Below are 141,544 nucleotides of genomic sequence, written 5' to 3' on the forward strand. Positions count from 1 at the left end.
TTCACACTGAGGACACTGACAAACTGCATGGTCTTGAAAAATTTGCGGCAATTCAGAAAATTTATAAAACACATGTCCACAGTGACAAATTCGAATTTTTCTTTAAATTTAAGAAAACTCAAAAAAATACTTAAATAGAAAAAATTGCCAAGGATAAGATAACAATAAGCCTCGCTGAGAACTCCGAATTATTGGGATTGTTGTCGAATTGTTGGGACAACGAGATTAAAACTTATATTTTGACCACTCATGATTTTTTGAAGACATAGTCTTTGAACACCCTTTCTTCATGTTCAACACCGCTTCTTTAAATTTCGCTTCACTTATCAATTATTTCTTTTCCAATTTTGTTTAACATTTTATTTCCTTAAATTCCGCTGAGATTCATGGCGTGGTGCTTCCAATGTTCCCAGTTCTTAAAGGATTCTGCCTTCTGACATCCGCAATAATAAGAGTTTTTCTTGGCCCTTAAATCAGTCACTAAAAGGACTTACACTGTGTAGTCATGAGATCAGAGAAAATCAGAATGAACCAAAAAAATGAATTTTTCTGCACTGTCCAAATATAGTTGGAACATACTCAATGTGTTTTCGTGTGCGAAAAAATGTAAGACTGATTCTCCTGGAGTTTTAAAAGGAGGAATTGCAGTAAAGAAAAAAAATTCACTGAACCTGACTTGTCTGAAACGCCTAGTTATTTCTTTAAACGGAAAGACTGAATAGCAATTTGCACATGTGCTTCTCTCCAACTCGAGGCTTATCACTGCTCGGTGAAGATTGACTACACTCTTTTTAAAGGGACAGTGTCCGGGCTGATTATCGAAAGGTCTTTAGCCTCATTTCCATATTATATTGCCAAGTGCCTCCAAATATAGAAATAAATTGGATTAAAAGAAACTACATATAAAAATATATATATTTATATATTGAGGAAGAAGTACAGGATTACAAGAATGGAAGTAGATTAAAGTTCGTCAAATTTGATTTTGTGACGGGATGTCAAGCAATCACGTTGCCATTCTGGTGAAATTTTAAATCTTTTAATCGTTTTTCTTTTCTATGTAGTTGATATTTCTTTGCTTTCACAACTTTTGTTGTTTTTTTTATTCTATTGCAAAAAAATAAGGCAAGTTTATTGGAAGCAACAGGCCGTACTTATGAAAATAAGATATATCAGCCGGGACACTGTCCCTTTAAGAGAGGTGCGTCACAGCACATCGCGAAAATTTCGTTTCTAAATGCAATTTGCTTAAAGTTTGATGCTAGGGTATAAAGAAGACCGGCTTTAACTGTTTTCTTTAGGTTATATTGCCAACAAAGTATCAAGCAAAGTTTCTGTAGCCCGACAGATTCTCGATTGGTACAGTCCCACACATTTACTAACATCGCATTAATTTACAAGCTTTCAACACGCTGAAAGGATTCATCACAGCTCTTGGATTTTGCGACGGAAGAAGTTCAGTTAAAAAACCACTGCCTTTTTTTAACTTGACTAGACAAGTGCAGGAAGAGGAAACTAATTATGTGTGTGCGTGTGTGTGTGTGTTTGCGCCATAATAAAAAGGACAAACATGCATGGACAAAATACTACAACGTTTGTGTCAGCATCCGCCCTATGGCAAATAAATTCCATACAATTTTATTTCTCTAATATTCAGTCCGAAAAGGATTTTACTGATTAATTTTTACAAGTTTTGATGTGTTTACGTTGGCAATCGTATTTTTAGTCCCCACCCCTTCTCCACCTCATTACATCTGTATTAAAATGAGTCTATTCACTGCAGACCTTTTATTGCTCTTAAATTTGTCGAGAGCTCGCGAGCAAATCTGCTAGTGGAAAGCTCAAAATTCATTTAGTAAGGAAAGTACTTTGTTTTTTTTTTGTGCTTTCTAAATCAAAGGAAATTACTGAATTTTTATTCCTACATAATATCGCGCCAAGTTTGCCCTAAAAACAGAGGCTATCACTATAAATCTTCTATTTCATGTCGATTGAAGAGTCGACTTTTTCTTGAGATAATAGACATCAATAAAAGGAAGTAAACTAAAAAGGAAATCAGTCAAACTTTACACAAAGTATCAGTTCTGGTGTCGAACTCGGTGACGAACTGCTCACGAATATGAAATAAACGAGCGCGCGAGAACTGTGAGTCACGCGTGTCACGCAAAAGTTTGCGTGGAAGGTGAACCATTCCCGTTTGTTTAGTTGAAAAGCTTAATTAGAGTGAGTGAGTTCATGATTATTTAATTCTACTTAGTTTCGCTCAGTTGTAGCTATCCTTTCTTATTCAGCCCCCAAACAAAATTCCAATTAAAGAAGCTATACTATGCTGTAATAAATGGGCGGTTTATCTCCAGCTCTACAAAAATCCGTTAATCCGCCTTTCCCACAGTTGGCTATACAGAAACACAAGTGTTATTTATAGCGAGTAAGTTATAGCCTGAAGTGTTAATTATATAAGTTAAAAACAGTCTATTTGCGATAGAAGTCCTGTCAAACAAACGCAGTCACCCGGAAATCAAATATTCACCATCAAACAATTCACTTATAACTGGCAAATATTTACATTGGAACACTCGAACGCGTGAAACAAGTAATCATTAGAACGTTTACTGGCGCTTTTCTACCGAGAAAAATCAGCAAAAATAACCATCGTTAGCCAATCGAAAGAGCACCATAAAACGATTTAACATTTTCCAACTGTTTCGCTACGCGCTTTTCGAGGTTTGATTTGCATGTAGCGAAACCGTCTGACCGCCACGTAAACAGACTTTTAACTACAGCTTTATACGTCTTTTACTCTATCCGAGTATTGAGAATATTGTTGCAAGTGACGATCAATACAGCAAGCACTGTGGAAAGGAACGGGATTCTCGAACTCTAAGAATTGAAAAGAAAAAACAGATCATCGCTATTCAAGCTTAATTAAATGAGCATACAGCTACTGGGTGGTATGTTAAAGAAAATAATTATTTGTCTAACTCCTAGCTCGTATGCAAAAAAAGTCTTCTATAACCATGGGGATGAATGACTTAAGTTCATTCGATGGGACGAATAATATAAGCGTCTAAACAAATATTTTTGGTGAAAACTTTTCATTCTGCTTGTAAAAATATAATACTACACAGAAAGCGTCCCTCAAAATATATATATAAATTAATTCACGAACTTGTTTTGTCGAGAATCATTTGACTCGAGGGCTTAACAGCGTCACAGCATGAGGCAAAGTGACTCGGCTGACAGGTTTAAAAATTACCACTAAATTTTCTCTGACTCGTGTTCTCTTTGCTTCATTATTTGATTGAACCACAGTTAATTCCATCATTCAGTCTCTCTCTTCTTGTGTTTTAAAACTGCGCGCTAGAGTGCCGTTTTGAAAGTCCAATTTAAAAACAGTGTTTCAACTGATACAGAAGCCTTTTTGACAACGCTTTTTTGGACCGTAAACTCGTGCATGAAACATCCCAAGTTTGCGTTTTTTTGTTAATGATATGAATCAACACTCCTGATAAGACTTACATTTCACTTTTCTTGCTTTTTTACGTCGGTAATTGTCGATTTTATTGTAGAATTACAATTAAGTACAAAACGGCTTTGCCGGGATTTATTTTATGTAAGAAGCTATCGCTGATCAGAAACTCGGTTTAAATTTTCATAACGGAGATTGAACTGAGTGACATTTTTAAATCCATCTTTTTTCCAAGTAAAAATGAGTCTCATCAAACAAAGCAACAAAGGATGCTAACGTTCACACATGTAAACCGACCAACACAGTTTCACAAGTCGTGACCGTCGATTTTAAACATAGTAAGTCTTGAGTAGGGCTCTATTGAATTTGTGACACTTCTAAATGTTTTTCTTTGAGTTGGGTAAAGCGGCAATTTAATGACTTGAAAATGTTCATTGCATTGTGGCGTTATTATAACATCAAAACATAATGTTGTACTTCAGAAGCGTAAAGAAAGGTGTTTGTTAGAGGGACTGTTTTACAAAATGGTATACGCGTTGTTCGGCTGAGTTATTTTGTGCTCAGAGAATCAAGAGAAAAATGCACTCCTGTGTTTAACTCAATTCTTTTTCAAGATTTTGTTTTGTTTGTTCTCAAAGAAATTATACATCACCTTTAAAACTATAAGTACAAGTCCAAGGGGGAAAAATATTCATCAAATTAAAGTATTTAACTTGAGCAACACGTCATTCTTCAATAACTTACAAATGGAAGACTTCATTTCATTGGACAAACTGCCAACAAAGAAATTGTTCCAGCAAATAAAATTCCTTGTAAGAAGGCAGCTTTGAGTCTAAACATAGATGTTATTATTTTACAAACTTGTTTTATCGAGATTCATTTTTCTCGTATTCCAAGCAGCGACAAGATAAGAGTGACTTAGCTGACAGTGTAAGCTATTAGTTTTATATTTTTCTCTGCTCCTTTGCTTGATTTAGTGACAAATCTAACACTTTTTTTCCTTTCCCCCAGTAAGAATTATTGTTTGAGACACGCAGATTGCTAGAAAGGTGAGTGATTTTTTGATGCGCCTTTTTAATCTTATGTCTCGCTCGAGTGAATTTTTGGACAACTAAACGTAACTGTTTGGCGAAAAACAAAAGCTAACCACAGATGATGAAATCCTGTTTGTCCAAGCATGCAACACATTTCAAGACCGTCAACTGGTGAAAAATTTTTCGATCCAGCTGCGCAACTTTGTTTCCAAATTATCTCGTTTTCTTAGCCTGTGTACAACCGTCCCGCACAGGCTACGTTTTCTCAGTTGTTTCCTCGTTAATTTTTCTCCTGCTATAAACAACTCATTAGACTCAGTAAAGACCAGTAAATTTCCATCTTTCTTTGCATTTCATGTGCTACATGTGTCGTGTACAGAATCGCTAATAAAGAACAAATTTGGTGGAAAACATTTTGTATACTGAACTGTAATACACTGAAAATTAATGTTTAAAGTTTCAAATGGCATAAATTTAAAACGCATTTCTTGATGTGTTTAAGGTAGATTCATCTCAGTTTTTTTAAGTAAAACGAAGAAAAAACAAGTCTCTTATAACCGAACTAACAAAGAATACCAATTTAAACTCATAAAAATGAAAATGGACCAATAAGGTATTTTTATTGAAACATTGTTTTGCAACATGTAAAATTGTCTGGTGTGAGCACAATGAAGTTTCTTATGTAAGAGCATGACTTTCAACGTGTTTGGCTGGTTTCTTATAACGTGTATAGGCTGGTTTCTTATAATGTTGTTTGCGCCAATTATTAAATTTCATGATGATTTGAAAATATCGATCGATATCATATAAACACGAGCCTAAAACTATTTAGAGTTGAGAGCATTTGTTTTCATAACTGATTTGGATGTCGAGTTATTAGTTGCTAAGGAGAATCACGTGGAGAAAAATCCCTTGCTTATCCTTAATTTCATTACAAAATTTTGTTTTGTTTTGCCTTGAAAAATTGTACAAACTATCTGAAATAAGGGAAGAAAAATATATTCATCACAGTTGTCAACTTTTGCAACACGTCAGCATTTGATAACTTACGTATAGAAGACTTCATTTCATTGGTCAAATGGATACCAAAACAGACTGTTTTGGCCAATAACATTCGTTGTAAGAAAAAATAGTCTAAACATAGGAGTGTAAAGTTATTATTCGCAAACTTGTTTTATCGCGAATCATTTTACTGGAGGCTAAACAGCAAGAAGACTAGCTAAAGTTACTTGGCTGACGGTGTAAGCTTAGTTCCATTTACTCTGCTTCTTTACTACATTTAGTGCCAAAACTTACATCCCCTTCTCTTCTTTTGCGTTCAGCAAATCCTTCTCAAATTGGTCAGAAACACAAGCTTTCCAGAAAGGTGAGTGATTTTACTCCAGTTAACCGCGCTACTACACCATATATTTTCGAAAATTAAGTCGGCACACAGCATGCGTTTATTCTGCAAAAATTATAGTCAGAATTGAAAAGAAAAAAGGTTTTAACAATTTATCAAACGTACCCCAACCGATCTTTTCTTATCTTTGTAAAAAAGCGTTTGCTGCAGTTTGTAAGCAAAAATGGGTTAACATTTCCCCCCATGCCTTCATCATTGCGTCAATGTGCTTATTTTTTACTGAGTTAAAGAATCTGGTCTTTGCAAACTTTTTTTACTGCAGATCGCGAAGAAGAAATGGCCTTCATTCCCCATAAAGTCTCTGTGATCTCCTTGTTGTCTCTGTTTGTGATGTCATTGTTGGTTTACTGCGCCACAGCAAATAACAAAACCAACCAACCATCCTACAAAATGGTAAGTGGCATTTCATTGCGTTACGCGTCAGTGTAAATTTCTGACAAGAGTAAAACAACATTTCTTTGTAAATATTGATGGATTTGATTTTGAACATAATAGATCCGACCACATGGCGATGGTGTATGTTTACAGTAACACAACGGGCATCGTTTGATGACTATTTTCGGCCATACCTCGTTTTATCAGGCTTATAGGCTACTAGTTGTATAACGTGAGAATAATTGCATCCAAACTAAGGACAAGAATAGAAGTAGAGAACAGCTGGTTCTACTAGTAGGAAAATAAACTAGCTGTAACATTTTATAGGTCAGGGATGTCCTAAAATTTAAGTCTTGAAGAGAGGAAAAAACATTTTATGCCAAATGAAAAACAAAACCTGAAACCTACAACAACAAATTTGATATCTTGACATTATTCATTATCTCGTAAAATTTTCAAATTTTTCATTGCAGAAATATTGCAAAATCAATTTTTGTAATAGTAATGTATACTTCCATACAAACAGCTCATATCATAATAACAAATTAAAGCAGTGTACAAGGGTAGTGGTAGAAGATTTATTTATATCTATGATCCATACCTTTAATAACTTTAACTTTAACTCATAAATAAAAAAATAAAATAATCTAACTTGCACTAAAATCTAGTATATTCACCTGTCGTTGCCAAGATATCGGTCTTAACTAACTTTATCCTGATTTATTTGTTAAAACTCTTTTCTTATTCCAAAACAGCAACCTCCTTACTGCTATGGTGGTCTCCCTGGTATGCACAGCAAGCCTGGGTCTCCTGGGGTACCAGGCCCTGCTGGTATGCACGGCAAGCCTGGGTCTCCTGGGGCACCAGGTCGTGATGGCCGTGATGGCCGTGAAGGAGCCAAAGGTGACCAGGGTAGCCCAGGGAAGACTGGACCCCAGGGACCTCCAGGTCCCAAAGGAACTAATGGCGCTAAAGGAGAACCTGGAGTCCAGGGTCCTCCCGGCCAAAAGGGGCTGCGCGGAGAGAGTGGAACAAGTGGAATCCCTGGGACTCCTGGTGCGATGTCTTTTAAGAACTGGAAAGAGTGCGCGTGGAAAAACTTGGATGACGAGAAAGACAACGGTCTGATCAAGGTGAACTGAATCAACAACTATACTAGAATAGTTAGCTAGAAATGAACTGAACGTAAAGAATCGGATAATTATTCAGAGCTGTCATAGTAATTGAAAATTATTAAGGAACTAAAGAATTATTCACTTTTTAAATTTATTTCTTTTTTATTAATTTTGTTTACAGGACTGTGTGTTCACCAAGAACTTCTCTGACACAGCCCTCCATGTTTACTGGACTGGTGTTCTTAGAGTCACTAGCTGTAACAGTTGCTGCAAACGTTGGTATTTCACTTTCAACGGTGCTGAATGTGCAGCTCCCCTGCCAATTGACGGTCTTGTGTACATGTCGCAAGCAAAGTCTCAAAATATTCACCGCGTCAACAATATTGAGGGGCACTGTAACAACATAAACAAAGGCAAGGTGCGCGTTGGATTCTGGGTCGGTAAATGTCCCGGATATGGAAGCTATAACGCCCAGACAGGGTGGAATTCAGTGTCCCGGATCTACGTTGAAGAAGTTCCCAAACCTCAGGCTTAGATCCCGAGACAAAACATCCATTCCTGCATAAACGCTGATATTAGAACTGTGATAAGTTGCTTAATTATGTAACAAGTGGTTCCTTTGATTACTGGACGTGCTTTGTAATTGTTTCACGTTTGCTGTTTTTAATAAAAGGCAGGAAGATTGACGAAGAAATGGATACTTGTTTGCTTTTTCTATGCAATTTTTGTGAAACTCTCTTTTTGACATTTGTCCAGGGGTGACGCAACTACGAAAGGTACTAAATATACCAAATTTTGCTTGCGAAGTTACAAAAATTCGTGAAGGCAAAAAAGAACTAGACGGGAAGTTCACACAGCCCTGATGAAAACTGTGATGACCTTATAAAAATGTGAATATTGCGAAAAATTCAAAACGACAATTGCCACATGGAAAAATATATCACCCAATTAAAATTTTACAATGTTGCAGTGATTCATTTACGAAACACTTTGTTTTTTCGTTTTCAAATTCACCCAAGTAACGAAACGTACGATTCCATGTGATTTGGAAAGAAGGAATTTCAGAAAAGAAAATAACTTCACTTACTTAATTGACTTGTCTGGAATGCCGAGTTATTTCTTTTAAGAGAGACTGAATACGAATGTGCTAATAAGCTACCCTCCAGCTCCAGGCAGCTCAATTAATACTGGACAATACACTTTAAGAGAGGTGCTTAATATGCGTCATACCATATCGAGAAAATTCCGTTTTTCTGCGTTACTTAAAGTATAAAGGAGACCGGTTAAGGTGGCCCGCGGGTATTTATGAGGCTGACAGTTCCCTTTTTAAAGCGCGTTTTAAAACGGGAAAACGTGAAGCGATTGCTTAGATTTTTGAGAATCTGAAAAAAACAATGCTTAAATTATGTAAAATCATAAATTTTATGGCGATCAAACGCGATTTGTTGAAGTTATGAGCGATTTTTGGAAGCCTTCGTTTTTAATAAAATGCGATTATTTTGAAAATGCCACGGTGAATTTTTCTGTAATTACCCCGAAATGCTGCCAAACAGTTGAAGTTTACTCACAACAACTTACAGGAAAATCCACTCCGTAGATTTCCTGAACGAGCGACATCTTTATTTTGCCTTTAAAAACTGTTGTGTTATGCGTCTGACTTGACCGTCGCATAAATTTGATACTTATACTAACCCAGTACCAGCCAGTTTTGAGTCTGATGTCACCTTAATCTTGTGTGTAAAAGTTAAAAAGATCGTGTATATACATCAAATGTTAGCAGTCAATAAAGATGGATGGTTTTCAGTCGAATTTTTGAAACTATCAAACAAATGATGTTATTTAGAATTGCGGAAAATTTGCCGATTTGTTTTTCATTTTTTTAAAGCAGCTAGAACAGGATATTGCAAAGATTTGTGCCGAGTTTCAGCGTGTTCCTGTCATACGGTTTGAAGAATTTCGGTCGCAAAGTCGGGTACATTTGCTTTCCAAGTTCTAATCGCTTTGTAAACCCCGCACTTCGAATGAAATTATTCTGTTGTTGTTTGAAGAGAGGTGTTACTTCCAAATTCCGCACGATCTTCTACCGTCAGGAAATACATGTGCAGGAACGGTATTTGTCATTTTAGTAGTAACTATTTCAGGCTGTGTTAGGCCATCCCCTTTTTTTCTCTGTTTAGCGTCGTCCGACCGACCCAGATTTTCGCGTTTTCAAAAAAAAAAAAAAAATTTATACAGAAGGTATAGAAGGCAATGACACATTATTTTAAATAATGTTTCATCCTTTTTACGCTATTCTTGTTTGAGTTTAACCACGACGTCGATTTTTCCTTCCTCCATTGCCGCCATGTTGACTTTGTAACCATGTCTTCTTGTTTCCAGGCTCCACGGACATTATGCTGAGGTACCGGGCCTCCTAGTTCCAGACTCCTTATCCACTTTTTTTTTGAATTTTTTTTTTTTTTAATTCCGACCGACCGACCCAAAATCAGAAAACACATACGACGATAAACGAAAAAAAAAAAAGGGGATGGCCTTATTTCCAAGTGGCAGAAGATCGTTTATAGTGGAACCACCACCAGCCAGCGCTAACTCACCGAAAACGCTTCAAAATGGCCTGAGAAGCGGACAAACAGCAAAGAATACAACAAGGCAATAAGGTTAGTCGATTTTATTAGCGAAACATTACATATTATTCTTTTTGAAAAAAAAATCGTTGAGTTCCCATACAAACCCTTATAAATCGCATCTTTGTAACACAACACCGCTCAAAGGCAAGGGTCACGTTCGCTAAAACTTTATGAATAATCACATAGTGCGCTTGGGCCGCCTGTGAATGAGGGAGCGAGATCATGATTAATTGATTATTCTCAGTTATGATTAACTGTAGATCCTGTAGACCCCAAATAATCCGCCAGTAAAATACTATTATATAGGCGGTTAAACTGAAAAGATGGGCGGTTTTTCTCGGGCATTAGCTACACATGCAGATTCGCAAATCCGCCTTTTTCACGGCAGGCTTCACATAACAGGAAGTGTAATTTGCAAGAAGTAGTTATAGCCTGAAGTGTTAATTATAATTATAAACAGAAAGTGTTCACAGTTTATTAATTGCGATAGAAATAATGTCAAACAAACGCAATCACCCGGAACGTAAAAATTCACAATCAAACAATTCACTTCAGTCTATAAATTAAAGTGGGAAATATTTATATTGAAACACTCGAACGCATGGAACAAGTAATTCCGTATTCATTACAACGTTAACTAGCGCTTTTCGTCCGAGAAAAGTCTACAAAAATAACCATCGTAAGCTAATCGAAACAGCATCACCAATAGGTTAAACATTTTCAACTGTTCTCGGAACCCGCTTTCTGAGGTTTGATTTGCATGTAGACCTGTCTGAACGCCACGTAAACAGACTTTTAATTTTATATCTTAAATTCTATCCGAGTGTTGAGAATTTTCTTGCAAGTGACGATCGATACAGGAAGTACTTTAGGAAATTAAAGAACATTACTTTTCAAGTTTTAGTTATTCAAGCTAAATTAAATCAGCATGAAGCTGCTAGTGGTAGTCCCTGAAAATAAAGTTAATAAATTAATTCAAAAACTTATTTTGTCGAGAATCATTTGACTCGAGGGCAAAGGAAAAACACAGCATGAGACAAAGTGATTCGGTTGACAATGTAAAAGTTATTTATCACCGTTTTTTTCTCTTGTGTTCTCTTTGCTTCTTTTTTCGTTTAAATCACAGTTAAATCCATCATTCAGCCCCCTCTTGGCAGAAGACATAATTATACACTGTTTATACAAGAAAGGTAAGTGATTGTTTTCATTTTGTCTTTATACTGCGCGTTAGAGTGCCGTTTTGAAAGTCCAATTTTAACACAGCGTTTCAAACTGATTTTGAAGCCTTTTTGTCGAGGCATCTCTGAACTGTAAACTCGTAAAACATCCCAAGTTTGCGTTCTTTTCCTTTTTAATGATATGAATCAACGCGCCTGATAAGACCTAGGCCTAAATTTCACTTTTCTTGTTATTTTACGCACAACGGTAGTTACCATGGTACGTTACCGCTATTTTTAAATCAATCTCTTCAAGTAAAAATGAGTCTCTCTCTCTCTAACCAAAGCAACAAAGGATGCTAACTTTCAAACACGTAAACCGACCAACACAGTTTCACGAGTCGTGAGCGTCGATTTTGCGTCTTGCGCAGGGACATTGATGGCTCTATTGAATATGTGACACTTCTAAATGTTTTTCTTTGCGCTGGGTACGTAAAGCGGCAGTTTAATGACTTGAAAATGTTCATTGCATTGTGGCTTAATTATAACATGAAAACATAATCTAATACTTCAGAAGCGTAAAGAAAGGTTCACTGGAGAGGCTGTTTTTTACAAAATGGTGTACGTGTCGTTCCGAGCTATTTTGTGCTCAGAGAATCGACAGAAAAATGCGCCCTTGTTTTTGACTTTATCCTTTTTTCAAAATACTTTTTTGTTTGGACTATATACATCATTTTTAAAACTAACTGGTGAAAAATATTCAACAAAGTCATCAACTTGAGCAACACGTCATTCTTTTGTAACTTACAAATGGAAGACTTCATTTCATTGGACAAACTGCCAACTAAGAAATTGGTCCAGCCAATAAAATTCCTTGTAAGAATGAGTTGTTTTTATTTTACAAACTCGTTTTATCGAGATTCATTTTACTCGTGTTCTGAACAGAGACAAGAGTGACTTAGCTGACAGTGTAAGCTACGTAAGTTTGAATTTTTTCTCTGCTCCTTTAGTTACTTGATTTAGTGATACATGTAAATCTAACATTATCTTTCCTTCTTCCCCCAGTAAGATTATTTTCAGAGGCAACGCACGCTTTCTAGAAAGGTGAGTAAATCATTTTTTTGTGCCTTTATAATGTCCCGCTAGAGTGAATTTTTGAACAACTAAACCTAACTGTTTGGCGAAAAATAGAAAGCTAACCACAGATGATTAAGTCGTGTTTGCCAAAAATGCATTTCTAGACCGTCAACTCGTGAACAAATCCTGCGAATTACGCCGTCTTCTCAGTTATTTTCTCGTTAATTGTTCTCCTGCTATAAACAACAATACATTAGATTCAGTAAAGACTGGCAAATTTCACATTCTATTGTTATCGTGTTTATTGAAGAATCGCATAAAAACAAATTTAATTTGGTGGAAAACGTTGAGTATGAGCTGTAATATACTGACATAGTGACATAGACTGAAATCGCATTTCTTGATATGTTTATGGTAGATTCATCTCAGTTTTTTAAGTAAAAAGATAAAAAAAACAAGTAGCTCATATCCAAACGGACCAATTAGGTATTTTTATTCAAACATAGTTTTGCAATATGTAAAATTGTCTGGTGTGAGCACAATGAAGTTTCTTATGTAATCCATGACTTCAAACGTGTTTTCTTTTGGCAGGGTCTGGTTTCTTTATAGTGTTGTTTGCAGCAATTTTTAAATTTCATGATGATTTTAAAATAAAAATATCATATTATAAAACATGCGCCTAAAACAGGCTGTTTAGGGTTGAGAGCATCTGTTTTCAAAACTTGGATGCTGAATTATAAGTTGCTTAGGAAAATCATGTGGAGAATAATCCTTTGCTTAATCTTAATTCCATTACAAAATTTTGTTTTGTTTTGCCTTGGAAAATTGTAGAAACTTTCTGAAAAAAGGAAAGAAAAATATTGATCAAAGTCATCAACTTATGTAACACGTCAGCATTTGGTAACTTACAAATACAAGACTTCATTTCATTGGACAATTGGATAACAAAACAAACTGTACTGGCCAATAACATTCCTAGTAAGAACAAATAGTCTAAACATAGGAATATAAAATTATTATGTGCAAACTTGTTTTATCGCGAGTTATTTTACTGGAGGCTAAACAGTAAGAAGACTAACGTTAGACTAGCGAGAGTGACTCGACTGATGATGTAAGTTTAGATCAATTTTCCTCTGCTTTTTTGCTTTATTTAATGTCAAAACTGACATCCCTATCTCATTTTTCCTTCTAGCAAATTGTTCACAAAGTTGGTCAGAAACACAAGCATTCAAGAAAGGTTAGTGATTTTACTCCAGTTTATGTCGGCACAAAACAGTTTACATAGAATTAAGGCTTCCTTACATGTGTTAAAGCCCTTCGTGTCTCAATAGAGTTTATCTATGAGCGTTCTGTGATTAAACAACTTTTAAAGAATACTGAAGTTTTTCATCAAATCATTGTTGAAGCCCTTCATGACGAGGCATTCCCAGATCATCAAATCATGAGCCTTATCAATGAAACAAGCTTCACAACCTGCAACTGAAAAGTAATAAATTGCACTATTTATGCAATAAGAAAACTTTACGTGCTATTTTCATGCGTTTATTTGGCAAAAATGGCAGTCAACATTGAAAAATCAATTGCATGAAAGAAAACGAAGTCATGGTAAAAGCAAATTGAATCAGCGACCTTGGTATTTTCAAGTGAGTTGCTAAAATCTTTAAAGTTTTCGTTAAAAAAAATTAGAATCACAATCTTTAGTGTTTTGGCAGATTAAACTCGGTGTTTAGTAAGGAAAAAAATAGTACTTATAAAAATTAAACAGACCAAAAGCCAACAAAGATACAAATTCTCAAAAATAAAAATGCGTGAGACTGACGACTTCTGAATCCATCAACTAAAAATAATTAAATTACTATTTTGAAAGCCTTCGAGTGACTCGGCTGAGCACAGTTTCATTATATTTTTCTGATGTTAACTTCTTTTAAGAAGTTAACATTTTAAGGGTTTAAAAACATTTTAAGGGAGCTGCTTTACAGTATTTGTCTTCACTTAAGTTTTTTTGTTGTATAGTATTTTTCATTGTCCTTGTGGATCGTATGTATTATCCGAACAGAAAAATTCTAAGCAATAGATTTTTATCAATTTCAATAATCATGACAAGCAGAGAAGAAAGTCAAATATCTACATTATCCGTGAAAGTCTCCTCTGTCATTCCGACATGGAAAGTGTTTCTAAATGATTACGTGGCACGAGCTTGCTCTATTGTCAAAAAAATGATATGCATCGATGGAAAATTATTCATTTTGTGAAAGAAACAAAATTCTCTCAACTTGTACTTGATGAAATGTAAGGAGAATTGGGATGTTGATAACGTGGCTTACAGACACGTCACTGGATTGCAGTAATCCGACCAATTGTATTGCTCGTACTTTTTTTGTTTACATTTGATACCAGTTTACAAACGTGTTTTAACATGGCACGTTTTTAATGAGTTATGGCATAATACTATGCAACGAAAGAACCCCAAAAAACTGCTTAAATCTTTTTCTCTCTTAGCTGTAAATTTTCCCATCTTTAACCAGATTAAAAAATGATGCTTGAAAAAGAAATCCAGATGAAATACTTAAAGCCACATGCATCGTTTTTGGCTCAAGAGTACCGTTTTCTATTTCGACCCTTTTCGATTAATTGCAAAATCGAAACTGAAAAAAAAAACATATGATATGATATTATAATATTTTACTTTTAGCGCGTAAACCAAGTGATAGAAATTAGGCTGATAATTGGTAAAAAATGAAAACGTCAAAAGCCAGGACTATTTTCTCCTACGAGGATCTATTCCAACTGTACTGGTGTACAGACGAGGCCATCAAACACATGTCAACGAATAACATCCACTCGAAGAAAACTCAAAGATGTTGTTTAATTCAGTACTCACTAACAAAAAGATGGATGACTCTTTATTTAGCACCATGACTGATTGCGCTCATGAGTTTTTCTGGGGAAGGCGAATCAGCTGTAAAATCATGTTAGCATGTTTACTGAGCAATCAAGATTTTCTAAGTCTTATATCTTTGCAAAAACTATATTTGTCATAGTTTATGAAACGGAAATGACTTCTGTTAAAGTAATGCCTTTTGCCATAAATGTCCTTAATTTTCAGTGATAACAATTAGATGAAAATAAAATGAGGGACTTTAAGTGACGGTGGTTTTATCCCTAATTTGATCTTTAATCTATGCAAACTTTCTCCGCAGCAAATCGCAAAAGCATGGCCTTCATTCTGAGTAAAGTCTCTGTGGTTTCAGTGTTGTATGTGATGTCACACTTGGCCGTCTATTGTGCCGGGGAGGATAACAAAACCGCCGCAAAACAACCATCGCCCATCGTGGTATGTTGTTTGTGTTACCTCCAAAGCATAAATTTCTTAGAAAAATCAAACAATTTGCATCTGAGAATGCACTATATGTAGCGTGCGATGAATTGTGATACTTTAGTTTTGTTGGTGGAATGAAATTTTAACTAATAGCAGTAGGCAGCAGTGTAGGAACTACTATTAAAGCTCACAATAAAAAAAAAATAGTAATTTGACGATACTGTGCAATAGTCTACAACAAATAACAGTGATGATAAAAGAAATAATTATTCTACTTGAAACAAAAAATAACAAAACACATCTAAGAAGAATATTTTACTTGAGGCTAGAAAAGGTCTTCTTAGCCTTCGATTTGTGACGTGGAAAGGAAATTTGGTGGATGAAAAACTCCAATTAAAATGAACTGTGAAATACAAGAACCTCGTATATTCACGTGACGTTGCCAAGATATCTGTCATAATCGACTTTTCATGTAAAGGTTTTTTATTATTTGAATCCAGCAGCCTCCTCCTTTCTATTATGGTGGTGTACCAGGTCTCCACGGCAAGCCTGGGTCTCCTGGGGCACCAGGCCGTGACGGCCGTGATGGCCGTGAAGGAGCCAAAGGTGACCAGGGTAGCCCAGGGAAGACTGGACCCCAGGGACCTCCAGGTCCCAAAGGAACTCCTGGTATCAATGGAAAGGTTGGCGCTAAAGGAGAACCTGGCGCCCAGGGTCCTCCCGGCCAAAATGGGCAGCGCGGAGAGAGTGGAATCTCTGGGACTCCTGGTGCGATGTCACATAATAACTGGAAAGAGTGTGCTTGGACAAGCAGTGAAGGCAAGGACCACGGTCTGATCAAGGTAAATGTTTTCAATTTACAAAAACGAACTGTTAATTTAACACGACTGTATACGACTATATTGTATAATTTCATCCTCAAAATGAACTCAACGTAATTTTTTAAGTAAATAATGAAGAGTTATCTATATCTCTAAGAACAATTGCGAATTGTCAGAGAATTATTATTTATTTATATCTTTAATTTCCTTCTTTTTTATCATTATGTTCAACAGGACTGTGTGTTTACCAAGAACTTCTCTGACACATCCCTCCATGTTTACTTTACCGGTGCCCTTGGAATCTACAACTGTGACAGTTGCTGCAAACGCTGGTATTTCACTTTCAACGGTGCTGAATGTGCAGCTCCCCTGCCAATTGACGGTGCTGTGTACATGCGTAAAGGAAGTGGATCATATCTTAAATATCTTCGCCGTGTCCGCCATATTGAGGGGCACTGCAACAACATCCACAAAGGCAAGGTGCGCGTGGGATTCTGGGTCGGTAACTGTCGCAGTTATGGAGATGCAGACGCCTACACGGGTTTTCAGTCAGTGTCCCGGATCTTTGTTGAAGAAGTTCCTGAACCTCAGGCTTAGATCCCGAGACAAAAAAAAAATCATTCCTGCATAAACGCTTATAATGGGACTCTGATAAATTGCTTAGTTATTTAACGGGTGTACTGAGTGTGCTTTGCAATTGTTTCGCGTTTGCTGTTTTAAATAAAATGCAGGAGGTTTGACAAAGAAATGGTTGCTTGTTTGTATCAGTTTTTAGTATAATTTCGCTTTTATTATTGATCAGCTACAGAAAGAGATTCAAAATTTTGTTCACAATGCAACGTAAAGCCAGCCAGGAAAAACTGAGGATATAAAGAACAATAAGAAGTGAAGACAAATGGAACAGTGACTTCATATTAAAGTAAAATCAAGCGAAATATTGCGCTCTGGGAACAAACACTGAATTGAAAAAAAATGACACATTCGAGAATCGATACCAAAAGAAGCGAAAAAGATACCAGTTTTATTCAATTCTAGCCCAAAATCCAGTGTTGTGTATTGAAAGGAGCCCTGAGATCAATAACTCCATAACATAGCTATAGGACTCACTTGTAGGCTGATAGAATCTGCTGCTACCACTGAGCGAACCACAAAAAAGGAAGGAAAATTATGAAGATTTTTGTTGTTCTCTGTTATGAAGACAAAGAAATGGTTGCTTGTTTGTATCAGTTTTTAGTATATTTTGGCTATTTTTCTTCATCTGCTACGGAAAGAGATTCAAAATTTTGTTTTCAATGTAACGTAAAGAAGAGCCAGAAAGAGGGATAAATAGAACCAGAAGTGAGGCAAATGAAACACAATTAATTTAAGGTAAAATCAAGCGAAATGTTGCGCTCTGGGAGAAACACTGAGTGGAATAAAACGACGGGCACGAGAATCGACAACAAACAAAGCAAAAACGTTCAAGTCGAGCCCAAAACCTCGTGTTGTGTATTGAAAGAAGTCCTTAGATTAGTAAGTCTATAACATAGCCATGCGTCTCTTACTACAACTGTGCGAACCTCAAAAACAGAAAAGAAACAGTATGAAGATCTTTGTTCAGTGTTCCGCTCTATTGGAAAGACGAGATTCGTAGAATATATCGAAGAAACCACTAATTTTCTTGAAAAATATTCTGCGTACAGTTCAACCCCTGTCTCATTTAGAGCTTCTTCAAATTGCGCTTCATATTTCATAAATTTCTCTTCTAAGTCACGGTTGTTTTCTATATCTCGATAGACTGAATTTACCCTGCCATCAATGCAACACGCAAAAAACTGTGTGGTTCTTTTAAATGCTCACTCTTCGAGGATTTTAAACTTTTATACAGTTAACTCGCATCAAAATTAGCCAAAAAGTAAATTACTGTGTTGTCTAAAAGTAGTTTGAGCACTCTCTGGCCGTTTTCATGATCGCATAATTTACAGAAAGGGTCTGGAAGTACACGGTGATTTGAACTACCGGTACCAACGTTTTGAGACAAACAAATTGCGCCTCGTTACACTCGTTGCGCTCTTTACACACTTTTATCTGGTAGTTCCATCTTCAGTATTATAAAGTCACTGAGACATCAATTTTGACTACTTTTAAATGAAAAAAATCAGTAGAAGAAAAACTCCCAACGTCAGTAAACTTGACAAGCTTGTTACAACGAGTGACTAATTCAGTCAGGAATTTCATCAGCGAGAGCAAACTGAAACACCTGTCAGGAACGTCTCTTTTTTTACGCCAGTTCGAAGGGTAGCAAACATGGTGCCAAACTGATATTGTTTTTATGATAATCTCAGATACCTGTCATATAATTTTGGGGGGGGGGGGTAATATGTTTTATTATATTTCATTTTTGTAATTTAAACATTTTTGGATCAGAGATTCTTGGAGCTTAAAATACCTCGAAAACCTATCATGAACTTATTAATTATTCAGAGATTAAGATGAGACGAGAAAAATCCCTTCCATCTTCAGCTTTCCATAAACATTTATATGATGTAAGCCGTGGTCAAAGACCCCAGAGATATTTGCAAGAAAAATGGTGACTGGGAGTGGGTGGGAAAGGTCTTACTAAAGAACAAGATGTGCAGCTGCAGTGGTGACTTCGTTTTTATTATCAAATCAAGCTATTCATCCGTACTAATGGCCGTTTTTACACTAGAAGACGGACAATGACAAGTTGTCTGACGATTTGTTCGTCTAGTGTGAATAAGACGGCTTTTTGACGGCTTGCAAGTCTAGACGACTAAGTCGACCTCGAATAATCGTCTTTCCAAACGGCCAAATCGACGGACAAATTCAGACGAGTTGTACGTCCAAAATCGTGTCCGTCTCGTTTCCAAACTAAGGCAATTTGTTCGTCTCAGACGATTTGTCCGTCTCAGAGGATTTGTCTGTCTCAAAAAATTTGTCCGTCTAGACGATTTGTCCGTCTCCAGTGTGAAAACGGCCATTGAATAGCACTTGATTTCTCCATAAAATTTCAACACAAAGATAAGTATGTGCAATGATGAGAATAAAGAAACTAGTCACTTGTAGCGTGCGTTAAAACCGATAAAAGTATTACCAAAAGATGACAAAGAAACATTGTAACCAGGACAATACACTAAACTAAAAAATGCCGCAATATTTTGAGTTTTTTTTGTCTATAAACAGTATCAAAGTTTCCATACAATAAAGAGGTAGAGTTAATTTGAAGTTTCGGCGCTCTTAGACTGCAAAACAGTCTGTTGTTCTCTCGAGACATATCCACGCGCGCTAACCTGAACCCGGGACACTCAGTTTAGAGCCACTGAAATCAGTTATCCAAACCAGTGGCGCGTAATATACGGCAGCCCATTTGTTTTAGATGTACTAGTAGAAAACGATTAATAATTTAATCTTGGGCTACGAAACTCGTGACAGTTGAAAACAAAAGGGGCAGAAATCAGCATTGACAGAATCAGAAGTCTTTCCACTTCCGTGTTCTAAATGTCTTCAAGCGAAACAAGAAGTCGTCATGACAACAGTAGTAATGGTCACAGTCAATAAGCCTTATCCCGGATAACGCGGATTAGCGAAGGTTTATAAAAGAAAAGCATTTCAGGGATTTGCAATTTCTTTGCATTATGTGACGTGAAATTCAAGTGTACAATCATTCAGCTGTCGATCCAAGAAATTTAATTTATGGGGTGGTGTGAAAGCAACAAGGGCTGAGAAATCAAGCTGAAATCAGAAAAATAAGATAAATGAACTAAATTGGGACAAAAATAGCTGCATTCTTCTTGTCAGATGCCACTTAACATGCCTTTGATATGTAAACACGTCTCCATTGAAAGCTAGATAATGCAGTCCCTGCCGACCATTAACATCCCACCCAAGAATAAAAGGAACAGTTTATAACTTCATACCGTGAAAAAAGCGCTATCCATGAGAATTTTGAACTAAAGCTTTGTCGATCAAAGTAAAAAGTTAAGAAAAATTGCGAAAGACATCTTGTTTCGGGTTTATGTTTGGATCACTCTAAACTGACAGCAATTATGAAATTATTATGGCGCGCATTGTGCTTGTCGCCTAGCAACGCCAATTAGCAGAGAGAAAATCCAAAGCAGCTCTCAAAGGAATTTCAAACGAGGCTTGATGGTGCGATGAAATGGACAGTGGATAACACGTTGTAGGGTTGGAAAATCAAAGCGAACTTTTCGATCATAATAAATACAAATGGATTCAACTGATGACCCGATCGTCGCATCAGACAGTAGCGAAAGAGAACTAATCGAAAAGTTATTGGATTCTAGCGAGGAGAGCCAGGAGATCGAAGGAGACTTCGATCGCGTTGTGTTCACGAGCAGTTGGGATGAAGTCGCTTGTGGCTGGAAACGCACAGCACCGAATGTTCGATATATTTCTTCAGCTGGCCCCAAGAAAAAGACGTCCAAGGAGAAATTTTGGAGAGTCAGCCCAGATTCGGAGAGCCATTACGCGAAAGTCAAGCGTCTCGCTGGAATGATCACAAATTCGAATTCGAACGCAAACAACAGCGTCAATGAAATGAACAACACGAAAGCCGGTGGAAAATGGCCAGGAAACAAGACTATAAAGACTAACATGCGAAATTTTCAAAATGCTGATGTCTTGTCTTACGATACTCCTTGTTGGAGGTATATAATTGATCCTCGAACGTTGAAATATGTTGAAAGAACTCCTCTGCAAGTGCTACGAAACATGGCCTCCTCCCATAAATATCTGAACCAAACTCTTGTCCTCGAGAATGGTGGTATGATTACGTTTCAGGAGACTAGTAATGGAGGTATTGCTATAAGCGATCCCGCTTTGGCATTCGATCGGCGACTACTGGAAACCTTGGATCTCAAAGACGAGTTTCGCGTTGATAAGGCGGGTAGATTTCACTTCAGTTTCGAATCATCCGTCCCTCTTATCACGCAGTACAGATCGGAGGATAACAAGATTAAAGTGATACACACTGTGCCTACGATCAAGGAGAACCCAGTGATTTCTTTCTGCGAATTATGCAGGTTTAGAACTCACGATACATGTCTATCCAAAGCAGATTGCAGACTCGAGATTTGTACAAACAGCTCAACAGAGCTCAAACCATTGCAAAAGATAACACCAACACAAAGACAGACAGCGGAGGAGAGCATTTTGGCCACTAAAGCTTTGATGTCGCAGTCCAAACTAAAATCTGACAGTTCGTCTTGTTTAAAGGCTTGTAGAAAGTCTAAGGAAGGTAAAGCTGCTAATCAGAAAAGAAAAACAGGCCCGGGAGGGGAGGGTAAGTTGGACTGGCTTCCCATCACTAGAAACACCATAGGGTACCCATATCCTTCTACCACTCTGAATCAGGCTCATAGTAAATTTCCAGAAAGACCTTCAGCTGGATTTTCCAAGGCATTCTCGCTTCCAAGGCATAATAAGAAGGGAAAGAAACTGACTCTAAGCGAGGCGGCAAGTTTGGTTCCCAGCAGAGGGAAGCTGGATGACGCGCTGGAAAAACTCACCCAAGAACTCGACAGAAAGGTGGATAAGGGAGTCACTTTTTCAGAGCCTTTATTACCAAGTGTATCAGGAACAAAACTGGAAGTGCCTGCTTTGGCCAACTGTGATAATTGAAATGAAAATGTTTGATTGGGTGTGTCAATTGGCAACCTATCCCTCCCTCTGAGGGGTTTATACCAACATTAAGATACTGGAAGTGGCAGAAACGAAAAAGTTGATGGATACATGTACTAGATAAAACTCATAATCTAGTCATAACCAATCTGCCCAGTAATGATAACAATGTTTATCAGCTCTTAAGGTATAAGGTTACAGTACTTTTGTACTAAAAATCACTGTTATTTTTTGTTTTCGCACTTCATGGAGTTTGTTTTACCTTAAAGTTCCAGTCCGACTGCCTTACTATCACTGATCCTTCTCATTACATGAAGAACAGTTGAAATAAAAAAGAATCCCTGTACATTTGCCAGATCTGTGGCCCTAACGGCATGTGGTTTAATTTGGGCATTGAATTTTAAAATGTGGCATCAATTCGGTTTGATTCCATATCTTCAAGACACCTTGATTGTTACAAAAATGGAATTTTAACAGTCTTTTTATCACTGTTAGCAACAAGCCTGCCATGAGTTATTTTGCATATTGCAAAAATATACAGCTGTGCAGTTGAAAGTTTTTCAGGTCAAACCACTGGTTTGATTTTACTATGATATGCAGCATGCCTTTTTGAGGCAACTTTGTGATGTCAATGGTAGCGTAATAATTTATTAGTTGCAGTACGATCACTGAAAATTCAAAACACTGTCAGTTTAATTTTGGAATCAAAGTCCAGAAAACAAAATCAATGTAAATATATGATGTACATGTACTGTTATTTATAAGGTGAACTTTCTAGTTTTGATGGTATTTGGATAACACAGGATATTTTTGGTAGTGTACATGTACATTTTGTTTTGTAAATAAATGGAGATGAAGAGTACTTTATTTATAGACTGAAATAAAAACTTATTCTTTGATAATGTAATAGTTATTGCTTTTCCTTACTGAATATATTAATACTCCCTTGGTTGTTTGCAACTGTTTCCCAGAAATACAACCTATATGTATAATAGGCATGGAATTTTATTATAGTTCAGAGGTGGGGGAGGGAGGGGGGGGGGGTTGTTGGGCTAAGACTCTCCCAAAAATACTCAGCAGGTTTTTCTTAATTGGAGCAACCTTTTTCCCATTCTAGCAACTTTTCGTTTTTTAGGCAGGTTTCTAGACAGAAGATTCTCCCAGCCTTACCCCAGTCTGGTTTTGTTGTGCGTCCCCTTTTGGGTTCCCCGCGGGCGGGGGTCCCCCCCCCCCCCCCCCCCGAAAAAAAAAAAAAAAAAAAAAATGCAGTGGCATTAACACAGACTGGAGTGGCTCTTCATTCATTAATCCCTAATCAAATTGGACTTAAAAGGCACCGTGTTGGTTTTTTGTGGGATTAACACTAGAGAAGCAGAGAAAAACACTCAGAACAAGGATGATAACCAACCACCAACTCAAGTTACCCACATATGACAACGGGTAAACGAATTGAATCTGGAAAACATTGGTGGAAGGCATGCTCTCACTACTGTGCCATCCCTGCTCCCTCCTACACTTTCTACATCGCTGACTCTCGCAAATTATGGCCGATTTCCTCTATGGCCCACGCCTGCAGGGAATCATGGTAGTTGTATTCATCGTTGCTAAGTCTCGCACATGGTTTGATGAAAACAACTACCATGATTCCCTGCATTGTGCACCATGGAGGGAATTGGCCATTGGTACCTTATGATTGTTTTCCCATAAATGTTGTGAAAAGTAAAAATATACAAAACATCACCCCATACTTGTGACCAACTGAATACAGTTACTACACAGTATGTCCCACCTTAAAAACTTACCATAAAAATATTTGTATTTTTGCTTTACTTGACACTCAAAATTAATTGTCATAGCAGTATGAAAGAAGTTTGTCACAAGTTAACTTTAAGTTAGTAAATGAATTTCGTTGCCACAAGGTCTCTTGTTTCTCAGTGGTTAGAACATCTGATGGGTGGGTTTGACTCCAATCAGGGACTAATCTTGGAATAATTTATTTTCTTTCCCCATGCTTTTGACAAACTGAATACAGTAAGAGCTACTTACCAAAATAGCCAGAGAAAGTAACACCAAATTTTATAGCATAACACATTTGCCAACTCTTCAATATTACTTGTATTTGGGCAATTTAAAGCAGTGCTGGCATTACTTGACGAGTCATACTAAATATGCAGGTGTATTTTGGGTAAGTCCCAGATGGATGATAAATGTGGAGAAATCAATTTTTGAAACTGCCCAGTCCAGAACCCAGTTGTCACAAAAAGGGTGGATAATGCTTGTCGCTGTCCACTGGATAAACCACTATTGAGTGGATAAAACATGTACATGTATACTACACTATCCACTGGATAGGGATAGCCTTATCCATCTTTTGAATGACCTAGGCCAGTTTTTTTTTATTCAATTTAGTTTAATTGCTTGTCGGGTAAGTTTTGCATCCATGCTGATATTTAGCAGCAAGAAATAGCTGGAGACATCTGCCCACAAGCCAATCGAATGCTGAGCCTTTGATGTTTGCATCACATTTTTAAGGAGGCTCGATGTAGTTTTTTAGACTAAGGGTGGTTGTTTTGAAAATTAAAATTACCTAGAAGCCAATGTTCGATTTTTGCCAAAATACACCATAATGATCAAATGTGGCCAATTTTAATTTTTTACCCGTCACTTAGTCACAATGGTTACCATAGCAATGACTTCTTTGTTCTCAAACAAGCTTGATTTCCGAATTAGACTGACATTGTTTATTTTTTGATATGTTAAAGTTTAGTAGATGACTAACTTGACGTTAGAAAAATCTGTAAGAGCGTTTTCAATAAATCAAGAATGAAATTTTCAGAAAAACACCGTTTTAATATAAAATAGGCGCCTTAAAATTGTCTTTATTTAGCACAGTTTCTCCACTGAAATATAAATACTTACACCATCAAAGACCAATAACTAAAAGCGAAAGACTTTTTGCTTTAATTTGTTAAAATATATCGACTGCCGATTGTAAGAAATTATAATAAAATACCAAAAACTTCATTCTTGATTTACTCTAAAACGCTCTTACAGATTTTCCTAAATTTTGAGCACAGGTAGTAAATCTACTGTACTTGAACATATCAAAAAATGAATACCAAGTGTCAGTCTAGATTCGAGAAAACCAAGCTTGTTTGAGAACAAAAGAAAACGTCAATGGTTGCTATGGTAACTTTGTGACAAAGTGACGAGTAAAAAATTAAAATTTGCTCTAGGTCATATTTGATCATTATGTGTGGCAAAAATCGAAATTGCTTCCTAGATATTTTTAATTTTCAAAACAACCACCCTTCGGCTAAAAAAACTACATCGAGCCTCCTTAAGGATGTGAGTTTATATCTTCCTGACTTGCTGAAATAAATAAAACAAGTTAATTCTTTATTTATTAAAGTAAACATTTTTCCATTCCAATATTTTTCTTTATTGCGCCCAGTAACACACGAACTCTGAAGTTCAAAACCCACTTAACAATAATAACGGTATTGCTATTTTCGCTGCCCTCATTCATAATTATGGCGACAACCATGAGCATTGAAAAACAGAAAATGGATCGAAATCTGCCAATCACAATCGACAGACATGATCTTTTCACCTGGTTGAAGTGAGCTTCTGTTTCCTGAGAGGTCCGGTTAGATGATTGATGGCAGCGAAAACCGTAAATCGTGTTTATGGTTTACCGGTTGATTGAGCAGAGTTCATAATTATGTTACTAAAAAGCACAATAAGTGTACATTTCATGAAAGGCTATGTCAAGCATGACTAGGTTTGAGTTTCTACATTGGAAACAAGGCAGCTTTGATCAACAATATTTTGACAAGTCTGTGTTTGAGAACTTGTGGAAGTGGCAAATCCACTTCTGAACTGCCCATCTGTTTCTGTCATCTGAGACCAGTGGGTGTCTGTCTGGACACTTGATGACAACAAGCTGGAGCAACCGAAGTCGCTCTGCAAAGTTTGAGTCTGAGAGTTTGCAGATCCACATCTGAACTGTCCATCTGTTTCTGTCACCTGAGACCAGTGGGTGTCTGTCTGGACACTTGATGACAACAAGCTGGAGCAACCGAAGTCGCTCTGCAATGTTTGAGTCTGTGAGTTTGCAAATTCAGTGTCATCTGCGAGCTCACTAAAGTCTGACATTACTATTGACGTTTGCGTATGTATATCAACGAAGTCATCAAGCGTTTTGTAAACAAATTCATTCCCACTGTTATCCAGACCAGGTGATGTGATGGAGTAATCACTGAACCATGTTTGAGTTTGTGACTCAGTCAGTTCAATATCTTGAGTGTCAAATAAATCACCAAGAAAGTTTTGAGTCTGAGTGCCAGAGTCAATGGAGCTAGTTGTGTCAATGCCTAACAACGAAATCAATGTCTGTGTCTCATTATCCTCAAGAGGAACTTGTTCCAGGCCATATGTCTGAGTTTGTGCACTGTTTAAGGGTCTCAAGTCACAAAGTGCCAAATCTGTGCTGGTAAGATTTGTTTGCGTTTGGGTATTTAAGCACATAGGATCGATGTCAAGGGTCTGCATTGAATTCTCATTGGTGGAAACGAAACTTGACCTCTGTTGTCCCATAACAAAAGAATTCATTGGAGCGAGGTGTTGCACTGGAGTGGTTTGCGGCATTCTTTCTGAAAGCTCAAATGGTTGGCTTGCCCCACTGCCAGTAAAACAACCAAGTTGTGCCAAAAAGCTGTCGTCAGTGCCAACGCCAAAGTCACACTGGTCTGCTAACATGGCAACCTGAGTTCCAACTGAGGCCTGGTTGTTGAAACCAATCCCAAGACTTCCCCCATCATTGCTGAACTGAAACTGTCCACTGGCAGTTGGCGGAGGTGTCTGTGTACATGAGTCACATGCCTGTTCTGCATTTGTTGAATGGCCGGATGTTTGGGTATGCATGCTGTGCACATCAAAGGGAGTTTGTGTTTGCACAGACTTTGTATCTGCTTGTTTTCTTACAGTGTTGCAAAAACTTTGACTAGCTTCCAAGGCAGTAGCTGGTCCAGGTTTAGGAAGGATTGGGCATAGTCTTGTACTACTTAGGAACTGCCCACCTTTCTTTTCAGAATTCTTTTCAGGACATGGAATAACTGGGAGAGTTGGTTTGACAATAACTAGGGTCACTGCACTCGCAGGTACTGGAGGTTTTGAACTGGAAGCAAGAAAAGAAACATTAAAGTATAAGAGAGTGATCCCTGTTAATGATAATAGGAAGCTGGTATCAGAGCCATTACATTGTATGAAAGCATTCCTTTATTTTCGCTATCACAGAGATTCCAACCCTCCCGATTTGATCGGGAGTCTCCCGATTTAATGCGTTGCCTCCCGCTCTCTCGATTTATATCAGATTCTCCCGATTTATCATGAAATTCTGAAAACAAAAGAAAAATTGCTAATTTTTAGTATTTTTTGCGATCTGAGTGTAGCAAAGGTAAAGAAAAGTACCAAAAATGTTTGTGAAAAGGATAAAGACCTTATAGAATAACTCAGAAATGATGTCAAAATGCCGGAAATGGCACTTGAGAGAGCCTAAATTTGCAAAATTTCCCAGTGAAACATGCTTCCAGACCCCCCTAGAGGCGCACACCTTCAGCGCTAAAAATACTCCCTTTTTTTCCTTCAAAAAGGGTTGGAATCTCTGCTATCATATTTCATGTAATAATACATAATTATGCTGAATACATTCATTTGGACAAAAATTAGACATCTAACAAAAACTTTTCTTTTAAACAGGACTATATACTTGTCAAGTAATTATGAGACATGTGGTCTCATGCTCTGTAACTCTATTTACTGGGGGCTGGAAGAAGTTTGGCAACTAATTAAAACTATTCCAGGATAATCATATTAGTTAATAATTTAGATTTCATTTCTCTTGCTTATTTAAGAAGCAATAAATAATATTCCTAACAGCTATGTTTATGTCACATTTTCAGATAATACAAAGGCTAAAAGCAAATAAAGTTTTCATCCAATAAAAAAATTTCTTTCAAACTAAAACTGGATTTATTTAGCTTATTCTTATTTTGAACAACTACTCACATGTAGGTAGGTCAAGCTATAATTTTTATATACCCTTCATAGGAAAAATGAAAGGCATGTTGTTCTCCAAACCCCAATATTTGCAGGGTTCTAGAAAAGCTTTAAGCAGGTTGTTGATAAGGAATTCCAATAGTCAAGATCAAATTCCCTCAGCACTTTTCCCACCAAATTATTGGAAATAATTTTTTCTGTTAATTTGTCAGCCCAGGTCACTATTTTGTAGGGTGACCCTATTCGGCGGAATGGCACTAGTTGGCTAGCCATTAGCTTCACCCTGGTTTGCTTGCGGTTAGCTTCACCCTTCACCAACAAATAAAAGCTAAACAAGCATCTGGGGTGAAATGAGTGCCATTCTGTCATTCCGTCGAATAGGATCATCCACCTTGTAGGGTTCATTGGGTTTTGACCTGAGACCAGGGTCCGAAATTAAATTTTTTACATCGGCGCCACCTGGCGACCGGACCGAAAGTTTTAGTCGCCAGATGGCAACTTCTGGTCGCCAATGTTTTTCGATTGACTTTCCTTTTACACTTAAAAGACGAAACACTTGTTCTTCTTGTGTATTTTTGGCCATTCATATGCTCAAAAACAGCTTACTTATACCACAAAACAACGATGACAATCACTCAAAGAAATGCTGTACCCGCCTATAAGTAGAGTCTTAAAAAGTCTTCTTTATCGAATGTTAACTCTCTAACATTTAAACGGAAAATACTTTACAGTCTTACCCAAACATTCCGCTCTTTAATAATATAAAAAACATCATTTCCACCAATTTTCTGACATATTTCGACAGGTAGTTTTTCATTCAACACAGTGGCAACAAGAACGTGTTGCGTTCGTGGAACGTCGTAGCTTAGTAGCCTGGCATGTAATTGGAAATATCTAAATCTTCCACAAAGTTTTTTGCATCTGTAGCCTTACCAGTTTCAAGTAAATGACGGAAATATTTCAGCGTGTCCGCGGACATGACATCGCCAGAATGAATATTCATTGCATGGACCATTGCATGCGAAAGAAAGCACATGTCTGGGCGCGCCCGCAATAGTGTCATGGGGAAAACCGCTGAGGAAAACAACATGGCGGCTTTCAATGTTCGAATCGTGTTGATCGCAGCTGTTGGCTGAGCTGTTGGGGAGTTTATACACTATGTAGCGAGAAATTTACTTCAGTGTTATCTCAAGGACATCACTAAGATAAAAAGTGAGTCAATAAATTGTTAAAAACGGCTCCGAATTTTATTTTTAATCAATTTCTCTGAATACTCTTACAAAGCAACTTAGTCGCCAGTGGGCGATCAGTTGTGAAATTCTGGTCGCCAGCTCTCAATATTTAGTCGCATTGGCGACCAGGAAGGCGCAATTTCGGACCCTGGAGACCCTTCTCTTAACTGGAACAATGATACCACCTACCTTTTTTTCTTGTTTGTGTAACATTCTGGCAGTTTGTGCATTTGTCTTCGTGCATGGGTGAGGAGTGCTTCTATTGTAGTATAAGGACACCCACATGAACAAGTAAACAACTGTCCACACTTAAGCTCATGACGACGACAGGCATCTGGTAAACCAAAGCCCCTGCCACACTTGCTGCAGACATTCTTTTTCTCGGCATGAACTGTCATGTAATGCTGGAAATGGGTGCAACCAGATTAAAAAAAACTCCGTTCAGTTTGAATAGACTACATGTAGAACATGTTGAATACCATTCTTTTACCTTCACCCCAAAGTGTAGTTTTCTTGGCTTTTTTGATTTGCAGTTGGTTTATTAATTTTGACTGACACGTTATACATAATGCAACTATGCTGATAAAAGCTCCAGTTAAAAATTTTCAGCATCCTGTACCTGTAGTGTAGGCTGGTTTTCACAAGCCACTGATATACAACAACATGTTTACTGGTTGCAACCAACAGCATTTGGTTATCCATTCTAGACAAGCTGCCGAGGGGGCTACTTGAAAAGGTTTGATACGGGGAGGCTCAGCCCCGAGGTCCAACCTCTTACCCCTTTAAATACCATTTTGACAGAAAAGGTACCCCTTTTGTACACCTTTTATTGAAAAAAGGTAAATGACAGATTTCCCTACCCTTTCACATACCTAAACTTGTGAAATTCCTTCCCTTTTATATACCTGAAGCGTGAAAAAGGTACCACTTTCGGGCAGAGCCTCCCCGTATAGACCATTATAGGGAGTGCCCCCCCCCCCCCCTGGGACAAGCCCCTGCACATCTGCGACATATATATAGCACTGGTGTACTCAAAAAAGCATGATAGCTGGTAGGTAAGTAAAGTCTTCATTTGGGCCTAGTGGCAAGTACCATTCTTTACCATGGGTAGAGAGGGGCAATATGCCAAAACAGTGTCCAAGGTCATGCCAGTGATTATATCACAGGTATGTCAGCAGCATATCATAGCAAGCCGTAACTTACATTACACTTTATTTGGCGCAAAGTTTGTACAGTCTGCAAACACAAACTCTGTAGCTTTTCAGAAATTGAGTAAAAGTTAGTTGTCTTCATCGATTGTTCTTGATGAATATTAAATGTGTTACCTACCTGTTTTAGCTTGGACATACGCGGGAAAGGTCTCTTTGTGCCTTGTCCACGTACACAATGTTTAACTGGGCAGTAAAAATGTTTCTCAACCTGACTTTTGCTCTGACCGCGAACATAAAGCTTTTTTTCTTCGCCATCCGAAGCTACTCCATGAGTCTTGATCAGGTGCATTCTGAGGCAGGAACGATTTTGAAACACTCTGGAACATCCTTGTGTGGGGCACGAAAGAGAAACGTCAGTTTCTCTCCGAGTAAGAACTTCCACTGAAGGGCAAACCTCTTCCACGGTGGTCGCCATGTTTTGAAATGTTGACATCGTCGAAGGGACTGGTGATGAACTGACCCAGGCCTCTTTCAGTGCTCGGCCGCCAATATGGCGGATGGGATGGCGTTTAGCACGCCAAAAAGAAAACTAACGATTGAAAAGTTTTCATTTCAAGATGAGAAGGAGAGATACAGACGACATATAGAAGAGCATGCTTTCAATCATGCGGTATGTTAATTTTGGACATCATGCTTGTTTTGACAGACATAATGCCGTGTTCTCTTAATGCACTGCACCCGACTGCATCGGCTACATGGAAGGGGAGGGTTTTTGAGCCAATTTCACCCGCCTCCTTACATTTTTTTCGCCTCGTTTTCTCCCTCCTCGATACTTTTTTGGACCATTTCTCCCTCCTCCCTATTCTGACCCCCCTCCCCCCCCCCCTTTGCATGGTTGTTAATAAGAACTTAACATCTATTTTTCGTTTATAAGTTTTTGTATCTTTGATGTGAATTGTTGTAGGACAATCCCCTCTTGAGGCAATCATCTCTTGAATAAGCAGTTACGATAGTATTTTAAAATTCTGCGAACTGTCATGAGTTATTATCTGGGGAGGGGGGGGGGTTAATAGAGTTGGGGAACTTAGATGGCTTTTGAAGGGGGGGGGGGTTCAATAGAGCTTTTATGGTATTTATTTGTAAACAGCTGTGTCAAACGTGATTTCCCAGCCTCCTTTGAGGATGTTCTTTGATCGTTCGTGGCGAAAAAAAATGCATGATGAGCCCAAAGAGCATCTGCGAAGGAGGCTAGTAATTTCCAGGTGTAAAATATCAGGGAGACTTATTTTAAATCATGTATTAGTCAGGGTACAAAACAAGGAAATAATAAAGTAAAACTTTTAATGTTCAAGTGTTGTTTGAAGAGTCACTGTGTGGATATGCTGTTATAAACTGGTTACTTACTCACCGGTACTTACTTTTAAAGTTGCTAACAGTCATGCAAAAATGTGATATCCATGTATCTCCACAGGTAGAGATTGTGGTGCCAGATTGTTTGCTTGGGAACGTTATCCATTGCTTTCAGAACATTTCACCAACTCGGGATCAATTTTGTTTTGTCAAACTACCAGTACATGCTTTTACAGAAGTGGAGTTTATCAAGACATTTATAAAGAATGGTAAAAATACACATAATTATATGCAGTATAGTAACTATGTTGTTTCAAGGAAAAGCCTTTTCTCTGTCTCTGATCCATGTTTGAGTATATTTGTTTTAGTTGTAATATTAAGCTATGCAAGGGCCATTTTTGTCTGATCAGTAAACAAGATGCCCTCTGCTGTATGTCTGGTTTTAATTCTTACGTGTACTAAGTTAGCAGTGATTGTGTTTCATTTCACTGCAGAAATTAGGTAACAAAGCTACTTAGTTATAAGGAAAGAGAAAGTAATGCTGACATTTTCACCAAGTTTTTGTTGTTGTTGAGGTTGTTGTAATGTTATCACTTCTTAATCTAGGGAAAAAAATTAAGATATCATATATTCAACCATTTCCCCCTTCTTTCCGCCCCCCCCCCCAAAAAAAAAAAAAGACAAAGACAAATACCACCCTCAAATAAGTACATTTGTCAGTGAGAGCAAACAAGAGCAAACATCCTTCCCCCTTATCAAAGGCAAACTCCTGGGTATATGAATTTTTTTAAAAATTTGTGATCAAAGTTTTTTTTTTCAAGCTGTTAGCAAGGAAAAACCTGGCAAGTAAAAATGCTAGGTTTATTACATAAACTTTCTGACCTCTTATTCTTTTACAGGTCAGTTTATTGCACTCAGCTGGGAAACGCGCATTGATACTGGCAACTGTGCAGCTGTCCTTCCATCAGGCAAGTAATGAGTACCAGTATCCCTTTTCCCTCCATATAAGCTGGGAGGTTTTTCTTATGTTAATATGGCAGGCACTTGAGAGAAAAATAAGGACAACGACTGATAAAAGTTTATTGACATGTTCAATCAATGATTCTTGAAGATTTTATTACAGATCTTTAACATGATCTACATAATACTATTCTTGGCAATACTTTTAGGAATACTCATTCTTTCCCTGGACAAAGATACATATGAGCAACTTGGTCTAACTGGAAAACCATCAGCTTTTCAAAAGAAACACAGATTCAGTAAGTGACTGTACAATAATTAGACTCAGTTACACACAGTACTAATTAAACTCAAATGCTTTACTTCAAGTGGAAGTACTTTGCAAACTTCAGTAAAGAACCTTTTTGCCATTTGTTTAACATGTGACGTGCTGTGTATGTTGTGGTTTTCGCTTTAAAATGCCTAGAAAAAGGATGCAAAGAAAATGGATGTTCCACCTTGCCATTTGGGCAAGCTGGAACCATGCATTGTGTGCTATAGCATGTTTCTCGGTTGGCTTACTCATTCTGCCAAGTAAAAATGTTACTTGCCCATCGGGCAAGTTATGCCTTGGGTGAAATTCACTAGCCCAGACAGGGCTTTGTTTGCACGCTGAGAAACCAGTCTGATAATTTTATTTAATAAGAGGTCAGAAAGTTTATATTCAAACCAAAACTGGTTTGAAAATTTTCAAACAAAATACAAATCCCCCATCCTTTGTTCTAGAATCATTTCTTGTTCAGATGATAGGTGTTATTGGATATTGCTTTGTTAAACAGGGATTAGTAGCAGCTGTGTCCTCAATGTTGACCAATTTGGCAAGGACACTGAATAATGAGTTGAAAATAGTAACTTACATAAAACTAAAATGTTTTAGTTGTAGAAGTGAACTTGGCTGCACCATATTTTGTACCTGGAAAGAAGCTGTATGAGAGGGTTAGATGGTGTTTAAAGGACAAGCTTCAGCTAACATTCAAGTTTCTTATGAGCTGGACAAAGGAAGGTTGGTCAGTCTTCTACACAAAATAATGCAAATAATGTAGTGTTTATATAATGTATTTCTTTTTAACTTTGCAACTGCAGAGCCAAGGTAAAAGGTCCAAGAGATGATTGTTTAACAGTCGGAAGTTTTGCTTATACACAATTTCTTGTAATAATAAATCTTTGTCTATTAATAAAATTGCTTAACATAAGAGATATCTACTAGGTTTATTTCATATGGTTACTTGCAAGAGGTGGTTGCTCAAAGGAGAATCAATGGTTAATACCAATTATATTATTACCGGTATTTAAAATCCAAATTTTAATTTACAATTTATTACTGTCTAATTTATTTTTAATAAATACTGAACATTAGAATCCTGGTTTCTCGAATTCTGTTTTTTCGAACCTACCGATAGGTAAGGGTTAAGTCAGCATTCAAGACTCGTGGCCCGACAGTCCATAGCTTATACCAATTTCAGCAGCATAAAGTGACTAAGAGTATTTCTACTTCCCCTTGGATGGGATAGAACCTGGACCACTTAATCTGGAGTAGCACATTAAGTGCACCTCCACACTCCTTCCCGATAACCTGACCCAGAAGTCATTTCCCTTCTCTCAGCTGAACATTGTAATTCTACCCCTGACTTCTTGATTTTCAAGCCAAATTGTGTTTCCCTTGAAGGTTTGAAAAATCAGGATAATTTCCAAGTTGTTGTAATTTTTACATTTTTGTTGCAGGGCATTCATCAACAAGTACACTCCACTCTTTCTTCAACTCTTACAATGGCCAGATACTGTCCAATACAGAAGACATAAAGTCTGTCCTAAACCATTCAAAAGCTCCAAGTATCAGTTTTGACAAATCAAGTTTTACAGAAGATAGGATGAGTCCAGAGAATTTTGATGTGTGCGACTGTATGTCATTTTTTGAGTGGCTTGGTTGTGTTGCCTGTGAGGTTGATTGGTAAGGATGGGATTTTCAACTGCATTACAGAAAATAGCTCATTTTGCTGTCGTGTAGCATGAAATATTTCTAGTACCTTGTAATAGGGGCTTAAACCAAAAATGAGTAACCATTAAACAGTCAGCATCTTAACCAGTAACTTTCATGTGGTAGCACTAAATAATACATTATTATAATTTTTGTTATTCCATCCAAGATGGTTCTAACTTTCACCATTTAAATAGCTTTACTTACTGAACTTTTACACTGAATGCAGACACAAAGGTCAGTTTCTGTGCTGTCCATAATAAATTGTATCAAGAAACAAGCTTTGAGTGACAATAATTTTAAAAATATTTATAAAAATTATAACATAAATTTATTTTATGTAATATTTATTTCCCAGCTCTGCAGCCTCACCCGACAGTTATGTGTCAACGTTAGCATGTCCAGAACCATCACATGACGTGAAACAATTGGTCAAATGTCGCTGGACTGGAATGATAACGAGTAGCTGCATCTTATCAGTGATACATTCAGTTAGGTAAGAAGATAATAAGTTATTGCAATGATAGTACATGTATGATATTAAATAATTATTATTCCAAAGTAATTATAACAGCTATATTTTATTTTCTGTTTTTTCATTACTAAAAAATAATCAGGGTGTTCAACCTACAGTAACATGAATAAATGGGTCTGAATTAGCAACCAAAGTACAATATGTACACAGGTGTACTCATGCTTTCTACTTATAAACAAGACTATAAAAGGGATAGTACCTCTTACATTTAACACAGGAAACAAATTCTAAACTAAGGGCATATAGGTGCAGTGTACAATGTACCGGTATGTGGCACATTGTGGACTTGAGTGCCTGTAAACTTAACAATATGTACATGTACATGCCCAAAAATCTTATGAAACCAAACTGTCAGCAAAATGAGATCTATGTAATTATTGAATTTTAACTTTTTTAACATTACCTTTATAAATGAACATCATTGATAATAGGGGCGTAAAATATGCACAAGTGGATTATTAGTTGTCTTTGTTAGATGTTTACGCCTGAGGACAACCATGGCCAGGCCGCTCTTTTTGATACCTTTTTGTTCAGGAATTTTGTGGATCTGATAATGTTCTGTGCATTAAAATTAATATAATTATTTAATATAAACTTTGGACATTGTTGCACTCTTTTGAAAACATGTAAATTTGTTCATTCCACTTTCACAGGAATCTTGTAAAGTCAAATAACCTCCCATGGTTAGCAGTGACTGTGTGGGGATTTGCTGACTGTCCACTCACATGGAAGCAGAATGAACACGGACACTCTGTTACTGGGGAGAACTTTTATACTTTTGTGATCTTCCCTAATGACAAATACTGGCTCTACACAGCTATGGGTGGCCATGATATTGGTTTATAACAAGAAATTTCTAACTTTCACTCTGTGCCCAAGTTCAGATGGAAAACATCACACATTGCATTTTAAAAGATGTCAGAACTAGGATGGAAATGTGTTGCTGTCAATGAGGATAACATTTTGAGCTTCACACAAAAGGGACAGGCCTAGGGTTGATTAATGTAAGGTTCTAGCTCTAAGCACGCATTGCAGGCACTTTTATGAAAGACGTGAGCTGCTTTCAATGTATTATTGTGTCAAAGTACAATATGAAGAGCATGGGTGATGAAAAAAGATTATTTATTTATTTGTTTCCTTGTGACTGTTAAAGAAATAAAATTTGTATTTTCATGTAAACTCCGTATTAGATCGAAATGTACGATGATTCTTCATAATTTTCTTTTGGTGACCATGCCTTATAATGGATACGGATTATGATGAATACGAGAGAACGAAAAATAGAAATCAAACTGATAGTTTAAAATTTTTAACCCAATATAAATAACCACAACATATTCATTATCACAGATTACCATACACCTGAACAAAATGACAATACCAAATTGTACCAAGGGTAAAATAGAATCGCAACATAATAATTATTAAGAAAAATGTTTTTGAAACGTTCTCTGGTTAAAAAATTGTTAAAATATAAGCTTTCGGCTGCCAAACTGCAGCCTTTAACGAATGATAAAAATGGCGCGAATGAATAAATATATAGGGTAAAAATGTGTGAAAAAAAAAATAAAGAATAAAAATGCGTAAAAAGGTGACAAGAAAAATAGTGAGAATTTGATAATAAAAGAGAACTATTTTAAAAGAATAGAATATTGTGGAGGTAATGACCTAGCATTGTTGTCCGCTTCAGTTGTCATGGCAGTGTGCCATGACTCAAGAGTTTTTCGCACGCGATAGTCGAGATCCTTTGTCGATGACTCTTGCATTTTTGAAATCAATTTGATGGTCATTCATCCATGCATGGTTTGCAATGTTCGATCCTTTGTTACAATGTTTAACGTTTCTGATGTGTTCTTTTCTTTGCCTCTGTAGACATCTGCCGGTTTCTCCAATGTAACTACAACTACAGTCATTGCAAGGAATCTTGTAGACCACATTTGTTTGAAGGTGGCTGGGAGGTCTGAATTTTGGTGAAGGGAACTCTTGGTAAGGGGTTCTGCCATTGATATAGGGCAGACAAGCCAATTCTGCCCTATATCAATGGCCTCACCGAACCGCTTAAAAGATTGCTTCAAAACAATGGAATTTGTGTCGTCGCCAGACCCCACAGAACCCTTCACCAAAACTCAGACCTCCCAGCCACCTTCAAACAAATGTGGTCTACAAGATTCCTTGCAATGACTGTAGTTGTAGTTACATTGGAGAAACCGGCAGATGTCTACAGACGCAAAGAAAAGAACACATCAGAAACGTTAAACATTGTAACAAAGGATCGAACATTGCAAACCATGCATGGATGAATGACCATCAAATTGATTTCAAAAATGCAAGAGTCATCGACAAAGGATCTCGACTATCGCGTGCGAAAAACTCGAGTCATGGCACACTGCCATGACAACTGAAGCGGACAACAATGCTAGGTCATTTCCTCCACAATATTCTATTCTTTTAAAATAGTTCTCTTTTATTATCAAATTCTCACTATTTTTCTTGTCACCTTTTTACGCATTTTTATTCTTTATTTTTTTTTCACACATTTTTACCCTATATATTTATTCATTCGCACCATTTTTATCATTCGTTAAAGGCTGCAGTTTGGCAGCCGAAAGCGTATATTTTAACAATTTTTTAACCAGAGAACGTTTCAAAATCATTTTACTTAATTATGAATCCTGGTTACTCTTCCATTTTCAATAATAATTATTATTATACAATAGTACATACCTGATTTACTGATTTACGCATCATAATGATACATGTTTTTTTTTTTTTGGATTTTGTATCAAGGCAACTATGAAATATTAACTAAAGATAGGATATAAAAGAACAAAAAAGTAAAGCTTGTACACAGTTATTGTTAAAAACATATTTTAATAATAAGACTTATCACAAAATCTGAATAATACTGCGAGCATTAATTTTTTAAATGACAGCCAACAACTGAAATCAAGTGAAAATAGTTGAATAATCAATTCACTATTTTTGTAAAAAAAAAATAAAATAATAAAAAAATACTGTCACCTACTAAAATAATCAATGTTAACATTGTAAAAGTGGCTTGCTAATTACACCTGTCTATAAATTATTATACACACTGTCAGTAAAAATGTTATTGAACTAAACAGGTTTTCTATCCCTTAAAACTCTCCCCCGGCGTTTTATACTGTACAAACTCAGATGTTTCTCAAATGTGTTATGTCTGATTTTAGTCTATTAAATAAAGTTTTGCCAAAATGAATTACTGCCTAGATGAAACTTAATGTTAGTAAAGCTTCTTATGCCTAAAATTGGCTTAAATCTGTGACAGTTCCTGTATTGTAACTGTTGCAGTGCAATATTAATGTTACGGTAATTTTTTTTCAACCTAGGTTAATTTTTTAAAACTACAGTGTAGGTTGAAGAAAAATAAAATTAAAGCACCTCCCCTCCCTTACGGTCTCTGAACCCCTCTTCACCATCCTTACTTACCCTCCCCTACCATCTGCTATTATCCTATCTGCTATTAAATTTTACCTGCATTATAATGAATATTGAGTATGCCCAGAGAGAAACATCTTTTTTACCAGGGGAGCATTACCCCTTCCCAGAGGTTGTGATCCTTTTGGTCAGCACCAAGAATAACCACCTTTGGCCAGAGCATTTGTAGAGCGATTATTTTTATTGTCAGGAAATCAGATTTGAGCAGGAATAACCAGTAAAGCCAGCCAGAGGTTTTCATTTTTGGTGCTGACTAATGGAAAGGATCATAGAGAATGTCGGTAACAAAATGGCTGTGTGGGCATTTTGTTTTTGCTTTCATGTGCATCTCTTACTTCTTGCTCAAAACTTTAAAGACCTTTAAGGTGCTACTACGATCAAATTTTTGATTTCCATATTTTTACATTTTCGTGTACAATAAGATTTTCTTACTCACCTTGCAAATTTTCAATCCATTACGAACATCAGAAGTCATTTTGTTTTAACGTTTATTTCCGATATTTTATGGCCGCCATTAAACAACCTAGTTCCAAGGCTTGGTTGCGAATAGGGAGAAAATGACGTCAAAGGCTAAAATACCTCACGGGTTGAAATTATAATAACAATATGTAGTGAAAATCATGCGAAAAGTAACAAAAACTTTGGGCTTGTTTTTCGTGCAATTTTCTATGCTGATTGTTATTCTAATTTCAACCCGTGAGGTATTTTAGCCTTTGACGTCATTTTCTCCCTATTCGCAACCAAGCCTTGGAACAAAATTGATTAATGGCGGCCGTAAATTCTCTGGAATAAATGTTATAATACAACGACTTCTGATGTTCGTAATGGATTGAAATTTGGCAAGGTGAGTACGAAAGTCTTATTGTTCACGAAAATGTAAAAATATGAAGATCAAAAATTTGATCATAGTAGCACTTTAATGGTTTTGAGTTATCATTTTGTATAATGTATTCAATTTTTTTTAAAACAGCCAGCCATAAACTAAGAACTTTCTCTGAATCCAATTTTGATTATGATTAATGTTTGACAAACAGGTTTATAAATTTAAAACATTTCTTAATAAAATTTAAAATTAATAAGTAAAATCAACACTAAGTGCAGCTTATTATAAATGTTGTTGTGTGCTGTCTACTGCACTACATTCCTCTGCGGTTTTCTTTTCTGTCAGGAAAAATGAGTTCTTGGATAGGGAATGCAAATTAGCAAGGTACGATGGTAAAGGTACATCAACAAAACTCTGTGATGCAAGATTCTTAATACCTTCTATTACACTTGGTCCTTCAAACTTTACATTGCAGGAGATTGGTCTGTTTAGCTGTGGGAAGTGCTGTCTGCTGCGTAGTCTTGTTTGCATCTTTAGAAAGTTAATTAAAAGGAGGTTTTTAGTTCTTTGCAAACATGCTCTCCTAATAAGTAAATAGCCTGACCCAGAACAAACTTGCAGATCATCTAGAACAGTCTTAACGTAACACTCTTGGCCAGGTTAGAAAGTTGCGATGGTATGGCACCTTTAGGAGTACTTGTTAGTCTCTGACGAAGTTAAGACCTTTAAGCTGGCATATTAACCCCAACCCACTCCACTGCTTGGATGGAGTACTAGTCTGTGACAAGGTTACCCACCAGTATTAATTATTTTTATAACTGGCACATGAGAACTTGATGAACCTCTTGACTACTTTGTACAAGACTTTGAGTCTAATACATTAATGGCCACTGCCCCTCCCACAACCCCTTCTCGTGACTGTTTCATGCTGCCAAATAAAGTTTTTCAACACTGAAGACCAATTATAATGCATCATTATAGAGAAAAACCAAACAAACAAACCAAACATGGCCAGATTGCAACAAGCCCTAATAGCTACACATGACATGCTAGACTGTGTTTGAAGCTGATTATAAATTACTTATTAATAAATAAAACAAATGACTGTTCTTTTATACAAACCTTAAACTCCACTCTTTCCAACACAGGTTGTGGGTTGGTGCCAAATGCACTGTCTCTGAACTGTTGCCTTTTCTGATCCTCTTCCTTGTTCTCGCTTGTTATTTCCTGACTCTGCATAACTTCAGTTTTTCTTTCTGCTTAATTTAAAGAAGACTGATTGAAATCATTCATAATTTTAAGGTTTAAGTGTGATCATCTACATGATTGTATGTAGCTAGCGTCAAATTTTAAGAATAGAAAACAGTTTCCATGTTTCTACTGAGTTATAACAGCAAGAATGGAAGTTTCAAGGGAGAATGAGAAATAGAAAAAAAATGAGGGGATTTTTCCAAGAAGTATTATAGGTTAACTCCAAAAACAAATAATTTTATTGGCAAGTATCATAGACAAATGAACCATGTAGAGAGTTTTGCAGCTCTGTTTCTGTTGCTCTTTGTTCGTATTGCAGGCCAATAATTATATGTTGCTGACCAAAATACTGACAATTTGCTAATTATTTTAGGGGGTTCTTCTTCTATAAAGGCTAGCACCGCTCTCATTTGAATGTTATGAAACTGTAAGAGTGTAGGCCATGACAAGGAGTCATTATTCTTTTGATCATCTTCTTTCATTGAAAAGTTAGGTAGCCTTCTGGTCTAAATCTAAGAAAGAACTGGCTTACAGTTGTATTTATTTTTAAAAACTAAAGGGCTCAGGCTATCAGATATGACTCTTCCTACACCTTGGACCATTGACAAATTTGGATAATTTTATGTGTTACTTTATCACTAATTTGGTGGCCATTATTTTAGAAGTTATCATTATTCTGTTCGCCGTAGTTGCCTTTACGAAGCCGAAGCCAAGAAAGTTTTACTGAACATCGGTTGACCAACTGATGCGGTCTTCTGCTGATGAAACTAGTATTAATATTGTAGTCGCGTATGCTAATGTGTGTTGAAAGTAAATGCAAAGCGATTTTTCCATATCAGTATGATGGTACACCCTCAGGAAAACAAACTGCAATGTCACCAAGCAGGCACTAAGATGGAACCCACAGGGGAAGAGGAGCCGAGGCCGTCCCAGAAACAGCTGGAGGAGGACGGTAGATGACGAGGCGAGCAAAGCAGGCTACACCTGGGGGCAGATTGAAAGGATAGCCCAAAACAGAACACGATGGCGAGCAGTGGTTTCCGTGGACCTATGCTCCATGGGGAGCGAAAGGGTTTAAGTCAAGTAAGTCATGATGGTATATTGTTCATATTAAGTTATTTAATTACCTGGTAGTACTTTGCCCTCTCACCTTTTTCTCTCTTTCTCTTCCTACTTAGGGGATTCCCATCCAGTTGATTTAATCTGTACCTGCTAAATGCTCCCTGACACAACAAGAAATATTACATTTTTAAAAAACCATGAGGTGTTATTTTTTTAAAAATATTTATTTTAACAAAATTACTTGTCTACATGTTAGTATTATTATTTTGATAACCATACTCTAATTTCTGTAAACACTTTTGTCTGATATCCCCATTTTGTTACTGATAACAATTTTACTCAGGTCAACAGAAATAATTTTTTTGCCAGGCTTTAATAATTGAAGTCTAAGCTTAGCCTGCTAGCCAGCTCTCTGCTTTTGAACCAATTTGTTTTTTTATTGTTTATTTGTTTTTTTCCACGGTTTGTTGGCTATCATTGTAATTATGATTGAGTTGATGGCAGTGAGAATTGCAATAGTTGGATTTTGAACTTTACAGTTCACTTGTTATTACTGAAAGGCTCAGTGACTGCATGGATTGCCAGACCAGGATGCTTGTCAATAAAAATTGGGTAGAATCATAGACACAGTAGCCCTAAATGCATGCATTGCAGACCTTCCTGCTTACCAATATTTCTTTTAACATGAGACATTGAGTTCTGAGAATTTGATGGTAAAACCTTTTAAAATTTCATTTACCTGACTACTTTTGTTAAGCACAAGTTCCTTGAGTGAAAACATGTCCCTTCCTGACAACTTAACTTCTTCTAGAGTCTGACAATGTAGCAGAGTTGACAGTGTCTGCAAGGAATTGTGAAATGTGGCGCGTCAATGGATGGAAGAGATTTTTTAAACGGACTGTACAAGATACAGTTATTAGGCTACCTAAATAAAACTTGGGTCACTCAGGCTCAGGAGAATTAACCTGTGAACACTGATCAATCATGGATATCTGAATGAAAATCCATCAGCGTTCCTAGGTTACAGAAGAATAAAACAAAAAAATATCCATTCAATAATTTTTAAAATTACATTCCTCGGCGTCAATGTGATTTTTTTTGTCTCTGGGCAATTGGAAAAAAGTTAGAATGTTAATAGTGACACTTTCTTACACAAGTGTAGAAATACTCCTAACTAGTCGATTCATGCTACTGAAACCGGGATAAGCTCCAACCTAATGGGCCACTAGGCCCGTCTGTAGACCTAACCTTACACATTTTTGGGTAAGCTAGAGAGGGGGGGGGGGGGGGATGGTCAGCTGACCATCAATTTTTTTTCAATTTTTTTCAATTTTTCAGCTGACCATTCAATTTTGTACATATACACTTTTTACCTTTTAACCGTCTTTTATTTTAATTTTTAGACCTTTTTTATTTCACGAGAGCGTTTTAACGAGCTACGGCTCCTGAGCTCTTCGTGGTTAAATAAACTATGTCTATGTCTATGTCTATGTCTGTATTTTATGTCTCCCACTCATGTTCTAGTACTTAACCCTAAGCAATTTACTGAATGTTGCGAATCGTAAATGATCTCTAACTTAATTATAAGAAAGGAAGGATAGTTTACTGTACCTGCAAGATATACTGTTTGTGTGCTGCTTTGATGGAAGACATGAAGATATATTCTGAGTTAGGATAGTAAATAAGGAACACAGTGTTACTCAGCAAACTGGCAGATGTTCCCTCACAAATGTGAAGCCGTGTCCACAGAGCATTTTTCCACAGATGAACAAAGATTTCCTTTGAAAAACAAGACAAATTTATCTGTTAAAAGAAATTTACAGTATGTTAATAATTCAAAGATTAATAAATTTTATTATGACTATGTGTATTTGTTAGAGTCTGTTACATTTTTTTATCAGATGCATTATTTATTTTGTGTATTAGAGCAGTTTTCAATTGAGTGTCGTAAAACCAAAACCAAAGTAATTACTCTGGCCAATCACAAAGGACACAGACAATCCAGTGAACCTATCAAAACTCGAAACAAATACATGTAGCTGGCACGAAGCGCGGGAAAACTTGCGTGAGCGAGTCACGATTGGTTTTGGTTTTACTCCTGATTGGCTGAGAAAGTGGTGCGAAATTTTTAAGCCAATCACCAAGCGTAGTAATGCAAAACCAAAGCAAACACAATTTACTTTCGACACTCAAGTGAAAACCGCTCTATTGGTGTATCAAGACTACATTGAACCACTGATCTGCAGATTAATCTGCTTTGTGAAGTAACATGTAGTCAGACCGTCTAAAGTGTAAGTGGTCAGAAGAATGATTGCATGAGTAAGACCAGGCCTCTGCCAGATTTTTGTTGTTTTCTTGAATTAATCATTTTGTTAGACAATGCAATAACCTCAGCTGCCGCTGGTTTTGCTAGGTTGAAATTTGTGGCATATCATTGGTTTAAGCAATGCCATGTCAAAAAACCATATTGCAAATGGCATTTTTCCAAATATAAAACTGAACTCCTTTGTCCAAAAACGAAGATGTTGGGCTAAAACCTTTTTTAACTTACCACTTTGAAGTAGAGTCCTAAACAGGACTTCAACTGGGACTTAAATTTCCGGGGGTCTGATGTATTCAATTCTTTTTCGGGCTCTAAATATTTATAAGACAAGAAGTACACACAAATTAATAAAACAGTATTTGCCTCAATGCAGGGTACCGGTAACAAGGGTCAGGAATCCTAAAGATCTTATGATAGATTGTGGCCAATGCCTTTACCCTAAATGTACATTCAATTTTGTGCACTGGCATATTGTGGTTAGAGGTAAAGCACTCTCTGGGGGTTTGTGTTCTTGCACATTATTTGTGTAAACAATACTGTAAACTAATGATGATGATGATGATGATGATGATGATGATGATATTGCAATAAATTTATAAGTGTCAGCAATTATTAGGCAACATAACAGTTTTTTGCGGAGGGAGGGTGGGGAATGTGAAGGACCAGCGAGAATGGCAATCAATAGTAGCATAAACAAGTCTCTGTGTAGCTCACCTGGTAGTGACATGTTAAATTAGCATAATTACTATTTCCAGGACCTATAATTATTATTCTATCCAACTTTTTAAAATAATATTTTATGAATCTTCACTTACCAAAGCCTATGAGCTTGTAGACTGTCCATTTCTTGCAACTTGGATGAACCTGGTGATCTGAAAACATGCAAGTTGGAAAAATAAAGAAAGATGTTTGCTGATAGTCGATTTCCTATAATTACGTGGATTATCTCTGGAGAAGGAACTTTTCCTGGAGGTTGTGGGAAAACTACTTAAAAAGAAGCTTGGGTAGGGTGGTATGGCTACACAATTTAAGCCCTCCTAAACCCTCAAAACTTAAATGTTGCAGCTTGGAAAAAAATAGCCAGGTTCTTTTCCATTTTTATGGTATCTTCATTCTCAGCTCTATACTTTTTCCTGGTCTAGAAGGGGAGGCAAGCATGGCCGAGTGGTTTAGGGCGCTGGTATTGTAATCCGAAGGTCTCCGGTTCAAGACCTGCCCTTGCCACTAGCTGGATTTGTTTCTCGGTTGTCCCGAGTTCAAATCCTCGACCATGCTTTGTTTATTAGCCAACTGGTCTGCCTCCTGCCAGTTGGGATTTTTAACCTTGTTAGTTCATTTAAAATTATTTTTTCCGCTGTTTCAGTGGCATGCCTGTAAACTAGCTATCTCGTTGAGATATGAACTAAGTGCATGACCACTATAAACATATATTTATTTTTATTTTTATTTTATAGTTATGTATGAACTTTGCTGTTACATGTCGCTGTGACATGTCCCTGCACCATGTTCCTTTGGATGTCAGCACCTAGAGATGTGTATTGCAATTTGTTGTTGTTTTTGTTTAGTGGGGGGGGGGGGGCTGCGGAGGGGGCCAGGGTCTCAATACAGACATCTTTACAGCAGTTTTACTTTAAGTGGTTTCTATATCTATCACACAGGTCACGTCGTATAACAGGCCCCCCTCCCCTCCATCTCTCATAAGCCTCCCGTCTGAAAGTTCAAATTTTTAATAAGCCCCCTCTCTATCAAGCTGATGCACCCCCCTATCAATGTTAAGCCCGAGGGGGGGTCGGGCAAGGGGTGGGGATTTTGACATTTTCTATAAAAAATGTCAAATTCCCCACCCCCGAGACAAAATAATTGGTCAAAATCCCCATGAAAGGTGGTCAGATGTCCTTCAAACCTTCTATATATGACCAAAATCCCTATCCTGGGGCCATCACGTACTATCAAAATCCCTACCCTGGGGACCTACCTCACGATCAAATTCCCGTGGTTAGCCCGACCCCCCCCCCCCTTCAAGGGCTTAACATTGATAGGTGCGCATGAGGTCGAGTGTTTTCTAGCTACATTTCTCATTATTTTTAAAAAAGGGGAAGGCATATAATTTAGATTCGAAACTATTCTTCTTTGACCCCCAGCCTTTGTTGCTCTCGGTCTCTGTCAAGAAATAAAATCGAAAGAGAAGTTTCATGAGCTTACACAGAAGATCCATAAGGCTAACATGATCTGTTGTCACTTCTTTGGCAAAACAGCTCTTCAGAATTCGATTGATGAAGGCTTTCTTCGTGCCATCTGTATCTAACAGGCCGTCCTCCAAAATCCCGTGTTCAATTAGTCCATGAAGCAGTTCTTCTTTCTTGAATTTGTTGAACAATTTACACAAATCTCGGCGACGACTGTCATCCGCAGCCATCCCGCCATCTTGTTCGTCGACAGACGAATCGAGCGCCAAAACATGAAGTGGCCAATCAAAGCCGTGAATCTTTTACCTGGGGGGTAGGATAAGAACCATTTTTTTACATAAGTCAAATTTATACGTAAAAGAATGATCATAAAAGGATGTTTGGTCAAAAAGATACAAGAACATATTTAATTCCTTTTTATTACCAGAAGAGGCTATTTAATTAAACTTCATTAATGAAAAAGGTCTTTTCATTCCTGTTTTTACTACTACCCCCTTGGTAAGTATTTGCTATCTATAAAGTACGACCGCTGACTGCCAGAAAAACAAGCCGGCAAAAATTTCAAGATGGCGTCGATGGCGGGAATATCGGAGATTTATCGCAATGTTTTGGGAAGTGATTTGTCCCAGTGCGTGGAAAATTCTAAAGTCCTAGTGGTTGGAGCAGGTGGCATTGGTTGTGAGCTTCTCAAAAATTTGGTTTTAACTGGTTTCAAGGACATTGAAGTGGTAAGTTTTTCTTGTCGATCGCCAGACAACCCGGACACGATAAAAAACGTGCGCAGAAACATGTGTACTTCCCTTTGTTGCACAAACATGCACAAAACACTTAATTTTTGCTTCTTTTTCAATTTATTATAATTTAAGACGTATTCTCCCATCGAAATCCGTATTAAATTCACTAGAGTAATTTTTTAAATGTTGTATATGCTCACAGACTTCTGCATGCTTGCCACAATGACTAGCATCATATTACGATTTAGCTATGTTAACAATGAAAACCCCGTATGCAAAGAGCAGGAATCCGTATCATGGTTACAGTAGTTACTAACTTAATAGCAATCCTGATAATTATGAGTTATGTATATTTGAAATTATAAGGTAGGGGGTGGTGTAGGTGGCTTTTTTGGCAGGGGGAAGGGAGATGCTGACAGAGGACTCCCCTATCTATAAGAGTATATGAATTCAAAATTCTAATGCATTTTTATCTAGTAGGAGTAGAATAATACGTTGATTCTAGGGAACTACAGAATACATGGCCACTTTTATTTAACAATTATTCCATAGTCCGGTTGGATACGAGGTGGTAAATAGCACAGGGGCGCGAGTTGAACCAACAGGAATGGAATAATTGTTTTATTAATTCTTCCAAGTCATGAACTAAAATCAATGGAATTCATTGATGTAACGAAGTGATAGTATGAGGAGGCGCATTCTGGGCGGTGTCACTTGAGTTGAATGAAACATACGAGGAAAGCGAGGAGAGTTTCAAGATTTCCCACAATCCCCTCTAAGTCCAAATCATGGAAAGTACAAAGAAGAACGAGAAGACGGCACCTTTTCTGGAACTACAAGTCTTGTGCAGTCGAAGAAGTGTTTTTTTCTTACGGCTCCACGGCTGTCATCAAGACTGCTATATTATGAAGCGAATGAGCTCAAGTGGAACAGGTTTACTAAAGTATGAAAGGAAACCAAGATTGAAAGGTACAAACTTTACTGAAGTGCTGAGCCTAGTTATCGTACACTGAATGAACTGTGTCAGTTTGCCGTTCTTTCGTAAATTATTTCTGCTTTTCTACTTTATTCACTCGCTCTTGCTGTGCGTTCAGTTTAAAAGTATTATTAATTACACTTTTCGCATCTATCCTTTGTTTTGCGTAGTTTAATTTACTATGGAATTTCTTTGGTTTTTGTAGGCACCGCTAATTATTTCTTGTTCATAAAGCTCGCCAAATTTGCTGTTCAAAACCATTTTGATGGAACGACGCCCCGCAGAAAAATTTTAGTTTGGCAACAGTAACGCAATCATTTTCCAAATAAGGTCAAACTAAGGTATAGAGCTGACAACCGGGATTGAGTGAACCAATCAGAATGTAGAAATGCAATATCCGTGGCTGAAAATTTAATAAATTAAGATGGATATAACTAGATCTGCTGGCAAGGTTTTATACCAGAGTGGACTTAGAAACAGCATCACTTGACTACAGTACTGAGTTAGTTTTCTACATGGTAGCCCATTCCAGGCATTCTGTTAGCTTGAGAACAGCGCAAAAAAATGGCAAGCAGAAATTAAGAAGGGGGGGGGAGGGTGGCGGGAGAAGGCTCCTCTTGCCCTAAGCCCCTTGCAATTTTTTCATTCTCAGTTCTCCAAGCTAATCCCGTTTTTCAGGCTGCCCCTTAAGTAATGGAATGCCTGGAACAGGCTATAGGTAAAGCCTGCATATACATGTACAAGCCAAGTGTCTCATCAGGCCGGAGCTTATCCCGGTTTCTGTAGCATTAAACGGCAAGGAGTTTTTCTACTCTCCCCTGGATGAGATGCTAGTCCATCGCACGGTTACCCCTAATTTCGCCAGTACCCATTTATACACCTGGGTGGAGAGAGGGCATTAATGAGAGAAAGTGTTCTTGCCTGAGAACACAATGCAGTGCCCCGACCATGCTTCGAACCTGGACTACTTGATCCGGAGTCCAGCACACTACCCATTAGGCCACCGTGCCTCCCATAACAGGCTATATCCATTTAGTACTCCTGGAGAGATAATGTCTTTAAGAGTGATGTGTCTTGCCTAAGAACGCACTGGCATTCATGAAGTGTTAGATGAACTATTGATGTTCTGAACTCAAACTCATCATGGTGATACATGTAAAAGACCTCTCTCTTTGGCAGAAATTCTACTGGTTTATCCTGTGAAATCCTATAGTATCATCCAGGATTTTACACAATATCTTACACATATCTATATGATTTTTACAGAATCCTAATTTAAAGGATACTATTAAGTAGGATCATATTCCTGTTTAGGATCCTACATGATGATGGGAGTCAAACTAGGATTTCAACTGTGCCCTTTAAACATACTGTTCTGGAAATATTCAAGCTAACTATACATTGTAGACATTCGCGTTAATATTATTAATACCAACCTTGTAAAAAATTATGTGTTCAATGTACAGGAAAAGGTTTATGATAACACTGTTATTGTAAATAAGTATTTTCTATTTTTGTTTAGATTGATCTAGATACCATTGATGTAAGCAACTTGAATCGTCAGTTCTTATTTCAAAAGAGGCATGTTGGAAAGTCCAAAGCACAGGTATGTCAGGCCCGATATTTTGGCTTTTTTACCTTTTCAGGATTATTTTAAAGCATCCAAAACTGAAAAATTAAGACGGAATCCACTAGGAATCGAGATATTTATTAAAGTTGACAATCAATCCAGAATAAATCCTATGCCCCCCGAGATGGAATCACCACAAAAAAATCAGAGGAGAAAATGAAAGCCGGGGCGGGAGACAGCGAAGTGAACAGGGAACCAAAATGTGCAGTGGGGGAGAAGACAGAAGAAGAAAAAGGAAGGGGAAAAATCTGACAACAATCAGAGTCGAGAGAAAGCCGCAGGGCAGCACATCAGCGACAGTGGAACAGCGACCAAATGTGCGATGTGTGGTGGAGAGACCGAAGAGAAGCAGAACACAAAAGCGCAACAGGGAAAAGGGACAAAGTCCAAAACACCGAAGTCCTGGCGGATTTCGTCTTAAAGCACTTTTGATGTCTACTATCAATTTTTTGGAGTTACGGTACTGCCAACTCTGAGTAAGATCTTTGTCCACAGATTATCTCAATTAAATTAATGTTTATAATTTGAACATGGATATATAGGTGCAGAAAATGTCTCAATCAACAAGAAGCTGGTTAGGGCCAAAAAAATAATAATTACAATCATAATTTCATCATCCTTTTAACTAGGGAATAGCATCTCAGCCTCTTAGTTAGGCAGAGAATTTTTTTTTATTTTTTTATTTTTTTTTATTTCCCATAATAGAATGATACAGCATGTATATTTGTCTGTTACAATCTGCAGTAGGGAGGAAGACTAAGGAAACCCTCGCGGGCCCTTTTACAAAGTAGTCTCCCTTATAAAAGTACGCTATCTAATTTTAGTCAGATGGTATCAGAGATTGGAATTATATAAAAAAATAATTTAACAAACCATTGCAAATGATGTTGAGCTAAGCTACGTAGTCGATTAACAAAATATGATCTATGTCAGTATCAATTTTGCAAAAAGAATTGCTTCTCTATGCAGAAGTCTTCAAAATAAGGTGGAAGTACTTTGCTATTAGAATAGTGACTAAGTACAATAAACATCAACGTTAACTCAGACTCAGACTAAATTCAGTAAACAGGTACATTTTGTAATGTCAAATGCTGCATTATATTTTAACTAATCAAAAACATTTCACCGCATACAGGTCTCTCGTGAAAGTGCTCTGCGATTCAATCCTGATGCAAACATCAAAGCTCGCCACGATAACATCATGAGGTGAGACAAAATAAAATAGTTAACAAAATAGTGTATGTCCATATAATCCTTATCTACAGTAGACTATACAAGTTGTACAAGAGATACGTTTGTCTGTTGACTCTACATATGAATTTATAGCTGATAATTTTCTTTTTTTAATATTTGTACAGCCCAGAGTATAATGTTGACTATTATAAGCAGTTTAATGTGGTGATGAATGCTCTGGACAACAGAGGTGAGATGGCTTTCAGAATTTGTCCCAAAGTTGTTATGATTGATTAATTGGTTAGTTAATTGATAAGCAGATTGATTTTAATTAGTGATTATTATTATATTTTGCTGTGATTGATTGATTGATTGATTGATTGATTGATTGATTGATTGATTGATTGATTGATTGACCGACTGACTGTCACATCAGAGCTTGCACTCAAGTTGAAGACATTCTTCAGTGTCCACCTATGGGCAAATATAAATTTGCTTAATTAACCAATCAGAGCGCATGCTTTACATAAGTAATGCTATATAAATTTTAAATACAAAATGTAGTTAAGATAAAGAAAAGTAAGTCATGGAGTTAAGTACATCTTAAGTACATCTTGTGTATAAAGGACAAAATACATTGGGCAGAGAGACAGAGACAAATCTTAATTCCAGGGTATAAATCCATAACATTAAATGTACCACTCTTCTCTGACTACTGTTAAGCATTAGAAACAAAATCTAGCGAGTGAAAATTTCCTCATGCCACATTTTAAATATTCCATTATTTTTTCTTTACCTTTTATACTAGCTGCAAGAAATCATGTCAACAGAATGTGTCTGGCGGCAGATGTGCCACTAGTAGAAAGTGGCACTGCTGGTTATCTTGGACAGGCCACTGTTATTAAAAAGGTACAAAGACATATTTTTAATATTTTACTTTAAGACTGCTTATGTACATATTATGTACCTACATTAATATGTTGTGGCTCACGCAGCTAGTAGGTACGTGTAAACCCCGCTATTTCATCAACGGTTGATTTAGATTACATGGAATTATTGGTATCCAGTTAATATGCATTTGTTTGGAGAGAAGTACTCCGGGGGAGGGAGACTCCCATATGAAAGAGACTGGGATGCTCGTGGTCTCGCTTAGGGGTATAAATTTCAGACTTTGGGTCTCGCTAAGGGTGTTCTAGGCAAAATGGCAATATTTTTAGCCGTTAGGGTCTCATTTAGAGTTGCACACGAAAAGAATATACAAAAAAATCCTCTTTTTGAACAGAATTTTGGTATCTTTTAGGGGTCTAAAAAAGCTTGAGCTACGCCCAGATTGGTCTCTTTTAGGGGTCATTTTCAAATTTCCAACAAGCATCCCCATCCCTTTAATATGGGAGTCCCCCCCCCACCCCTCCTGGGTAAGTAATATGAGATGAAAGTATACTATTATGATCCATGAACACATACTAGAATAATGGCCAAGCTTTGTTCATCCATTTGCAAACCATTTCTTGAAAATTGCAGACAAGGCATGCATTGGCATTGTAATATTATTACTGACAGTACACAGTTTCTAACGCAAGGTCTATTAGACTGTGATGTATATTAGGCTGCATATTATTTTTTTCCTGAAAGGGCATGGGTCCAACGAAGTCACCATTTTGGTCAGACAAAACGAAAAAATGTGGTCAGACATGACAACATTTGAACTTTATGTTTGATTCAATATTGTCGCAACATAAAAGTACAATCAAGAGGAGCAGCATATATATATTATATATGTTGTGGTTTAAATTTATCTTTGGTTTAAAATTTTTCAAACCGGTTTGATTTTTATTTCCTTTTGTTTCAGATTATAATAATGAACATGAGACAATGAAAAATCAAAATCAAACTGGTTTTAAAAATTTTAAGGACGGTGCCTACTAATAACGAAGTAATTTTGCCTGGCCGAAGACCGTGCAAGAAATGTAGATGTTGCCAAGGGCTATTAAAATCCAAAAAGAAAATTGGGGGTAGCCACGCAAATTTTCGAGATAATTAAGTTTGAAATCTGGAAAAAAGTGCTGACGTGGCATTTTAAAGAAAACGTAAAATAAAATAAAATTCCTTGCAAATTCCATTTGAAATTGGTTTTCATGAACAAAATCAACATTAAATATAACAATCTTTAAAATAACTAACAAATAATGTCTTTGAAACTGCGTGATCTACGATTTTATTAACAAAATAATTGTGTTTGAGCAATTTTTGACTCAAACAGCTCTCTCATGCACGGCGAGAAAATCGGCCTAATTTTTTTTTTTTCACTTAATGACAAACTAAACATGTGCTCTATAGACTTACCACTTCGATTTTATAAAATAAAAAGTAGGGGTCACCGCGCGTTTTTAAAAGTTATACGAGTTCTTTTCAAGCTCTATCCGATCGTCTTTGGGTTCTGTTACATTTTTCCTTTCCCCTCCCTAGCGAGTTAAATATTTGCATCTCTCGCGCGCGCGCCATATGTAGTTAGCAGTTTGCGAGTTACGTTTAAGCGCTTAGCGATTTGTTTTAAACTATTAATGTGAGCCATTTTTAGAGGTCAATGCAACTAAAATGTTGCTTTTCCGCTGTACCTGGCTTAGTATATGCCCATAAACTGGATTTCGTTGCACCAGAAATCTTTCTTGATTTTTAGTCGCGCGCTTGGTTGCGTAGTCGAACTCGTCATTTTGCGCGAGCAAATTAATCAAAAGCGCGCGCGTCCAGTGTGTTCGATACATTGCGTGATGCGCAGAACAAGTGCGCAGTAACAATAGGAGGCACCGTCCTTAAACCAAAGATAAATTTAAACCACAACATATACAACCAAATTACAACCTTGCTCACAGTACATTTACATCTTAATTCATCTGATATGCTGATGTCCTGTCTCATCCAATATAAAAATCTAATTGTGAAGCGCATTGAGCTTTGTAAATGCGCTATATAAGCACCTATGTCACCATCTGCGAAATGTTGTTGAGTTTTTTTCTTTGTTTTTCTTTTGTCACTGAACAGGGTGTAACAGAGTGCTATGAGTGTCAACCCAAACCAACTCAGAAAACATTTCCTGGCTGCACCATCAGAAATACTCCTTCAGAACCTATACACTGCATTGTCTGGGCAAAACATCTTTTCAAGTAAGCTACAGCATATAACCAATCATGTAACTGTTTTAATGTGTATTGTGTTCTACTATCTGGAAAATATCCATATCTCCCCCACGGAAGTTTTTTTTTGGTTTGAACCCCCTCCCCACGCCTCTGGAAATTCCAGTTAAGCTTCATACTTTCCTTTAAAAACTTTGTCTTTTGAGACCCCCGGTATCCGGTCACCTCGCCACCAACCAACTCACCACCAAAACTGGTGTATTCCTTGTTTTTTAATCCATGAGCCGAGGTGACTTGGCTTGGTGGCGAGTTGGTTGGTGGCGAGATTGCTTGGTGGTGAGATGACTGGCATTCCCCCTCAGAATTTCCGGTAGCCTTACATGTGGGGGGGGGGGGTGGGGGTGGGTATGGATACTTCTTGGAACAACACACATTCTTACTAATTCAGGGATGTTGTAAAGGGCCAGCTGCTGGCTATTTTCACCGGCTAAACGAGAACGTAAATCCAGCTGAAATTTTAATTGAAAACAAGGGTAAGGGCCAGATCCAGTTTACTTAGATTCTTGTTATTATAAGTAAGCAAATGTATTTACAAGTATGTGAATGGGTGTTACAATTTATAGTAATCAGATTGGCATTGCAATGCGTGCTTCATATGCAGTGTTTATATTGCAGCCAACTGTTTGGGGAGGCTGATGCAGATGAAGAAGTATCTCCTGACACAGAGGACCCAGAAGCTGTGGGAACAGCAGGAGAGAAAGCAGTTCAGAATCAAGAGAAAGAGAATGTGGCTGGAGGTATTGAGAGAGCATCAACACGAACATGGGCTGAAGAGATAGGATATGATCCTGTTAAGTTGTTTAATAAAGTAAGTGAACTTGGTATGAAATTTATCCCTTCAAGGTGTCTAGCCAGAACTCATCAATTGATTGTTTTTTTTTTTCTTTGTGTGGGGAAAGATGCCTTCATTTCAAACTCTCTTTATTGTACAGTATGATCTCCCATATGGAATCTTGGCTTGAATTGCTAGCAGACATCTGGTATAATAGTGATGGCACAATTCAAAAGCCCTTAACAATCCTAATAAAAAGTAAGAAATAAAATGTGTTAAAAAAACAAGCCAAATAATCTTATAGTTAAATATAATTATTACAAATAAGCTTTTTGAGTGAGTATTCAAACATCAGTCTCTAGTTGGCTAACATTTTTACATAATTGGCTGGTTTAATCTTTCCGGCTGTACAATGGTAAATTTTTTCTCATACTTTATTGATTTCTGTTTTCATGTTTCCTGTTTAGTTGTTTGACGATGATATAAAGTACCTTTTATCGATGGACAAGCTGTGGAGAAAGAGAAAACCTCCAGTACCATTAGACTGGGAGAGTATTCGAAAAGGTATGAGAGAGTGCATGCCTATCATTCATTAAAATTAACAGTGGCCACATAGCAAAAATTTGGGAATACAGAAAAAAGTTGGTCAAGAAGTCTGGATAATAATTGAGTTTCTACTGTTAAACAATTAATTCCATTCCATTTCTGAGAATAACTTTTTTCAAAATCATTCCCCAACCTCTTGTTTTTAAAGTACAATCATGTACAGTAGAATCCTGATTACCTAAACCCTCAAACCACGAGTCATTTTCTGGTAATTGTGAAGAACAGCTCCCGCTAACCGACTGTCGGTCGACTGTTGGTCTTTTGTCGGTCGTCTGTCAGCCGACAGTCGGCCATTTGTCGTCCGTCTGTCGGCCGTCTGTTGGCCGTTTGTCGGCCGGCTGTCGGTCGTCTGTTGGCCGACAACCTGCCGACAGGCTTTGGCAATGATGTTGGCGGTGATGTGTCGGTAAGATGTCGGTAAGTTGTCGGTTAGCGGGAGCTGTTCTTCACAATTACCCATTTTCCATCCCTCAATCATGCGCTGCAGTTTGCAACAACTTTTTGTTCCCTTGGAGGTTCAAGAAACTGTAAATCCACTGTACATAGGTCACTTGATCAACTCCACAGTAAGTGGTTTAAATGCAGGGGTAGCAGTAGCTCACCATGTGACCTTTCAACATAGGGGAAGGAAGTCTTGAAAGAAACTGTTGTTGGTGAAACTGAAAATTAATGAATGCCCAGGTTGTACCCTATGATCCACTAATTATTTTTAGCTCTGAATCACAAATAAACATTATTTGCAGCATGCAGTAATGAAGAAAAGGAGGCAGACAATGGCTTACAGGACCAAAGAGTGTGGAGTCCAGAGGAATGTGCTGACATCTTTAGTCAAAGGTTGGTTAATATTGAGACTGCTTTGATTTTTAGTTTATTAAGGCGCTTTATTGTGTAGGTGCAGTGCTGAGCAGTGGCCTAGTGCTGGACTTAAGACTAAAGCAGGACTTGAGCAGTCTGGGATTGAACCCTGGCTGGGGTCCCTGCGCTGTGTTTGTAGTCTCTCAGTGCCTCTCTCCACCCAGCTGTAGAAATGGGTACCAGCAGATTATTTGCTGGGGGGTAACCCTGCAATGGACTAGTATCCCATCCAGGGATAAGTAGAAAATACCCTTAGTTATGTCATAGTCAGCCACCTAGACTTGAAATCAGACTTTACTTGTAAACTTATTTTTACTTTTAACTGTTTTGATAAAAATTATCTATTCAAGGATGTTATGTGATAAACTTTTATAGTTATTTGAGTGCTTATGTTACATGTACATGTAAACTTGTCTGTATGCAGGGCTTTTATGCCATAAAGCAATTAATATGAAAAACAACTTTCTCATTCCAGCATTGATATTCTAAAACAACAGTTGCTTGCAAGAGGAGAAGACCTAGTGTGGGATAAGGTGTGCAAAATCATTAAAGCAAGAAATTGAAATTATCTTTTACTAACCCTTTTCAATAATCAGCATTTAGTATAATGGCATTTTTTCCCCAAAACAACTGCAAGCAAGTGGGTGTTGATTACTAATGGAAAACTGTCTTTGTAGTGAAACTAGAGTATATAAGCATGTATATTGGCATCAGGGAACTTTATATGAGCTTCAACTGAAGGAAAGAAAAAGCCCTTTGTTAAGGATCATTCAATTTGCAAAAATTTACTAGCAATCTTACCCAAATTTAAAACATTTTAGAAAAGTGTTTTACAGTTTGCCTTTTTTGTAAACCTTTTACAGCTTGCTATTTTAAAACCTCATCTCCTAATTGGTTCTTGTTATTAATTTTATTACAAAGTAAAATGTTGATACAGAAAGTTGTATGTTTGAGTTGATATGACAAAATGTTAATATTCATGTTTACTTTAATACACAGGATGATGCTGCATCAATGGACTTTGTAACGAGTGCGGCAAACGTCAGAGCTCACATTTTTAGTATTCCCATGAAGAGCCGCTTTGACATAAAAGGTTTGTGATAAAAGAACTTGTTAACTTATAAACAGTCATCTTCATTGTTTGCTAGAATAAGCAAAGCCACTTAAAGGGACTATGTCACAGAGATTTCGAAGATTGTTGGTCTAAAGTGTTCTGAAATTAGTGGGAGGCAACCTAACCCTTAAAAAACATTATCTTTGAACATCTAAGGGAAGATATAACCTTAATTTGTGGATAGAAATCAAGCTATGGCTATAAATATCGATTTTTTTGAAGACGCGCAGAAACAATTTGAAAACGTTTGCCTAACTTTTTCAAATCGTTTCCATCCACGCCATCCGCAGCCAATAATGCTAGTTAACAGTTTCAGTGCTCTAATATAGCAATTTTTAATAAAAATGGACTATTATTTCTAGGTTTCATGCAACAGAAATATAAATTTTGGTTGTTCAAAAATCTGGTAAAATCCGTGACATAGTCCCTTTGATGTGTGTGCCAAGGGGAAGGCAAGACCGAAGCAGTTTCCCCCGTTGGGAGAGGGTGTGTAAAAAGTAAAGCACGTTAGTAGAATGAAGGCCAACTAAAAGTGAAATGATCAGATAAGCACTTTGTGCACATTTCCACTGCATAGTCAATGAATAACTAACAGTTCAAGCTACATATGGACAGGATCTGATTCAACACAAGTAAAAAAAAATTACCATTTTAATGTCACTGTGGATTTCTAACTGGAATTACAGCTGTGCTGCTGCTAAATATTTTATTATACGTTTATGTAGTATGTGGCTTTCTTAACTACTTTTTAAATGAATTTAACTAATTAACTAAAGAGTACAAGAAAACTATACCTTCTATTTCATACTTCCTGTATGTGGAATCTATTTGATGTTCATGATAATAGTTCTTCTCTCTAATTTTTTCTATAGCCATGGCAGGCAATATCATTCCAGCCATCGCCACAACAAATGCTATAATTTCTGGGGTGATAGTCATGCAGGCTCTCAACATCCTGAATGGAAAGCTGGACAAATGTAAAACGGTTAGTTTGCACAAATAAAATCACAGTGCAGTCTTCAGAGAATAGGATATTTACGTGTACACCGCAAAAAGTCGTTGGCAAAGCAAATTTGGCTTGTATTTGTGTACAGTTTCAAGGGACAAGGTATTCTGCCAGACTTCTTTCTCTCACACATCCTTTACTGCTGTCCTTTTGATAATAAGGCCCTCACCGCCCTTTGTTTTCAAAAAAGTCCTTCGGAGGTGCAATTTTATAGCGACAAAATAAGCCCCGAGATGGGTTTTCAGGAGCTCAAGACCTCCCGTATATTTTCGGGGGAAAATGACGTGGTTTTTTTTACGTGACCGAAATTCTAGTGCGTTTTGGGAAACACAAGAAAGCGTTTTCAGGAGCTTTACGGGTCACTTTTCGGACCCGAACAGTTTTCGGGACTTCTGAGAAACGCACGCCAGCTGGTCGGGGTCATAGCGTTATGTTCTTGAGCAAGACTCTTTACTCTCATAGTGCCTCTCTCATAGTGCCAGGTGTATAAATGGGTACCGGCAAATTTAATACTGGGGGCTTACCCCTCGATGGACCTAGCTACCCATCCTGGTTGCTTTATTGCTATGGTAACCTCGATGACCCGATGCAAAATTTACCTCCACCTCACTAGTCTCATGTTTGACGAATTCACTGCTTCACGTCCGATCTCTTTAGTGTAAACAAGGAATATTTCGTTGTCAGTGATACTTTCCTTATACCTTGTCATTGCATTTTTTTAATGTGTCATTGTGTTTGCAGATCTACCTTAACCGACAGCCGAACCCAAGAAAGAGGTTACTAGTCCCTTGTAGCCTTGTTCCACCAAACCCCAAATGCTACGTTTGTGCTGCTACACCAGAGGTAAAAAAATAAAAACATATTAAATTCTCGAGGCAACGCTATGTGCAGAAGTAATTGAAATATGTCCATTTCGGCACTTCAGTCTTGTTTCGCCGACTGTGTGGATAGATTCACATCAATTGCCATTATTTTTGTTCTCGCTAGGTGACAGTTTTCTTAAATACAGAAACTCTTACAGTCAAGACATTAGAAGAAAAGGTGAGAGTCTCTTTTGCGTTCAGTTTCATTATCATTTCCTCCTTTACGGTTTCGAAGTGTTATTTTATTTTTGCTCGGTACTTGTTTAGTTCTTTTTTGACATTTTGAGTACATGTACACGTATAACCGAAAGATGTTCGTGCAGCAACCTGCAATCGATCTTTTATTTTCGCTCCTGATTGGTTGAAAACAGCTTGTTTGTTCTGTTAGAGTTTTACAGAGCTCAGCAAATTCAAAACCAGTGCAAGCACAAAATTGCTTTTGAAACCCGACGACGACCATAACAAACTATCTAAAATTTGATTTTTTTTGCTGTAGATTCTAAAGGAAAGATTTGGAATGGTGGCACCTGATGTTGAAATAGAGGATGGTAAAGGTTAGTTCACTCGATGGTTTATCAGCTAATATCATAGGTGACAAATAACTCCTTAATTTTGGCGCGAAATTTTAACGTTTATTTATAATTTCACATGTGAAATTATAAAATTGCCATGGCAACGTAGTTAGCGACAAGATGGCGTCCGTAATGAAGGATGTTTAGAGCTTAAACTTTGTACATTTTCCCTTGCATTTCATCTTAGCCAGCTTGCATTGGCCATATGATAAACTTTTTGATGATATTTTATATTTCAAAACGTCAAAACGACTCTTAAGGCTTTAACCAATTACATAAATGGCATCGAGCGGAGTTTTGAGCGTTTCACACGGGCACCGTTTCAGTTCATTCAAGACGAACTACGGTCATAATTTGAGAAATAATTGACAGTTGATTCATCTTTAATCAAATGGTATACTCGTGAAATTAGGAAAAAATTTCACTTGCATTTTGTCAAAATGCTAATAATTAAAGGCTCGGGAAATTATTAGCATTTTGAAAAAACGCGCGTGAAATTATTTCCTAATTTCACTCGTCACCATTTGATTACCAATACATAGCGCTCTTTTCTTTGAAAATAGACGCTAACACTGATAGATAATTTCGAATTGACCTCATGGCGAACTTTACGTTCCTTTCGGTTTACAAAATCACGGCACAATGATTGCCTCTTGCGGCTACCCTGATCTTTAATCGTGTTTGCCACTCATTGCATCTTGAGGCTGTGATGCGGGAAAAAAAAATGTCTGAGAAGTGACTGAGAAAAATTCGGTGCGCATAAAAAATAATAAAACAAATGATTTGAGCGATTATTGCAATCTTATGGAAACCAACTCTAACTGTTCTTTTTCCTAGACTACAGTTCATCTCATTCTTCTAACTGAAAACCTTTTTGTTTTTATTCTCAGGTAGTATATTAATATCAAGCGAAGAGGGGGAAACAGAACGTAAGTGAACCATTTTATAACTGACCCCATTTCAATTGCAATAGTCCAAAAAATAATCCCGACTACAGTTAACTCTCTCTTAACGGACACCTCTCTAAGACGGACACCTGGTGATGGTCCCTGCCGTTTCTCAGTCATTTTACTGTAACTAAACTTCCTTTAAAGAAGGACACCTCTCTAAGACAGTCACCTGGTGATAGTCCCATCCCTGCCGTTTTTCAGTCATTTTATTGTAACTAAACTCCCTATAAGACGGGCACCTGTCTTAGACAGACAGTTGAAGCCGGTCTCGACAGTCTCGGTGTTAGGGAGAGTTGACTGTACTAGAGCTTATTGGATGTGTCAATAACTTTTCTCTTCCTTTTTCTTTGTAGAAAATTTACCAAAGACGTTAAGCGAATTCCACGTTGGCAACAGCGCGAGATTGAAAGCAGACGACTTCCTTCAAAACTACCAACTTGTTCTTAATATTCAGCACAGGTATGATGACAAAACAAGACACTTTACTCCAATTGTACATATAGTCTTCAAATCAGTCTCTTTTTCAGGAGCAGCGTTTCACCAATGATACGCTAAATTAGGGACTGTTTGCGATCTGTAACATACGTGGAGGCGGAAAATATTTAATCCCCTTCCCACTGGAGGCAGCGTGGCCGAGTAGTAAGGGCGCCAGACTTGAAATCCGGAGGCCCCAGGTTTAAGTCTGACCGCTACATGGAGTTGTTTCACGGTAGACCCGAGTTCAACTCCTCGGCCACGCTTTGTAAATAGCCAACTTGTTCGCCTTCTGCCAGTTAGGATTTTTAACCATGTTTACTTATTTGTTTCTAATGTTTGAAAGCTCAGCCCCATTAGTATTTGTGCTAAAGCAGTTACCGAGGGTAAACAAAATGTCAAAGTCTCGAAAGGAAAAATGCACCTATTGAACGCGCAATTGTTTCATTACAGAGATAATTTAGAAAGCGACTTAGAATTTGAAGTGGAAGGTGATATACCAGCGCCCAGACCTCTTAGTCCAGAACCCGGCCCGTCAACAGAACCAGAAGAAAGACAGAACCAAGCTGCGACGGGTAAGTTCTGGTGCTAGAATATTTAACTTCAATTGTCCAGTCGTCATGTGACGGTCTCTTTCGTAACGGGGAGGGGTAAACTATGTGTTTTATTGGATTTCAATTGTCCGCCTTGCTGTTTACCATATGGACTGTCAAAAACCGCTCACTTGAATAAATTTGAATACACTACAAAGTATACTGTTTCTAAATTACTCTCGTGGAAGGCGTGGTGGCCTTATCGTTAGTGCACTGGACTGCGGAGAGAGATCGTAGTTCGTGCTCTCTCCGGCTAGCGCTCGAACTCCCTTTCTCCCACCCCTTTGAACACTGGCCACACAGTCTAGATAGAGTAGTCTGCATAGCAAGAAATTAAGAGTTTTCCGGATTTTGGCCGCGCGAAAATTAATGCGGATATGAATGGAGAACTATCTTTTTTACACGATAAACGCTTGCTACGATGGCTATTGATAGAGTGGTTCGGTTAATGCCCTGTCCGTTCATTGTGTTGCGATGTTTGGCAAATGACTTGACTTTTAGTGTCTCTCTCTACCCAGTTTGTACCAGTGAAATAAATGTTGGTGGGGGTGGGGGTGGGGGTAACTATGCGCTGGACTAGCATCCCATCCAAAGGGGAAGTAGAAATACTCTTAGTCCGGAAACCGTGATAAGTTCTGGTGGACCACATGTCTTCAACGCAGACTTTACCTTTTTTAATTCACTCTGGTTTGTTTTTAGGCGAGAACGAGGATGTGATGGTCGTTGATGCGGAACCTGCGCCGTCACGAAAGAGAAAGGCAGACGAATCCGAACAGGAGACCGACGAACAACAAGATTTGAAGAACGCAAAACGAGCAAGAGTGTCAAACGCCCCTGAAGATGAAGACGACGACGATGTTATTGTTCTTTGAGAATGGGGACTTATTTGACAAGATAAAACCTTGCAATAACAGAAATTCGTAACATGCAGGGAGGCCAGGGTTGTTAGCGTCGATACAAACCGAAAATTTGTTTGCCAAAGTTCTGTTTTATCCCCACCACGGTTTTTATTGGCTACTCTGTTCGAGGCACCTTTTTACTCCTCGACGCAGGAATATGAGTAAGAACCCTATTAAAGAATCAAGAAAAAGAAATGTGCGAACTTGACGAGAATATTACAACTTAAACTAGACATTTTAAGTCCGTCAGGTTGAGATGTTTTTAAACTAGAAGGATAATTCTACTGAATTCGCTTCGCTACAACAACGCTGTGTTCGCTGTGTTGTGTCACGTGTAACGGTCACATTAGCGTTGCGTGACACGCAAATAAGAGCCTTCGCAGAAAACTACAGATGTAGCAAAGGTAACTGAATCGAGAGAAATCTACTGGTCAAAGGGAAAAACGTTTTCTCCAGGTCAAACTGAGAGTTAAACAACTCCAAGCAGATTGAGTGTCCTCGTCGCTTGTGCATTGCGTTCTTTTTACATCCAGCGTTGTCAGTGAAGCGAAAAACGCGGGAAAATGGCCGCGAGAGCACTGGAAGACTCTCGACGGCCATTTTTTCTCTTCTCGCGTTTTTGTTTCTTTCCTGTAGCGGGGACCGCTCAAAGTGGACATCACGCCACGATGACTATTTTGTAAAACAGTGAATATTCTTAAATTTTATCTGCATGGCGTAAACAGTTTTTAGAGTAAATACAGTGCGAACGTAGAAAATTCAATTCCTCAGGCTGAACTACAGCCGCCTCTCCTCCCTCCTGGCCGCCTTTTCGTTCGCGAGAGATAGTTCTCTCTCGCAGAGCAGCATGAAGCGATAAGAGGCGGTTGTATTCGCAGGCTAGCTGTGATTTGAATATTACATTTCACTAAATTTGCCGACAACACTAAGACCTCGCCGGACTCTCGTAGAATCGATCCTAATTTGGCGTTAGAGTTTCTTAGTCAGTTGAACTGAGGACATTCAGTGCTGTGAGGGAGGCGTGTGGTTCGTTGTAAGCTTCACTTTCATGTAATTTTGCCCACGTGCGTTATTGTAGTAAATCAGAAAAGTTTTGTTCCGTTAAGATTTCAATTAAACAGCATTGAGCTGCCAAAGACTTTTCTCTGAAGTAAAGTTGACTGATTTTGCAGTTGCTGTCGTTCTTTACTGCGAGCGCGCCGATTAAAGAAAGTGGCATAATAGATGATAATAGGGACCTTAAGATCGGAATTCGAGTGCGAGATTGAGTACGAGTCTCCTTTGCAACCGGTCAGTAACAAGAAGGGGTAAGGGCTCGGGGAACGTAACTAGATTGAAATTCGTAATTTGTACTCGATCTCGTACTCGCATTCCAATATGATTGAAACCCACGAAAAAGGTCGTAGTCATTTTGAATGTCAGTGGGCTACCTTATTATAGGAGTATAACGAAGGTCACGAAGCATTTTAACTACGCAAACAAAATTTACGCATAGGGGAGGGGGGGGGGTCGGCTCTTCAGGAGGATTGGGCTCCTCCCTGCCGACACCCATTTGCAATATTATGTCAAATAAAATTCACGCGAGTTTAAGAAAGGTTCCGCTTAGATGCTTTGATCGCGAGAATACGCGCGCTGAAAACTACGGCGCCTGCTACGCAGGTTATCAAGCCTGTGTCATTTATGTGCACCAGAGAAATAGCACTTTTTTCGCATGTTACCTAAAATACAATTTACCATATTTTGGTCATTTCAAATATAGTTCTATCAAAAACAATTCAATGTCTGTTCTAATGAACAAACATGAGTATTTCGCTCGTTGGCACTTACCGATAGGTACAACTAGTAGTAATGTTTCCTTAGATAAAATTCACGCGTTAATAACATGTATCGTTAATTTCCCATAATAAGGTAACCCAAACAAGACCGGTTCTAATCCCGCATAGGTATATTGCAAGGTTTGGTACAGCATATAAAATAAATTACCATTTATCACTTGATTTGCTGCGCGAAAAATCGGTCAAACAAAGAAGAGCTCATGACATAAACAGCGGCTGTCGGGGTTCAGTGTATATATACCGGCCCGCGAAAAAGGCCGGTGTTTTCGTTTGATGCCGTCAAGCCTCAAATAAGCGAAAAGCTAAATACGGTCGATTCCGTCGGTCCGAAAGTTCGGTAGTTTGACATGCACAAAAACTGTTGTATTGCGTTTGAAAAACTGAGACAGGTAGAGTGAGGTTCCTTGGGTAAACTGTTAAATAAACTGGGCTTGGCTATATTAGTGCTTTATACAGGAATTGTTTAGAACAAAAAGTTAGTACAAAACAGGATGTGCTTGGCCTACAGAAGGCAACAAATGTGACCCGTGAAGGCTTTGGCTGAGTCGGTTTGAACTTGCGGAGTTATTGTTTATAAACCTTTACATCTGGAGGAACCGTCATTCTTTCCTTTAAAGATTATTTCACAAAACTTAAAAGCCAGTAATGATTACACCTGTCCACTACACAGGGAGAGTAGGCACAGGCAAGGCAGTACTGAAAACACGTTTACAGAGCTGTTTAACGCGGTTTAAACTGATTGTGTTCCCCGTTGAAGTTGTTAGATGATATTCAGTGTCGACTTTAAATGTTTGCACAATGAAAGCACCAGTTACAAGAGCTCACATGAACCCTTTGTAAAATACAGACTTAGTTATCTAGTTGCTGATAAATTTGCATTTTGATAAACCTGGTGTAACTAAACATGTTTTGCAGTGTTGGTGTGAATAGGGTATTAATAGATTTAAAAGTAGTCTCGCCACTGCTCCGGATCCAACCCCGTCCGAGTTTTAGTGCAGCCTCTGTTTATGCCAGTTTCGAGTCAGCTCAGTTCCCAGAGTATCATACAAATAGACTGAAACCCTTCGTCATCTTCGTCACACAAAATAATTCGATCAACTTTCGCCGTAACATCAAAGTTCTAACCGAAGCTTTCGAAACTTATGCCGCTTCAAATCAAGCAACAAGCAAACAAATCCTTCGAGTTTCTTCTACTTTGCCCAAAGATGACGATTGATGGCGCGGAGAAGGATCATTGATTTCCCCAAGACTAAAATGTCTTCAACACGCTTAGCTTGTGCATGTCGATTTTGTCAGTGATCTGTCAAACAGACAATCAGTAAGGCCCGGTTCAGACGCCGTACTTTTCATGAGCCGAACTCAATTCGAATTTGGACCGACCCAAATTGACAAAAGTACGCCTTTTGATTCAGACGCCGTACTTTTTGGCCGTTCCGAGGCCGTTCCTAATACAGTTCCAATAAAACCAGTCAAAATACATTATAATAATTTATGAATTAAGATCGGCACATGAAAAGTACGGCGTCTGAATCAAAGCCGTTCCAAAGGCGTTCCACAGGCGAAATTCTCGGCCAAGCCAGGCGAAAAGAACGGGTGAGCCGTTCCAAATTGAAATAGCCGATCTAATTTGATTCAGACGCCGATCTTTTTATGTACTTAATTCAAGGAATTAAGTTCAGCTCATGAAAAGATCGGCGTGTTAACCGGGCCTAAGAAAACAACGAAGGTTCGAGAAATCGGGTTTCCACTGTAATGAGCGTAATACCCGCCGTTCTATTTTATATACTAAGTAAAACATTGATCTTCGGGTCTATAACTGATAAACAAACAAGTTAAAACAAACCAAATTTTGCATAATATAACCCAAACTACGCGATTTTGTGTCTGTATCTGCGTGTCTGTTCGTGTCTTTTGACTATATATCGTGATTATGGGCCTCCGAATTCGAAGCACAAAGTTCTGGTCCAATTAAGCCTGTGAAGTTCTTTTAGTTTGAACCATTTCTTGTGAGCCTGCTTTATTCGTCAGCCATGCAGCAGATTTTAATCCTTAATTTCTTATACTGGGGTTGTTAATATAGTATTTCTTTCTTTCGTCGGACTGCGTTAGTCGACGAGTATTCTACACGTATAATTATTTAGCAACTTAAGTTTTAAGAGCGCTTTTAGCCAACTATTCAGTGCCGGGTGTTAGCTTGCGAACGCAGACGTATTTCCGACTGGTGTTCGCAGGCTAGTGAGGAGTGGTCTAGTCAGGAGTGGTCTGTTTCTTGATAGAGTTCAAACCATTTTGTTGAAGCTGATCGACTGAGAAAAGCTATGAGCAAACGTTGAGGGTCTCAACTGTTTCAGAGTACCCCTTAACTTTCACTTTATTCACGAGTATTATCATAACTGGTCCTTGTGCCAGCCGGCAAACAACTGAGGAACCAAAGTGTTCTATTTGAAATATATAACGTTCGACTACTCAGACCAGTACAAAAAACGGCCTTGTTCGCACAGTAGGCCTACGTAACACGGCTTACGACAAGAAGAATACTGTCATCATTTCAAAACGATCCAAAATCTTAAACAGTAAGGGTTGGAGATTTCAAGGTTTTCAATATTGATCGCATGTTTGAGTATCTATCTGGCTCGTGTTACTTCCTCGTTAGCAATGAAGCCACGAGGCAGAAACATGCGCTATTCGAGAAAGGTCTATTACATTATTTAAGTCTTTTACAGTTTATAAAAACACATTGAACAACGGACTTGATCAAATCTAATGTTCTGAATTAAAACATTTATACTAAATGAGCGGCTGAATTACCACTCTGAAATACTTAGCCAAGTATTTAGAATGAAGTTATGGTTGGCACCAACAACATCATGGTACACAGATGATCGTCTAAGATAGGCATCTGTTTATCAAGAACACGGCTGTATAGTATTTAAAAAATTTCATAAATAGATTTAAAAAAAACATTTGACCGGCTGCATGGGGCTAACAAATTTCTAAACCGACTGGAATGAATAAAATAGATCCTTTGAGTTTTAATGTTAAGTAACGTAAGAATCAATCAAAAGATATAAGTATCAGATCAGTTTCGATCGAGAGCACGCTGCATTTCAATACACTCATGGATCGTTTTCAAAGAGCCATTTATCTTTAGTTAATAACTAAAATATAAATGTTATAAACTGAAAAACAATTTTTTTTTTAGTAAAGAACATGAAGAGGCTGGCGGTTTCTTTTGACAAAGCAAAACGATCGAATCTTTCTTGATCGCAAGCTAGCGCGCGCGCCGGTGCTTCAAAGCGTATTTGAATTTCCCGCCTTCTACGTTTATTCTACAATACAAAGAATTGAAAGAACAAATATTTAAACTAACAATGGTTGTTTTTGTTTGTAAACGTTCCGTAAAGACGACAAAACTGAAAAGTGAACTAAAAAGCTCTGACCGCCGGTAACTTTGAAAATAACCGCGGCGCTGTATTCGAAAAAAGAATCTTAGCTTCGGCGAACTCTTTAGTTCACTTTTCAGTTTGTCGGCATTACGGGACGTTTAAAAGCAAAAACGATCATTGTTTGTTTAAATATTTATTTATTTTATTCTTTCAGTTGTTTAAACAGAGTTTTTTCTACTTGTTTCGAAGCAGAAGTTTGATATTTTGCGCTTTGCCTCAGGAACTCATAAATCACGCTTATATCTGAGCCCCTAAAGCAGAAAAACTCCGAAATACTTAGATGAATGGAACAGAGCCATTATTACATGCTTCACACAGACATCAGTTTGCAAAATTCTCTAACTTTTCACGTCCTGATAAAATGATAAAATTTCCCTGACTGAATAAATACAAAATATCAGCCTAGTAGCGGACTCTAGCCTCTGCTTTTTTTAAAAAAAATCACTGAGATCACATTGACCTGAAATGTTTCTTCGAGCCATCAATTGTGTGAAATCAGCAGTGTTATATTTCAACTGTTCTTCAAAATGTCAGTTTTCCCTTAATATAAATTATAAAAGAATTTTTTTTTCCTGACCTGTAACAACCCCTGTGATAACCATCTAGAAATTTTTAGCCGTTCTGCACCAAGTTATCCGAAATTTTCAGAATTTTCAGTCCTACAGTTCATGTAATCCTACGTACGTTAGTTGGAACATACCTATATTTTATTTTTAATAGTCATGTTTCTATTAATAAGTCGCACGTGGATAGGCGAGGCTCGCATGAAGTCCTTAATGACGAAAACAAACTATTTACTTCTTTCCTTCTTTTCGAAAGCGAGCGCGCCGACAAAGAGAGCAGTTTTCTTGCTTTGTTCAAAGTGAAAAGAAAGCGCAACCCCTTCATAAAGCAGATGCGATTATCGGCAACCGCCGCCTTTTGAATGTCTTATGTACAGCTTATTGAGGCGGTGCGCGCCATTTTCCCGAGCGGGAACCTCTTTAGATTTCAATACAAGAAAGCTTCTGATTGGTCTTCGCTGTCGGCACGAATAAACCGAACGTTCTCATTGGCTGAGCGCTTTGCGAAGCTCGCCTTTGAGAACCGCGCAAGATATATAAGAAGAAAATGGCTGCCGTCTAAAACTTTATACCGAGTTTAGATCTCGATCGAAACAAGCTCTCGACAGATTACGACCTCGTGATTCTCCAGTGTTGTTCATAGTTAGTAGCGCGATTTTCACTACCTTGTTGTTGATTTACGATGGCGAAAAGAAGTTCTGGAACTAGAAACCTGGTTGCGAGTATCATTTCGTCGCAAGTCTCTGGAAGATGCCTTAGAACGAACATGGTAAGTGCTGATTTGCAAATATTACCGGAAAGGTTAATCGGTTTTGCGTTCGAAGCATGCATCAAGGCTGACATTTGTTCTCTGTTCTTGCGTTTAGCTTCCACAAGAGTTCGTCGAAGACGTCGATCGCCGTTTGCAGTTCAAGGAAATACCTCTGCTTCTAGCCAAACTAGAACGAAACAGCACTCACCAGAGATTTAACGTCACAAAGTGTACCCGATATGTAAAGGTATTGATGCTACTATTTCTATCTCCCGTTTAATATTCGACGAGTTTGCAACTGAAATGTAATCTGCCACTCGGTTAAATCGCTTGAGTACGTTGTCTGTTTCACGTTAGCTCGATCTAGATCGAACTTTTGAATATTACAAGCGTAATTGTTTTATCAAGAATAGCTTTGACGTGTTTGCTCGAGTTCAATAGGTACTACAGCTTCGTTTCTCTTTCTCATGCTAATCAATATTCTTTTCGTTTTAGGACCTGTTAGATTTCTTCAACTCGGAGTCGTCGATGCATAACATGCTATACGGTGAAAGCGAGCTTCCATTCTTCGCAAAGGAAAGGCTTCGAATGGGTCAAGTTTTAAATTTATTCGGTGGAGTCGAGGTAAGCGTGCGTTAATTTGAATTTATTCTATCACTAGCTAAGACCACTCAATTAATTTGAGCGTGTTTTCTGTGCAATAATAATGGGCTGGTTTAGTGTTTTACTTTGTTGTAATATTATGACTCTTTTGGAAGTCGATTAACACGCAGAGTTTCCGATAGATTTCAACACCGTTTCAAAATGTTTGTAATGTCTGGTCGAAGGTGCAAAAACTGCGATTAGAGCTTCTTTTGGCGTAATTCGTAATTCGAAAGCGGGGTTTTATTTCACAATCAGTTCCTCTTTATAGATTTTCTTATTTCGGATTTAGCTGTCTATTAATTTTAAGCTCATGAAATGTATTTGCTTCACGTAACAAATTGACAAATAGCAGTCACCTGATTTTAATTCCATGTCAAAATATATTATTTCGTATTTCAGTCTTCGACCTGTCATTGCATATTTTATTTGGCAAGATTAGGCACCTAAATTGTAAGGGGCTCAAAACATTTTCTTCCATTTTATATCGTTGTTTTGTCAGAAAAAATGGTTTTCTGGTTGATTCCAGTAAGGTGCTAAATGTCAACGGGTCAGACAAAATGTCTTGGTCACACTTCCGGTTCGGATCAAATTGCATTACATGAGATTTCAGTGAAAAAACAGTAATTGTTGCAGTATTATAGTCCTTTTGTTTTGATGGCTGGACTTAAAAAAAATGTGTATATTTCCCTTCCCTTTTTTCTGTAGTACAGTGAAGTGCATTCACTTTAATTGACTGGATATAAATTTTACAGCAAGTTATATGCACTGTTGATGCCCTATAAACTTGACAATGTTGTTGGTGATTTAACTTTTGTCAACTTCTGTTTGATCTGATCCATACTTATAAAGTAGCAGTAATTACTTATACTTTTGTAATAAATTAGCTTTGTTATATAACTTTAGCTCGAGGTGTATTGTATTTTAATAGATGTGCATACTTTTTATTTTGTTAGATTGTGTTACAAGTCCTCTTTTATCCTGTTATGTATGGTTTCAAGTCTTGCAAGATTAGACCAACAAGTAAGTATAGTAAAAGTATATTGATTCTCAAAACAACAGTTTTAACAGCAAGTTGTGTAGAAATGGTATTTATGTTCTAGGTGAACAAAGATGCTAAGATCAGCAATAATTCCATTATCACTTTTTGTGTAATTGTCTTGACACATGTCAAAATATTAGAGCCATGCATGAACTGAGTACAGTAAATGTGGTCAGTGAGAAGAAATCAATATTTTTGAGCTTGGAAGTAGATGATTATTTATATGAGTTATATGCAGTACAGTGTATAATGTTTATTTTTATTATTCACTTTGCAGAGCAACAGCAAAATAATTTGTGGTCCTTGTGCCTTGACTTCATCCATAATATCTGTCTTGTGGTAAGTCTGCTTTATGTAAAGTTTGCTTTTTTTGTACCATGACCAAAATCAAATTTCTCCTTACATATTCAATAGATTGCAAAGCAGGCTAGTGAAAAGAATAAGCAAATTCGTCAACTATTGGACATTGTCTTCATTCTCAGAACTGAAATCATAAAAGATCTGGAACCAGAGTTTTTCTGTAACTGTTACAAAAATTACGTACGTATTTTGTCGCGGTTTTTGTTTGGGTTTGGTTTTTTTAGGTCTATATTTTTTTATACTAATTGCTGTTTTACCTTTACCTGCAGGTCGATGGAGTTGCCACTACATTAGCAAAGAGGAACGAATTGATTAGTCATTTATTCACACTTCTAGAGCAAAAGAGAACCTTTACGTAAGTCATAACCCTTGTATTTGATTGTAACAAACCTTTGCCAGGGATGTTTCAGATAACATGCAAATTTATTGAGTTGGACAAACATACCAAGCACATTTTGGGTGATTTGTATTCTTATTATTGCATATTGCCATCCTATATTTTCATATCTAGCAACTAATTTTATCTTTTTTTATGAATTCCAAATAGTTATGCGTCAGTGGTGTTAGAGGATCTTTTTGGCTCAAGAAAAGAACTTATAGACCTTGACAGTATTGGTAAGTTGTTACATGTACATTAAAGTACTCAGGGCCAGTGATATTTAGGAAAACAATTCAGGCAGTAACATCGGATTTAGCAGAACATGCAACTGTGCAATTCTGTCAAGTAGTTTTAAATGTCAGAAATAACTTCTATCAGTTTTGCCTTTGATTTTGCTTTTCTGTAGCACTGAGTCTGATGATGTCTTTTTTTTGTTTTTCAGCAAATATGAGAAAATTGATGAACATTTTAGATCAGAACCAGCTGGCGAACCTTTGTCGTGTTTTGTCATTTTCCCTCTCTGACTTGGAATCTGTTGAGGAAAGAAGTACCTGTAAGTAGTAGTTTGTTTTTTCTAGTCACCTTTAAAAAGATTGGATATTCATCATAACTATTTAAGAAGAAAATGGATTTTGGTCATTATTATCAGTCAAAGAAAAAAAATCAGTCAAAGAGAAACATTGCTTTTCTAATTGCAAGCCAGATTTTCCAAATATTTTCAATTAAGCTGATTTTTTTTGGGTTTAACATAGTGTGGAAGTGTATTAAGGATCAAAAGTTACTTGGAATCATTGGATATTTATCCTGATCATATTTTTGTATTAAATTATTGAACTTTTCTTTATAAACAGTTGAATATATACTTAGCTGATGTTTATAATATCAAATTTTACTGTTGATAGTACTCGCCCAAGATGAAGTTGACAAGAAAGGATTGTCGCAGAAGGACGTGGCAGACAACAACCAAGGTATTTTCTAAGTTGCCAGCACCATTTCTTTATAATTGCCAGTTGCAGTTCAACAGAAACAGAATCTGTTATAAACATCTAGTGGAATTATATATTAATTTAGGCACTTACGAACACTTGTACACTGAAAAAACACAATCATAATCCCTCTTCTGATCCTACATACTGTATCATTGATCTCTTGCACTCTACTTTTTGGAAAATTATTATGTAATGTTTATTAAATAGGTTTTTTTATTTTTTTTTTTTTTTTTTTTTTTTTTTTTTTTTTTTTTTTTTTTTTTTTTTTATTTTTTTTTTTTTTTTTTTTTTTTTATTTTACTATATATTATTCTAATTTGCAAACAATATGTTTGTTTTTTATTATAGCAACACTCATAGGATTGAAAGAGTTCCTTCCAAGGATTGTTAGACTGGCCTGTCAACCAATGGGTAAGACTTTTAAGCATCAATCTCCTGCTGTTACTTCTGACTTATACTTCATGTGTATTAACTATAACTGCCTAATCCTCACAGTTAGTATTCTATGTGATCACGATTAATACTAACCAAAATATTATCTTTCCCTTTTTTTGCAGTTGAGAGATCATCTCATTTTCCTGATATGTTTGATTTCCATACCTTCTTACAAGATGTCCTAATGTCAGAAGGGATTGATATGGGTATGTGAATTTTAATATTTCAACTTTCTCTCAACTAATAAAGTTGCTGACTTTACTCCAGATGTGGGCTGAAGTTAGTTGAACATTACAATTGAAGTTGTTCTTCTGTGTACAAATAAGCCAGACTTTCACTAATAAAAGTCTTTGCTGTTTTTTTTTCCTCTGCAGATTTAGATGAATCAGATTCAATGGGTCCTAGGTTACAATCTTCATTCAAGCACATACACGAGGTTTTTACATTATCTATTTACAACATCAATTTCTAAATCTACTAGCTATTAAAATCAACTAAGAACTGTAAGAAAATTTTATTTTCACGCTGAGGTGCGACAAGCTCAAAATTCATGTGTAAGTTAGTTAGTGGACTATTTCACATGTACACTGTAACTCAACTGTGATTTGCTTTTTGATTGACAGGTCATGCACAAAGTGGAGGTCTTCTATGTTCTCTGTTTGTTCTTGACGGGAAAGCATAAATTAATTGTAAGTCAAGTTTTTTATTTCAAGTGAAATACATTTAAAGAACAATTCAACTAAAATCAATTTCAAATCATAGATTGTATTGAAATTAATATTTGGAATTTTTAGATCAGTGATACTTTATAAAAGGTGCTTGAATATTTGAATGATTTAATTGTCTTGATTTTTACAGGTTCAAAAAAGGCTGTCAGATCTAAAATTGATACCTGGAATGTGCCAACTGTTCGACAAGATGTCATGGCTGAATGAAACAGAAAGAATGTAAGCTTGCATACAATCAAATTAATTTTTATTTTACTGTGGGTGACTAAAGAGATCTTTATCTTTTGGACTAAACGATTTTGCACATGTTTTCACTTACGGCTGGTAGCAGAAAACAGTAATAATGAATTAATTATTATTTTAATAATTAATTAATAAATCTCTTTATTTTTTAGGAATCCACATTTGATGGAAATAGAGATTGGAGACCATGAGTGTACACCGGTAAGATATTTGACAGCTGTTGTTTCAACACTGGTTTTAATCAATTAAAAAAATACTGTTGTTTATAACCTGCAATCTGTGAATTTTTTCCTTTCGAGTCTAACTTTAAAATTTTCTTTTTCAGCAAACAGCATTAAAGATTCAGTTTCTACGACTTGTTCACAGCTTTTGTGACCGGCATGAGTAAGTTATAATCTCTGTATTAACTTACTGATCTTTTAAATTGGAATTTAAATGTATTTGTTAATTTTAGCAGTTAACTAATGTTAATATCTTTATTCTGTTTATAGGAATAAGCATCTCCTTTTAACTCCCAGAGAAGTTGACGAGCTTCAAGAGTTGTATGGTAAGAGCAACTAAAAGTTTTAATTGTGATTTACTTGACTGTATGTAAATGAAGACTATAACATTAAGGAAATATCCCAAAGAATATTTGCCTTAGTTTCTGATTGGCTGATTCTTTACCAACACAATGAATGTTGTTTTTTGGACTTTGTCTAAGAAAATATTTCAGAAACATTTGCAAGATAAACCTGGTGATGTATTTGTGGCAGTATTTAATTTTTTCTTATTTTTGTTTCAGTTCAAAATGACCTTGAGCTTCCTGAAAGTCTGACCAACACCAACAGGTTTGTATTATCATTTTCTGTAATTTTTATTTTTTTTTTTTCATCACTTGCATAAGTCTAATTCTTAACTATCTAGTACCAGTCTTGAAACTTTTGCTTTTTATTGTTAGGAGTTCCGTATAAATTATCAGACAAGTCATTAATATTTTTGTTTCTCTTTTAGGAAACTCTGTTGTGTGGGAGAAAAAGGACTTCTGACAAAGATTCTCGAGACCCTGATTAGATGTCCTACTACTGCACCACTAAGGTAATTTCATCAACGCAATAATATCCGGATTTACTGTTTTTTGTGCTAAATGGTTAAAGTCGTCAAATTTATAAAGAGTTCAACAGCTAATTTTGTTCAAACATTCTTTTAAAGGTTTTGGCTTTCAAGGGCAATTGAAGGATTTCTTCGCGGGAGAGCATCAGTCGGAGATCAGCTGTTTCTTATCAAGAGAGGACTACTTGAGGTTTGTTGAAATAATTTTGATTTTTCTAAATTTTTAATATGTGATTAATAAATAATTAAATTACAGTTACTGTAAAGTTTTAATGCATGATCTTGACATTTTAGTAGTTTACTGCATGTTTTAACCTGAATTTTTCATTTCTCCTATAGCACCTTGTCGATCACATCACGAGTGAAGAACTGAAGCCAAAGGAAATTCTCCAGAGCAGTTTTGACCTCCTTGGTGAGCTGATGAAGTTCAATCCATTTGCCTTCAAGAGATTTGACCAGGCCATCAGTGATAAACAGGTATGCCAACTGATGTAATACTTTTTGTGGTTAACTTTATTGTGATGCTCAACTGGAGATAAATTGCTGGCAGATATATAAAACAACTGAACATTTCTGTAACAAAAAAAAAACAGTTTTTTTCATTTGTAAAATTCTGTCTATATTGATTGTAACTAATTTTACCTTGTTTGATTTGTAGTTTGAGAAGTTTGTGTCCATCCTGACCTCGAACGTGGTGGATTCCAACATGTTGATTCGCTGTCTGGTGTTGTCTCAAGAACACTTTATGTCAAGCCCATTCTTCACAGGTAAGAATTTGTGTATCTTCTCATCTCATGCATGCAAGGCAAATAAGATCTCATTCCCTCTTTCAGTCTAAATTAAATTGTTGAATATTATATCTTAATCTGAAAATTTTCCCACAAGAAGATCAAAATTAGGTATCATTTTTTTTTTCTCTGCACGCATTGCTTGCCTATCATAATAGTTAATAGTTATTTTTAGTGCTTATTTAGTATACAGTAGGTAAATGATGTTTCCTTTTTTTATTTACAGATTTTTCCACTGAGGCTTGCAAGCTTGGTACTCTTATCAACAACTGGGAGCAAATGATCTTCCTTCTGTACAAGCTGATCAACTCTATCACAGTTGGAACACTTACACAAGTGAGTAGCATCTTTGCAAAAAGCATTAGGAAAAAATGTTGACTAAAATGCTGGAGTCCTTTTGTTGTTGTTGTTGTTTTTGATTAGGGGGTAAATGGTACTCATCATCTTATTTCCTTCTCTTTTTTAGGAGAATGTGAGCTGCCTGAACACCACTCTTGTTTTCCTGATGTTTGCGCACAGACATGGACGACTTCCAGCCTACCTTATGGTAAGCGGATAAAATTTAATTTATTAGCTGGCTCTAATTGTTTGAAACTTAGCCTACTTAACACTTTCATGTACCTCATTAGAATTCTGGAAGTTATGTACTTGTTCTCAGTCATTATTAGGATTGACAGAATTGTGTAAAGGATTTGTCCATAATTTTTTGGGTTTCTTTCCTTGTAGGCTTTTGTCAGAGAAGAGAATATTCAGAAGAATCCAGGATTCATCCTCACAAACTTGAGGTGAGCAAAATATTGATGTTCATTAATGTCCAAACCCAAACTCAATAATAATTTTTTATTCCATTTCTCCTGTCTGTATTGTTCGGATTTCTTTCCGTCAATGTTTCAATAACTTGGCATTGACAATAAAAAGTACATCAAAATTACTTTATGTTTCACCGGCAATGTAACTGAAGAGTTATTAAATTTGTATCTCTTTGTGTTTTAGACTTTTGTTGGAATTCTGGAAGACACACTACTTGAAGAGAGGAAAGGACTGCTCGGCCCTTGAACAGGTGAGGATATTGTTATCACATCTTGTAGTACGAACTGGATGCTGATTGGTTAAAAAAAAAAAACGTTTCATTGTACTGAACTACATTTCAGTTGCACAATTGGCTTTAGCATCTTTATGTCAGAGTGCTCACTTATGAAATTTTCACAAGGACATTAAAAAAACATTACAACAATTACTATGTAATCACATGCTAACTACGGTGCTCCTAACTTCCAGTGGATTTACAACACTATTTAAGGACCCAAACTTTGGAATAATCTACAAATAATATTAAAACAGAACATAAAACACAGTAGGATTTAAAACAGACTTTCAAAACATAATTAAAATTAAAATTCAGTCATCTTTAAATTTGTGTACCCATGTCTAAACACATGCCTTAGTTAACGTGGTAATTAATCTAATAACAAAATTTAAATAAAAAATAAATTATTTATTATTTAACTCATTCAATAACTCATACTTAATTTTTACATTTCAGAGTTCTTGCATCAGCTTTGAGCACTGGAAACAAGTAGTCGACGTCCTCCTATCAGATTCAACATGCAGCACGTCAGTTCTTCATTACTTACCTTCACTGTGCACAAGAGACTGTTAAATAGACAGCTGTCAATCATCTGACCGGTACCAAACATTGCCTCATTCGGTCATCTGGGAAGTATCGAGCTGGTCTTGATAATGCAGATTCGTGCCAACTTTGATGGTGTGGCCAGAAATTATATATACATCAAGCTAGTAGCTTTCTGACTAAGATTTTTTATAATTGTGGGAAGATAATTATGGCCACAAACGACCCGGAAAGTGACAATAGAGACCTTGAAGAACAGACGAATATTCACTGATATATTAAAATAATATAATATTAGGACGGTTAGTACAAATAGCTAGATCACGTGTTCTTTTGCCATGTCATATTCCTGGATAAATTATTGTGGATGGCAGAAGCTTTAGAGCATTATTTTATTAATGCAGAAAAAAAATAATATTAAGGTTTTAATACACTTTGTAGCAAGTGTTTTAACAGGTACTTTACTTAGTGTTTGTGAAAAAATTATATTAATAGTCATGTAAAATAACAGATGACATGAGAAGAACATTCTTAGAAAAAAAAATTCATAGGTGATTGTTAGGGCAAAATCAGTTGTAAAACAGTTTTGAAGAGAATTTGTAACTGTTGTGATGGTGCAAGTAGCTCGAGTGGTTATGTTTTTAATGTTATAAAAAGAACATTGCACAAAATTATTTGCTGCAATTTAACTGCTGTAATTCAATGCTTTTAAGGACATTTTAGGTATAAAACAACCAAAACAAAATTGGGCAATATAGGTGCTTTAAAACAGTGAATGATAGGGCGTTATTACCAGAGCCCGAGCAAAATAGGTCTTGATTGTGTAAATGGTTTACGCCATGAATGAATCTAGTTAGGAAAGCATTCTTAATATTTATTGCCACATAACTGCAATGTATTATAACAATCTTAGACTTGTAAAATATTAAATTATTTTTATGAATTATTTTGTTGTATATTAAGCAAGCAGTTTTAATAAATGTATATCTCCTGATACAATAGATTGGTGTTACTGTTCATTTTGATCTAACATAAATAACATAAATGTTGTGGTTTAAATTTTCCTTTGGTTTATTTTTTTAAAATTAATTTGATTTTTATTTCCGGTTGTTTCAGATTATGATAATGAATACTAAACAATGAAAAATGAAAATTTAACTGTGGTTTGAAACGTTTTAATCAAAGGTAAATATAAACCACAACATATACACAGAGAAATAAAGAGATGTGAAAGAGATCCCTTTTTCACCCACAGTACGCATGACGTGTGCTGACGAGACGAGATCAATATCCAGAGCGCCCAAAAAGAAATCTAGCTTGACAATAAATTTCTGTTCTGTTTATGAAAGAAAACCTGAGTAAATTATGACGTTGAGCATTCCACTTAAATGAGGGATTTTCAACTTCGTTCTAAGACTTCTAAATGTTCTTTGGTTACAAAACGCTGGGCCAAGTCGTGTTCAGTTTCTCTTGTATAAATAGTTGTCAAAGTCAAAAACTCGAAAACAAAAACAAAATGGGAGAACCTCAATTAAAAATTCACACCAGAAGTTCATAATCGTCTGTTCACACTTATTTTGAATTTGATGATGTCCTTCACGCTTCAGGGAAAACCTGTAAATTTCGCGCCCGCACTGATGCGCCAATTCGAGGCTTCGTGCAGTCCATGCGCTGTTGTCAGTCTTGTTTCATTCAGCGAAGTCAAATTCGAAAAGTTTGTAAATCGCGTATGGGTCGAAATAAGAGTCGCAATACGCTCCAGCAGTAGAAGCAGAATTTATTTTCTGACTGAAAATTTATTCGCTATGAACTTAGAGTAGCTGAGAGCAACCGGCTATTCATGGCGAGAAAACGATGTTGCGCCGATTTAATAAGGTGAAGTCTGGCGATGTTTTTCAACATATTTCTGACAACGTACGCTCGTGGACATGACAGGTGGTTAAATCTGGTTTAAAGTTGCTTATTCAACTTTACACCATCAATTAAATGTTGTTAAAGGTTGTTAAACCAATCTTTACGCTACCATGTGTAGATGTGATTTAAAGTTGGCTTAAAATTTTTAGTCTCTTTAGGCAATCTTTAAACTTGAGTGTAATGCTGGCATAAAGGTCAGCTTTAAAAAAATGTAAAGTCAGCGTATAGCTGAATAAATTCCAAATTTACGCCAGCTTTATTTGAGCTTTACACCACGGTAAAGTTATGTTTTCATGCTGTGCGAAATTCTGAAAACAATTCCCCCCCCCCTCCCAGAAATATACTGGCTACGCCCCCTGATAACCGCGTTATTTATCTCTTCTTTATAATATTGTTGCTTCATTTATTATTTCACATTTTTTTCGAATTTTAATAAAGCCTGGCTCTTTAATAGCGACCTAGCTACGCTGGAAATTCGTGGGCATAGAAAGGTCCGCTCTTTTTTGTTTTCGTTTCAATTTTGAAACAGGTGCGAAAATGGCGCAGCAGTTTATGACATACAGTTTATCATAAGGTAACGAAACTTGACAAATTTAAAGGGGTCGTAAAGGTTTTGGTAATGAAATTGTAGCGCATGGTTTCAATCGAAATACGATGTCTGAGAACTAGTTCTTTACTAATTGGGAAACATATTTGTAACCGCAGAAATATGTCTTAACTCAAATGCCACCGGAATTTAAGGGCAATCATGAAAAAAAAAAAAACGAGCAAAACTCAAAAACCTTAGCTTTTGGGAGATTTTCTGAGTAGTGCGCTCGCAATAAAGATGATTGTATCTAATCTACATCAAAACTTGTCTTCAATGAACTGCAGGCTGATAAAAGCAACTCATATTACTCAGTAAAACTCTTTATTTCACGCACCGTGGTTGTCGTAAGGTGTTTTTTTTTTTGCCGAATCACTAATAGATAACAACATTTGGTGGAATGGCTGAGCAGTATAATGCAAATAGTAGTTTTCTAAGACAAAAAAATCACCAAGAAGTAACTATAAACCGAAAACACAAAAGGGTGGTTAAAACTGTGAAAGGAACGGAGGAAAAATTGGCCAGTTTTTAAAATTTCAGCTCAAGATGAGTCGTTCGACCACAAAATATTGAAGATGAGGTTCAAATGCAAGACGTGCCCGTATTGATCATCCAAGCACAATATAAAATCCATGCACTTTTTGCCATCATAAAATGCCTTAAAATTCATGACATTGCTTCGTTAAATCTCGATCTCTAATTTTTTCAAGTAGTATTTTTTTGTGTTTTCAACTCGCATTTTATTTTTTATAAATTTGTTATCTATTCGTCGGCTTTTCTTCGCATTTAATATCTGTCCTGATTTAAGAAAACAAGGCTCCAGGAACTGCCTGGGGCCAGCAACTCTCTTAGCCCTCCCCTCCCTTCCCCCTGTGGATTTCAGAGAGCCCAGGGGCACTGCTAGGAAGCCTTCCCATTCCCGGTCACAGCTGAGCTCTCAGAGGTCTCAAGGCTTCTGAGCCAGCCCCCCAAAAACCAAAAGCCAGGAGCAGTCCTGACCACATTTCAAAGCAAAGTCTTTGCAGAAAACAAGCCAAAAACCTGACTTCAGCCACCCCCCCAGCCGGATTGCAATTCAACAGCTGACCCAGGGCTCCCTAGGGTTGTTAGGTCAGGGCCCCAGCTTGCTGCCCACGGGGTCGGTGACGTTGCCCCCCTCAAATTTCTCGGGCCGCAATGGCTTGAAGGCCGACCGAGTCGGCCTTCAAGCACGGATCCCGGAGTCCACGTTTTGTCAAATCCAGACAGATATATAGTGAACAAAATACTGTATCTCTTTAAGGAAAGATTCACAAAAGAAAGCATAGAATAAAAAACAGACAAAAAACAAAAATGGAGAAGAACCCATAACTTTATTTATCCTCCTGCCTTTTATTTAACATCAGCAAATTTAATTTGTTTGAAATTGCAAAGCACATCCAATAATAACCAATTGATCAGAGTCCCATTATAAGCGTTTATGCAGGAATGGATGTTCTGTCTCGGATCTAGGCCTGAGGTTTAGGAACTTCTTCAACAAAGATCCGGGACACTGAATTCCAGCCTGTGTAGGCGTCAACGTTTCCATATCCAGGACAGTTACCGACCCAGAATCCCACGCGCACCTTGCCTTTGTGGATGTTGTTACAGTGCCCCTCAATATTGTTGACGCGGTGAATATTTTGAGCCTTTGTTTTCAACATGAACACAACACCGTCAATTGGTAGGGGAGCTGCACATTCAGCACCGTTGAAAGTAAAGTACCAGCGTTTGCAGCACCCGTCACAGTTATAGATTCTAAGAGTACCAGTAAAGTAAACATGGAGGGCTGTGTCAGAGAAGTTCTTGGTAAACACACAGTCCTGTGCAAAAAGTATGCAAGAGGAGAGAAACGTGCTTAGTTCCTTGTTCCTTACTTCATTTAGTATACAGTACAGTACAAATTTAACTTATTTCGTCCAAAACTGCAATACGATTATGTATTCTTATGATCGGGAAATTAATGACTGTCAAAAACGTGATCTGTTCGTTGCACTTATTAAAATCAAGTTGGTGTAGTATTATTAATCGGGCGTGGCCGATTTATAGTTTACCCTTTGGTCGTCCTAGACGATAGTCTCCTGTCGGCTAAAAATGACGGGGATAGCCTGGGCCAATCGGTTTCATTTCAGTTTTGACAGTAAATCGTTGTAGGAACACTGGACCGACTTTTGGGCTAATCTGCAATCTGGTTCTCTTCTTTGCTTCGGCGGGAGGACAGAGAAAAAAGCTTAAGGGGTAAAGTACTAATAATCACCATTGTGAAACTGTAGTTGCTTTGACAAGTTGAAGCTATTTTTGTAAATAAAAGGGGTAACGTCATTCATGTCACGCAATGTTTTTGTGGGAAACTTTGAAACTAGACGCTTTGCTGGTTTCTACAAATAGCAGTGTGATCTGGCGGTACATTTTTTTGAGGCGGACTCCACTTTAAAACTATTTTTTATATATTTAGCAAGAAGTATGTCGATTTTCATTTCCGCACAGTTGGGCGTCAAAGTCGCCTGTCACAAAGAGTAGAATGTTTGCACAACATGGTTTGGATATATTTTAGATTTGACTAGTGACGTTAGTAAGACACTTCTCAAGACGTCAGCAAAACATTGGCAATGTACAGTATTGGTGTGAACTTGAATGGAATTTTTTACGAGATCAGTAAAGCTATCGAATGAAAAGATGACTTGAAAATGAAAACTTCGAATAATTATAATTAAATACCAATTGAATTTTAGATGAGAAATTCCGGAAGTGACATCTGTGTTCAAAATAGGAATTTTTGTACAACTTAAAGTTCCGAAAAAAAAAAGACCACATGTTTTGTAAAAATCACAGACAAACATGATCAGGAAAACAAAACAGGCCAATATGTTTTATTCACGAAAATACAACTTTCTTAAGAAAGAGTTTGTAAACAAGACAATGGAATCGAATTCACACGAAATTTGCATACATTTGAACTTGCAAAAAAGAAGTATCTCTGCCGAGACATAATAGCGAGACCTTACATTAATAATTATTGTATTCTGATCTGATTGTTATTTTTTATGCATTAACTATTTGAAAGTGGTTCTCATCGATGAAAACAAAACGGTTTTTCATTCACTGCTTAAAGTATTTATAGACGTGAAAACATTCGCTTAATCAAATTACATTCTGCACGAAATATTTTGTATCCATTTGTCCCGAAACTTTGAGGAAATTGAAATCTTTGTGGACAGTACTGCATAAAAGCAGTTCATAGAATTGAATAAAAAGATAAGAACCATATTGATAAAGGAAATTTTAAAACTTTATTTTGGCTCATTTTGACGAAATTCAGGATTTTCAAAGACTGCCAGTATACGGCTGTATCTTGTCTGTCTCTAACGATTTTGCTACGGTTTCGAACGAGCTAATTTTTCAACATGATATCATGGTAGCGGGCAGAAGTCGGTTCGTTCTGAATTTTTCAATACGGTATACAAGTTACAGGTCAATATACAGACCCTCTGTACAGTAAAAAACTTTTTGGGAACAAACCATTGTGAACTTATTTTCGATGTTGATCAGTAAAAATCCTTAGTAAGGTGTATAACCCCAGAGAATTATTATCAAGTGTGTTTTGTTTTATTAGCGGTTTATACTCTAAGGTCTTGGTATGGGAGATCAAAATTAAGGCAAATTTCTGTTATAATTATATAGCTGTCAGTAAATCCTATATTGTCAGCGCAGCTATTTTTCCTTAATTTCTGAGAACTGTCCAATTTGGGATTAAATTTGGATAGTTTCAATTAAGACTTTCAGGTAAAATGCACAAACTGTCCAATTTAAGAAAAATTGGACACTTTTGTCTCAGCCAATCAAATCGAAGAAAAAACAACATGTGACGGATATTAGCCAATTAGCACAAAGCATAGCGTCAGCCCTGTAAACTTGTCGCATTGTTAGTCGACAATGGCGGAATTCAGAGGCAAGTTTGCTACGTTTTTCCATTCTTTTTGAGCTTTTCAGCAATAGTAACAACAAAGAGAAATTTTCTACGTTGTCAGAAGAGGAGCTAGCTACACTATGAAGCAAAAACCAAGAGCAAAACACCTCAAATGATACAAAACTTTGGTGGACGTAAGTGCAGCAAAGCGAAGCAAGAAATTTGTCAGATATTCATAGCCACGAGCTAGATGCAATTCTTTGTCGTTTTTTGCTGAAATTCCAAGAGAAAAGACGGAGATGAAGTACGAACGAGATAGTGGAAAGGAGTTTGTCAGATTCAAGAAGTTGTTACGCTCTTCGGACACTTTGCACTGAGTTTGTTTAAGACTTTCATTGATTGATGCAGTGTTTTCACTCACTTTGTAGCAAGCTTTGCAAACTCAGGTGAATAAAATTGCACTGTTTTGTTTAAGTTTGATTTGTGAAGACAATGCTTTGAGTGAGTTGCATGTGCTGTGTTATGCCTACTATTGATGATTGCTTTTCCCGTCTGGACATAAGTTTATTGTTTATGCTGGATTGACTGACTACAAGCTATATAATTAATATGTAACCGGACTACATGCTTGTCCAATTTGGAAATAATTAGATTCCAAAAATTCCTCTGACAGCCAAATTGGACTCGGCCTACGGCCTCGTCCAATTTTGGCTGCCCTCGGAATTTTTTTCATCAAATTATTTCCAAATTGGACAGCATGTAGTCCAATTACGTATACTTATCTGATTGCTTGGCACAGATTAGTACGATACTGAATTGGTTAGGAAATGTAAACAAACATTAAATTGAATGAGAGTAGAAAGGGAGGGACAGGTGGGGGTGAAAGGCTAAGGAGATGGAAAGGGAGGGAGAATTAAAATCCATGCTTGGTTATATCACGCAACCTTTGACTTCTGTTTTTTTCCCACAATAACAAAACTTTTAAAAAGGTGGGGTTCTACCTGAATTTGAATGGAACTTTAAGAGATTTAAAGAAGGGATTGAAGAAAAGAATGGAAACACCTCCGAACAGTTGACCCCTCGCAAGAGCACTCCGGGTTGTCAGGAGACTGTTTGGTGTCCGTCCACCAATTTTTAACTTCAAATTCAAATTTTAAAATCACATTAAATCTCCAATATTTCTTATTTGTCTAAATTTTACTAATCCTTTGAGAAAAACTATCGCCTCCCAGACATCCCCCAAAATCGTCCAAAAATTAACAAAATACTGCAAAACAAATATATATGGGATAAGTAAAGCTTTCTTGGATTCCTTGAAACGCGGCTGAAATGGTTTTCAGTGTTTCCAGCCCTTATACTTTGGGTCAGTACTACTATTCTTCACCAGTTGCTATTACAGTAATGGTATGAAACAAATACCTAATCATTGGTCAATAAGTTGTGATCATTTTCTTGACAATAGTAGTTACCTGATTAGGAGTTGTATACTGTTCCATTAAAGTGTAAGGGCTGGAAAATACTGAAATGCGTCAGCCACCTAAAGCGTTGGAAAAATTGGTCTTCAGGTAAAAAACCCCGCCTTTATTAAGTATTGCGAAAAGGCTGCACTTTGCTAAGTGTTACAAATTTATATTTTCTAGACGTCTAGTTCAATCGTTTATTTGTATTGTGCGAAATATATTTTTATAAATTGAGACCATTATGTCATTAAGTAATAATGCAATCTTGAAAACATTCCAGATTTTCATTATTAAATAGAAACACGAAAAATTCAAATTTGGAAAAACAAGCCTGTCAAAATGACGTTGCCATGGTGATTTCAAGTTACTGGCACAATAACTAATCCTACCAAATTATTGCGAGATAAATTTTAGATAAACGCGCAAAGTTTGGCAGCGTTTGGTTGAATCTTGAAAAAGTTATAAGCGTCCAAAGTCAGCGCGGGCCTTAAAAGCCTCCCCCCCGGCCTGAATAGGTTTAAGTGAATGTTTTTTCAGTGATTTTTACTGTACTGTACCCTGCCTTTCAAGTCAAAACAGATAGCTAATTATTAAGCGCCCGATTTTAAGCTTCTCAAGCTTCTTGTTTTTAGCGTTTAAATCCGATTAAATGACAAGAAATCGAAGAGCTAAGGGATATTTCAATGGGCGTCTGTGGCGAGTTGCAAGAAACATAATTCGAGTTATCGGGGTAAATTTTGATCAAGCGAAACAAAATTTGGTTCGAGTTGACGGGGAATTCGTGTTATCCGACTTCAAATTAACCGAGTTAAAATGATTGAAAAGTGGAGTCGAATTCAAGGGAGATGGACTTAGTTCAAGTCAGCGGGATTCTACTGTTTCATACAAAAAAAATCCACCTTGATCAGACCGTTGTCTTTGTTGTCATTCACGTTTTTCCATGCGCACTCTTTCCAGTTCTTGTGAGACATCGCTCCAGGAGTGTCAGGGATTGCATTTGTTCCAGTCTCTTCGCGCTCTCCTTTTTGTCCGCTTGGTCCCTGGATGCCAGGTTCTCCCTTTGGTCCTTGCAATCCAGGAGGTCCCACATGTCCGGTCATTCCTGGGGTTCCCTGATTTCCGTCACGACCATCACGTCCATCCCGTCCGGGTATCCCTGGGGAACCAGGCTTGCCATGTGTGCCAGGTTGACATGCGCAGCAGTAGGAAGATGGCTTTGAATAAAATGACTATTTGGTTAGGTGGAATGATATCTATGCATTTTTTGGGCCATTGAAATTAAATTTAAAGGGCTGCAACGAATCTCTCCCTTATCGTTGTTTTGCTTAAAGGGACTATGTCACGGGGATTTCGCAGTTTTTTGGTCTAAACTGTTATAAAATAAGTGGCAAGCAACATTACCCTTGAAAAACATTGTCGTTGAGCATTTAGCGAAGGATAATATCATTATTTGGGATAGAAATCAACCCCGGAGGGATACTCCCATAAATTTCGGATAGGGGTGTGCCGCCAAGGTTCTTAAACCTTGACCCTATTTAAGGATAAAGAAAGCAAAAATTGATACGCTTTTTAAGGCCCAAAACCGAAAAATGACACCCTATTCAAGGGGAGGAGTAGCGTTCCGTGACGACCCAAATAACGGCTAACCGCGCAGGGCAAGAAACAAATCTTTATAAAATCGCTTTACTTATACCTGAACAGAAAATTCAGTTTTAAGATACCTTTTTTTTCGTTTATCTGGGCGTTTATTTTAGCTAATAGAATTTAGATACCCTATCTAAGGATCACACCGGGAACACATTGCCAAAAGGAGCAAAAATGATACCCTATTTAAGGACCGAGAACCTCAAAAACCATACCCTATCGGGCGGCACATACCTATATAGGCCACATATGGGAGTACCCACCACCCCCCCCCCCCCCCCCGGGACGCAATGCAAGAGTGAAAGTAAATGAGTTGCATAACCATACCATGGCTTGGTCGGCGGTTTGCTTGCCGTTGCTTTTTCCCGGCGCAAGACAGAGTGTAGCCAGCAAAATAAGCAATATCTTTGACATGGTGGTGAGCTGTGGATAAAAGTATGCAATAAATTAGCTGTTATCAGTTATCAACTCGACCCTATCATTTATTTGGTTCAGTTGACCCCACTTGCTATCATGTCACATTTATTAATAGTAATCATTACGTTGCGTCGGTAGGGTGAAAAATTATAGATTTGTTCAAGAGGGAAAATATTGCGTATTACAGGGACTGTCTATAAAAACCCCACCCCCACCCGCTAAATAATGAAGGTTCCTTATGCTAAACTGAAAGCGTATTTATTAGGAGGGCCTGGGTGTAAAGTGTAGAAGGCATTATTGTTTGACGCAAAAACCAAAACCCAAATGAATGCTGAAAAAGGAGGCTGAATGACTTTTAAACGCAGAAGAGCTTACAGCGCCAAGGTCTCACTGCTAAGTTCTGGGCTAACTTACATATACTAGGTGCAGGCTGGAACAAGTTTTATTTGTCCGGAAATAACCTTCTTTGATTACAAAACTAATGCCAAATGTCAAGGATTCTAGAAATCGAAATTTTTTATCATTGATCACAAGGTTACTCACGCCGTTAACAAGCAACTATTGAACGAGAGGATAAAACATATTTGGAGAAAAAAATGAAGACCTCGTTCTTGTTCATGCACAAGGTGCCATTAAATATAAACTGACACCACTGGGGTCAATGTTTAGTAGCAAATACATTGGTTACGTTGGAAGCTTGTACATGTTTTACGCCGACTGGTGTATTAAAGAAGAGAAGCATATCAGACAGAAGAAACGATGAACCTTAACCTGCTAGATAAACCTTAGATTTAAGATTTCCTTTGCCAGCATTGCGAGGACATGGCTAACGTCGACAAGAAAAAAATTACTTCAATACTTCAACAAACAGTCAGTTTAGAATGATAATGCAGAAGCAATTTAATTTGTACCACTCATTTGGAGAATACGAAAAGAGAGTAAAATACTGGCTTCTAGAACTGAACCAATAGTAAAAACTAGCATTTGCGGGTAAACACCATAAAAACCCAATGTAAAACCAATGTAAACATCGCTTCTCTTGTTAAAATATATATCCTGCTATATGAATAACCAAGTCTGCAACTGAACTTGGGTAATTGAGACCGACGTCAATTACAGCAAAAGAAGAATTATTTTGACTGCTGGCTTATCGAGGCTTAACCAAAAAAGAAAATAAATACTTACAATTTGTTGTCTTTAACTGCTAAGGGTGTATCGTACGTCTCTAGTCGCCGCACAAATGATCTGAAGAGTTGAACGTGATGTGAAGCAAGATATTTTCCTGCTTTTAACCCCTAGGGGACGAACTACGGCCACAGCCGTAGAAAATTACATCACTTCGTTTTCTTGGATATTTTTGGGGTATGATACATGAAGTAGACACTTTCGATGGTTAAACCGCTGGTTGAAACAAAATGGCTGCTTTTTGCGAAAACAGCTCTTTCGTACTCGTAATCTTCGATTTTTCGTGATTTTTTTCCCGTCTATGTGTTGTTCCTTTTAAATATGGCGTCCAAGTGTGTTTAGGGAGAATTTCTTCGGCAGAATAGGTGGAGATGGTCGTTTTGTGAACGGGAAGTTTGACATTTATCGACGAACATGGCATCATTTTAGCTTTTGCATGTAAATTTCACAAGAAAAGAGCCTCGCGATTTGTCGAGTAAGCAGTGACTTTGCGAGTAGGAAGAGTCCATTGATCAAAATGGCGACGGTTGGGAAGACAACAAGGTCATTGAGGAGCGAAACTACTCGTGTATCCCGGTAGAGACGCTAAAAGAAATGGCAACGAAGTTCGCAGAGGTCGGTATTGTTGTGATAGTTGTAATTGACTCGTTGTATCCACTATTTCGTACTATTTTCCCGTGTTTACTATGCTTTCCAGCCGATAATGGACAAAATTATGAGGTTTATAATTTTTTTACTTCTCAGGAAGAAGGCAAATTGAATGTTTCTTTGCACATAATAATATTACAGAGTCTCTTATTTCGAAATATGTATAGTTGCGTTTGGTTCGACGTAATAAATAAATGTATGAAGCAAAAACGTTTAACTCGGTGGAGATTTTGTAGAAAAACCCCCCTCTCCCTCCGTCCCTTAGGGGTTAAGAGCTTGTTCATTCTTGCCAGGTTCTTGTCAGAACGCGACTGTAAACTAAAACGTTGGATTTTATTGACTAATTTTAAACTTCAAGATGATTGGTAGTTGTTCATCACTACAGTGGAACCCCGATATAACGACATGCCAAGGGAGCAGTAAAATTATATCGTTATATCGAGGTATCGTTATATCGAAACTCCCGATATAACGATATGGGAGAAAAATAACCGAAAATATCGTTATATCGGGGTAAACCTAACAAGTATTTTTTTTACTACATATAAAGGAGGATAAGGAGAACAATTTTGATAAAGAGGGTAAGTACACAGTATCATTTCCGTATATCATCGTACAAAGCTGTTTACAGAAACGTTAGAGATCACTCAATAACTGTAATATTATTGCATTAAATTCGATGTTTTGCAAATAAATTGTGACTGAACTGATAATATCGTTATATCGGGAGGATTTTACGCTCGGTCCGCTAAATTCTCATCGTTTATATATCGGGAATATCGTTATATCGGGGTTCCACTGTAATTTAATAATTATTTACTTTGTCTCCCTTTGTCGGCCTTATGTGCCCAAGGGCACGAAGAGGATTAAGTGAGAGTGAGTGAATGACTTTGTCTTAAAATTAGGCCTAAGAGAGAACATTATTTTTTTCATAAGTTCGTTGTTGGTAGCTGATCCGTAGCAACCTTTCTTCGAGCTAAACAATTTTGATGTTTCTTTTCTCTTTGAATTTTATACATTTTAAAATTTAATTGACCAAGGATTACGTGACATTGCCCCTTTACAATTACACACCTACCTTTTCGTTTGAGATAACCTGAGCACTTCTGTCAATAGTTAAGAAATTGCCGTGCTTATTACTTAAACTGATTAAACTCTGGAGAGGTTGACCCCCGAGTACATTTCTGGCAGATTGTCAAACAGGGTGACTATAATTTTTGGGGGGCCGAGAAGGTGGGTAGTATTGTAACTTGGAAACATTGGGTAAACGGTTCACTTAATTCCGTCTACAGCCATAGGCGTACGAGGCGGGGGGGCGAGGGGGGCTGCAGCCCCCCCAGTGCCGAAATGTTTCGGGCAAAATACTCAGAATTCGGGCAGCAAGCCTAGAGAAAAAATAGAAAATAAGCCAAAAAATCTCAAAATTACGTTCAAAACGAATAAACAACATCAACAGAAAAAGTGTTGGAAATATAACGAACGTTGTGGTTCAAAATTCTAAATTTCTCTTTCATCTGCTTTCGTTTCCTCTCACAAATTGCTATAATCATGTTCGATTTTTCTCGCAAATTCTGCGTGACCCCTCAGTTTGATTCTGTTGTAATCAACGTTTCCATAGCTTGAGCGTTTGCGCACGGTGGATTTAGTGCAAGACCTTGAAACAGAGCTGCGATACGGTTCAAAATGTGACGAGGCTAATGCTTTTGACTCAAATGTTTTAACAAAACTTTCAACGAAATGTTTAACCCATCCATCCCTGAATGTCTCACACTCTTTTGTTAAACTTCCAAGCGGGGGAAAAACGACGTAAAGTGGCTCCCCCAAAATACTTAATTTTTGCTGAACTAGAGTGAATAAATAAGATATTTCCGAAAAAAAAGGATTCAGTGCATTGACACTTTCGGGCAACGCCGCGAAATTAATTAAAGAACTATCGTTTCCTTTAAGCAAGCAGGCAAGGTTTGTACACAACTACTTCAATGCACGTTTTGTTGTCCATTTTATTTGCCTCTTTATTCGGCTTTCAACCCATGCTATTTTTTTTTTCGGGCAATAAGGCCTCCGCCCCCCAGGTCCGAAGGTGCCCGTACGCCTATGTCTACAGCCTTAATTTACTGTTCATTTCACGGTGGGCACAAAGAGACCCAAAAAAGCTCACCTTCATTCGATGTTTATGTTCCTTGTTTAAGTTTGTGTAGGCGGTCATATATATCATTTGTTCAATGAAATGAAGAATTCCGTTCGTTTGGTCACCAAACGAGTTTTACATATATGACGGTAGAGTTTGATTAACGGCAACAGTCATTTAGTTAGTTCAGAAAGTGTATACAAATCTATTATTCGTCGTGACTTGCTAAAAACGTTCAAAAGGGCACTTTTAAAACATCGACTTTATGATCTGTTAACGTGGAATGCTCTTTACAGACGAGAAGAGCGGAAACATTTGGAAAGCAGGTAGCTTGTCTGGCTTTACTCGGACCAAAAGCTCCCCACCCCCACCTCCAAATGATCATTTGTTCCAGCAGTGTGGGCCGCATGGTTCGTGGCTTTTCCACTTCTCTCAAAACGTTAACCGTTCAGATCGGGAGCATTGATGTGGGATACCAAATCAAATTCAGCAAAAAATTCGAATTGGAAGGTATGGACGTGAGTTTCACATCACAAATAAACTGGCGAAGTGGTTTTAAACACGAAGGCGGTATTCTCAGAATGTGTTTTGGAAAAGAACGTATCGCGAGTAAAAGGTCCAAGATATCTTTTTACCTCGTCGTCCCAGGTTAATAAGGGAAGAGCTTATTTAAGAACCTCAGTCTTTTTGTAACGGATTCTCTCGGTAGTACTGCTGGTGTGAGTTGACTTTTCAAAACAACACTGTAGCTTCACTACGGAGTTAAGGCTCTTTTGCACCGCTGCACCACATTGCATCGCTTTCTAGAGCCGGCATTCGTATAAGAAAAGAAATAACTAGAAGAAGAAGCAAACAAATAGAAAAAGAAAGTCCTTAAAGCAACCATTTTTTCAAGTTGTCAATCTTCCTGCTTTTTATTTAAAAACAGCTGCAAATGTGAAACAATTACACCCAGTAATCAGACTAACCACCCATTAATTAACTAAGTTACTTATCATAGTTTATGCAGGAAAGGAAGTTTCCTCTGGCTAAGCCTAAGGTTTAGGAACTTCTTCAACAAAGATCCGGGACACTGACTGCCAGCCTGTGGCGGCGTTAGCGTTTCCATATCCGGCACAATTAACTTGTAGTGTAGTGTTGTTGATAAAAATAAAGAAAAAAGAACTGGGGAATTCCAACTGCTAATAGAGGATACCAAACTAAAACTATCTAATTATAAAATGAACATAAAATCGAAATACATAATAAATAAACTCTGAAAGGAAATCTACAATGATATATATAAAAATCCTGTAAGAAAAATTAGAATTCTGAATTGTAAACTACACTACATCCATCTAAGATATACTTACATCAAGCCTGCGTATCTGGATCTTGAACTGCTTGAGACTGAAGGCCGATCTTTCTCCATTTGCTAACTTGCTCCAGAGTCTTGGGCCTAGATATCGATAATGTTGGCTGCTGCCTTCTCACAAAAACGCCTGAAACGCAGCGCTTCTAAACCTTCACCAGGTCGACATCCAGACAGGCAGCACAAGGCTCTTTCGCCAGAAGCAACGTTTTTCCTCCTAAAGGATTGTCTGGTGTATTGTCTAATGAATCAAATGTGTCTTCTTCTTAAACAAATTTGGGGCTAGAAAAAAGTTTCTAAAACGTAGAAGCCAAAATCTTTGAATTAAAAGAATTTACTGCATGATTTTGATGATATCATCTAAATAAATTATTGAACAAATTATTTTTTTCTTATCCACTGGGAAGAGGAATTTTTTAAATCGAAGCGTTGTTCTAAGGGTGTGCTTCAAGAAAACAATGAGTCAGGGTCAAAATATGAAAAGTACAGAAGTACTTATTTAAAAACCCTACTTTTGTCATTCTCGTCCCCATAGCCCTTTCGTTTCTCTTAGCCGGCTGGGCACGAGAAAACGGAGGGCTCTGGGGACATAGGATTTTTGAATTAATTCGAATTTTTTTTATTGGCTGTTTGGAACAAAGAATTCCTAAACGGAAGTCGAAAACGTAGCGACTCTCTCATACATTCTTTTGAAACGTCGTGACTGCATACATGAAGACCGGAAGTCCTAGAATCTAGGACTGGAAATCCTGTGTTAGTCCAGTGGATAAGTGTCATTTTAGGGCTATGGGGACGAGAATGTACTTTTGTTAGATTCTCTAACTGACATTCCAGAACTTTGCCATGGAGTTCACAGTTTTGAGTTTTGGTTTTTTATGCGTGAGTTTGGATGAAGCTGAGTTTTTTTTTTTGGCCTGATGGTCACCTTCAACGTTTTTTTCTCATTGGTGAAGATGAATGCAGTCTCCTTGAAGGCTGAATCATGCATTGCTCAACTCGCGAAGTATCTGATCCTTTTCCAATCCCATATAACTGTGTAGGTGTAGTGGTATCATAGCCATAAACAGCGTGTAGAAGGGAATAAGTGGCACAGCTCAGGCCCCGGGCTATTACCCTCTTCAACCGGTTGATATGCCACACTCTATGGTTTGAATGGTATTGTTTGTAGCGTGAAATAACAAGTAAAAAGACTGAAAGGAAATATTTAAGTCTGTTGATGTAGTTGCGCAACAGTTGTGCTACAATTTAGAAGCTTATCGCGCAAAGTTCCTTTTTCAGCTTTGTTGAACCGCTAAGGGGCCATTTTGATCGGTATAAATACTGCAGTCTTATGTGTCTTCAGTGGACGTCTATTCGTATTTTTATATAAACCAAGACACGCAAGAAGTTTCGTGTTTTGTCTAAACATTGTAATTCACATGCTGGTTTGAGTAGACTGTCCACAGCCTCTCGATTTTTCAACGCAAAGAAGCAAAAGGAAGCGAGCGCGAAGCGCGAGCGTGCGGAGGGAGGGGGTGGGAAGCGAGCGAAGCGAGCAAAAGAAAAATAGAGAGGCTGTAGACATCTTTGAATAAAAGTGGAAGTATTAGACTCCTCCCCTTGTCATCGCCTTGTAATTTACAACTCCGCCTCTTGACCTTTCAATTACCTTTCTTGTTTAATTGACTAAGCAACAGTTTACAAAACTAACAACGGGTGAGTTTTTATTTCGGTGTTGAGGATGTCGTCTGAGATGACTTCTAAACCCCCAAAAAACCTGCAAAAAGAGGCAGAAAGCCGAAATAAACGGTCCCTCCGATTTTTGCAGAATACGCGGGTGCTCATTCGCGATTCACTTGGGGAACTTCGGCAAGACATCGTACATCTCTACGGATAATTTATTTGTCGAGCCAAAACGCAAAGGTGTTTTACGGCAAAACTTGGGAATTGAAGTGCAAGAAGACGAATTTTTTTCAAGTACTGTGTTGTTCATCTTGTGCATATAAAGCTAAGCTAGACTTGCAGCAAGCAATGTCGAATTTATAAAGAAATCTCTAGCGCGTAGAATCTCCAACGACAAGGCAATTTGATCGTGACGAGCGATTCAAAAGAATGTCACGTTCGCCTCACACGTCCTCGGCGAGGCAAAAGTTATGCCGGCCAAGTGATTCGCCAAAAGTTATGCCGCAAAAGCTATGGCTATGCTTTTTAGCGGCGAAACAACAAGAACAACAACATTCCCATCTTCTTGCAGTTGTTTCCCGTAGCATCAGTACAGCTGGTAGATAAGGCTTTTCCGAAGCCAGTCGGTAAAATTCCAACTACGTCCTTCGAACAAAGGTGACGAACAGCCTCTTTCTGCTCGTCTTTGCGCGACGAAACGTTTGGAAATTTCTCAAACGAGCGTTCCAATAATCGATTCATCACAAATCACAGCATGTCAACAATGATGACAACTCGAGCAAACCGCAAGACGCCGCCTGCAAGCAATCATGATCGGCCGTTGTTATGGCGATGACACTTTTGCCGCCTCTCAACCAATGGGAATTTTCCGTTTCTGGAGAAACGGGAAATTCAATATTTCCAAAGATGTCTACAGCCCCTCTATTTTTTTCGCTCCTCGCCCCCCACCCCCTTGCTTCTTCCGTTTTGCGCTGGCGTCCAGTTCTCTCGCCGTTCTCACCGCGCGCTCATCGATCGAAAAAACACGAAAAAATAGAGGGCTGTGGACAGTCTATGGTTTGAGATGATGCTGGAGATAATACCCGGTCACGATGGAGCCTAGACGGACCTCTAGCTAGACTCCCTTGAGCCGAGATCGCATGCGCAAAGCATTTCCTCTCTGAAATGTATGCATTTCAAGTCACGAAAATGCAAGAGAAAGCCCTTCATAATAGTAAGAATTAACGATAACCCTAAAACTTAACTACCTCATGGAAACTATTAACTTTACGTTTTCCAGTTTATAATTTTTGCGATCACAAAAACGTTTATAGTTAGCCTCAACTATTTTAAACATCGCATGTGTAGTAAATAATAAAGATGGTTTTTTTTTTTTTTTTTTTTTTTCAGTTAAGTATTGAACTTATCTTTATCGCATGTGTAGTTCACAATTTTCTTTGGTTAATTTCAAAGCCATCTAATGAATCTACTGTGTCTTCTTCTTTTATATAAATTTAGGGCTACAAATAGTCTGTGAGACGTAGAAGCCAAAATCCTTGAATTGAAATAATTTATTGCATGATTTTAATGACGTCATCTAAATGAAATGTTGTACAAATTCTTTTTACTCATCCAATGGGAAATGGAATTTTCAAATTGAGGCAAGTAAACAGGCAAAGTGTTTTAGAGAACGGAAGCGTTGTTCTTATAGAGTGTGTTTTAAGAAAATCACGAGTCAAGGTTAAATTATATCTTTTTTATGTGCTCGTCCCAAGTCAAAAAGGGCGTAAGGTAATTAATACAATTCAAAAGCCTACGTTTGTGTGACTTTCTCAGTAGTACTCCTTGTCTAAGTGACATTCCAAAGCTTTTCTATGGAGTTGAGTCTCCTTTGCACTTCACAGTTTGAGGTTTTGGTTTAGATGCGTGGGTATGGACTGACGTTGAGTGCTTGTTGGCTTGGTGACACTTTTCAATATTAAATCTCGTATTTTTGTGCTTTGTTTATCGCCAGCGAGCTTACTTGATATCAGTTAAGTATTGAACTAAGCATTTTGTTTTTGTTTCCACTCTTTTTTGCTGGTTAGCTATTTCTCTTAATTTAAAACAAAACATTACACCCTTTTTTTTTCTGTGCTAGTTGAACGAGAAAACAAAGAACTAAAAGAAAACAAACAAACAAATAAATAGAGCATTCCTCTTGCTTTTTATTTAGCTGCCGAAATGTGAAACAATTACAAAGCACACCCAGTAATCATAGAAGCCACTTGTTATATAATTAAGCAACTAATCATAGTCCAATTAAAAGCGTTTATGCAGGAATGGACGGTTCCTCTTGGGATCTAGGCCTGAGGTCTAGAAACCTCTTCAACAAAGATCCGGGACACTGAGTTCCAGCCTGTGTAGCCGTCAGCGTTTCCGTATCCATGGCAATTACCGATCCAGAATCCCACGCGCACTTTGCCTTTGTGGATGTTGTTACAGTGCCCCTCGATATGGCGGACACGGAGAATATTTTTACCACTTCCCTTCCACATGTACACAACACCGTCAATTGGCAAAGGAGCTGCACATTCAGCACCGTTGAAAGTGAAATACCAGCGTTTGCAACAACCGTTACAGTTGTGGACTCTAAGATTACCAGTAAAGTAAACATGGAGGGATGTGTCAGAGAAGTTCTTTGTGAACACACAGTCCTGTGAAAAAAGTTATGATACTATGAAGGAAAATTAATAAATAAATCAAAACATAAGTTCATTTTCAGCTAGAGAATGTCCGCCGAATTTTATAAGAGTTTGCTGTTTTTTTATTCATGAATTTTGAGGTTGCTCGCCTTTATATGTAAACTTCCTCGCGTTAGTTGTATAGCACAGTCAAACACATTTTTTTGATAAACTTATGACCCTTAAAAAATTTACCTTGATCAACCCTTTGTCCCTGCCATCTTCTTTTTTCCACACGCACTCTTTCCAGTTCTTATAAGACATCGCACCAGGAGTCCCAGGGATTCCACTCGTTCCACTCTCACCGCGCTGCCCCTTTTGACCGGGAAGACCCTGGACTCCGGGTTCTCCTTTTGCGCCATCCTTTTCACTGATACCAGGAGGTCCTTTTGGACCTGGAGGTCCCTGGGGTCCAGTCTTCCCTGGGCTACCCTGGTCACCTTTGGCTCCTTCACGGCCATCGCGGCCATCACGGCCTGGTACCCCAGGAGACCCAGGCTTGCCGTGCATACCAGGGACACCACCATAACAGAAAGGAGGTGTTTGCTGGGTTTGAATAAGAAAAGAGTATGACTTAAGCTTTGATACTATAGTTATAAAGGTATGTTTTCCTTTTATTTATGTTATGGTCCTTTATAAATCTGAGCTTGTTGTGGTGAGTCCAGTTTTACGGTCTTTTGAACTATGGCTTACTAATTGAACAAAGACACTTTGCTAACAAGATCAACTTTGTTTGCAGTTTTCCTATAACGAGACGTTTAAAATTTAGCAAAATTGTGGACATACCAAGTCAAGGATATGTTTCTGTGGATTTGGGTTTTTACATTTTTCACGAAGTAAGCTATTTACTATTTGGGGCGCAAACTTCAGCTTTTTGTGGCCTTGAAAATATGCTCATTTAATGCTGCCTTATGCGCTACACTGGCGTCGAGAGAATTGTTAAAAAATGGTAAGTCTGTTAGCACGGCTAGTCTAGTATAAAAAGAACGAAACTAATCATCAGAGGAGGCCTCACCGATTAGGCCTAATTCTACGATGTTTATAAGTCATAACAGTGAATGATATATCACATCCAACTTCGCCCAAAGTAAACAAAAAAACGAAATCAATATTTGGAAAGAAATGTTGTTTTGCTAAATTCAGAAATGAACATTTGCACGTGACGTAATAAGGTGTCACTTACCATTTTGTAGGATGGTTGATTGGTTTTGTTATTTGCTGTGGCGCGGTAAACCAACAATGACATCGCAAACAGAGACAACAAGGAGATCGCAGAGACTTTATGCGAAATGAAAGCCATTTCTTCTTTAAGATAAGCTGCGGAAAAAGTTAGTAGAGACGATATTATATTACTAAAACTTTGGAATTTTTTTCGCAATGACGATAGCATGCAAGGAGCAAGCAAGTCCTCAATGTCAACTTATAGAGGGCATCTGAATTCCGTTTTGGTAAATGTGCAAATGTAAGATTACGCTTTTTCAATCAGGTACTTAGGTACATTAGTCTGAATTTTTAAACTGGAAATAGTGTATCTCTTCAAACTTTCCTGTCGCGGTGTAATTTTTCAGTCCCGCCGCGTACGACATGAACTAACTTTTTCAATCAGTTAAAATTGTTCAAAATATAGGGCATTTTGACCGTTTTATGATTTCTGCTTCAATCTGGAATGATATCGATCTAACTTTTCTAGGATAGTGACAATGTTGCTATACAATTTATACGCGGAATTCGAACGTTCGGTGTGAAAAGTTTCTTTTTTGCTTCTAGCATATAATTAACAGGCGTCTGAATTCAATTTTTCATTGGCAATAAATATTGTAGAAAACCGTTTAGCAAGTACGAGCAGGAAATACAGAGAAAATGGTCATACCTCAGAGCTCGAAGGGTCGCTTTTCTGTTCCAAGTACTTGTTGAATAACTCACTGTAAAGGAATGATAAGTAAGCTACGTGTACAATTGAGTTTTCAGCCTTTGTGTTGACTTTGGTTCGTGTTCGGACCAGTTTGTTGTTGACTGCCATGATTCGAGCTGTTTCAATAGAACATTACATTAATGATAGTGTTTATGACAGTTGCTTTGTCTTTACACAATAAAAATAAAGGTATTGAGTTCCTGTTACCTTGTACTGAACAAACACAAATTTATTTTCAGCACTAAAATTACGTGTTCGAGTTTGTCAAAAAAATAGGTTGATATAACTTTTCACCATCAATTCCGCGATTGAATTTAAAAGAGCAGTATATTTGTGCATTTCTGAGGGATCCGAAAAAAAAACTCTTGGTTTGCAGTGACTTGCCGTTGTCGAAGAGAAAATAAAGAAAAAATAAATCACATTCAACACGCCCTTTAGTTTGGTCAATTGTCACAGTTTAAGGCAACCGCCATTGGATTGAAAAAAGATGTTCATAAAGAGTTGAAATTATTAATTGGAAGCCATTAATAGTATATTTCCTTTTACTATAACATCAAATCTTTTTTCATTAAAAGGTCGATCGGTGGAAATGTTTATTTTACTTCCATTTTTTAATTACAATTTAATGCCCAATGTGAAATACAGAAACTAAATAAAATACAAATTAATATACCAATTTTGCCCAAAGGATACTCAGCAAGAGACTAACCCCATACAAGGCAGACCACCTTCAAAGAAAGAGAAAAAAAAGTATCAAAAAAATATTTTGTCATTTCTCGAAGATATGTAGTGTCTTTTAAAACAGGAAATACTTAAGGCTTGACGAACTAACTGGGTTGTGTTGTAACATGTTACACATTTCAAAAATCATATTTAAAAAAGCTAAACCTAACAGTAAAGGTACGCTTTTCTCTTATTTTCCTGTTTAAATGTCTTTATGTTTTCTCCCCTTCATCCCATTAACACATGACTCAATGCTGCATGTCCTGAAGCTAGTTTGCTGGGCCTCAATGCCTTAACCGAACACAACACACCGATGTTGGAATTTAATGGCTATGAACAAAGGCCCATGGCCGCTTTAATAAAATCATTGCTTTGAAATCATTATCAATTCACATGGAACGAAAGCAATATTTTTTCTGGCCCAGTAAAGGTGAGGGAACTCAAAAACGAAGCCGCATAACAACAACCCAAAGCACCGCTGAGAAGCCAAAAAGAGGGAAGGGTTGGGTGGGGAAAAACACTCTTCACCCAGCAAATCAAATGATTTTTTTTCATATGATCGCTGTAGCTGTTTTATCATCAGTCCTTTAATATGCTGTACGTAACAATTTTCTCTCAGATTTTTTACCCATGCCAATAAAAGCTAATATTTAGCACCGACAAGAATAATTATGAAAGTGTTTCGATTTGTTTCATATAATGTATCGATCGATTGCAATTGTATCTTTTAATTGTATCTTTCCATCTTAATTGTGTCCGCGGTTTATTTTCACAGTCAAGTACTTCACTGAATAGATTCATTTAGGTTTTCTTCTTAACTCGACTTTTTGTAGTTTGTTTCAACGTACTTTCTGGGTTACACCCATATTCGCAATAAAATCCACTGGAAATCGGTGTTAAGGCGAAACAACATTTCTAGCCGATATTTTAAGAAATATACGACTCTAGTGATGTGGTGGTTTTTATTATCACAAATAACATTTGCATTTACCTCGTCGTTTTTAAAATCTGCAGAAAATTCTAAGAAAAGGCAGTGCAGGCTGGTAGCTAGGAGTTGGCTTTAGAGCAACATACACCTACAATTTTATTCATTTGAGTCGAACATCGATAACCTACGTTCTCTTTTTCAAGTTTTAATGCCTGGTTTTCACATAATCGCTGAAATGTTTAATCCCCACACGCGCACCAAATCCCTCTAAGTGGGTGTTCATTCTCTTGAAATTCTCTGGATGCGGAGTCGACTGAGCTAGCGAGAAAATGTTGTGCTGGAGTCGGTTTCAGAAGAACGCGGCAATGAAATTGCATCTTGGTTGGTGCAAAAATATTCATTTCAACCGAACATCGTTAAAGTCTACTCTCACTTTTATTTCCAGTTTTAACGTCTTGTCAGTTTTATACGATCGCTGTAGCTGCTTTATCACCGGTCCTTTAACTTGTCTTGCTCGCACCAAAATATATAAAGTCTTTCCTCATTTTCGTGAAATCGAATATGCACCGACCACAATATTCACTCTTGGACCAGTTTTCGCTTCTCAGTAACAGTATCTTATGTTTCATTTTCAGTTGGTGTTCCTCTCCATCTAATGAACGCCAAGATACAGTAGTTTACTTAACAGATTCATTTAGTTTTTCTCTTGCAGTGTTTTCGCTGTGGTATTCTTCTTTCTGGAACGTGCTTACAAAACTGGTCTCACTCATGCATATCTGCATTGAAAGCTACAACAGGCGCAATGAAAACTCTCATACCTGCTACTTAAGAAATAGAAGACGTTTTTGCGCAAAATTCTCAACAGTTTATATTTATTTTGACCTATTTTCGAAGACGCTTATAGGCGCGCCGAACTGGATTTGGAACGTTAACAGTTTTTGGTGATGTTAGTTCGCGTAAAGGTCGTATTTCTTTTTTCATTTTTATTTCTAACTCGAAAATGTGAGACAGCGACGAAAATAATTGGTTCTGCGAAGTGTGCGTTGTTATCTTTGTTTTCACGTCTTTAGTTGGTTTAAGAGATATTCTTCATTGTAGAGGCCATTCTTGTAGCGAAAGCGAAAGTTGTAATGCCTGTCTCGCAGAAATAGGTCGTCAATTCTTGGCCATTCTGAAAGCGAATGACAGCTTCAAATCTGACAAATGGTGCAGTCACAATTCGGCTAACTAAAATCACTGAGAACTGAATATCTATTCCATTTTTGTAGTGTAGCTCTCTTTCGTAATATTAACGAATTGCAGTATTTTCATTTTTTTATAGCCCGATCCTAACATTCTTGGGTTTTCACAGGAGAGAATCAATTTTCGTTCGTTTCTAAAAGTAAGGGAGTGAGAACTTCTGAGAATTGCGATCGGCGATCGGCGATCGGCGAATTAAAATTACTGAGAACCGAGTATCTATATCTTGTAGTAATGCAACTCTCGTTTGCTGTATTAAATAATTTTAGTATTTCCTTTTTTTGATAGCCCGATACTGATAGCACTGAAAATGGAATTTCCTTAAATTTGCATAAATATAATATGAGTTGAATTCCACACCACTGATGATACATCGCATCAGTATATTTCATAAAATATGCAAAATAAGATCCTTGGTAACTGCATGTACAGTCATTTATTAGAGTGAAAATATTAACCTACGCCAATTTTTTACGAGCTGCTGAACTAGTTTTGATCATAAGAAAAAGGACGAGCAAAAAAACTTGAAACTAAATAAAAACATGGCTGTAGCAAAGTCGAACGATTCACTATTTAGCAGAAAAATAAATTATCGTAATATTGGACCAATTGATATAAAAATAACACAATTAAATCCCTTTTAGCTCCTTCTCTCTATCGCCCAAATCCGAGATCACACTGATTTCTTTAATTCTTTTAATAAAAAAAAGTGTATTAGCAGAAAAATATATTATCGTGATATGGGACAAATTGATTTAAAAATAACATAATTAAATCCCTTTTAGCTCCTTCTCTCTATCGCCCAAATCCGAGATCACACTTTGACCTCTTTAATCCTTTTCTTAAAACACTTTAAAGTTACATTTGTGAACGTTAAAGTAACTACAATTTTCTAAAACTTTTCTGAGGATTTGAGTTAAAAGCTCATGTTGTTTTGCCATGCATATCAACACAGACGAAATTGACCTGCTTGTCAAAAAGGAAAATACAATTCGTGTTCAGCTCATTCTTTACTTTGCTTAATTTTATAATGGCATGCCTCTGTCTTAAAAAAGAGTTCGCCATGAAGTGTCCAAAACGTTTGTATATATGATTACATTTCATCATAGAAAAAATTGACGTAAGTATCCTCCTTCCTCTATCAGCATAATCCGAGATCACGCTTTAGGACTTTCTTTAATCTTTTTTTTTAACCAACCTTATAGTTGTGCACTTCAAAGTATAACTACGGTTTTCTTTTTCCGTGGATTTGAGTATAAAGAGCTAGCGCTCTCGTTTTTGCATTCATGCTTGTCAACACAGACGATTTTGACTTGCTTGTCAAAAGCAAAATATATAAATCGTACTTAGCGCACTTATATCTTTGCTAAATTGGCATAAGAGTATCTTTGCATGAAAAAGGGTTCGTCCTAAACTGCCATAAAGTTTATATATATGATTACACTTCATCAAAGAATTGACGTTTCCAGATAATCGAATCTTCGGCTTTAATTGCTGATGATTGTTCCGTCCCACAGGTTTGTTTGGTTTCCAAAGTTTTTCTATATTTGCATTTATAAACATGTCAGTCAGATACAATTGTACGTGTTTTTTCTATAATTGCATCGTTTCAACGCCGTGTGCTTTTACAATGTTTACTTTTTTTTTCTTATCTATATATGTTGTTAAAACGTTTTATTTTCCCGAAACAAATGTGAATGATTTTCAGGACTCTGGCAAATCGATCGCTCCAGGCTTCGTATTGCCGGGACTTATGTACGCCGATTAATTGGAAATTTCTTCTTCTGCAATCCTGTGCCATTAAAATACCTAATTAATCGAGATACGACCAAGTTGCGCAAATATCCAGTTTCAAAAAAGCATCGAAGAACAACTCTTCCGTTCCCGTCAGCTTTTATCGCCCAGTTTCCTTACAATCACTGGAGGCCGGCGCTAAAATTCGACCTCGCGATTTAAAATTGTCTAATGCGTAATGATACTCATACGGGTTCCATTATCGGATTTATTGGCGATGTCCGAGCGACGCGTGTTTGCCATTTCTATACTGGCTTATCGATCATACTCGTGGCGAAAATTTTTCGGCCAATATCTAAACAAATATCAGTCTGCAGGATATACTTTCTCAAAGTTCATTTTATGTTAATTCTACAGCCTGAAATGAACATTTCTAAAGAAAATCACAATGACTCCTTTTCAGATTTGTAGTTCTTAACAAGACCTACACATGTATGACGAGGCCGTTTTCGATCTCTTGTATCTCTCTCAAGTTTAACTCGGCTGTCGAGGTTAAGGATCGAATTATGATGAAAAATTCACCGTAGCTTCGTTTATACGTGGCACCAACTCGAACTTACTGGTTTACCTTTCATTGTGAAAATCGGCATTCATTGACTGCGTCTGACACTGATCGGTTGTTTAGACGGGGTAGATATAATCATTTGATTAGAGACGGCACTCTTATAGATTGCGCTTAGAGAAAAAATTAATTTAGTCACAACGTTTTTAAATGCCTTCATGATAAACACCTTCAAATTGTACAATATTTTTTTCCACTGCAAACATCTTGATGCTCTTCTTGTTGGTAATCACAAATATGTTACTTTAGCTGAGCTAATTGTTTGGTTCTAGTTGTGCTAGCATGTGAAGCCTGTGAAGGGTTACTGAAGTTTACGACCAGCCCATGAAGAAAGCAAACGATCTCTAGATTATAAATGATATTACTCTTAAAATATTTTCTCAGTTTTCTCAGTTTACGATGTAGCTCGTATCGTCAGTGTATTATTTGGTCCTTTTCTCTACCCTTAAATATCTCGATCGCTTAACTGAACACGAAATCATTCAACACAAAATGATACTCATCAGTGTACACGTTGCAAACCTGACTTTAGTTCTTGGGAATCATTGTCGTTTTATAAAATTAAATTTTCAACTTACCTTCGCATCCTCGTCCTCCTTTTCCCCCGCATCGATCGTATTGTACGTTGACGAAGCAGTTTTGTAAAATGCTCGAACTGTTTTCATACTTCTCAGTAAAAACCACACCTTTTGGTCAATTTAGCACTGTTTATCAACAATGAAACGCAATCTAATGAGGCCATTACTTTGCCTAGCACCCAGACCTTATCTTCCCGCTAACGCTTGACGTCACGATTTCCTACACACGACGTCACAAGTTCCCAGCACCATGCTCGCGCAATGTGCTCGATCTACAACGAATGCTTGAAGGACTAGGTCGAGTCGGGATTTATTCACAGAAAAAAATGATGTTTGTAGTCGGGTGAACTGTAAAATCAAACTGTATTACTGTAGTTTAGTATCCAAAGGGAAGAATGGCACATTTGGATTCCTCCCAATCAAATGAATGACAGAACATCTGGAAAATTAACCGCTTTTTAGCACAGCTCTGAACCCGCAGGTTCCAAGTTATCTGGAACTTTAATTAATGAGTAGTCCTTTCTCTCCATCACTATAACGCTTTATCTATTGCAATGTTTCACGAATTAACTGTCTTTTCCCGACCACGGTTGTGTTTTACAGGCAATAAAAGAAAATGTTACGGAGCAAATAATCTTCGCAGAAAATCCTGTGATTTTTTTAAAGGAGAAGTTCATTTCAAAATGGCCCTTTTTTCTCTTCACGCCAACGAAGAGGTATTACAAATATATATTACTCACCAAAATTTCAGCTTTCAAAGATTAATTGGTTTATATTCGTGGGTTTGGAATGAAGCTGAGTGTTTGTTGGCTTGGTGGTAAATTTTAATATAAAATCATCCTATTTTTGTGCTTCCTTTATCGCCAGCGAGCCAACTTGATTTAAAGTATTCAATTGAGCATTTTGTTTGTGTTCCATAATTTTTTGGCCAGTTAACTATTTCTCTTATTTTCTGGATGTTCTTTGCGTTATAATGTAAACAAAACATTACATCGTTTTCTGGTGCCAGTTGTACGTGAAAAATAAAGAACTAAAAGAAAAGAAGCAAACAAACAAAAACAAAGAAAAGCAACCATATTTCAAGTTGTCACTCTTCCTGTCTTTTATTTAACAACAGCTGCAAATGTGAAACACATTACAAAGCACACCCAGTAATTAGACGAACCACTCGTTATATAATTAAGCAACTAATCATTGTCCCATTATAAGCGTTTATGCAGGAATTGACGTTTCCTCTCGGCATCTAAGCCTGAGGTTTAGGAACTTCTTCAATAAAGATCCGGGACACTGATTTATACCCTGTGTAGGCGTCAGCACCTCCTCCATAACCCTCGCAATCACCGACCCAGAATCCTACGCGCACCTTGCCTTTGTGGATGTTGTTACAGTGACCCTCAATATGGCGGACACGGTGAAGATCTTTATGACCTTTTCCTTTCCACATGTACACAATACCGTCAATTGACAGGGGAGCTGCACATTCAGCACCGTTGAAAGTGAAATACCAGCGTTTGCAGCAACCGTCACAGTTGTAGATTCTCAGGGCACCAGTCCAGTAAACATGGAGGGCTGTGTCAGAGAAGTTTTTGGTGAACACACAGTCCTGTAAAAATATTTTATAGACGGTCTTTTATTTAAAGAAGATGATTACATGTTTTTTATTGTTTGTTACATCTTTGTGTTGCAATAGTAAACATTACACTTAAATAACATGAGTCGAATATGCAATTTTTAAACATACCTTTGTATGTAATTCGGTGTAAATAATCAAAAAATAACAACTGGTAACAAGGGTCCTTAAAAATAAACTAAAGAAACGTTCCAAGCAGTAATTATAATGTTTACAATTTAAATGTAAGAACTGCCAAAGAATCATGCCTGTAAAAATCACAGCTTTAATGCGAAAAATTATATATGTTGAAGAGAACAAAACAAACAATATACTTATCATTCACCTTGATCAGATCGTTGTCTCTGCCGTCATTCAAGTTTTTCCATGCGCACTCTTTCCAGTTCTTATAAGACATCGCACCAGGAGTCCCAGGGATTGCACTTGTTCCAGTGTCTCCGCGCTCCCCTTTTTGTCCGCTAGGACCCTGGATACCAGCTTTTCCCTTTGGTCCTGGCAATCCTGGAGGACCCAGTGGTCCGGTCATTCCCTGGATTCCCTGAATTCCGTCACGACCATCACGTCCATCCCGTCCGGGTATCCCTTGAGAACCAGGCTTGCAATGTGTACTAGGACATGCACAGCAGAGGGAAGATGGCTTTCAAAAAATCACAGAATTAGTTACTGGCGTATGACATGCAAGTTTTGGAACACTGAATTGTATCTGATATCGCAAAGTAAAGTTGTCGTTGTATTCGTACTAGACTTGTTTTAGTATCGTACCGTTTTTTATGTTAAACCTGATGTATAACCTTTATTTAAACACGATGAGGGTCAAAAATAAGTAGCTTGAGGTCGTGTCTAAATATAGTAACTAGTATATAAAAAAAGTATTCGACTATAATAAGATAAAAACGCTAAACTACACGCTAAATATTCTTAATCTGACTTAAAGTGACATTATATTGTTGCCTTCAAACAGGCGACTTGGAGATTCTCTAACATCAAGTCTTGTCTCAGTTTTTAATTTGCGTTATGTCAGTTATGTGCCATGAATTTTTTTTTTATAACACTTATTTTTGGAGACAAAAAATGGCTTTTGGAAGCAAAAAAAGTCACAATTTACAATGCGTTTTGATTCCATCTTACACTTATTCGTCTTTGTATCGAAACCGTTTTCGGTCGTCACCCTCGTTTTAGAACCGTCTTTTATTCATTCACGCTTATACGTTAAGGACAAAAAACCCGCACAATGTTTCAATTGAGCGTGAACTGACCGGTCAGAGCTCTTGAGCCAGCGCTACGGTGATCAGGTGACGTCACGTGACGTGCATCGTTTTCGACGCCCACACTACAACTGAAAAACGGCGTTTTCGATGGGATATACTTTGGAGGGCGTTTTCCAATTGCGAAGTTTTCGGTGGCTTAAACCGCTGGAGTAATGTGGACGGAAGGCGAAAACGCAAAAAAGCAAAAAAGTGTCCGTTTGCAAACAAAATATCATTAGTGTTTACAGAGCCTTATACTATACCTTGGCTTGGTCGCCTGTTTGCTTGTCGTGGCTGTTTCCCTGCACAGCACAGACAGTGACCAGCAAAATAAGCAATAAACCTGACATGGTGATGAGCTGTATGATTACTGCCAGTTAATTCAATAGTTTACGGTTTTCTGGTGCCCTGTGGATTTGAGTACATTTCCAAATTAGCCCGTGCCCCAGCACAACTGATTCTGCTTATAAAAGTGGATAATAATACTTAAGATCTTCCCGTCTTAGCTTTGGCATTCTATTACAGCTGGCCACATGATCTTTTGATGTGACTGAAAAACGTTTACTGAAAGCCAGTAAGGCTTTTATTAAGTAACACAGTCCGATCAAAATGATGCCAAAAGTTGTTGACATGAAAACCTATAAAAATTCCGGTAAAACTATCCTATCTCTGAACAATTTAGGCTAATAACTTAAAAACTACTTGGTGAAAGTTTTTATTTTGGTCTAAACGGCAAAAGGAATATTTTGAGAATTTTGAAATAAATATATCAGTAGGGTTTAGAGCCACCTTAGTTTTATGTTAAAATAACATGCGCAGAACCCTAACAACAGATTTTCATCAAACATGTGCAAAAATGTTTCTTATGTTGTTTGGACAAAAATTCATTAAAAACAAAAAAAATTGCGACGAGTGTTTATTACCCTCAAAAGTTTAAAAATAGGTCTCTTTTACGTTGCCATGGTGCATCCTTTGAAGTGGACATGGTAACGAATTTTGATGTCGTAGCAGCTCTTAATTTGTTAAATGGTAAAAGCTATAAACATTTGTACTAAAAGTTATCTTAAACTTTTTGGTGTAGCTGCGAAAGAATACCGAAGACAAGAATGTTTAAACCATTACGAGCCAGCTTATTAATCGGGCGTGGCCGATTTATAGTTTACCCTTTGGTCGTCCTAGACGATAGTCTCCTGCCGGCTAAAAATGACGGGGATAGCCTGGGCCAATCGGTTTCATTTCAGTTTTGACAGTAAATCGTTGCAGGAACACTGGGTCGATTTTTGGGCTAATCTGCAATCTGGTTCTCTTCTTTGCTTCGGCGGGAGGACAGAGAAAAAAGTTTAAGGAGGCTCGATGTAGTTTTTTTAGCCAAAGGGTGGTTGTTTTGAAAATTAAAATTATCTAGGAAGCCAGTATTCGATTTTTGCCAAAATACACCATAATGATCAAATATGACCAAATTTTAATTTTTTACCCGTCACTTTGTCACAAAGTTTACCATAGCAACTATTGACGTTTTCTTTTGTTCTCAAACAAGCTTGATTTTCTCGAAATCTAGATTGACTCTTGGTGTTTATTTTTTGATATGTCAAAGTTTAGTAGATTGACTAACTGTTGACGAAATTTTAGAAAAATCTGTAAGAGCGTTTTCAAGTAAATCAAGAATGAAATTTTCAGAAAAACACCATTTTAATATAAAATAGGCGCTTTAAAATTGTTTCGTATTATTTGAGCACAGTTACTTCCACTGAAATATAAATACTTACACCACAAAAGACCAATAACTAAAAGCGAAAGACTTTTTGCTTTAATTTGTTAAAATATATCGACTGCCGATTGTAGGAAATTATAAGAAAATACCAAAAACTTCATTCCTTATTTATTTTAAAACGCTCTTACAAATTTTCCTAAAATTTTGTGTACAGGTAGTCAATCTACTATACTTGAACATATAAAAAAATGAATACCAAGAGTCAATCTAGATTTCGAGAAAATCAAGCTTGTTTGAGAACAAAAGAAAACGTCAATCGTTGCTATGGTAACCTTTGTGACAAAGTGACGGGTAAAAAATTAAAATTTGGTCACATTTGATCATTATGGTATATTTTGGCAAAAATCGAACGTTGGCTTCCTCGATAATTTTAATTCTCAAAACAACCACCCTTTGGCTAAAAAAAACTACATCGAGCCTCCTTAAGGGGTAAAGTACTAATAATCACCATTGCGAAACTGTAGTTGCTTCGACAAGTTGAAGCTATTTTTGTAAATAAAAGGGGTAACGTCATTCATGTCACGCAATGTTTTTGTGGGAAACTTTGAAACTAGACGCTTTGCTGGTTTTTACAAATAGCAGTGTGATCTGGCGGTACATTTGTTTGAGGCGGACTCCACTTTAAAACTATTTTTTCGACGTTTTTGCTTGTTTACAAGCTAAAATGGTAGAATAGGGGTTATGTGGACAAGATTTGGAACCACATATTTGTAAACTCTCAAGGGACTTTTTTAATTTCTCAAGGGACTGTTTTAATTTCTCAAGGGATTACTTTCCGCTGTGGGTGATCACTTGCGATTTTGTGGAAAAAAACGTGACTTGTCACATTTACAAACGTTATATAACAATTTTAAAAGTGACATCCCAGCTTTCTTATCTCAACGCACGTGTGTCTGAAAGGCGATATATAAAAAGCGTCGCACAAACAATGGATTGCGTAACTAAAACACGAATAAATAATCACTAGCACTTACATCGTTTAAAAATTACAAACGTCAAAAATAAACCATACCAAAAAACTCGCTCTTTTCAAAGATATTATTGAAGTTAAAACAAATGCAAGAGATGGGGGCTTCTTTTAGCTTTTAGAGACCTCGCGTTGAGCCGTTGACAGCAATGTTGCATGAATCGGCTTTACAACATGCGATCGTATCTACGCAGTTCGAGTGGAATTTCAGTCAAAGACAGCAAAATTCTTTCGTATTTCATCTTCAAATATAATTCGAAAGCATTCACTGTATATATGGCTTTTGTTTAATCCTGGGTCTTGATATCCGACCCTCGCAGAGCCTAGACAAAACGCAGCTTGAGTGTATCGATTTGTTTACGCCGCAATTATATGCGCAATGTTTTCTCCGACAGTAGTCGGAAATATCCGTATTTTTTTTCGTGCTTTTTCGTGGAGCAATCGTAACGATACGGCCTTGAACACATTGAACAGCGGTCTACCTATAACAATTCAAATATGGCGTCGCAAAAACAAAGCGTCGAACGCATATTTTGCTGTTTCATTTGCTAATTTCGCTGCCGTCATCGACTGCCTCGAAAGATCCTTGCAATTTTAAAGTATAGAATTGTCAGATCTCGGTGAAATTTGCACTGTTTATTTGTGTAATGTTAAGGAATATGTGTATAAATACCCGGCGCGGACGAGCCATTTTTGACAAAATTATATGGCTGCATTTGCTCCGCGAAGATAGGAAATTGTTAAACTAAACTACAAAGAAACTGTAATGATAAGTTCGAAGAACAATGCACAGGATAAACCTTCGACTTAAACTTCATGCAAAAACGTCGATATCTCGAAGAGACTTTGATTTATATATTTAGCAAGAAGTATGTCGATTTTCATTTCCGCACAGTTGGGCGTCAAAGTCGCCTGTCACAAAGAGTAGCATGTTTGCACAACTTGGTTTGGATATATTTAAATTTGACTAGTGACGTTAGTAAGACACTTCTCAAGACGTCAGCAAAACATTGGCAATGTACAGTATTGGTGTGAACTTCAATGGATTTTTTTACGAGACCAGTAAAGCTATCGAATGAAAAGATGACTTGAAAATGAAAACTTCGAATAATTATAATTAAATACCAATTGAATTTTAGATGAGAAATTCCGGAAGTGACATCTGTGTTCAAAATAGGAATTTTTGTACAACTTAAAGTTCCGAAAAAAGACCACATGTTTTGTAAAAATCACAGACAAACATGATCAGGAAAACAAAACAGGCCAATGGGTTTTATTTACGAAAATACAACTTCCTTAAGAAAGAGTTTGTAAACAAGACAATGGAATCGAACTACATTTCACACGAAATTTGCATACATTTGAACTTGCAAAAAAGAAGTATCTCTGCCGAGACATAATAGCGAGACCTTACATTAACAAGAAGCTTGAGAAGCTTGAGAAGCTTAAAATCGGGCGTTTAATAATTAGCTATCTGTTTTGTCTTGAAAGGCAGGGTACAGTACAGTAAAAATCACTGGAAAAACAGTCACTTAAACCTATTCAGGCCGGGGGGGGGGGGGGGAGGCTTTTGAGGCCCGCGCTGACTTTGGATGCTTATAACTTTTTCAAGATTCAACCAAACGCTGCCAAACTTTGCGCGTTTATCTAAAATTCATCTCGCAATAATTTGGTAGGATTAGTTATTGTGCCAGTAACTTGAAATCACCATGGCAACGTCATTTTGACAGGCTTGTTTTCCCAAATTTGAATTTTTCGTGTTTCTATTTAATAATGAAAATCTGGAATGTTTTCAAGATTGCATTATTACTTAATGACATAATGGTCTCAATTTATAAAAATATATTTCGCACAATACAAATAAACGATTGAACTAGACGTCTAGAAAATATAAATTTGTAACACTTAGCAAAGTGCAGCCTTTTCGCAATACTTAATAAAGGCGGGGTTTTTACCTGAAGACCAATTTTTCCAACGCTTTAGGTGGCTGACGCATTTCAGTATTTTCCAGCCCTTACACTTTAATGGAACAGTATACAACTCCTAATCAGGTAACTACTTTTGTCAAGAAAATGATCACAACTTATTGACCAATGATTAGGTATTTGTTTCATACCATTACTGTAATAGCAACTGGTGAAGAATAGTAGTACTAACCCAAAGTATAAGGGCTGGAAAACACTGAAAACCATTTTAGCCGCGTTTCAAGGAAACCAAAAAAGCTTTACTTATCTCATATATATTTGTTTTGCAGTATTTTGTTAATTTTTGGACGTTTTTGGGGGATGTCTGGGAGGCGATAGTTTTTCTCAAAGGATTAGTAAAATTTAGACAAATAAGAAATATTGGAGATTTAATGTGATTTTACAATTTGAATTTGAAGTTAAAAATTGGTGGACGGACACCAATCAGTCTCCTGACAACCCGGAGTGCTCTTGCGAGGGGGTCAACTGTTTGGAGGTGTTTCCATTCTTTTCTTCAATCCCTTCTTTAAATCTCTTAAAGTTCCATTCAAATTCAGGTAGAACCCCACCTTAAGTTTTGTTCTTGTGAGAAAACAACATAAGTCAAAGGTTGCGTGATATAACCAAGCATGGATTTTAATTCTCCCTCCCTTTCCATCTCCTTAGCCTTTCACCCCCACCTGTCCCTCCCTTTCTACTCTCATTCAATTTAATGTTTGTTTACATTTCCTAACCAATTCAGTATCGTGCTATCTGTGCCAAGCAATCAGATAATAACAGAAATTTGCCTTAATTTTGATCTCCCATACCAAGACCTTAGAGTATAAACCGCTAATAAAACAAAACACACTTGATAATAATTCTCTGAGGTTATACACCTTGCAGTATTAACGTACTAACGAACTTGATAACAAGTTTACTGGCAGTCTTTGAAAATCCTGAATTTCGTCAAAATGAGCCAAGATAAAGTTTTAAAATTTCCTTTTTCAATATGGTTCTTATCTTTTTATTCAATTCTATGAACTGCTTTTATGCAGTACTGTCCACAAAGATTTCAATTTCCTCAAAGTTTCGGGACAAATGAATACAAAATATTTCGTGCAGAATGTAATTTGATTAAGCGAATGTTTTCACGTCTATAAATACTTCAAGCAGTGAAGGAAAAACCGTTTTGTTTTCATCGATGAGAACCACTTTCAAATAGTTTTAAAAAAATAACAATCAGATCAGAATACAATAATTATTAATGTAAGGTCTCGCTATTATGTCTCGGCAGAGATACTTCTTTTTGCAAGTTCAAATGTATGCAAATTGCGTGTGAAATGTAATTCGATTCCATTGTCTTGTTTACAAACTCTTTCTTAAGAAAGTTGTATTTTCGTGAATAAAACCCATTGGCCTGTTTTGTTTTCCTGATCATGTTTGTCTGTGATTTTTACAAAACATGTGGTCTTTTTTTTCGGAACTTTAAGTTGTACAAAAATTCCTATTTTGAACACAGATGTCACTTCCGGAATTTTTTATCTAAAATTCAATTGGTATTTAATTATAATTATTCGAAGTTTTCATTTTCAAGTCATCTTTTCATTCGATAGCTTTACTGATCTCGTAAAAAATTCCATTCAAGTTCACACCAATACTGTACATTGCCAATGTTTTGCTGACGTCTTGAGAAGTGTCTTACTAACGTCACTAGTCAAATCTAAAATATATCCAAACCAAGTTGTGCAAACATTCTACTCTTTGTGACAGGCGACTTTGACGCCCAACTGTGCGGAAATGAAAATCGACATACTTCTCGCTAAATATATAAAAAATAGTTTTAAAGTGGAGTCCGCCTCAAAAAAATGTACCGCCAGATCACACTGCTATTTGTAGAAACCAGCAAAGCGTCTAGTTTCAAAGTTTCCCACAAAAACATTGCGTGACATGAATGACGTTACCCCTTTTATTTACAAAAATAGCTTCAACTTGTCAATGCAACTACAGTTTCACAATGGTGATTATTAGTACTTTATCCCTTAAGCTTTTTCCTCTGTCCTCCCGCCGAAGCAAAGAAGAGAACCAGATTGCAGATTAGCCCAAAAGTCGACCCAGTGTTCCTACAACGATTTACTGTCAAAACTGAAATGAAACCGATTGGCCCAGGCTATCCCCGTCATTTTTAGCCGACAGGAGACTATCGTCTAGGACGACCAAAGGGTAAACTATAAATCGGCCACGCCCGATTAACAAAACATGCCGTTATGACGCCGGAAATCCAGCTCACGCATACTATACCCCGTGACTCACGCAAACCTCCGACTTACGTGCTACTACAGTCATTCCTTTTTAAACATTTTTTTTTTACCACCACCGTACCTTTCTACCCAAAAAACTCATGAAACCGCCCGGTTTTAACCTGTTTTAACCTTTCAAAAATTAGAGCGTTCGAAAGTAAATAAGATCCGTAATCAAAAACAACATACAGCCGTTTACCAGCACTCTTTAAAACTCCTGAAACCCTTCAAAATCAGGCAAAATAAATCTTTGAAATAACCTTTATCAATGTTTCTTATTTTTTATTCAGTTCTATAAAATGCCTTTCATACACTACTGTCAAACAAAAATTTCAATTTCCTCAAAGTTTCAAGACAAAAGAATAACAAATATTTCGTGCACAATGTAATTTGATTAAGCCAATATTATAACGTCTAAAAATACTTCAAGCAATTCAGTGAAAACCCGTTTTTTTTTTCGTATCAACGAAAACCACTTTCGAATAATCAATACATGAAAATAACAATAAGATCAAAAGGAAGAAAGGAACCTTTCTAATTATTTGAAGACTTTCAAAGCCGTGATATTATGCATCCAATCCGCGATAAAATTTAATTACAACAAAATCCAAGTTCTCATTTTGAAGCCATTTTTTTCAGTTGATACCTTTATCCAACTTGTGAAAAATTCCATTCAAGTTCCTATTAATACTGTACATTCCCAATGTTTTGCTCAGGTCTTCAGAAGCGTCTTACTAACCAAATCTAAAATAATTCCAAAACATGCTGTACAAACATTCTACTCTTTGTGACAAACGACTTGACGACCAATTGTTCAGAAATGAAAATCCACACAGTTCTCGCTAAATAAAAAAAAAGTTTTACGGCGGAGTCAGGCTCAAAAAATATACCGCAAGATCACACCCCCATTCATAGTCAGAAACCAGCAAACCATCTAGTTTGCTAAAAAAAACACTGCGTGACATCAATGACGTTACCTTTTTCATTTACAAAAATAACTTTAACTTGTCAAAGTAAGTGCAATTTCACAATGGTGAATATCAGTACAGTATGGGGCCCAGTTCTCGGCCGGGTCCAGTTCTCGGCCACTTTGTGTTTAACGCGTTTTTTCACACTCCAGTTGAATTAAAAGAAAAAGGTATTTCCTTCAAACGATAGACTGATTCATGTGCTTTAAGTATCTTGAGTTTGATCGTTCAATTCGATATAGAAAGCTCACACGTCGAGTTTACGCGGAGGTAAATTCGTATTTTATCCAAAAGCCCCCACCATACGAGCTAATTTTTGGCATGTGAAACGTAGAATAATTCAGCTTTCTGCTTTAGTTAACTTTTCGTTGAACCGTTGTATTTTTTGGTCTTAATTTACTTCGAAATTTTTTCTTGCGACGTTTGCGTATTTGCCAGTTCTCGGCCACCCTGCTCGCTATCACAGCTTAGCGCTTGGTTTTTAATATAATTTCATCTGCTGCTGCCAGAATGAAAGAAATAAATGTTTTAAAAATAAAGTTCAATCTTATCTCTAAGTTTTGAGCTGACTCTTGTCTTGTCTATTATTTCTACAACACCTAAATCTTTCAAGACCTTTTCACTGCAAAATAAACCATCTAAATGCACGGGTCACACAATGCGGTTTTGCCAGAACCTGCACATAGGCAACTAGGCGCGTTAAAATCCTTCTTTTCTAAAGTAAAACAAAGCCTCATAAAAATAATTTGGGATCGATATAACATAAATAGGTTTACAGAGTGATTTTATGACTGTGAAAATTAATTGAGCATTTTTTTTTTACAGATAATTACGCACAAGCTTTTTAGTGGCCGAGAACTGGGCCAAGGTGGCCGAGAACTGGGCCCACAAATGGAGCTTTTATTTTTATTATTGCTCGGGCAAATTAATTTTTGACCGGTCGATAGCTTTACACCAAAAAGCTGAATAATGTAGCTAGCTCTGGGAGAAATTTCAAGTTCCTGCGGTTCTTCTGAGGTAAGAAATACAAGTTTACGTCAAAAGTGGCCGAGAACTGGGCCCCATGCTGTACTCTGTCCTTCCGCCGAAGCAAAAAAACACAACCTGATTACACATTAACCCAAAAGTCGACCAAGTGTGCCTGCAACGATTTCCTGTCAAAACTAAAATGAAAACCGTTGCGGTATGCGTCACCCGTAGCGGTTTTGTAGCAACCCCAAGCTATCCCCGTCTTTTTGGCCAACAGGAGACTATGCTCTAGGACGACCAAAGGGTAAACTATAAATCGGCCACGCCCGATTAATAATTATTGTATTCTTATCTGATTGTTATTTTTTATGCATTAACTATTTGAAAATGGTTCTCATCGATGAAAACAAAACGGTTTTTCATTCACTGCTTGAATTATTTATGGACGTGAAAACATTCGCTTAATCAAATTACATTCTGCACGAAATATTTTGTATCCATTTGTCCCGAAACTTTGAGGAAATTGAAATCTTTGTGGACAGTACTGCATAAAAGCAGTTCATAGAATTGAATAAAAAGATAAGAACCATATTGATAAAGGAAATTTTAAAACTTTATCTTGGCTCATTTTGACGAAATTCAGGATTTTCAAAGACTGCCAGTAAACGGCTGTATCTTGTCTGTCTCTAACGATTTTGCTACGGTTTCGAACGAGCTAATTTTTCAACATGATATCATGGTAGCGGGCAGAAGTCGGTTCGTTGTGAATTTTTCAATACGTTATAAAAGTTACAGGTCAATATACAGACCCTCTGTACAGTAAAAAACGTTTTGGGAACAAACCATTGTGAACTTATTTTCTATGTTGATCAGTAAAAATCCTTAGTACGACATGGGGTTTGTTATCAAGTTCGTTAGTACGTTAATACTGCAAGGTGTATAACCTCAGAGAATTATTATTATCAAGTGTGTTTTGTTTTATTAGCGGTTTATACTCTTGGTATGGGAGATCAAAATTAAGGCAAATGTCTGTTATTATCTGATTGCTTGGCACAGATTAGTACGTTACTGAATTGGTTAGGAAATGTAAACAAACATTAAATTGTATGAGAGTAGAAAGGAAGGGACAGGTGGGGGTGAAAGGCTAAGGAGATGGAAAGTGAGGGAGAATTAAAATCCATGCTTGGTTATATCGCGCAACCTTTGACTTCTGGTATTTTCTCACAAGAACAAAACTTAAGGCGGGGTTCTACCTGAATTTGAATGAAATTTTAAGAGATTTAAAGAAGGGATTGAAGAAAAAAATGGAAACACCACCAAACAGTTGACCCCCTCGCAAGAGCAGTCCAGGTTGTCAGGGGACTGTTTGGTGTCCGTCCACCAATTTTTAACTTCAAATTCTAACTTTAAAGTCACATTTAATCTCCAATATTTCTTATTTGTCTAAATTTTGCAAATCCTTTGAGAAAAACTATCGCCTCCCAGACATCCCTAAGATAAAGATATATGGGATAAGTAAAGCTTTTTTGGATTCCTTGAAACGCGGCTGAAATGGTTTTCAGTGTTTTCCAGCCCTTATACTTTGGGTCAGTACTACTATTCTTCACCAGTTGCTATTACAGTAATGGTATGAAACAAATACTGCCTCGTCCCCAGGCGCCGATTGGCCGGACGTTGATGCGGTAAGGCGGGAAAACAGGGAGCGCGGGGATTGATGGTTAGGGAGCGAGCCGCGGAGCGCCTGGCAGATCTTGCATTCAATATGGCGGACCAAAATGTCATCAACCCTGAAAAGTGTATTAAAAACAGCAAAAGAGCCGTCTATTTAGCATTTTTACAGCACAGAGCGCCTTGGACACATCTTTTATGAAAAATATTCTTATTAAGACGACGGACTTCACCACCATTTTCGCACGCTTTATGTCCCAGCTCAGCTTGAGAAGAGCCAGGAGGAGCATACGAGGCACTCTCTGTGAAGTTAAAAAGCTTTAAATCCTTTACGGCAAAGAGACGTTGAAATGTCTAATGACATTTTCCGAACTCCAAGAGAGACAGGTACTCATTTCCGTTTATCGAAGTTGTCTTGTAAATCCGAGTGTAAATGACAAGAAAATTAGTTATCCTTTCCATAATTGTTTTGTGTAGAATTTTTTTCGTAGAGCCCGAGAGTTAGTTGCCTTTTAGTTATTCCATGGACGCTCATTTAAGCCAGACGCGACAAAGATAATGCAACAACAGTATGAATCCATCGATACAAATAACAATTCATCTGTCTTTGGGATGTCATTTCTACTATCTCTGGTTTACTTCAATAAAATGTTAATTATCTGCTTATCAGTAATCAAGCACAACCTTTGATAGTTGTTTTATTAATTGAAAATAAAAATTACACTAAAAATGTTTGATATCATAACTGTAATTTTTTTAATACAATTTTTTTATTGATTGTCAGTAGGTGACTTTTTTCCCATTAAACCACAATTTATTAAGGATAAATACACACTTTTTTTGTTAAGCATTGTGGCAGTGAGTCTGCCAGTTATGCTGTGAATGCAACTGAGGCAACTAAATTGTTTGGAATGTACCCTATGCCATGCCATGCAGGCTTTTAATTTGGGGGCAGGTGCAGAGAGCATTTCTGATGAATGACACTGTTTTCATGAAGTTTTTAGAATGGTTCATGTGCGGTATATGATTTAAGATCATCTTGAAATCTTGCTTTGTAAAAATGGAAAGATAATTTTTCTCATAAATATTTATGTATTGATATGCAAGGCTAGCATCTTTGGACATCCAAGGCCCACCATCATTCTATTCTAAATAACTCTAGTAACAAACCCCTCTTAATTTTTTATCACTCTCCTGTAATTCTTTACAAATTTAAAATAGTACATGTATTTGTAAAATTCTTTACTTTTTTAGCCACTGAAAAGAAATGTTTACTTTGTGCTTGCAAATTTGGTGTCTAAAGGCCTTTGTTATGCTCCCACTGACTTGATATTAACTAATTGCAAAAGGAGCTGGGGTGAACTGTACATGGAGGGTTGAAGAGGGTAGTAAATCACTTTAGAAAATCAATCAAGTTAATTTTCAGGAGAAGGCTAACTATTATGTCAAGATCATAATCAGATGAAGGGCACCACCAAGGAAATTGTCGTACAAACAGTAATCCTCAGATTATCTCATGCACAACTTATTTAAATTCACAGTAGGTTAAGGCCATGCAGGTAAAACCCTCCTGGCTAGATAACTTTTGCAAATTGAAGGGAAATGTCTGAATGGTTTTGCAAAATCAGTACTACTAAAAATATTTTTAAAAATGTAAAAATGTATCTTTTTCTCTTACAACAGCTGTTGTCATGGGTATAAAGCAGCAGGGTAGGCAAAGCATACATTCAACATTTAAAGTGTTTTAATTGTTTTCCAAGACTGCTAGAGGCAGTGGGCTATTAGCAGACTGGGGAAAAAGTGGCAACTCCAGGTTTGCTGGTTTATTTATTTTAATCAAATTGAATATGGTTAGCCAGGAGTTGCCATGTTCACATGAAATGCATTTAAGAGTCAGTAACAAACCCTTTGATGTAAAATTGCCTGGCATCTCAATTTATTTTCCTACACTATCTCAGCCATAAACTCTTGGGCCGGCAAAAATAATTTAAGTTTTGCTGTCTGTCATAGTCCAGTGTTTTGTTACCCTTAGGAATAAAGTTTTGCCACACATTCTCTAAAAACACCTACTAAAAAACACTCCCTGTGACACTACAACTAGAAAAAACTATATTTTTTTTGTTACAAGTTTGTCAAAGTCTTATCCTGCTTAAATCCTCCAAAAGAGTGACCAAAACCTTATTTCTCCTTACAGTATCAATGCATTATCAAGCAGTACAGTGACGAGAAACACACAAATTAATCAGCGGAGAGTAATTTCGATATTAACACTTGAATCAGTAAAAAGAAATTTTGAGTAGGATCTGCCTCCTCTGGACACTAACACATTAAGTGCTGAAATAACCAGAACTACGTAAAGTTGAAATTTCAATAATTGTACTTTCTGTCAAGAAAGGTAAATTATGAGGTTAACCTAGCTAGAATAAAATATCAGCACACATTATAATTGTTTATGTGTTATGTTCTCATAAGATCTCCTACGTTGGACAACATTAATTTGATAAAACACTTGTTAGCACTTGAACGGCTCTCTCTGGAGCGCTGCTTATAGACTTTATAGCTGAAGTTTAACGGCCAAGAGGTACAAATAAAAGTATACCGAAATGTAAGGAAGCTAATCACTGCTCAGAAACGAAACAAACCAGCTCTGGCATCGATTGAAGCGAAACTTACCCTCAGTTCGAAGCTTATAAAGAAATTTAATTTTCTAACGACGGCAGAGATTCTTTACCCTCCGCCATTGACGATCTTCTCGCAATCAAAGTGGGATTTTTTCTGTTCAATCTTCTGCTCAGATTTCATACCATTTCTCCGGATAAATCGCTGATTTTGAGTTAGATTTCCCGCCAACATTAGATTAAAGCAAGGGGACCCCCGCTTTGCTGAAACCAGCCTTAGTGAACGATGAAAAGAATCGGCTCGATAGAGCAATGAAAACGATCCGAAAGGCCGTCAAAATCCCCATGTTGACAGTACTAACTTCCACGTAGCTCCCAGTGTTGATTTCTTGACCGTTAAACTTGTTAAAAGCGCTAAAACGCCTTTTGACGAGAAACCGAACATTTTTGCCAAGAAACTGAACAGGATCTGTCAGGCGTCCGCTTCCCCGTCCGCATCAGGCCCAGAACGCCAAGCGAACCGTGCACGTCAGTCCCACAACACCAAGCGAACCGTGCACGACCAAGGACGAGGACGCCTGGGGACGAGGCAGAAACAAATACCTAATCATTGGTCAATAAGTTGTGATCATTTTCTTGACAATAGAAGTTACCTGATTAAGAGTTGTATACTGTTCCATTAAAGTGTAAGGGCTGGAAAATACTGAAATACGTTAGCCACCTAAAGCGTTGGAAAAATTGGTCTTCAGGTAAAACCCCCGCCTTTATTAAGTATTGCGAAAAGGCTGCACTTTGCTAAGTGTTACAAATTTATATTTTCTAGACGTCTAGTTCAATCGTTTATTTGTACTGTGCGAAATATATTGTTATAAATTGAGACCATTATGTCATTAAGTAATAATGCAATCTTGAAAACATTCCAGATTTTCATTATTAAATAGAAACACGAAAAATTCAAATTTGGGAAAACAAGCCTGTCAAAATGACGTTGCCATGGTGATTTCAAGTTACTGGCACAATAACTAATCCTACCAAATTATTGCGAGATAAATTTTAGATAAACGCGCAAAGTTTGGCAGCGTTTGGTTGAATCTTGAAAAAGTTATAAGCGTCCAAAGTCAGCGCGGGCCTCAAAAGCCCTCCCCCCCGGCCTGAATAGGTTTAAGTGACTGTTTTTCCAGTGATTTTTACTGTACTATACCCTGCCTTTCAAGTCAAAACAGATAGCTAATTATTAAGCGCCCGATTTTAAGCTTCTCAAGCTTCTTGTTGACTATAAATAAAAAACACCCCAAAATGCTTAGGATATTTTGGAGTCAATGCGTGGATCTGCAGTTTATGTACAAAGAATAGTTTTCCAATTTGCAGCGACATGTAGCAGGGACGAAATTACAGCATTACGCAAAAATGTTGCAGGGACACGTTGCTGCGACCCATCCCCGGGGCTGACGTCGCTAAATCCGATGGCAATTTTATGACCTAAAGTTTTAAATTAAATGCAAAATCATTTTCACATAGATACAACTTTTAAAAACGAAATAAACTGAAAGTAAGAATAACGGTGTATGTGAAGTTAGCACGGAGAGAAAACCTTGGTCTAAAGTACAATTGGCAGTGAAGACGGAAAATCGAGGAAACATTTGTTTTTTTGAAACCGAACTCAGACCCTAGCTGTGACATTCTTTTATTTTATTTTTGAGTTCGACTCGATGGTGCATGTTTTGTTATACACTTGCTGAACGGTGATCGATGTTGTTATGTTGGTTGTGTTTAATTTGTTCATCATGGTTTTTTTTTTTTCAGCGTTATTAACTTGGATATAATAACTTCTAAGTGTTAAGTTTTAAATAAACAAAAGTGACTGCCCATTTAAGATCCATCAGGTATATTTTTCTTCTTTCTAAAAAAACGTAAAAACCTAGAGTTTCCTGGCGTACTAGTTGTTAACATTTGATTAAAATTTACTCATTATATCTCTAAAAAAGACCAGACATGGATATATAAAATGGATCGAACTAGAGGAAAATTATGAAACGAGCTTTGGCCTTTATGGAAAATAAGCTATTGCCATAACTTGATCAGTATTCTTTTTGACGACTTTGAGAACACGTCGCCTGTGTTTATATACTTAGATTAATTGCTTTTACCGATGAGTTTGAATTAGCATCGATATTGGTTTGTTAAAATGGTTTGGTTATAGTCAAATATATCTGTCAATATTGTAGCAACAGTTATCTACTGGTTATTTCTTCTCTAAAAGAATAGCATTTTATTATTGTTTATGTGAACAAAGCACAGCTGGTGGGAAGACTGAATAATAGTTTTTTTTTTTCAAACTCTGTTTCTAGGTACATCGAGCAATGCACGCACTGATTTCTCAGTCTTGTGAATATAACTTGAAAACATTATTAACCAGGGCTGAGAATGTCATACAGAAAATAAAATACGCCTTATTTCGGTAAAACGTAACAACATATACCCTACATTGTTTTTTTTTTTCGTGTTTGGACCTCGGCCTTTGTCCACAAGCTGTCAAAGGCTGATTAATGTGTTTGTTCGCCACATTAACGCACATAAACCTTAAGTGATCTGTTATTCTTCTTTTTGGCACTGTTTTAATTTCTTGAATGTAACTGTCAAAACAGAGCAGCTGTGGAGAAAACGAAATGCTACACTTCTCATTCTAATGCATGTCATTTCAGAGGTCCGGATAAATAAAAACCAGACCTATGTGCTGAAACGGTGCTAATATTCCAGTTTTCGCAAAGATTGATTAAAATTTCGCAGTAAAGCACAGACCTGGGGTTGGGGTGGAGGGGGCACTACAGAAAACAAGCTATAGGCATGCCGTAAAGATTCTTAATCCCTGTACCTAGTTCAGGATGAAATATCGAAAATGGATACCTTTTTTAAAGCCAAAGGCATAGAGAGACAAAACATTACTAATATTTTTACAAAATCCCTTTATTAATCACCTGTTAATTATAATACGTTTGCAATCAACATATGGTTTTTATAGGCCATATCCTTTTCGTTTAACTGGAGTTTACGCATTACAATTGTAGCTGATACAATTTAAAAGACCTCTATGCAAGGCCGTAACCAGACTCATTTTCTGACATAGATGAGGCAAACGTTGTGAGTGTCGAATGCACGAGCCATTAGCGGAGCCTGGAAAGAAACTTTTGAAATCCAGAAGCACGATGTCACTATTTTTTAGCATTTTTCATGAGGTACGTCTTCAGAAAATTCACTCAGGCTCAACTGGGGATTATTTTCCCGCCTGAACGTTTTAATTTGGGTTTTAATCTAGACGAGGCAAGTGCCTTGTCATGCCTCTTGCAAGTTACGGCCCTGCTATGTAAGGATCACACCGCGGGACAATAGTCACTAGACCGGGATTAAAGCGCCGAAAGAGAAAAAAAACTGCCCAGGGCTTTTTCCTTGGTAATGTGGAAGGGGCGGGAGAAGGGAGAAAAGAAAAAGCAAAGATAAGGAACTGGAAACGAGGTTTTATGCCTCTATATCTATCAATTCAATCCACGTCACTGAATGCTGTGCTGTCAAACATACACGATTGGAAAATAAACCTTCTCAATATTAACAATTAACGGCAATCCCGAAACGTTAATCTTTGTTATGCAAAACTCTTAACTTCTACGATTCTTCAGTTGTTTTTATTTTTGCAATCATGAAAATGTTTAGAGTTTGTAACTCCTTTTATTTTAAACAACGCATGTCTAGAATCTTGGTTTTAGGCCATCGTAACTTGATTAAAAATATAACACAAACAGCGGTGATAAACATTATGAAAAATCGCATTTTTATAAACTTGACGTTTCGTATGCTAAGCTACATACATTTTCAAAAGTATGACCGTTAAAATTTTTGGCAACTATTTATATATTGTATGAAAGGGGTCTGGAACCGAGACTGTGACAATTGATCTACAGCAGTAACTTAATATTTACATTTTGGTTAATAAAATAACACCCTCTCACTGCCGACATTGGCATTTAAAGAAGGTTGTAGTTCATTAATGTATTAAAGATCTCAGGAAGCTCTTGCTGCAAAATGGTTACCCTCAAGGCATTATCACGTACAACGTTAACGATGTTTTGAACAGACACAAAAACAAGCCAGACACCCCTGTTGCGACAGTTCCTAAAAAAAGATGTCATAATCCTGTTACCCTACTTAGGTCTTCCGAGCATCCAAATCACTAAACGCCTTAAATCCTGTGTATCCAACTTCTACTCTTTCGTCAACCTCAAGATCATTTTTCAGAACACACGCCGCATCAAATCCTTCTTTCCGTACAAAGACCGCCTCAACCGTTCTCAACGATCTAAGGTCATCTACAAAGCTAGCTGCTGGGACTGTGACGATGTTTACATTGGGAAAACAAAACGACGATTGCATGACAGAAAAACTGAACACTTTAAGGCCCTCACTAAATGCGACCATCAATCAGCTATTACTGATCACATAAAAACCACAGGCCATAACATCAAATGGGATCATTTTGAAATCCTCGCGTCAGGCAAAACTGACCTCCACTGCAAGATTAAAGAGACCTTATACATTAATGGACTACAACCTTCTTTAAATGCCAATGTCGGCAGTGAGAGGTTGTTACTTTATTAACCAAAATGTAAATATTAAGTTACTGCTGTAGATCAATTGTCACAGTCTCGGTTCCAAACCCCTTTCATACAATATATAAATAGTTGCCAAAAATTTTAACGGTCATACTTTTGAAAATGTATGTAGCTTAGCATACGAAACGTCAAGTTTATAAAAATGCGATTTTTCATAATGTTTATCACCGCTGTTTGTGTTATATTTTTAACGCATGTCTAGTTTACAAAAATGATTTCTTTGCAATTTGTTGATTTCAAAGTCATGTAAATCCAAATAATTTTTATCACGTCGTCCCAAAAAAAGCAACAGAAGGCCTCATTTAAGAACTTCCTTTTGTAAGATTCTCTCAGTTTGTAAAACAACAACTGTAGCTTTACTTTGGGGAAAAGGTTGAAGGTTCCTTTGCACGTTTGAGTTTTCGCTTGGGACAAAAACTGAGTGTTAGTTGGCTTGGTGGTCACTTAAATCTCGTACCTCTTTGCTTTGCTATTGTAAAATAGTATTGATCTGAGCATTTTGTTTGTGTTTAATTCTTCCTGGCTATGGCTAGTTCTCTAATTAAATCATTTGTTCTGACAGTTCTTTGCGTTACATCGTATACAAAATATTGCATCGCTTTCTGGAGTCAGTTGCAACAGAAAAGAAAGAAAGAAAAGGAAGAAAACAAACAAACAAATAAAGAAAGAAACCGTTCCTTCTAGTTGTCAATCTTCCTGCTTTTTATTAACAACAGCTGCAAATGTGAAACAATTACAAAGCACACCAAGTAAGCATACAAACCACTCGTTATATAATTAAGCAACTAATCATTGTCCTATAAGCGTTTATGCAGGAATTGACGTTTCCTCTCGAGATCTAAGCCTGAGGTTTAGGAACTTCTTCAACAAAGATCCGGGACACTGATTGGTACCCTGTGTAAGCGTCAGCCTTTGCACCATGCTCACAGTCACCAACCCAGAATTCCACGCGCACCATGCCTTTGTGGATGTTGTTACAGTGCCCCTCAATATGGCGGACACGATGAAGATCTTTATGACCACGTCCTTTCCACATGTACACAATACCGTCAATTGGCAGGGGAGTTGCACATTCAGCACCGTTGAAAGTAAAATATAAGCGTTTGCAGCAACTGTCAAAGTTGTAGATTCTCAGGGCACCAGTCCAGTAAACATGGAGGGCTGTGTCAGAGAAGTTCTTGGTGAACACACAGTCCTGTGAAAAATTTATCATGATGATACAAGATAATTCAAAAAAATCAGTTTACTAGAATCTGAAATAGTTAGAAGGAGGGTTTTGTTGTTTGGGTTTGAAAAGTTCATTTTCAGTTCTGTCCGAGCTTTGTGAAAGTTTTCTCACCTCATATCAATCTTTTTCCTTAAATTTATATAGCACATTCAAAGAGTTTTTTTTGTATAAACATATAAACCTTGAAAAGTTTACCTTGATTAGGGCTTTCCACAAGTTGCTCGGCAACTTTTTAGCAACTTTTCAGGATTCGAGCAACTTTTTCCCCTTCGAGCAACTTTTTTCCTCTCGAGCAACTTGTTGCATTTTGGGCAATTTCCAGACCGAAGATCTCCGAAGGTTATCCGAGTGTTGTTCTAAGGCAATACCAACGTTTCCGAAGATTTACGAAGTTTGCCGAGGAATTCCGAGGAACATCTGAAGACGTTTCAACTTTCTGCTCTTTCTGCATTAAAACATTACAAAACTCGTCAGCAAACATGACATCATCGATATCTTCATGATTTTTCTCAGTTAAAGAAATCCTTGTTATTTAACAAATTTTCCCCTTAATATGTTATTAAGTTACTTCTTTTGCGGAAAAATTGCATAAAACTGCTTAGAAATCTAACCCTCACAGCGAAATTAGCATATATTTAGAGAAATTATTTTGATTAGAAGCAGCGTTTTGGATTTTTTGGAGCAACTTTCGAGCAACTTTTATTATCAGAAGCAACTTTTTTGGATTTTTGGAGCAACTTTTAAGCAACTTTTTGAGAAATTACGGGCAACTTTTTGGGAAATCTCGAGCAACTTGTGGAAAGCCCTAACCTTGATCAGACCGTTGTCTTTGTCGTCATTCAAGTTTTTCCAGACGCACTCTTTCCAGTTCTTATATGACATCGCACCAGGAGTCCCAGGGATTCCAGGAGTACCCTGGACACCAGGTTCTCCTTCAGCACCATCCTTTCCATTGTTACCATGAGTTCCTTTGGGACCTGGAGGTCCCTGGGGTCCAGTCTTCCGCGGGCTACCTTGGTCACCTTTGGCTCCTTCACGGCCATCACGGCCATCACGACCTGGTACCCCAGGAGACCCAGACTTGCCGGGCGTACCCGCAGGACCTGGTACTCCAGGGAACCCAGGCCTGCCGTGCATACCAGGGATACCACCATAACAGAAAGAAGGAGGTGGCTAGGTTGGAATGAGAAAAGAGTCATAAGTTATTAAGGTGGCTCGATACAGTTTTTTATGGGCCATACCTACAATTTGCAATTGGCCTTTAAACGATCTTCCCTGACTCGGATCGATATGAAAATTACACCATATATTGGTTTTAGATTGATTTTTTTTTTAAGATATATTTTAAGGTAATCGATATTTCCATGGCAACGATAAACAGAAAATCGCCAAATCAATAAAACCTGATTTTTGCGTGAATCAGATTTGCCGCTTAAAAACTAATACCAGCATCTTAAACTATGATGTACTGCAAATAAAATAATCAAGAATTAAAAGATTCTGTATGTTTGATTTCGAATAAATCGCAAAAATGTTTCAAATCGTAGTTTTTGCATAGCGATAATAAATGAGCCGAGACACAAACACTGCGTAGACGAAGTAATCTCAAAAAACGGCAAAATGTGTATTAAACGTATCTTTCGACGTCGTTAAAGTTTTGTTGAGTTTCCACAGCGCAATGCCGAGAATTTGTTTTTTTCTTGCGACCACTCGTATTGTAATTTTTAAGTAAGTTTATAGTTTTAAGCGGTTTTTGAAAAATCTATAAAACGGCTCGATAGATTTTCTTTAGACTTTCAGCACGCGTACTTGATTATGTAAACTATTTAGTCGCAAAGTTTAGTTATCATTGATTCACTGGAACGTTTTCAAATTAAACGATAAAGGAGGCCTTCGAATGGACGAAAAACTTGCGTTACAATTCACGGTTTATAAAATCATGCTAAAATATTCAAATTAATGTGCACTACATTCTGTGCTTTGTTACCCGTGGTGAAGCTTTTTGTATTTCTCACAAAGGAATGTAGTGCACATTAATTTGAATATTTTAACACGATTTTATAAGCCGTGAATTGTAACGCAAGTGTTTCGTCCATTCGAAGGCCTCCTTTATCGTTTAATTTGAAAACGTTCCAGTGAATCAATGATAATAAAACTTTGCGACTAAATAGTTTACATAATCAAGTACGCGTGCTGAAAGTCTAAAGAAAATCTATCGAGCCGTTTTATAGATTTTCAAAAAACGCTTAAAACCGAAAATTACTTAAAAATTACAATACGAGTGGTCGCAAGAAAAAAACAAATTCTTTGCATTGCGCTGTGGAAACTCAACAAAACTTTCACGACGTCGAAAGATAAGTTTAATACACATTTTGGCGTTTTTTGAGATTACTTCGTCTAGGTAGTATTTGTGTCTCGGCTCATTTATTATCGCTGTGCAAAAACTACGATTTGAAACATTTTTGCGATTTATTCGAAATCAAACATACAGAATCTTTTAATTCTTGAATATTTTATTTGCAGTACATCATAGTTTAAGATGCTGATATTAGTTTTTTAGCGGTAAATCTGATTCACGCAAAAATCAGGATTTACTCATTTGGCGATTTTCTGTTTACCGTTGCCATGGAAATATCGATTACCTTAAAAAGTATATTAAATCAAATTTCAATCTAAAACCAATATATGGTATAATTTTCATATCGATCCGAGTCAGGGAAGATCGTTTAAAGGCCAATTGCAAAGTGTAGGTATGGCCCAGAAAAAACTATATCGAGCCACCTTAATGAGAAAGTCAGTAAAGACAAATCTCTTGGCAACGTCAGGTGAAGATACGAGTTTTGCATGTTTGCTGATTAGATTTAATGCATATTTTATCCATTACTTTTCCACGCCAAAATCGAAGGCTGTCGATTTTTTCATGCCTTCTTTTAAGATGCCTATGTAGCTGTGTTTTTTAATTTTTAATTCTTTTGGATTCAAGAAGAATATTTCATAACTATAAACATTAAAGTGCTGCACACTATTCTGCACATAACAATTATTAGTTCAGGTTAAGTAGTTAGGCAACTTGACGAGCAAACCGCATGGTTACCAACAGTGCTTGCTAGTTCAATCTTCCTCCTAGCCGCTTGATGGTCTAAAATTAAAGCTGTAAGGTGCGTTAGACGCAAGTTCGTTTGACTATTTTACGAAATTCATTCCAGGATGTAACACAAACAGCATACCATATTGGACAATGGTTGTTTTGTGGTTTTGTTGCCCTCCGCAGCACAATAGATGGCAAAGCATGACATCATCACATACAACATGGAAACCACAGAGACTTTACTCATAAGAAGGGCCATTTCTTCTTTACGATTTTCTGTGGAGAAAGGTAGAAATATTAAAAATCAAATCTACCGCGCTGATTGTTAAATGAAGTCATTTACTTTATTGTTATCATTAGAAATTAAAGACATCTGCAATAATGACAAGAGGCAATCCTATAACAAAAACCATTTCTATTTCAAAATCTACGACAACAGTTTTGGCATTTTACAGACAGAAAATCTTGATTGCTTAATATTCAATATTCAATATTTGTCAAGAAGTCACGAGCGCAGTTATGGTGCTCAATAAAAAAATATTTGATATTTTTTTTTTCTTTTCGATATTTTTTGCCAATCTTGCCTCGTCGCTGTATAACCTCGAGTAGAACGACACGCGATAAAACAAGTTTGTGAATACTAATTTAACAGCTATATTTAGATTAATTTTTTTCTTACAGGGAATGTAATTGGCCAGAACAGCTTTTTTTGTTACCCATTTGTCCAATGAAACGTAGTCTTATATTCGTAAGTAACCTAATGCTGACGTGTTGCATAACTTTATGACCTTGACGACCCTTCGACTGAATAATTTTCTTCTCTTATTTGGGATATCATGATCATACCAATTTATTTTTTAACGCAAAACAAAACCAAAAAACTGGACCGAATAATATTTTCTGCTCAATTTTCCTAACGCAACTTACAGTGAAGAGATTATCCATGTTTAACTGAAGTTTTGAAAACAGGTCATTCCAATTGCTTGAGAAATAGGAAAGAGAAACTTTATGAATATGCTATCGATATTTTCAACTCACCATGAAATTTAAATGTTGCGAAACATTTTGGAACTACTTTATAAGTCATGAACACTCAAAAGAACCTTTATTATAACAACACCAGACAATTTTATAAGTTACAAAAAATGTTTTTGAATTGAAAATGTCTATGTCCGTTTTCTTATTTGTAAGATCAAAATTAGAATTCTTCATCAATTTGGTTATGGGCGACTCGTTTTTCCTTTACAAAGACTGAAGTAAACCTACCATTGACACAGTTGCCAACAATTAGTGGCATGTGGACAGTTTAGCTTATTGCTTTATAAAATTATTCCATCACATTTGTTCTCTGTTTATGATTCTACATTAACCACGATTAATTTAGCACGTGAAATACAAGAAAGATGGAATTTTACTGGAATTTACTGAGTCTAATGACCTGTTTATATCAGGAGAAAATAACTGGATCGCACGATTTTTCACGAGTTGATCCTTCGGCAAACAGCATTTCATCTGTGACCAGCATTCTAGTTTAAAAACCTAATGCTGCCAAACATTTATTTTTAGTTACCAGAAATGCGCTCTAGCGAAACAATATATATGAAAGTACATCTAAGACAGTCACTAACCTCTCTTGTAAAGTTGCGTCTCTGGAAATCTGCAGACAATAATCTTTATACTGGAGAGAAAGGAGCCAGAGATGTAATAAATAATATTAAACCAAGTAAAGAAGCAGGGAAAATCAAATTTGTGGCTTACACCGTCAACCGAGTAGCTCTTCTTTTGTCCTTCTTTAGAACTGGACTAAAATGAATCTCGATAAAACAAGTTTGAGAAATGAAAACAACTTTGTTTAGATTCAAAGTTGCATTCTTACGAGGAATTTCATTGGCTGGACAATGTTTTGTTAGCATTTTGTCCAATGAAATGAAGTCTTATAATAGTAAGTTGCCTAATGCTGACGTGTTGCATAAGTTGATGACTTTCACAAACCTTTGACTGAATAATTTTCTTCTTTTATTTGAGATACTATACCAATTTTTTTAACGCAAAACAAAACCAAAAAACCGGACCGATTATTTTCTGCTCAATTTTCCTAACGCAACTTACAGTCAAGAGACTAATAATGTTTAAATGAAATTGTGCGGGATTTAACTGAGTCTAATGACTTAATATCAGGCTGAGAAAATGTGAGACAAAACTACGTATCTTTTTGAAACAAAGTTGCGCATTTGGATCGCACGACTATTCACAAGTCGATGTTTGGGTAAATATAACTTCATCTGTGATCAAGATTCTATTTTTTTAAAAACCTAATGGTGCTAAACATCTAAATTTAGTTTCCAAAAATGCACTCTAGCAACACAGTATATATAAAGGCACATTTAAAGCAGTCACTAACCTCTCTTGTAAACTTACGTGTCTGGAAATCTGCAGACAATAATCTTTGTACTGGAGAGGAAGGAGAAAGAAATGTTAGATTTAACATTAATCAAGTAAAGAAGCAGAGAAAATCAAAGTTGTGGCTTACACGGTCAACCGAGTACCTCTTCTCTTGTCCTTGTTTAGAACTGGAGTAGAATGAATCTCGATAAAACAAGTTTGAGAAATAAAAACAACTTTGTTTAGATTCTTACGAGGAATTTCATTGGCTGGAACAATGTTTTTGTTAGCATTTTGTCCAATGAAATGACGTCTTCCATTTGTTAGTCCCGCTCTGAATCTGTAAACGACAACTGGGAAAGAAAACAAAGAACTGTATGTTACATTCTACTCTTAATAAATAAAAAAATTGATAAAGAAGCAGACTGAGGCGAAAAAAAAAAAAAAATTAGCAGAAACTTACGCCGTCAGCTGCCGAGTTACTTTTTGTGTTGATGCTATTAATTTTAGCCATCAAGTCGGCAAATGAAGTGATTCTGGACAAAACAAGTTTGTGAATTAATTTCGCAACTATATTTCGAGGGACGTGTTCTGTAAAGTATCACACAGACATTGTTATTCGCCAGAAATCACTTCTACCATTCGCATGGTTATGAAATACTTTTCACATATGAAGCAAGTTTGACAAATAATTATAACCTTTAACATAAATACCTCCAGTAACAGCAAGGAATTTGTGTTTACCTCTTAATTTTCAGCATTCTGTCTCAGAGCTTGCCGAAGTAATGACGTTCCCTCGTGCTTTATTGAAGTTCACACCGTTGGACTTGCTGTATCGATCGTCATTTGCTGAAAAAAAAATTAATAGCCAGATTAAAGACATTACTGTAGCTTAAGTTGAAATCTGTTTACGTGGCGGTCAGACGGTCTTCGTGCAAATCAAACCTCCCAAAGCGGGTAGCGAAAAGAGTAAAAATATTTAAGCTATTCAATGTACTCATTAGACGGTTCTTTTCGCTGACTTTTGTCGAACGAAAAGTGCCGGTTACTTGAACGCTCCAATGAGTACTTGTTCCAAGCCGTCGAGTGCTCCAATGTAAATATTTGCCATTTATATTTTTATAAGTGAATTGCTTGATGGTGAATATTTGAGTTCCGGGTGATTGCGTTTGTTTGAAAGGACTTCTATTTGCAAATAGACTGTGATTTATTATAATAAATACTTCGGGCTATAACCACTTGCTATAATTAACACTTCCTGTTTCTGGCAAGGTAGTGTTACGAATCATCGTAGTGTTCGAGATAAACCGCCCATATAGTACGGCATAGTGGAAGTATAACTTTGTGGGATTTTTATTTGATGGATAAGAAACGATAGCCAGAGGGGATCATAATTAAATGATCACGATCTCACTCTCTCGTCAAGCTGTATAGCTAAACAAACAGGAAAAGATTACCTTAAAAGATTAAAAGATTATTAATAATAATAATTACCATACAAGCAGACGTTTGCGTGACACGCGTGACTCTCAGTCTCGCGCGCGCGTTCATTGAAGAATCGTGAGCGCTTCGACCTCGATTTCCCCCTGCGAGCAAAGTTCGACACCAGAACTGAGAATTTTCATTTAAGATTGACTATTGACCTTTTGTTACTTTCAACTATATAGTGTTTTTGGGAATTAAAAGTCAGTAGTCTCCTTGGAATCAGAGATGGGAAATTTACAAAGTATGTTTCCGTTACTAACTGAATTTGAAGTTTTCCATGATCACAGTTGCTCGCGCTCTATCGACAAAGAGATATGAGATATGAACTGCTTAGGCAGTGGGGGTGGGGGTAGGGGTGGCTGAAAATGCAACTGCATGTTTCCCAACGTATCTAAACTCTTTTAAAAAATATTCAGTAAATCTAATATTTTTTTCGACTTTTTAAGTTCACAGACCGAATATTACAGATTAAAAGAAAGACAGCTGAAATCGGTCTTCCTTATTTCCCAGTATTTAACGTTTCAACTTTAAGCAAATTGAGTGAGAAAAAAGAATTTCCGCGATATGGTGTGGCACGCATTTTAAAGAGACTGTGTCACGGATTTTAGGCATGGAAAATGACCGAAAATTCAGTGAAATATAAAAAATAACCTCTTAAAACAGTGAAGGGACATTTCAATAACACAGCAAAAACAAAAGAAGGTACGGATGGCAAAAAATGAAGAAGATTGAAACGGATTGCGATATGGATTTTTGAAATCTTGTTGGGCTGAACAGTTTTCAAAGTTAGTGTCGTTTGCTTATAAATTTAAATTATAACGCCCGGAGACACATTTGGTTGCAATAAAGTTATGGTTTTGTCATTTAGATCCATAGAAGTAATTTCTTTGCAAAAATTTTACAGCAAGTATTTGGCAAAGCTTAATAAAATAATCTTAACTCAGCCGTGACACAGTCCCTTTAAGCATTTCTAAATTAAAATGAGTGTAGTAAATTCACAGAGCTGCCTGCTGCCCCGAATGCCTCGAGTTGGAGGGTGGCGATTTCACAGACGAAGAAGAAGAAGTTCAGTGACGAAGAAGTTCAGTGACGTTATTATTTTCTGTACTGAAATTCCTCCTTTTCGAAAATCGTACTTTTTTAAACTGAAGTCTTTGCTGTAGGGTATATGGGTGAATTCCAAAAATTAATGAAGATAATAGGTTTGCAAATGTAGAAAAATTTGCCGTAAAATCCGCTTAATGCTTGTGTTGTCTGTGTTGTTTTAAAAGAATGAGAAAATCTTTCCATTTATTAAATGCTTTTGATTTGATTCCTTCAGATTAAATTTCGCGCAACAAACCTTTTTACAAGGTCAAGTAGTACCAGTTAATGATACTACGTTTGTTTTTAATTATCGTGCTCACGAAAACGTATTGAGTTTGTTCTAATTATCTTCGGACAGATTAGGAAATTTCGCATTTTGGTTGATTTTATAATGATCATTTGACTACCCGGCATAGCTAGTACTTTGAAGACTGACGTAATGGCCAAGAAAAAAAAATTGTAAACAATTCAGATGTCAAGAGGCAAAATCAGACCTTCAAGAAAGAAATATTGGAAAAGAAATTTACAACTCAGGCGAAATTGAGGAAGTACAGTTGGCCGGGCGTTCAGAGATATGTGTGTTCAAGAAAATTATGAGTGGGTCAAAATCAAAATTTTTATTTTGTCGTCAAAAAGAAGGCAAAAAAAAAAACAACAACAACAAAAATCCAAAAAACAAGTGACTACAGAGTAAAACTGAGGGCTGCTTTTTGTTACACGGGGTTTAAGCTGAAGCTCGGATGTCTCTAAGGTAACAGTTTCTTTTGAAACTAATAACTTTGTCTTCAGTACTGGCGTTTAACGCTTTGTCCTCATAAATTTACGTGATTTGTGGAATCTTGTATTATCGCTATTTTTTTACCCTTTTTCTTTTTTAGCTTTTTCTATTTAGCTATACTTTGTAGCTTTCATTTTAACCATGTAGACTTTCTTTTTGGCTCCTTTCAACCTTAACGAATTTTCGAATTTTTTCTTTTGAAGTCTTCTGTGACACTGTGGAAATCACTTGCGACCTCATTGCGTCTTTACAAATCTTGTAACTTTCGAATTTTTTTCGTAATTTTTGCAATGTCACAAAAAGAGTTCTGCAACTGAATAGCATTAAAGAACAGACACGTTTCCATTAATCTTCCCGCCTTTTATTTAAAACAGCAAACTAGAAACGATTACAAAGCACACCCAGTAATCAGACAAACCGCTTGTTAAATAATTTAGCGAATTGATCACAGTCCCATTATAAGCGTTTATTGCAGGAATAGATGTTTTGTCTCCGGATCTAAGCCTGAGGTTTAGGAACTTCTTCAACATAGATCCGGGACACTGAGTTCCAGCCTGTGTTGCCGTCAGCGTTTCCATAACTGGGACAATTACCGATCCAGAATCCCACGCGCACCTTGCCTTTCTTGATGTTGTTACAGTGACCCTCAATATGGCGGACACGGTGAGGATCTTGAGATTTTGCACCCCCCAAGTACACAACACCGTCAATTGGCAGGGGAGCTGCACATTCAGCACCATTGAAAGTAAAATACCAGCGTTTGCAGCACCCGGTACAGCCTTGGACTCTAAGGACACCAGTCCAGTAAACATGGAGGGATGTGTCAGAGAAGTTCTTGGTGAACACACAGTCCTGTGCAAAAATATTGATTGATTGATTTAGTAGTAGTTTTTGTTTTTGTTCATGTTTATAATTACCGTGTTATTTCCATGCAGTTTTGAAGTTGCTTCTAGACATGATAATGCTGTTATAAGACTTATATGGTATAGCATAAAAATTTATGTTCCATAAAATTTTACCTTGATCAGACCGTTGTCTTTGCCATCGCTTTTTTTCCACACACACTCTTTCCAGTTTTTATAAGACATAGCACCAGGAGTCCCAGGGATTCCACTCGTTCCACTCTCTCCACGATGCCCCTTTTGGCCGGGAGGACCCTGAACTCCAGGTTCTCCTTTTGCACCATCCGTCGCGTTAACACCAGGACTTCCTTTGGGACCCGGAGGTCCCTGGGGTCCAGTCCTCCCTCGGCTACCTCTGTCACCTTTGGTTCCTTCACGGCCATCGCGGCCATCACGGCCTGGTGCCCCAGGAGACCCAGGTTTGCCGTGCATACCAGGGATACCACCATAACAGCTGGTTTGCTGCTTGGAATAAGAAAGAATTGTGAGATCCATTGGCCTAGACAACTGATTTTTTCATGAACGTATTTGCAAATGCTGTGTTATTTTTATACCTGCTTTATACTTTGGCGCCTGATATATATTTCCTTAGAGTGTTTTGTATATTTTTTTATCAGCTGACAATTTTAATGAGAAGTTCAACAAAGAAATTCCTTTATACACCTTTGTTACAAAGAAGTTTTCTTTGGGCGAAATGAATTCACTCAGGTAAATAGTTATCATGGAAGACCGGAATTTTTTGTGTGATTCAATTCTTTTTAGACACAACAACGTTCTTTTATCCATCCCTTTTCGTGGCGTTACTGCTGTTAAAAACAACTTGTTTTTGTTCCCAATGTTTCTACAGAAAGTATATATCTCGATGATTTCGCATGTTCTTATAGCTCAATTCGTTCGTTTCGTATTAACTCCTTCCACAACATTTCTTTAATAAAAATATTACTTATGGGGAAGGGGGGCGGGGGAGGTGGGGGGAGGGGAAGGAGGTGGTGATTCGTCACCGCCCCTTGCACAGAGAGTTATTGTTTTTACTCTTGTCAGAAATTATCGTTTGCAATAATTGTCACTTACCATTTTGTAGGATGGTTGATTGGTTTTGTTATTTGCTGTAGCGCAGTAAACCAACAATGACATCACAAACAGAGACAACAAGGAGATCACAGAGACTTTATGCGAAATGAAAGCCATTTCTTCTTTACGATCTGCTGCAGGAAAAGTTAGCAGAGACAATATAACTACAAATGTCGCAATTTTTTGACATATCGATATCATGGAGTAAGTCCATAATGCCAATTTGGCTTATAAAAGCATTAAAATTCCGTGTTTTGATTAAATGTTCAAATGTAAGATTTCGATTAAACTTGTACATTGAGGCAAAGCCTAAAAGGAGGACTTTTGAAATCTCACGGGAAGCTGATTTTTAAACTAAGCCGATAAAAATGGGAATATACAAAAGTATATCAATTCAAACTTTCTCTCTAGCAGGATCAATTTTTTTTTTCAGTACTGGCTTGTTTGATATGAACTAATATTGGGTACAAATTTTTTTTTTTTCAAAGAACGAGCGAAAGTTTTTCTGCATGATTCTAATTTTCTTAATTTTTGGCAGATCTTCACACTCGTAGAAGAACCCAATGTTACTCATTATTAAAGAAATTAATAAAACTGTTCAAAACATAGGGCATTTTTTACAGTCTTATGATTTCTGCTTAAATCTGGAATGAAATCGATCTTTTTTTCTAGGTAGTGAAAATGTTGCTATAAAATTGATACGCGAAACTTTCGATGTGAAAAGGTTGAATTTTGTAGCCTGAACAGGCGTCTGAATTCAATTTTTCACTGGCGATAGATATTGGGAAAACCGTTTAGTAAGTACGAGCAGAAAATACAGAGAAAATGGTCATACCTCAAAGCTCGAAGGGTCGCTTTTCTGTTCCAAGTACCTGTTGAACAACTCACTGTAAAGGAATGATAAGTAAGCTACGTGTACAATTGAGTTTTCAGCCTTTGTGTTGACTTTGGTTCGTGTTCGGACCAGTTTGTTGTTGACCATAAGTCGAGCTGTTTCAATAGTACATTACATCACTGATAACGTTATGGCAGTTAATTGCTTTGTCTTTATACAATAAAAATGACGATTTTTAGTTCCTGTTACGTTGTACTGAACAAAAATAAAGTTATTTTTAGAGCTAAAAGTACGTGTTGCTTTACACACAAGACCGCGCAGAGTTTGTCAAAAAAAAAAAAAAAATATAGGTTGATATAACTTCACACCATCAATTCCGGGATTGAATTTAAAAGAGCAGTTATATTTGTGCATTTTTGAGGGATCCGAAAAGAAAACTCTTGGTTTGCAGTGACTTGTTTGTCGAAGAGAAAATAAAGGAAAAATGTATCACATTCAGATCTTCTCTTAGTTTGGTGAATTGTCAAAGTTTAAGACGACCGCCACTGGATTAAAAAAGGATTTCAAAAAAGATGAAATTATTAATTGGAAGCCATTAAAAGTATATTTCCTTTTACTAATATCAAATCTTTTTCATAAAGAGGTTCATCGGGCTTTGCTGTTGATGTTCATTTTACGGGTTTGTTTGGTTTCTGGATTGTCTTTATTATCAAACATGTCATTTATCCTACTTTTTTTTTATTCAACCGACGATATTTACTTTTTTGCAATAATTTTGTGAAAACGTTTCTTTTCGCGAAAAAGCTGAAATTCTTTTATAGTAAAGACTCAATTGTGAATCATTAATGTATCACATTTGATAAATGATTCGATTGATTGATTTTTCAGCTCGTTAAGTGTAGTGAACGTAGTAATCGTGCGGTAAATTGAAAGAAGTAAAATATTTAAGAAATAAATCAAACCATAGTTACATAAAAGTAGTGCATCCTTATCTATCCTGCGCTCGACGTGGAGACTACAAAAGGTTGCGTAGGAGTTGAAGTCGGTTTTTAGAAAAACGCATCATATAAATCGTACCTCGTTGGAAATATTTATGTTACTTCCATGAGTTTTAATTACAATTCAATACCCAATGTGAAATAAAGAAACTAGATAAAATACAAAATATAAATATAATATATCGCCAATTGTGCCCAAAGGGTGGCCAGCAAGAGGCTAACCCATACAAGGCAGAGAAATAAAAGTATCAACAAAAAACTTAATTACTCATTCCTCGAAGATATCTGTCTCTTACAAAACAGGAAATACTTGAGGCTTGACGAACTAATTGGGTGGTGTGGTAACACATTGCACATTTCAACAATCCTACCGTGAAATAAGCTAAACCTGAAAGTAAAGGAACGCTATACATTCTCTTATTTTCCTGTTTTAATGTCTTTTTCATATGATGGCTGTAGCTGTTTGATTATGTTGTACACACCAATTTTCTCTCAGGGTTTTTTCCCTTGCCAGAAAAACCGAATATTTAGCACCGACCAGAATATTCACTCTTGAATTAATCTTCATATAATGTATCGAACGATTGCAGTTCGCTTTTAACTGTATCTTTCAATTTTTCATTTCTATATTGTGACCGCGGTCAATTTCCACAGTCAAGTAGTTTACTGAATATATTCATTAAGTTTTTTCTTCTTAACTCTTTTTGTAGTTTTTTTTCGGCGTACTATTCCTCTCTTCCTCTGGATTTCACTTTCTGACTACCCATATTTGCAATAAAATCCACTGGAAAGCAGATATCTCGCCGACATCTTTAGAAATACGCGACTGTATTAATGTGGTCGTTTATCACAAATATCATTTGCATTTATTGCGACGTTTTTAGCATCTACAGAAAATTCTAAGAAAAGGCAGTGTAGCCTGGTAAGAGACGGTTTCAGAACAACGCGGTATAAAAATTGTTTCTCATGAGCAGTGCAGTTTTATTCATTTGAGTTGAACATCGTTAAACTATATTCTCTTATTTTAAAGTTTTAATTGCCTGGTTTTTATATGCTCGCTGAAATGTTTGATCCCCTAAGTGCATTAAATCGCTCTCAGGGGGTGTTATCATTCTGTTGAAATCATCTGGAAGCAAAGGATGAGAAAAAGCTAGCGAGAAAATTTGCAGGAGTCGGTTTCCGAGGAACGCGGCAAAGGAAATGCACCTCGGTGCAAAAATATTCATTTCAACCAAGCGTCGTTAAACTCTTTTCTTTTATTTCCAGTTTTAACGCCTTGTCAGTTTTATATGATCGCTGTAGCTGCTTACTCACCGGTTCTTTAACTTGTCTTGCACGCACTAGATATCCGGCTCTCTTGGAATCTTTTCTCATTTTCTTGAAATCATGCAAATATGCACCGACCACAATTATTACGCTTCTAACAGTATCTATTATTTTATTTTAGTGTTCCTCTCCATCTTGTTACCGCGGTTTATTACCAAGATCCAGTAGTTTACTAAACAGATTCATTAAGTTTTCTTCTTCAGTGTTTTTGGCGTATTTTTTTTTCTGGAATATTCACAACAGTTTATTTAGACTTGTTATAAGAACTGGATTTGGTACAGTTTCTGGTGATGCTAGTTCGCGTAAAGATCGTATTTCGGTTTTCTTTTTAATTTCTAACTCTAAAACGTGAGACAGCAACGAAAATAATTGGTTCTGCACAGTGTACGCTGTTACCTTTGTTTTCGCGTTTATAGTTGGTTTAAGAGATATTCGTTATTGTAGGGGCCATTCTTGTAGCAAAAGCAAAAGTTG

General features: G+C 37.1%; 11 protein-coding genes across 16 annotated transcripts; 6 read left to right on the forward strand and 5 right to left on the reverse strand.

The window, feature by feature from the left end:
- The first annotated feature begins 4,437 nt into the window (after positions 1–4,437).
- On the forward strand, positions 4,438–8,089 carry LOC144651827 (uncharacterized). Its single transcript, XM_078511847.1, has 5 exons — positions 4,438–4,518; positions 5,826–5,869; positions 6,168–6,298; positions 7,036–7,413; positions 7,577–8,089. Exons 3-5 carry the CDS (start codon positions 6,182–6,184, stop codon positions 7,928–7,930), a joined length of 849 nt encoding a protein of 282 aa, XP_078367973.1. The 5' UTR covers positions 4,438–4,518; positions 5,826–5,869; positions 6,168–6,181; the 3' UTR covers positions 7,931–8,089.
- A 2,964-nt stretch (positions 8,090–11,053) lies between these two features.
- LOC144651841 (uncharacterized) lies at positions 11,054–17,144 on the forward strand. Of its 4 annotated transcripts, none has more exons than XM_078511872.1 (6): positions 11,054–11,212; positions 12,245–12,283; positions 13,449–13,493; positions 15,457–15,590; positions 16,076–16,417; positions 16,631–17,144. In XM_078511872.1, exons 4-6 carry the CDS (start codon positions 15,471–15,473, stop codon positions 16,991–16,993), a joined length of 825 nt encoding a protein of 274 aa, XP_078367998.1. In that variant the 5' UTR covers positions 11,054–11,212; positions 12,245–12,283; positions 13,449–13,493; positions 15,457–15,470; the 3' UTR covers positions 16,994–17,144. The 4 variants fall into 4 exon arrangements, with proteins under 4 accessions (XP_078367998.1, XP_078367997.1, XP_078368001.1 ...); XM_078511871.1 differs by lacking the exon at positions 11,054–11,212 and adding an exon at positions 12,116–12,158; XM_078511875.1 differs by lacking the exon at positions 11,054–11,212 and adding an exon at positions 12,116–12,158 and having other exon boundaries at positions 16,079–16,417.
- A 3,352-nt stretch (positions 17,145–20,496) lies between these two features.
- On the forward strand, positions 20,497–23,119 carry LOC144651737 (uncharacterized). The gene has a single exon (XM_078511707.1). It carries the CDS (start codon positions 20,624–20,626, stop codon positions 22,034–22,036), a length of 1,413 nt encoding a protein of 470 aa, XP_078367833.1. The 5' UTR covers positions 20,497–20,623; the 3' UTR covers positions 22,037–23,119.
- A 2,426-nt stretch (positions 23,120–25,545) lies between these two features.
- Positions 25,546–30,987, reverse strand: LOC144651700 (uncharacterized). The gene is made up of 3 exons (XM_078511649.1): positions 30,658–30,987; positions 29,518–29,732; positions 25,546–27,215 (listed from the first exon to the last, which is right to left on the reverse strand). Exons 1-3 carry the CDS (start codon positions 30,970–30,972, stop codon positions 25,817–25,819), a joined length of 1,929 nt encoding a protein of 642 aa, XP_078367775.1. The 5' UTR covers positions 30,973–30,987; the 3' UTR covers positions 25,546–25,816.
- A 39-nt stretch (positions 30,988–31,026) lies between these two features.
- LOC144651772 (ribonuclease P protein subunit p40-like) lies at positions 31,027–36,650 on the forward strand. Its single transcript, XM_078511748.1, has 8 exons — positions 31,027–31,149; positions 31,951–32,098; positions 32,729–32,797; positions 32,999–33,088; positions 33,706–33,831; positions 34,551–34,776; positions 35,162–35,299; positions 35,992–36,650. Exons 1-8 carry the CDS (start codon positions 31,030–31,032, stop codon positions 36,182–36,184), a joined length of 1,110 nt encoding a protein of 369 aa, XP_078367874.1. The 5' UTR covers positions 31,027–31,029; the 3' UTR covers positions 36,185–36,650.
- A 3,133-nt stretch (positions 36,651–39,783) lies between these two features.
- On the reverse strand, positions 39,784–46,722 carry LOC144651774 (centromere protein N-B-like). 2 transcript variants are annotated; one of them, XM_078511751.1, is made up of 8 exons: positions 46,477–46,722; positions 45,090–45,146; positions 44,503–44,585; positions 43,563–43,730; positions 42,691–42,792; positions 42,040–42,112; positions 40,761–40,897; positions 39,784–40,169 (listed from the first exon to the last, which is right to left on the reverse strand). In XM_078511751.1, exons 1-8 carry the CDS (start codon positions 46,688–46,690, stop codon positions 39,921–39,923), a joined length of 1,083 nt encoding a protein of 360 aa, XP_078367877.1. In that variant the 5' UTR covers positions 46,691–46,722; the 3' UTR covers positions 39,784–39,920. The 2 variants fall into 2 exon arrangements, with proteins under 2 accessions (XP_078367877.1, XP_078367878.1); XM_078511752.1 differs by having other exon boundaries at positions 39,792–40,169; positions 40,761–40,894; positions 46,477–46,721.
- Positions 40,921–64,039, forward strand: LOC144651702 (SUMO-activating enzyme subunit 2-like). 2 transcript variants are annotated; one of them, XM_078511652.1, is made up of 19 exons: positions 40,921–41,972; positions 49,693–49,776; positions 50,936–51,006; positions 51,159–51,223; positions 51,782–51,882; positions 54,013–54,134; positions 54,780–54,972; positions 55,404–55,500; positions 56,286–56,376; positions 56,873–56,930; positions 57,397–57,490; positions 58,384–58,496; positions 59,259–59,360; positions 59,505–59,558; positions 59,877–59,934; positions 60,843–60,881; positions 61,256–61,361; positions 61,830–61,951; positions 62,669–64,039. In XM_078511652.1, exons 1-19 carry the CDS (start codon positions 41,913–41,915, stop codon positions 62,839–62,841), a joined length of 1,803 nt encoding a protein of 600 aa, XP_078367778.1. In that variant the 5' UTR covers positions 40,921–41,912; the 3' UTR covers positions 62,842–64,039. The 2 variants fall into 2 exon arrangements, with proteins under 2 accessions (XP_078367778.1, XP_078367777.1); XM_078511651.1 differs by lacking the exon at positions 40,921–41,972 and adding an exon at positions 47,020–47,188.
- A 5,182-nt stretch (positions 64,040–69,221) lies between these two features.
- LOC144651679 (short transient receptor potential channel 4-associated protein-like) lies at positions 69,222–78,792 on the forward strand. The gene is made up of 27 exons (XM_078511628.1): positions 69,222–69,481; positions 69,579–69,710; positions 69,959–70,087; positions 71,062–71,128; positions 71,425–71,486; positions 71,777–71,862; positions 72,055–72,122; positions 72,329–72,439; positions 72,789–72,854; positions 73,224–73,286; positions 73,433–73,516; positions 73,685–73,746; positions 73,934–73,999; positions 74,169–74,257; positions 74,434–74,482; positions 74,607–74,665; positions 74,773–74,828; positions 75,066–75,111; positions 75,275–75,358; positions 75,473–75,563; positions 75,713–75,850; positions 76,032–76,140; positions 76,388–76,497; positions 76,628–76,708; positions 76,888–76,946; positions 77,155–77,221; positions 77,705–78,792. The coding sequence occupies exons 1-27, from the start codon at positions 69,395–69,397 to the stop codon at positions 77,819–77,821; spliced, it is 2,238 nt and encodes a 745-aa protein (XP_078367754.1). The 5' UTR covers positions 69,222–69,394; the 3' UTR covers positions 77,822–78,792.
- A 2,834-nt stretch (positions 78,793–81,626) lies between these two features.
- LOC144651887 (collagen triple helix repeat-containing protein 1-like) lies at positions 81,627–89,270 on the reverse strand. The gene is made up of 4 exons (XM_078511945.1): positions 88,923–89,270; positions 87,648–87,743; positions 86,576–86,890; positions 81,627–82,132 (listed from the first exon to the last, which is right to left on the reverse strand). Exons 2-4 carry the CDS (start codon positions 87,732–87,734, stop codon positions 81,779–81,781), a joined length of 756 nt encoding a protein of 251 aa, XP_078368071.1. The 5' UTR covers positions 87,735–87,743; positions 88,923–89,270; the 3' UTR covers positions 81,627–81,778.
- A 16,968-nt stretch (positions 89,271–106,238) lies between these two features.
- Positions 106,239–132,001, reverse strand: LOC144651829 (uncharacterized). The gene is made up of 4 exons (XM_078511849.1): positions 131,836–132,001; positions 130,347–130,483; positions 127,930–128,292; positions 106,239–106,752 (listed from the first exon to the last, which is right to left on the reverse strand). The coding sequence occupies exons 2-4, from the start codon at positions 130,464–130,466 to the stop codon at positions 106,393–106,395; spliced, it is 843 nt and encodes a 280-aa protein (XP_078367975.1). The 5' UTR covers positions 130,467–130,483; positions 131,836–132,001; the 3' UTR covers positions 106,239–106,392.
- Positions 132,002–136,277: 4,276 nt separating this feature from the next.
- On the reverse strand, positions 136,278–139,974 carry LOC144651809 (uncharacterized). The gene is made up of 3 exons (XM_078511821.1): positions 137,912–139,974; positions 136,958–137,305; positions 136,278–136,790 (listed from the first exon to the last, which is right to left on the reverse strand). Exons 1-3 carry the CDS (start codon positions 138,110–138,112, stop codon positions 136,437–136,439), a joined length of 903 nt encoding a protein of 300 aa, XP_078367947.1. The 5' UTR covers positions 138,113–139,974; the 3' UTR covers positions 136,278–136,436.
- Between the last annotated feature and the right edge of the window lie 1,570 nt (positions 139,975–141,544).

The sequence above is a fragment of the Oculina patagonica genome, chromosome 4, assembly GCF_052425735.1.
Source record: "Oculina patagonica isolate OP01 chromosome 4, crgOcupat, whole genome shotgun sequence".
NCBI classification, from domain to species: Eukaryota; Metazoa; Cnidaria; class Anthozoa; order Scleractinia; family Oculinidae; genus Oculina; species Oculina patagonica.

What these genes read in the sequence shown, in the direction of transcription:
- LOC144651774 (XM_078511751.1), bottom strand. Translation starts at nt 46,690, where the DNA reads ATGGCTGCGGATGACAGTCGTCGCCGAGATTTGTGTAAATTGTTCAAC. An exon ending in TAGCCTTATGGATCTTCTGT is followed by an intron (nt 45,147 to 46,476) that starts GTAAGCTCATGA and finishes GCATGTTTTCAG; the next exon opens with ATCACCAGGTTCATCCAAGT. An exon ending in CTACAAGCTCATAGGCTTTG is followed by an intron (nt 44,586 to 45,089) that starts GTAAGTGAAGAT and finishes ATAAATATTTAG; the next exon opens with AGCCCGAAAAAGAATTGAAT.
- LOC144651702 (XM_078511651.1), top strand. Translation starts at nt 47,027, where the DNA reads ATGGCGTCGATGGCGGGAATATCGGAGATTTATCGCAATGTTTTGGGA. An exon ending in GCTGACATCTTTAGTCAAAG is followed by an intron (nt 56,377 to 56,872) that starts GTTGGTTAATAT and finishes TTCTCATTCCAG; the next exon opens with CATTGATATTCTAAAACAAC. An exon ending in AAGACCTAGTGTGGGATAAG is followed by an intron (nt 56,931 to 57,396) that starts GTGTGCAAAATC and finishes TTTAATACACAG; the next exon opens with GATGATGCTGCATCAATGGA.
- LOC144651679 (XM_078511628.1), top strand. Translation starts at nt 69,395, where the DNA reads ATGGCGAAAAGAAGTTCTGGAACTAGAAACCTGGTTGCGAGTATCATT. An exon ending in GAGACCATGAGTGTACACCG is followed by an intron (nt 74,483 to 74,606) that starts GTAAGATATTTG and finishes TTTCTTTTTCAG; the next exon opens with CAAACAGCATTAAAGATTCA. An exon ending in CGAGCTTCAAGAGTTGTATG is followed by an intron (nt 74,829 to 75,065) that starts GTAAGAGCAACT and finishes TTTTTGTTTCAG; the next exon opens with TTCAAAATGACCTTGAGCTT.
- LOC144651829 (XM_078511849.1), bottom strand. Translation starts at nt 130,466, where the DNA reads ATGGCCCTTCTTATGAGTAAAGTCTCTGTGGTTTCCATGTTGTATGTG. An exon ending in AACAACCATTGTCCAATATG is followed by an intron (nt 128,293 to 130,346) that starts GTATGCTGTTTG and finishes ATTCCAACCTAG; the next exon opens with CCACCTCCTTCTTTCTGTTA. An exon ending in AAGACAACGGTCTGATCAAG is followed by an intron (nt 106,753 to 127,929) that starts GTTAGGGCTTTC and finishes ATATTTTTACAG; the next exon opens with GACTGTGTGTTCACCAAAAA.
- LOC144651841 (XM_078511872.1), top strand. Translation starts at nt 15,471, where the DNA reads ATGGCCTTCATTCTGAGTAAAGTCTCTGTGGTTTCAGTGTTGTATGTG. An exon ending in AACAACCATCGCCCATCGTG is followed by an intron (nt 15,591 to 16,075) that starts GTATGTTGTTTG and finishes ATTTGAATCCAG; the next exon opens with CAGCCTCCTCCTTTCTATTA. An exon ending in AGGACCACGGTCTGATCAAG is followed by an intron (nt 16,418 to 16,630) that starts GTAAATGTTTTC and finishes TATGTTCAACAG; the next exon opens with GACTGTGTGTTTACCAAGAA.
- LOC144651887 (XM_078511945.1), bottom strand. Translation starts at nt 87,734, where the DNA reads ATGTCAAAGATATTGCTTATTTTGCTGGCTACACTCTGTCTTGCGCCG. An exon ending in AAACCGCCGACCAAGCCATG is followed by an intron (nt 86,891 to 87,647) that starts GTATGGTTATGC and finishes TTTTATTCAAAG; the next exon opens with CCATCTTCCTACTGCTGCGC. An exon ending in AAGACAACGGTCTGATCAAG is followed by an intron (nt 82,133 to 86,575) that starts GTGGATTTTTTT and finishes CTTTTTGCACAG; the next exon opens with GACTGTGTGTTTACCAAGAA.
- LOC144651700 (XM_078511649.1), bottom strand. Translation starts at nt 30,972, where the DNA reads ATGTCAACATTTCAAAACATGGCGACCACCGTGGAAGAGGTTTGCCCT. An exon ending in GTATGTCCAAGCTAAAACAG is followed by an intron (nt 29,733 to 30,657) that starts GTAGGTAACACA and finishes ACCCATTTCCAG; the next exon opens with CATTACATGACAGTTCATGC. An exon ending in TACACAAACAAGAAAAAAAG is followed by an intron (nt 27,216 to 29,517) that starts GTAGGTGGTATC and finishes TCTTGCTTCCAG; the next exon opens with TTCAAAACCTCCAGTACCTG.
- LOC144651809 (XM_078511821.1), bottom strand. Translation starts at nt 138,112, where the DNA reads ATGATATCGATATGTCAAAAAATTGCGACATTTGTAGTTATATTGTCT. An exon ending in ATCAACCATCCTACAAAATG is followed by an intron (nt 137,306 to 137,911) that starts GTAAGTGACAAT and finishes TCTTATTCCAAG; the next exon opens with CAGCAAACCAGCTGTTATGG. An exon ending in AAGACAACGGTCTGATCAAG is followed by an intron (nt 136,791 to 136,957) that starts GTAAAATTTTAT and finishes ATTTTTGCACAG; the next exon opens with GACTGTGTGTTCACCAAGAA.
- LOC144651827 (XM_078511847.1), top strand. Translation starts at nt 6,182, where the DNA reads ATGGCCTTCATTCCCCATAAAGTCTCTGTGATCTCCTTGTTGTCTCTG. An exon ending in ACCAACCATCCTACAAAATG is followed by an intron (nt 6,299 to 7,035) that starts GTAAGTGGCATT and finishes ATTCCAAAACAG; the next exon opens with CAACCTCCTTACTGCTATGG. An exon ending in AAGACAACGGTCTGATCAAG is followed by an intron (nt 7,414 to 7,576) that starts GTGAACTGAATC and finishes TTTTGTTTACAG; the next exon opens with GACTGTGTGTTCACCAAGAA.
- LOC144651772 (XM_078511748.1), top strand. Translation starts at nt 31,030, where the DNA reads ATGGCGGATGGGATGGCGTTTAGCACGCCAAAAAGAAAACTAACGATT. An exon ending in AGCATGCTTTCAATCATGCG is followed by an intron (nt 31,150 to 31,950) that starts GTATGTTAATTT and finishes GTATCTCCACAG; the next exon opens with GTAGAGATTGTGGTGCCAGA. An exon ending in TCAAAAGAAACACAGATTCA is followed by an intron (nt 33,089 to 33,705) that starts GTAAGTGACTGT and finishes AAAATGTTTTAG; the next exon opens with TTGTAGAAGTGAACTTGGCT.
- LOC144651737 (XM_078511707.1), top strand. Translation starts at nt 20,624, where the DNA reads ATGGATTCAACTGATGACCCGATCGTCGCATCAGACAGTAGCGAAAGA.